The sequence below is a fragment of the Chelmon rostratus genome, chromosome 5 (assembly GCF_017976325.1).
Source record: "Chelmon rostratus isolate fCheRos1 chromosome 5, fCheRos1.pri, whole genome shotgun sequence".
NCBI lineage: Eukaryota > Metazoa > Chordata > Actinopteri > Chaetodontiformes > Chaetodontidae > Chelmon > Chelmon rostratus.
The window spans coordinates 17198279-17342457 of NC_055662.1; the positions used below are offsets into that span (position 1 = coordinate 17198279).

The 144179-nt window shown below is 41.6% G+C and overlaps 7 protein-coding genes and 1 pseudogene across 10 annotated transcripts; 5 read left to right on the plus strand and 3 right to left on the minus strand.

Annotated features, from left to right (window-relative positions):
* Nucleotides 1–276: 276 nt before the first annotated feature.
* On the minus strand, nucleotides 277–3967 carry fbxo4 (F-box protein 4). Of its 2 annotated transcripts, none has more exons than XM_041936855.1 (7): nucleotides 3808–3967; nucleotides 2574–2848; nucleotides 2266–2486; nucleotides 1839–1914; nucleotides 1569–1741; nucleotides 1206–1432; nucleotides 277–1095 (listed from the first exon to the last, which is right to left on the minus strand). In XM_041936855.1, the coding sequence occupies exons 1-7, from the start codon at nucleotides 3961–3963 to the stop codon at nucleotides 1012–1014; spliced, it is 1212 nt and encodes a 403-aa protein (XP_041792789.1). In that variant the 5' UTR covers nucleotides 3964–3967; the 3' UTR covers nucleotides 277–1011. The 2 variants fall into 2 exon arrangements, with proteins under 2 accessions (XP_041792789.1, XP_041792787.1); XM_041936853.1 differs by having other exon boundaries at nucleotides 1206–1435.
* A 106-nt stretch (nucleotides 3968–4073) lies between these two features.
* Nucleotides 4074–8105, minus strand: c5h5orf51 (chromosome 5 C5orf51 homolog). Its single transcript, XM_041936856.1, has 6 exons — nucleotides 7990–8105; nucleotides 7165–7274; nucleotides 6064–6210; nucleotides 5655–5786; nucleotides 5347–5461; nucleotides 4074–5239 (listed from the first exon to the last, which is right to left on the minus strand). The coding sequence occupies exons 1-6, from the start codon at nucleotides 8081–8083 to the stop codon at nucleotides 5004–5006; spliced, it is 834 nt and encodes a 277-aa protein (XP_041792790.1). The 5' UTR covers nucleotides 8084–8105; the 3' UTR covers nucleotides 4074–5003.
* A 156-nt stretch (nucleotides 8106–8261) lies between these two features.
* oxct1a (3-oxoacid CoA transferase 1a) lies at nucleotides 8262–56735 on the plus strand. Its single transcript, XM_041936832.1, has 17 exons — nucleotides 8262–8645; nucleotides 10431–10539; nucleotides 11102–11192; nucleotides 16981–17116; nucleotides 17314–17463; nucleotides 18099–18205; nucleotides 19013–19073; nucleotides 30477–30584; nucleotides 30928–31042; nucleotides 31671–31765; nucleotides 34977–35025; nucleotides 35365–35437; nucleotides 36604–36679; nucleotides 45264–45353; nucleotides 46235–46315; nucleotides 55670–55771; nucleotides 55882–56735. Exons 1-17 carry the CDS (start codon nucleotides 8541–8543, stop codon nucleotides 55915–55917), a joined length of 1584 nt encoding a protein of 527 aa, XP_041792766.1. The 5' UTR covers nucleotides 8262–8540; the 3' UTR covers nucleotides 55918–56735.
* Nucleotides 56736–58747: 2012 nt separating this feature from the next.
* plcxd3 (phosphatidylinositol-specific phospholipase C, X domain containing 3) lies at nucleotides 58748–74559 on the plus strand. Of its 2 annotated transcripts, none has more exons than XM_041937807.1 (6): nucleotides 58748–58919; nucleotides 69588–69844; nucleotides 70086–70259; nucleotides 72009–72184; nucleotides 72808–72909; nucleotides 73895–74559. In XM_041937807.1, the coding sequence occupies exons 1-6, from the start codon at nucleotides 58817–58819 to the stop codon at nucleotides 74049–74051; spliced, it is 969 nt and encodes a 322-aa protein (XP_041793741.1). In that variant the 5' UTR covers nucleotides 58748–58816; the 3' UTR covers nucleotides 74052–74559. The 2 variants fall into 2 exon arrangements, with proteins under 2 accessions (XP_041793741.1, XP_041793740.1); XM_041937806.1 differs by having other exon boundaries at nucleotides 58761–58919; nucleotides 72811–72909.
* Nucleotides 74560–86845: 12286 nt separating this feature from the next.
* Nucleotides 86846–93684, plus strand: LOC121606225 (annotated as a pseudogene).
* A 1815-nt stretch (nucleotides 93685–95499) lies between these two features.
* On the plus strand, nucleotides 95500–101888 carry LOC121606109 (complement component C7-like). Its single transcript, XM_041936263.1, has 18 exons — nucleotides 95500–95648; nucleotides 95900–95961; nucleotides 96087–96165; nucleotides 96290–96431; nucleotides 96518–96662; nucleotides 96755–96893; nucleotides 97278–97421; nucleotides 97515–97758; nucleotides 98050–98163; nucleotides 98264–98430; nucleotides 98528–98756; nucleotides 99538–99709; nucleotides 99841–99928; nucleotides 100470–100602; nucleotides 100686–100874; nucleotides 100990–101086; nucleotides 101162–101346; nucleotides 101438–101888. Exons 1-18 carry the CDS (start codon nucleotides 95643–95645, stop codon nucleotides 101620–101622), a joined length of 2520 nt encoding a protein of 839 aa, XP_041792197.1. The 5' UTR covers nucleotides 95500–95642; the 3' UTR covers nucleotides 101623–101888.
* Nucleotides 101889–106400: 4512 nt separating this feature from the next.
* On the minus strand, nucleotides 106401–112246 carry rgs7bpa (regulator of G protein signaling 7 binding protein a). 2 transcript variants are annotated; one of them, XM_041937851.1, is made up of 6 exons: nucleotides 112115–112246; nucleotides 110959–111125; nucleotides 107912–108042; nucleotides 107459–107603; nucleotides 106675–106745; nucleotides 106401–106492 (listed from the first exon to the last, which is right to left on the minus strand). In XM_041937851.1, the coding sequence occupies exons 1-6, from the start codon at nucleotides 112244–112246 to the stop codon at nucleotides 106401–106403; spliced, it is 738 nt and encodes a 245-aa protein (XP_041793785.1). The 2 variants fall into 2 exon arrangements, with proteins under 2 accessions (XP_041793785.1, XP_041793784.1); XM_041937850.1 differs by having other exon boundaries at nucleotides 112097–112246.
* A 19804-nt stretch (nucleotides 112247–132050) lies between these two features.
* On the plus strand, nucleotides 132051–133334 carry htr1aa (5-hydroxytryptamine (serotonin) receptor 1A a). Its single transcript, XM_041937572.1, has one exon. The coding sequence runs from the start codon at nucleotides 132051–132053 to the stop codon at nucleotides 133332–133334; it is 1284 nt and encodes a 427-aa protein (XP_041793506.1).
* The last annotated feature ends 10845 nt before the right edge of the window (nucleotides 133335–144179 follow it).

Consider the following 144179-nt stretch of genomic DNA (forward strand, 5'->3'; position numbering starts at 1 on the left):
GGAACCACAGGGCAAGACTGTGGCACATTACTTAACAGAGCAGAGAGGAAATACCTTCTGCAGCGCACAAGGTTTGAAACTTGTGAATATGTGCATGAGCTAGAAAGAAGGGAAAAAAACGAGACAGAAAAGTTGACTCATATACATTGGATAGTTTTGTCACTGTAATGATTTAACTTATTTACTGGTTATTTAACAAACATTTAATGGTGAGTAATCAGTGTGGTAAAAAAACAAAAAAAAAGTGACTCAATCATCACAAGAAAACAACTGCAGTTCTGAAACCATTTGTAATTGTGCAACAAATGAAAGATGTAAACATTTAAAAATATTCAGAATTTATCAAAAGGAAACGTTTCTTAATTGCATAAACATACAATATTTAAAATACATTCAGTAAAAGTAAATGCTTGTATTATAGTTTAGCTCTAAAAATTATATCTTTGTAAAAAGTTAAATAAGTTGACTTTTTGCGGGATGGTTGTCGGCACACACGCTTAACTGTAAAAATTTGGGATCGGGAGGCAAGACACAAGCAGAGCTCTCTGCAAAAACATAATACATTTCACAAAAACAGACTCCTTTCAACACAGCTTAGTTGTTAGAGTCATTTTTTAAAATACTGACATTATGAGCATTTCATAAAATAAAACATGTTAAAAGATCTCCATCCAATTTTAAATCAAACAGTGGACCGCCTGATTAGTGAGCAGCTCACCAGGTGTAAACCTGTGTCATGATATGACACATTATACATTTTGTTGTGCCATAACTCCTTTATATGGCTCTTTCTGTAGATTAGAACAGGGTCTCTGTCGGTTCTCCCTGCTCCTTATCCAATTCATTAAATTCCACATGCAATGATCCTCTCCTGAAGTATTCAGTGCACAAGTGGAAAACAGGACATTTCTCAGGAAATGCCATAATATGTCTCAGTGTCAGGATCATGCAGCAATGAGGTCTGTGGTTTCAATTCATCCGGCAGCATCAGAGGTTAGGTCATTAGCTACCTTAGAGTTTGACTCCAGAACATCTCAGCAGCCAGGCAATGCCATCAAGAAGACCTGATAGGGATTCTGCTACTGTATCCTGCACCTGAATAAGAAGGAGAAACACAAACACAGATGGAAAGTCTCCTCAAACTGACACTGGTTGGATATGGATGCAGTGGAAACCTTTCAGTTGATCAAATGTCAGACAGTTACCATCCAGGGGTTAGCCAGCTGGGGTAGGCCAAGTGTCTTTGCCATGTCAACACAGGGAGTGCGACACCTGGCCGTGTTTCTGCTGGTAACAGCATGCAGGCTGGTTGTTCTGACTGCTTCTGGTTCCTCTCTGGAGACACAGGAAAGCACCAGCAGAGGCCGGGATGCTGAACCCCCGGCAGAATTCAGCACAGCCCGAATCTGAGCCACCTCTGACTCCCCCACACCTACTGAGGAAATTGGTTTTCATGAAAATGGTCTGTGCTGATGTTTTGTTTAACAAGAACCAATGTGCATGATGTGGCGTGGTGGTAGCAGAGAGGCAGAAGAAGAAGAAGAAATAGAAATGTCCTCTTATCTGACCTCTCCCGGGCTCTGCATTGGCAACATAGATGAAGCCATCCACCACCTGGCACACTTGCTGGACCTGAGGAGTAGGGCTGTAGACCGGGGAGCCTGAGTCATCTGTTCCTTCACAGGTAAAAAGTTTATTACTGATGCTCTGCTGTTGCACTCTGGCTCTTTCTCTCTCTGCCCTGCACGGACAAACACACAGAGTTTAGTGACGTATTCACGATAACACAGATAACAGACAATCAAATGTAACTCATATGGTAACTTCAAAATGCTTACCTATTGGTGGAGTACAGAGTCAGGATATTAAATTTGTGTTGGTTGTTGAACATATAACTGATCCCTGAGCCGATACCTGGAATAAAAAAAAACAAAACAAACAAAAAACAGGAAACAAAGTTACATTCTTTGGGCATCTTAGCTGACTTGACTTGTGACATGACAATTGTAGGCCAGTAGTGCCACCTAGTGGTGGATAAATAAATAAACAAATAAGCTAATATGATTTTTTTCAATAATTTGTCTATATTTAATTAAAAATACATTACTACAATATATGAGCGCTATAGTTTGGGTATACAGCCATCTGACTGCAATGACAGCCCCTCTGATGTAGGGATAGTTTGGCACTGTGTTATTAATGATAAGAAAGGACAAAAAGAAGCTTATTCTTCATCATCAGCTCTCAACATCAATGCCATCTCACCATTTATTTGTCTGTGTGGAGTGCCAGACACAGGAAGCACATCTGGTGCATGCATGAGCCTTCTGACTATGGAGACATCCAGCTGCTCCATGCCAGGGCCAAACATGGCGTAACGTGGTTCAGATGAGGCCACCAGAGACTGAAGAAATGAGGTCACAACATCATATGCTGCCCGTGAAGGAAGCCATTGTTGTCTGCAGGATGGGCAACCTTTCAGGTATCTGTTGAGACAAAAACGGTGGTTGAAAACGTCTCCAACAAAGGTTACCAACTGGCCATCATACAGCACAACAGAAAAACACACCCACTCTGACATGTAGTCAAATTTGGATCCCATCACTTTGTCTCCCCCCTCTTCTCTATCCTCCAGGCTCTCCTGTTCATTGATCAGTGGTGCATCCAACAACTCCAGCTGGGGCATGGTCACGTGATCGATGGAGGGCCAGAATGGCATGTCCCTGAGCAGGAAGTATCTCCATAGTAATGGATCTCTAACCATGGCCCTCCAGTACCGACTGGTGGCTCCCAGGCGGCAGATATCACCAGGACACAGTAAGGTCATGATCAGGAACTGTATGTCCACCTGAGGATGAAGGATATGACGGTAATGATGATGTTTTAACAGGTGTTACACCAGGTCTCCACATGGCAAGCTGGTGCTGTGCTTATTGATTCTGTGCCAATGAGCCTCAGTTCTAATTTATTTTTATTTTAAAAAGCCAAAACAAAAACAAAACTGAGGAGTGTCAAAAACTAGGTAAGAGGTTGAGACAGGAAGGGAACACCAGCAAATTTATTATCAATAGAAAAACACAAAAGGGAACAATGTAGGTGTAAAATAAAATATAGAGCATGACATTTTTCTGGTCCTTGCATATCCAGCAATCTACCACTCTCAGCTGGTGAGCACATAGCCCACAATGACGGCTATTTAAATGAGTGGCCTTCATGCAATCCTCAGTCCTCACTGAGATTTGGCCCAATCAGTGGTATGTGTAAGAGTCGTACTATCACAGTTTGGAAATACTCTGATAGTAAAAGCCTGGCATTTAAAAGTTCTGTCAGTAAAATGCTACTTAAAGTCTCAAAAGTAAAAAACAAAACACAACAAAAACCACTCAGTACACAGGCAGAATGGCCCCTCAGTTACTTTATATTATATAATACGATTGCATTTCAATGTTGTAGCTGATTAATGGAGTTGTATAATCCATCATACATAATATCTGCAAGTTGAACACGTGTATATAAATGTAGTGGGATATTTCCCTTTAAAAAGAAGTGGAGCAGAAGTTAAAAGGACCATGAAATAGTTAAGTGCAGATTGTGATCCTGAATACACAGCTTGACAACGTTTCTCACCACTTGACTAATTATTTTGACATTACAGCAACGTAAGAGTCGACCTTGTACAAATGTTTAATTCCAACCTGACACTGAATGAGATGTGCGTATACAAACATTTTAAAAAGGAGGCTTGTCGCATTATAGTTTCTGACAGATGAGTAAATGAAAACTATCCCATGAATTAGCCAGTCTCACCGGTAAAGTATCCAAAAATCCCGGCTCAGGTTCTTCCCCCGTGTCTACGACAGGCGTCAAGTCGTCTTTCCAACTATTTGGGAAATATCTATCTCTGAATTGCCTGAGGCTGCGGATCACTACAGACTTGCTGAGCTGTTGATAGTGGCCGGCCATTGCTTCAGATGTAACCGATAATCTGCGAAAAGTTGGTAAACCACAACAATATGGAACTGGTCTGACAGAACAAGTTGACGTTTCACTGTTTGTGTCACACTTCCTTGTTGCTGGCGGTTGTAGGGCATTGTGGGTATTGTGGTCCAACAACAGCTGAACGTGGCCAGGGCGGTTTAAGACGTAATGCAAAAATAAACGCGTTTTACTTAAAACAACGCGCGTTTATTGTCAACGAGGACATAAAAAAAAGAAAAATGATCTTCGTCCAAACAACACACATTCTCTATCAATAGTTAGACTATCAAGATTATTCAAGTGGCAGAAAAAATGGAACTTGCAACAGATGGGAATACATGTGGTGCATTACAAAGCTGGTATGAACAAATCCGAACATTAAATGGTGATGAATACATCAAACTGTTTTTGATCACCTTTCTTTGCCTTTAGTGTGTACATGTTTATACACACATACATATATAATGTATATGCAATTATAATATATTAAAAGCGTAACAAAATGGCAACAAAACAATAAATAAAATGTTACTGTGCAATTTCTGATTTCCAGCTGGATTATCTTCAAACTTGTAACAATCTTAAAAAATGAAAAAAATGTCAATTTTATTAATAACCTTCTTATATTCATATTAATGTTATTATAACACATTCTCAGAGCAAGTAAGTGCCCCAGTCAACAGTCTGGAATCGGGATGATAACTGCTTTTTCAGCAGGACAGGGAAAAAAAATGATTCAACAGCCTCCACTGCAGCCCCTGCCAGTTTTACACCACCTATCTTATACTTTCTAAACTCTCGTTCACCTGCTTTGGCCTGGGCCGTTTGGCATGGGATGAGGTTGCCTGTAGACACTGATCCAAAGACTTTTTTCTCACATACACTTTCTCCTCGTGCCTCACCTTCACCTTCCACAACATTACACCCCACCTGATGGGCTCCATTTTTATTTGGGGTTGACACACATTTGAATACTGAACTTAGATCTGTGCCTGAGGGCAACTTCAACACAGGAGCAGCTTGGCTCACTGTAAAATACTAAGGATCTCCTTGGCATTCTCTGTGTTCCAGCCCTGGCCCTGCAGAGGGCCCTCACAGGCAAGCACATATTTGTTGAGGATCTGTGTGCCAATGTCCCGAAACTGGAGGCGATCTTCTTTGCGATCCATTGTGTCAGCACTGCAGTCCTCGTACTTCACTGCCCAGAAACACATTTCCCCGATGTACATCATTGTCAACAGGTGTGTGTCTGAGAAGATGCCTGGTTGAAAACATAAGCGGGTAGTGAGAATGACCCAATAGTCCAATTTTCTCTAACTGGACTAAAGCAGCACAATTATTTTTGTTATTCGAAGATGACATATTTACCTTCAGATAGGAAGCTTGCTGTAGCAGTGTCATGGAGCACCACCCCATCATTGAGCTTCACAGAGTTTCTCACCTGCAGCATTCGCATCAGGTAGCGCACCCCTTCCTGGATACACTGGATTAAAATAACAGCAAAGATACATGAGCCTTAAACCTAATGTCGTCATATAACAGCAAAAACACTTGGGTAGTCAACTACTGTTTTCAATAAAACAAAGTTAATTTGTTCGGTAGAATCAGTGAAGCCCACTTCTCCGTTCACAAATAAAATTTACTGAGTCTACTTACATCTTTTCAAAGTGTGGTACCTTAAGGAATGTGTCCTTGTTTTTCTTAATCCACTGTTTCCGTTGATGAAGGGTGTGGCAGTACATGTACAGCAGAGCTCCACGTCTCCAATAGAGGCATTCCAACAGCTCTAGGCCCAAAACGGACTGCACCTACCATGGATCAAAAGACATGAATAAGGCTGTCACACCATGACACAGAAGAAAATGTGTATGTGTTTTGTGAAAATCATAAACCAACAAGACAATTAAAGCCCAACAGGCATCTTACTGGGACTATTTCATTATAACCAGTAAAAGAAAGTATACAGAAAAGATCTGATACATTTTCAATAGTGCTAACATCTCTTTTATACCCTTACACATCTTTCACACACAAAAAATAGTTTAATAGTCACACAAAATAGTTTTGAGATACACATATACACACTTCTTGTGCTGGTGCTAGCCTCCCCGCCAATACTTCTGGCTCAGTTAGGTCTTGCAGCAGCTGCTGGATTTTAAATGGTGAACAGTCCTCAGGGAACTCCTGGTCCACCAGTTTATTCTCTTCATAAAACGTGATGTCTAGGATCACCTTAATAATAAAAACAAATATATACTCGCATTCAATATTGAATAAATGTGCAAGAAAACTATGTAGCATTTTAAAAATTACAAAAATCTCTTGGACTCATCAGAAACAACGACCTCCCTCTTATGACTAACATCCTTTCTTACGACCTTCATTAATAAGGCAGATCAAATCAGCCATGAAAATGATAATATATCTGCCAGGAAGTGGTGGCCAAAGCTATAGCCTCTCCTCCAAAATGCTTATCAAACCCCTTCTAAAAAGCAAGCTTGAGATCCTAGAGCCCATACTAACATTTAATTAACTTGGTTATTAGTGACTTGATACTAAAAAAAACAAACAAACAAACAAAAAACCTGTTTCAGTGGTTCAGGGTTTAAACCATTTCGTACCACCAGTACCACCTTAACCAAAGCAGCTATGGTTCCACAACTAGCCACTGACTCAAGCACACCAATAGTATTATTTTTTTCTCGATCTAACCATCCCTTACGGTTCTGTACCTACCAAGTAACTTGTTTTCCAGCTTGAGTATACATTTTCACTTCTACATTCTGCCATGGTAATGGCTGTGAGAATGTAGAAAAGCATTTGAAAATCATGATTTTCAGCTCAAAGGCTAAATTGAGGACCTCTTAAGGTGATTGAAAAAAAAAACCTACAGCAAATTTGGCAATTGATAAATAACATGTAAATTATCCAGAAAACCGGCAAGCACTTGTTGGTTACACTTTCTTAACTCCGAGGATGCTTTCCCCTGGATTATACAATTATACATGATTGAATACTTTGTGTTTCTGACACTTTGTCAAATGGACCAAGCAATCTGAAGATCACCTTGAGTTCAGGAAAACTGAGATGGGCATTTCACACTTTTTCAAAATGTTTTATAAACTAAATGATCAAAAGAACAAGGAGTCAGATAGACATTTAATTAAGTTTGGTGTAATGAAGTACCTGTGTGTAATCCTGGAGCACCTTGGAAAGGTTACTACTCTCCCCTCCTTGCCTGTAATAGCTTTTCAACTTGTCAAGTATGGCAGACGCATTCTGTAAATAGTCATCATCTATGGAAGAAAACATATTACTAATTACGGATATAGTCTAAAGAAATGGCCTTCAACGTTACAAATTTCAGAGTATCATTGTTCATAACTGGCGCTTTATATTTACACACAATGCTTATGCAAAGCAATTCGACTAACGGTAAACGAGAACAACCTTTAACGTTGCAAAGTCAAAGGGACTATGTAACAACACAATAAACAATCATGGCAAGTAATATGTAACTTACGAACATTTTCAAACATTTGATAATGTTGAAATGTAATTGACGAACATAAAGGTACAAACAGAACAGTGGCAAAGTTATTTGAACAACTATGTTAACTCTCAAATCTGATATATTCAGTAATACGCAGCATCATGTACCGTTGCCAGCTAAACGTTTGTCAACAATAATGCATGTTAGCTAACGTTAGCGAACTGACGCTAGCCATTAACTTGAACACCTGGATAGTCAAAAAAAATAATAATTCACCGGTCAGCAAGTAAACGCTACTATAACGTTAGTAATTTAACATTTTACCGACTGTTAGTTAACTGCAGGATACGTATTGTTTGTCAGCATGCAACATTTCATCAGATAGCAGCTGTTGTTATGGTTGCAAGCTACGTTAGATAACGGTTGCTAGCTTGCTAGTTGGCTAACAAACTGAACAACATACGAAGTGCCAAGAATGGCCACAAGACAAAACAAAAGTAACAACGTCTTATCGGTACCTTGCTTTTCAGCTCTGAGACTAGAACACTTGATGTCTAACTCAAATATCCTTCTCTCCAACTCGAAACCTTGTCGTCTGTAGTCGTCGGCCATGACTAAAAGTATTGGTCACGTGAGCCAGGGATTACTCACGTGCTCATAGAATGTCATTCGTGTTTCTGGATGTGCGTGCGCTTGGTGTAGCTACAAAAGCTAAATATACGGTTCATTCGTCGCTATTACTTACTGCATTACCTCTTTTACCCTTGTGTTTTGAAATATTAACTTAACAACATCTTGGCATTCGTTGAGTAATTCCGTCTGGCACGGAGGTGGTGAGAGGGTTAAATTTAAATTAGCTTGTCGAGCCTCTCTGCTTCCACTTGTGCTAGTCCAGCCCATTGAGACACCAGCCAATGTCATTGACGCACCGACTTTTCGTTGTGTGAGCTAGCATCGCTAACGTAATAGCCACATTTTGCGTCCTCCTCTCAGCCTGCATCATCTGTCGCCCAACGCCTGGAGCTTTCACTCTGCTCCTCGACTCGTACCCCGTGTGTAGCTCCAAAACATGGCGGCCCTCAGAGCTCTGTGCGGAGCGGAGAACGTATTCTTCAAACACCTCTCAGGTCCCAGCAGAGCCAAATTAAACTTCGCTTATCTCCACTTGAGCAAGGTCGGTATTTAAACGGTAACGCTAGGCTAATGAGTTTACTGAATAACTCTGTTGGAAGGAGATGGTTGCAGATGGCTGGGCAAGATTAAAAGGTCACATATTATGAATATTTATTTTCCTTTCGTCGTCCAGCATTTCGGAGTAAAGTGAATTTAGGTTAGGCAATGTAACGTTGCCAATCTTCGCATGTTCAGTTGTTTTATTTGAGTTTACTTTTCGATGATATGAACTGACCTGAAGCTGCTTGCTACTTAAACTGGATTTTCAACATTACTATGAACACATTTCGCAGCCATACTGCACATTGTTGATAACTTTCAGTAAAGCATGAATGTGAATTTGATTCTTTGAGCTCATGCGAGATTGCATGGACCAGTGACTTAAAGAACACCATGTACGTCAGTCAAATCCACGGTGTGACGTGCATTATAGTCAACCGTGCTTGCGTGTTGTAGTAGGTGAAATGATCACAAGTGCTTGCATAATACACCCCTACCATTATAGCTTTACACACACATATGTTGCACTACTTCCATCGTGATTCTTTTTGCCAGTGCCCATAGTCTGGACATTATATAGTCATGTCTCGGTGTGATATCTGAAATAAGAGCTAATGAAGAAAGAAATTAAGATGCTCATGGGAACATGGTCCCTTAAGCATTTCTTTTAGTTTTCTTTTCCTTCACTGTTTCTTCCTAAGTAAGAAGGAATCATTGCAACCCTGGTTGACTGGTAAAATGTGTAAGGGTTTAAAAATCTGAGTGGAACACGATTATCTTATCAAAGTTTTGTTAAAGCGAAGGTTCAGTGAAGGTAGATATTGTGTTGTTGGACGAACTAATGGGAAGTCCCACTTAACATCATACTGCCTTAATTGTCGGAATCGCCATTGTGACCTCAAGATGTTACTGCAGTTGATGTTGTTAAGTCGAACCTTTAGACCAGTTATAAACCATCCTGATGACAGTAAAAGCTGGCTTTTTCTAAATTGATCATGACTTTACGCCCTTCCTCTTGCAATTCAAACAGAACAGGTATGCATTTTGTCCATCTTGTAAAGTAAACAATATTGCACAACAGGGTGTATATGTTAACTTCATTTGTAGATAAGAAGTTTGGAGTTTTCCTCCTCCAAGTCTGACTGACCTGAGCGGTTGAAATAGTTCAGGATTAAAAAGCAGTTTGAAATCACAAACATGTAATATCAGATCTCAGTATTACATATTTACAGTACAATTGTAATTCACATAGCGTCTGCACCAAAATACTACAGGCAATATAGTGGGTCTTTGGAAGTTCCATGTGGTTCCAATCCCTTGTAGCCACTGTCTGGGAAATTAATGGTGACAAACACATAAAAATGTTTTGCAACCCCCCCCCCACCCCCCAAAAAAGGTCTTATCACAGGTACAATTTGAAACAATCAGTGTTGACACAGAGGATTTTGAATTTGAGTCCTCAGCTAACAGTTGGGTTTGGGCTCTTGGCTGTGGGTTGCCTGAAATCTCTGCTCCTTTTGTTGTAGGATTTGTTCAGCGGTTTTGCTTATCTTTCCCTTCCTCAACTGAATAAACTGGACCAGGCACTGAAACTGTACAAACATGTTAGCTGCCCTCAGGCAGCTGTCCATTTCTTGTAACTAACATCATTTTAATCATTTTGCACTGAAATGCTTTTATCCAGAATCACTTACATTGCTTTTCTGTCGCTTATGTGGCTCTTTTTGAAATAATAGATTCATGCATTTTGTAAAGTTTTATTCACCTCTTGCTCTGCTTTCTACAGACTTGCACCTGTCACTTCTCTACCTCCAGCCAGAGAAGCTCAAAGTTCTACTCAGATCCTGCAGAGGCAGTCAAAGATATCCCAAATGGATCTACCATTCTGGTGGGAGGTAAGATATACAGTACTTTTACAGACAGACCCCAAGGTTGTTGGATGGTCACATACATACAAGGGATTTTCAAAAACGTATGTACAACAACCACTTAACAACAAAGTGAGCTTGAACTCTGTTTTGCATGGTGGTTGATCAGCATCCACAGACAGAGCACACACAAATTCCACAGCTCTTATTTATAGTCATGTTCTGGGTGACATTGTTAAACATTTTCCACTGTGTCACACTTCTGGTGGAGTGAAAAAAAACACAGACAAACAGAAATCCCCCTCACTCAGTGCAATATTAGAAATGTTGACCAACACATTCTACACGCAGGACTAGAATTACCTGCCGTTTGATCCAAGGTTTACCATGTTATTGGACTTTGGGTTTTCCGTGTGATCTGTAACAGTTGGACACATCATCTGTTTTTTCCTCTACAAATTTGCCTTGTTACTAATTTCCGAGGGTAAAGTTAGACCTTAAATGACCATATTTCACCCGTTTCACACATTTTACAACGATTCCTAGGTTGCTTTCATTTTTGTTTATTATGCATCACTTTCTTACACAGGTTTTGGATTATGTGGTATCCCAGAGAATCTTATCAATGGTTTGCTGAAATCTGGCGTGAAGGGTCTCACTGCAGTCAGCAACAATGCAGGGTAAGTGTGTGTGGAGGGGAAGAAGCATGTGTGCACCATACATGCATGCTTAGCACTCATGCAGGTGCCTGTGTCCTTAAACCATGCAGTGCATTCCATGGTGACGCTTGATTTTGATGTTAATTTACCGCTATCGCCACCACTCTGAAATCTCAAGAATAAATGTGTTGATAGAGATGAGTTTGTTTATCTACTTCTGGTTGTGTTTGCATTTCACACCTCGCTCGGGAAATGTTTGCAGTGTCATGTGTCACATTGTGTGTTATTTCTATTTCAGTAGAAGGTTTGTGTTAAAACTGAAAATGATGGCGCTGGTTGCTAACCAGTCTTAAATATTCAAGTGGTCAAGTCTTTGACCAGTTGTGGAGGTTACATATTGGTGACACCAGTATTATTGAAGTTAATTAAAACACTTTTTGTAACATAAAAATCACAAATTCTTCTGCTAGTATATTTTTTTAGATGTTTTTATATCACACTTGCTTTGGCAATGAAAAAATCTGTTTCCAATGCCAATAAAGCCCTTTTGAATTTTATCAAATTGAATATTAAAAAAAAGTTGGACTTCAAAATCTCTCCCTACATGTTAAGTCCTGCTTATTGCCTCTAATAAATGATAGCATGGGTTATTAGAACAGGAGTCAGTGAGTGAGACTGTCCTCTGGCCTCTGTCACTCCCTCCTGTGTAGCTCTCCAGCTATTGAGCTGGAAGTTGTGAATGGACACTAAAGAGTTTGTGACTTTAAATTCTTACTGGAGACATGCCGGTAACCACGTTGCTGTACTTTCAGACAGGCCTGGAGACCTGGATAGTTTCCCAGAATTTGCTTCTGATAGGTTATCAGAGCTGCAAGCACAAGGAAAAGTTGTGTTGCAGTGACAGCCACTCCTTCAGTGGTCAGGTGATTTTTGTGTGTATGTTGTCTGCCTTTTTTCTCAGTTGGATGGACTTCAGAAATACAGAGGTTTCCTGTCTGGCACATGGCTATCAGCTGCTGACCTCAATTCCCTTTATTATGTATTCTGTATTTTTATTGCATACCTCGATATGCAGTATCTCAAACTAATGATGTAGTAATTTAATTCACTTAACTGTGGGTTCATGGCTCAATATTTCAGGAAAATTCTGAATCACCTTAACCTTAGAAAGAAAATCATTTTATTTTTAAGGCAATACAAATTGCAAAAACAACAAGGGAGGTAGCTGTCATTTGAGGTTAAATTCCATAAAGATAATTTCTATACCATTTCTGTGCTAATACAAGTTCAGTTATTTTCAGTTATATAGAATTAAGACAAGTTGTATTCCCATGTAAGTCTGAAGAGTAAATCTTGTTGAAAGAAGTTTGTGGAAAGCAAAAACACAAAGCTTAAAATGCTTTATTCAAGACTTAAATGCAACAGTAGCAACTGAGCTTTTCACTGCAATTTTTCTGGACATTGTTCAGCATAATGTTAATGCCTCTCTTGCAGACTTGGAAACAGTCTTTGTCTCGTCAGTTTTCATGTTGCAGTCATTTTCCGTAATTGAATCCCAATGTGCTGCCACACAGTAAACATAGTTTTATCTGAATTGTTTACACAACGACACTGAAACTTGAGACAGTGACTAAAACCTGATCTTATCTACTTAAATATTAAAAAGACCCTGCAAAAATAATGGTTTTCCCTCTGACTATAGGCTGCAACTCAAAATCATACATTTTTTAACACGCACAATTTTGTGTTTGTTGCACTCTTTATAACTAAATAATTGTATTTTTACATTTAAAGCACTGACTTACCAAAATATTAAACTTTAACCTGAGCTCTGCACACAATCAAAATTACAAAGCCTAGAGTGAATGTCACATCTGAAACCATTTGAAGATAAAGCTGAAAAAAAGTTAATTCGCTCTGAAATAAGTTTTTGGAGGTATTTCATTGCACCTCTACTTATCATTTGTAAACTTCTTCTTCTTCTTCTCTGCATGGATTGGTATTGCTAAAAGGGTGGATTGCCAAACTTAATGGTGGCTATTTAAAGGATGCTCCTTCTGTAAACATTCTTTTTACCTAGGCCAGTGATAAGGACCAGCTACTGTAATTGCAGTATCCAGTTCATGTAGGAAGTGCAGCCTCAACTTTGGAAAGGACTTGTCTATGCTGACAAATTTACAAAATTGAGGTTTCCAATCAAATAAGTGGTAGCACACTGGTTCTTTATATATGTCAAGTGCCAAAGTTGTGCAGTAGATAAGATCAAAGTGTCCTCAGACTCTCTGCACAGACTGTTATATACATATATAACATGTATAATACACTTCTCTATACCTGTAGTTGTTTTAGCCTGATAAACACCATCCTATGAGGTGTGCCTAATGTGCTTAACAGAATTTACAAGACTTTTCTTGTGAACTTTGACTGGTGAATATTGATTTTTGGAACATGTACTCAAAATGTTTGCTTGAGCCTGGCCATCCCCCTGAACAACCATTGCTCCTCTAAACATGTTCCCTCTGCCGACATCAGCTGTTGGGGAAGATTGTAGCCACTTGCAAGTAGTGGCCATAGTGTCTCTTTTGTGTAGTTTCTCACCGAGTTCGAACACAGTGAAACTTCTTTTGCATATTGCAGTTTACATGTAGTCTACATGTTTATTTAGTTTGTAGTGTATGTAATACCCTCAAGCGCCTGCTTTTCTTCTGGTTTCTTTGCCAATACTGGTTTTACTGGGGCTTATACACAGAGGCAGGTGTGCATCTGGTTTGTATTGCAACTGACAAGTGAGAGTTACATTGACGTTGGCAGGAAGGTGTTACACATGACTGTCATTGATTATTCTTGTTTTATAAAAGCAACCAGGCCTGTGTATTGTACACCCACCGTTTTCTTGGTCACAGCTGAATTGTGTTCCTGGGTCTGTGGGGAAGAGGACTGGAAGAGGAAGAAGTAGTTTTGTAACATGTAATATTAGAGAGATGACTCCTAAAGCTAAAAACTTCCCCGTCCTCTGCTCGTCTCTTCTCCCTTCTTGAATGCCTGAGTGGATTGTTAATCCTCTTTAATGAAACATGCCAAACAAGTAATGTGAGACACTGCTATGAGCACTTCAATATGAACACAATTTCTCTGAATACAGACTGCATATCTAAATATCTATCTAAATATCTAAAAAAGATAGTGTGGACATTCATATAGGAGAATATGATGGATGAAGTTTTGCAAACAGTGCTTACTTTAATAATCTCTCATGGATCTGTAAAAAAGTGGAATTTGATATTTTGGCACAAAGCAAAGATTACATGCTGGTATGAATGAAGGAAAAAGTGATTCCACTCCACTCTCATGTTGTTTGCACAATAGACATTGCTGACCTATTTTTGGTAGCAGTGAGGATAAAGTGTCATTTTGGTTTTGGAATTGCTACATGTTTGCAGCATCATTTAGATGAATCCTAGTGGAGAGGTTTAAAAAAAACAGCTTCATTTGGACAAACCTAAAATGTAGTTTGTGTCACTTTGTCCTCAGGTAGTAATGAAGTTGTAGCATTATGGGAAACGTCTGGCTGTGGTGTCTCACCTCTGTTTGGTGGGTGATTAGAGGGGGGCACTGATTTTTTTGCTTTGTAGAACACTGATACAGCAGACGTGTCATGCACTGTAATTTGAGATGGGAGGGTTTCAGCCGTACACAAAAAGATATTATTGAGCTGTGCAAGAATCCCTTGCAGCTCAATATTTATTCCTTAATCAGCTGCTTCAGCTATGTTACACAGAGCAGATTCAATATAAAAGGCATTTGTGCTCAAGAAGCTGTGTTCAATGCTGGAAGCAGCTCTGATAAGTGAGTATTTAGTATTTAACTTGGAAAGCTTGCATTTTGATTCCTTATTGAAGTGTCCCTGATAGGAGAGTGCACCCACTCGATAACATTTTGAAACTAAGAAGGTTTTAGTCCTCAAACACACATTCAGTACATACACACTTTCATATGTGAAATGTGAGCATTAAAGCTAGCCAAACCCATACATACTACCTATGATGTGTACTAACTCTTGTTGCGTGTGTGTTTGGGGCTGGGTGCTTGTCACAGTCATCTGTTTTTGGTATTCTGAGTGCACATGGCCTAGATATCTTGTCAGCTGACATGAGGTTAGAGTTAAGGACAAAGCAGCAGCTCCTGATTCTCAGCTTCTTCGGCCACAGAAAAGAAGGAGAGCCCACCCCTTGCAAAGATCAGCTTTCCTCTTGGCTCTGATCAGTAGGAGCAGAGATAGAACAAACTATTTTTGGATACGTGCTCTTACATTAACATTCAGTAAACTTTTTTGTATTTTATTAGGTTGGTCATTGAAACTAACCTGATTTGGTTTACACTTTGTTCTCAGAGCAGTGCTGCTTGTAATCAGACAGGCTGGGAAATATAAAATGGGATGTTTGATTTTACTTTTATACGTGTATTGTAAGACAATACCCTGTTTAAAACATTTTTACTATATGCTTCATAAAGTTTTATGACTAAGACCATGGCTTCATAGGTTCATGACTGACCATCCACACACAGTAGGTCCTCTCATAGCTACTGGCCCATTTTATAACTATTTAAACAGCCCTAGTCACACAGTAACTTTCTTTGGTCACAGAAAGTCAGAAAGATGTATCCACAGCTCTGTGTTTAGGAATGAGTATTTCTTGCTGTCAAATCGTGATGGTTTGTCCAGGTTTGATGGTCTAAATGTGTAACATCCTATAGTGCCTTGTGGAGCAGGTGTAACCCAGACTTGAGACCAAGCTGAGCATCGCAGTGCAGTCTGCAATTTGTCACCCTTCTCATGATACATTGTAGTGAAGAAATAATTGTTTTCCCAGCTGATAAACAAAGAGATGCTTACAAACGACTGTCTGAGTGGCTACTCCACTAGTCTCGATGGGCTGTAGATGGGCTGTGCTTTGTCTGTCTTTGAGATCGCAAAAAAAGAGCTGTATCATTTGGTTTGACCTAGTTACAACCTTGAATAACACCTCTGGGCATTTATGGTAATGAGACCTATGTTACACATTGTTTGGAAAAAAGTTAGGACGTAGTTAAAGAGTTGGTACAAATGAGACGAAAACAGTGACGGGAACTGAAAGGGATTACAGTGTGTTTGGCTCAGATCAACAGGAAACATTATTTTTATGTCAAAGTGACAACAAATCTTTACAAATTTCAGAGACTGATTACAAATATGAAACACGAAATAATTAGTTTGATAAGTTTGGCAACCTTTAAGACAGTGTGTAGTATTTTAGTAGAGGTACCTTAAACTAAGAGCTTTGAACATCTGAACACATTTGTCTATGCAAAACTGCTCAAACTCTGTCAAGTTGTATGGAGATGATGAGTAAAGAGCAGAACCTTGGAACAACTATATTAAACATGCAAAATCTGTGTATAAACAAGGCTAACTGATTATATTCTTACTTTTCCTAACATGTATTTGTGAATCATGTGTTTCTTAGTAAATCAGGAAAATGAAGTGTGGCTTTACACTTCTGTGTATTGGTATTTGTTCACTATACTGTAGCCTAATTGAATCCTTTTAAAAGCTCACAATACTGTGGACGTGTGTTACTTAGTCACATTGTGAGGACAAAATATAAGTCCCCATAATGTAAATCATTCAATTTTAGGGTGAAGATTTGGGTTTATGGTTAGGGTAAGGCCACCTTTAAGTTAAGGTTGGTCAGGTTCGGTCTACAGGAAATGAATTTTATGAAATGTAATGTCCCCAAAACATGACTGTGTGTACGTGTGTTTTCTTCAGAGTGGATAACTTTGGCCTGGGCCTGCTGCTCCAGACTAAGCAGATCAAGAGGATGATCTCTTCATATGTCGGGGAGAATGCTGAGTTTGAGCAACAGTATCTGACAGGGGAGTTGGAAGTTGAACTGACGCCACAGGTTGGTCAGAAAAAGGTTTATATGTGAATATTGAAAACACACATTCACAAACCAGATTCACTCACGAAGAATTGACATGTTAAATTCCTAAAAGATCAGACTTCATGGTGTATATATTACAACTTGACAACAAGAAAGGCATGCACTGCGTATTTATCTGTTGTACTCATCTTTTAATATGCCACCTTCTCCCTCAGGGTACTCTTGCAGAGAGGATCAGGGCTGGGGGTGCTGGGATTCCAGCCTTCTTCACAGCCACCGGCTATGGCACACTGATCCAAGAGGGAGGCTCTCCTATTAAATACAACAAAGATGGCAGCATTGCTATTGCCAGTGAGCAGAGAGAGGTGAGAGTGCTGTCATCCCTGTTGTGGCTGTGCCTTCAAACCTATCACGAAGTTAATGTAAACTCTCTTTTCTTTGGGATTAGTGCAATTTTAATTTTATTATTTGCTTCCTAGAGCTTGACTGTAGTGTGCTGAAGTTCTTGCCAGAAGTGAAGGCCAGTTTCTCCATGCAGTGGAATAAGCATAAAGTGATGGGCTGAGCAAATCACTTAAATGATTTGTTCAACCACATCCATCAAGTATAGACCAAATACTCACCAAAGGAGGACTTGTCACTATAATGAACTTGTAATGTGAATGTATGTATTGAGAGCACAGCACATTTCAGGTGAAAGGATGCATGGCTCTCAAAAGAAAATTGCAACTTGTTTGACTGGTTTGATCTTCATGTTGCAGCAGGCCAGCAGCATCTGCATTTAAATAATGGTAGAAAAATCTGAAGTTCTTCATGTGTACAAAATAATGCTTTTCACAAACATGTACATGGTGAAATGCTTTGTAAATGTTTGTCGTACTATTGATTTTACTCTGGGGGTCGGGGAAAGACTGATCTAGTGTCTGGGCCAAGTCTGAAAATGCTTTAAAGCTGCAGCCAGTGCCACTCACTCCATGAAATGTGTCATCATTGTGCACAGGTAAAGGAGTTCAACGGCAGGCACTACATCATGGAAAAGGCCATCACTGGAGACTTCGCGTTGATCAAGGCATGGAAAGCTGACAAGGCTGGAAACATTGTTTTCAGGTAACTGGTGAAATGGAATTCAAGCAAAGAGTTTTGATCACATTGAACTAAATCAATAGCACGGATCTGTTGTGTTATGACAATGCCAGTGTTTATCTTCAAAAGGATTCAGCTTCTCCCTGCCACAAAGCATATGAGACTAGTCTTAAATCACCATGGTTGTGTTTGCACAACAGCCAGCATGTGCTGATTGTTGTGCAAACATTGTTGTGGTGAGAGTGCAACAGTAGTTTGCATTTTCAGATGTTCTAGCAGTGGGTATTCACTTAGACTGACCTTGACCTTACTTTTGATAAGATCTTTGAGGGCTGTGCTGTATGAACTGCATATCTATTTCAGTGCTGTGGTTTTCTTGAGCTCGTTCTAAGTTTCTTATCATAGTATTTACATCAATTTCTCTATCTTGAATTGATCAGACAGCACACTTATTTCAGGATAGGATTAGAAACATTGGTCATTATTGCTAATTCAGTTTCAGTCAGAAAAATCAAGATAATAAATCAGTAATTACACCTGTCATGGATATACTTAATAGTTACAACACAATCTAAATTAGGTCCCTCCATCCAGCACCAGTTAAGTATTTTGGACCAACTCACCATTGTGAATTATGGAAATTAGTAGCTGTAGTAAAGTCTTTCGCCACAAGAGTGCAGTGTCTTCCAGTAATCTAACTGCTTGTTGTGGATATTCGACAGTCAGTATTGCAGTGAGAGGTTTTGAATTTACTGGTTTGTCTTTGTTAAGTGATATTTCCTTACCTCCTCTTTGTTTTCATATCACCTCTTTCTTGATCTTCTCTCTCAGGAAAACAGCCAGAAACTTCAACCAACCTATGTGCAAGGCAGCCAAAACCACTGTAGTTGAGGTATGCATTTTCAACAACGCAATGATTTGCTTGTAAACCTGATTTCTGACTGGAACATGTCTACTGACACAAATGTAGTCACCATCTCAGAGCCTGGGCATCAGCTTTCCTTTAATAGCTTTCATGCATTATGCTGGCTTTAATTTTCTGAATTTAGTTGTTCTGGCCCCCACAGCTGAGATGGGTCCTGCAGGAAAAATTAAATAATGTAAAAATCTACATTCATTACAAAAACCATGGAACTTTGAAATACATACAATGTGGTTCATACGCTCCATATATCACATATAAACATCCTAGATTAAAGCCAATCTTAAACTCCAGGGCCTTCTTGAACTAATCTGGAATAAGCACAAGTGTGAATTTCTGTTTCATCCAACTAAATTTGCTGCCACCAACATCTACAAATAATCTGTCGACATCAAGAAAATAGGGTAAAGACATCAACCATTTCATATTTGAACACAACCATAGAAAAGCAGTAGTCCCCTATATATATCTGGTTGCCAGTAAAACCACAAAGCACAGACATCATTTCAAGCAGATGCTGCAGTATCCAGAGAATATGGTAGAAAGTAGAAATGTACTCAAGTGATATACTCCAGAAATGTGAGACAGGTGTCTTACAGGTGTAATGCCTGTCGTTTTATGATTGTGAGCTGAACAGGTCACGTTGAATTGTGAATAGCTGATATTCCTCTGAATATAACTCTAAGACCTCAGACATTATAAATAGATTAGACGTTCTTAGATCTTCACCTCCATTTATTTGACCAAAATGGAGCGAGAATGTCCTGCTCTCTCTGGGCTGTCTGTGTCATACCTAGTTTCATTCTCTCTGTCTGGTCACCCACCTGTCCTAGCATTTGACAGTCTGCAAGTGTGATCTCTTCTCTCTGTGCGTGCGTGTGTGTCTCCGTCTCCCTCTCCACCCCTCCAACACACAAACCGCTTCACACCTCCCATATAGACACTGTTTGATTCAGAGAGCAGCAGGGAGAACAACTGTGTGCGTGAAAACCATAAAACACAGACGCTTTCTGAAAATAAATTGGTAGCGATGGGTCTCTCATAAATCTAACAGGGTTCCACAAAGCACATTTTCAATTATTCCATGGTTGCTGGAGCTGAGATTTGGTCTGCTGTTGATTAGAAATGTCTGGGACCAAATGGGGAGAGTAAATTCTTTCATTATTGAGCTATTGTGGACCTTAATGGTAGATTGATCACTGAAATTTGGTTTATAGCTTCAAAAAGCGCCAGCAATAATGGGTTTTAACACAACAGTTTTATGCACACTTAATAACCACTAAATTCAACTATTTTGCAACATGACCAATCCAGTGCATGTGTGATGACGTCTATGACAGGTAGCAATTAAATTCTGTTTTCTAAATCAATTATAGAGAATCAGTGATACAGTATTATAGAAATTGCCAAAGGATTATGAGAGTCGTCGCTCTGACAGCATGATGCCACCAAGAAAGGTGTGTGACGTCTGCTGGAGTTGTGATACAGACAGTAGTGACATGAATGATAATGCAGCACTGCTTAGAGAGCCACTTCATGGAATGCAAATATAATTGGTAGGATTTAATATTGAACTGTCTGCTTCAACCTTTGTGCTCGCAGAATCATCTGCTCAGGGTGTTTTTAGTGGGTAAAGAGGATGAAGCAATTATCTAATGGGTTTAGAGACCCAGGCTGCATTTGGACTGAGGAACAGGAGTGTTTTTTTCAATTTCCAGGTGCATTTCTAGGATTGTTTTTGTTACATTTCTTTTTACATACAGTGAGAAGTGGCAGGAATGATAGGAAAGAGAGAGGGAATGACATGACAAGTTGAAAGGGAGATTTAGATGCCACAGTATCACAAGCTTCCAGGATGCACCTGACACACTTCAGTTAACTAGGCCTGAGAAAAGTTAGGAACACAAACAGCCTCTGTGGGCTCTCATGGATACAGAAATAATTGCTTGACTTAATTGTTCAAACAAGGACACAGTATAAACAGCCTTTTTTTAACGGAGTATTAGACATACGCATATAGCCTAAAGAAATGTTATTAAAAAATGCCTATTTCTGAAAATAATTAATGGCACATCTCAACCAATTAACCTCACCCAAAACACGCTGCAAACCTGACACAGATTAACTTATTTTGGGAAAGGAAAGCGCTGCATTTGCATCTGAACTTATATTATTCCTTTTTATATGTAATTTTATGTTCCTGTGACAGTTTCAGCTTAGCCTTTGAAGATTTTACATTTCACTTATTTTCCCTGTCATGTTGACACAGACATTTGGCATCCACCTACTAACTGAATGCTTCTATCCAGCTGGGCATACACTCTAAATTGTGCTGCAGTCTGACAAATTATATCAAACAGTATTTTCAAATGTCGAATTGGAATTCAGTGCTTTTCACAATTGTCCTCCTTACATTCTGTGGTTATTACATGGTTTTTAATTGCTTTTTGTGAGCAAAAACTGACAAGTGAGTTATGTTCCACGTTGAAACTCATCCACCTCAAATTTCTACTATAAATAACAAACATGCCTCATAATTTAAGATAAATAAATATCTAATATGAAATTGAAAAGTATTTCTCATACATATTTAGGTTGACAGTCATTAGGTGTGTGTTTAAGCACATGAGATCCCATTATACATAGCTGTCTGAGCACTTATCCTAGCAGGTCACATTGTACCCTCCATTTTTTTATGGTGCCTTTTCATGGAAGAGCAGGTAACATATGCACATTACCAATGACAAGCCTACTCACTGGTGACAATAATGTGATTGAGCTGTATTGCAATTTCTATTAAGAACACTTTTATCTCTGATACTAAAGCAATTACCAACTCTATGAGAACAAATTTATCTTTAGGATTCAGTGCATGCTCAGTCAAAAATCTGGTGATATGCTGTCATTATTGACCCTGCTGTCTTGGTGCACTGGTTATGGCTGGGAACCAACAGACAAGGTCAGGGGTGTTTGGAGCTATTCATTTAACTTGCAGCTGAGCCGGCAGCTAAGGGCAGTGCGCGGCAAGCTCTCTGACGATCATGTTGCACAGTAGCTGCCTGTCTGCTGGACCAGATTTTTTCTCTGTAGCTGTATGCAGCCAGGTAGGCTCAAGCTGTTGAGGGGCTAAGCAATTATCTGTTATCAAAGGGCAAAAAATATCAGGACGTTGTGGAGGGTGACTGACAGGACTGGAGAAAATTGGGTAGAATAAAGATAATGCATGTCTCGGTTTCAGTCAAAGTGCAGCAACTAAGACAGTGGTTACAACTAGGCCAGAAAAATTGATTCATCAGTTTCAATCCTGATCAGATTAGTTTAGGAGTCAAAGAACCCCCCAAATCTCCGTATCAGTGTGATTTTGTCGTTGTGTGTTAAAGTGAGTTCCATAAATGCCAGTGTGTGTCTCCTTGACAAATTGTAAAAGCTAGTGCCCGTTAGCCTCTTGAATAAAATTTTGTTTAGCCAACCCACTCTTCTCTAATAGATTTTTTGAATTACCTGTGCTTGAACTCTTCACTTACAGAACGAGCTGACAATCTCTAGTTTTTTAGTAAATCCTCACGTTCTTAACTTACACTTAATATGCACGCCACAATATTGTAGCTGTATTCTTTAAATTGCATATTATATTTAAATATTTGCATACTTTATATCCTTAACTGTCAGTCAACAGAGTATCCATCTTAATTAGAATTTTGAGCCAGCTCCCGCACTTAAGGTTCAATGAATGTGAGTGTAATGCTTTAAAGTCCTAAGGGGAAAACAGACGTTTAGATATTTAACCTGGTGACTCCACTTATGTATAAAACTAATTCTGGGAAGCAGATTCAAATGATCTCCCGGCAGTCTATCAATAACCCTGCAACTGTTCCCAGCCGCCCACATTCACCATGTGCAAGGTAAATTGATTAACATTAAAGACCTTCGTATACTTGTACTGTTATTAACAGATTCAACTTTGATGATTCGCCACTGCTGCTTCAGTTCCTCAGGCCAGTGACCGCTATGCACCAATTCTGATAGATACGTCTACTTTTTTTTTTGTTCTGAATTTAAACTACAAGAGGCAGGAAAGGGTGTCAGAGAACGAGATAACACAAAAGCACTTTGAAAATTACCAGATCATCACCAGCTCCTGCCATGGTTGCTAGGCAACCAAACCCTGCTATTCAATTGTTGAATGTTCCACAGTATCCAGCTGGTCCAGTTAGTCCCTTATCCCAGGTACAGTGAAAGACCCCAGTGCATTGTGGGATCCAATACACCAGAGACTTAATCAAAGAAAAGGTTTCTGCTGTTGTTCCACAATCAGTCACAGTAAATGACTCAACTGTATTCTGTTACTGTGGCAATGCAATGTCGTGTTGTGGGTGTTGGTGTGCACAACCAAGCACTCACGCATGCATGAATTGCATGAATGTAATCGTGAGTGTGTTTTGTTCTTTTAACCAAGCTAGAGGCCACATTTGATATAAATGACCTCCATCCTCACGTTTTTCAGCCTCGGCCTTCCATGGTACATTTGTGTTGAAATGAATATCACAACTAAAAAACCTACAAATTTGCAACAAAAAAAGACCCTCATGAATTTTGATATTCAACTAGGATGTAGGTAATGTTTTCAGTTTTATTACTGCAGTGTTTGGCTGTGGAATGATTATCATGAGCTATTAAATCTTTTCTGTGGTATGTAATGCCTTGTTTGCTCACTGTTGGAATTTTGATGATCACAACCCACATTTTTCATGCTATTATTTAGCACTTAGCATGCCTTGTTGAGTTTTTGTGCCTTGATCTTGACTTTTGCCCTTTGCTACCTCCATTACTCAAGCTACTGTTGGCATATAATTATAAATCCACTCATTTTCCCCATCATTTCCTGCCTAAAGAGGTTTATGAATTAGCTTTCGTGTGCAAAAGATGTGAAATGAACGTCATCATTTCGGTCTGTATTTTGCACAAGTTGTGGGTATGGGCGTATTGTCTTGGTGAACCAGTTTCTAGCCCTTCTTTGGGTCTTTGCCCCAGTGTTACACAAGTGATCTGTAGCTTTAATTTAATTGGATGCATACATATGTGTCAGAGGGTGACATGGCTTTGAATCCAATATGACTTGTTTTGAACTACAATTAGTTTTGACATACTATGGTACGTATGTGATAAGTTAAAATTGTACAGTATTGTGCCACTTTTTGGGATTTTGAGCCAAAACCTCCCCAGAGCAAATGCTGGTAATTGCAGAGCTGGCTGAGCTACAACACAGCAATTTGCTGTAATATCAATGGACAGATGGTATAAAAGCCTTTGACGCCATTTTTTCCCCCAAAAGTGTGTTTATACTGGTTTATATGAGTCACAATGAAACTGATAGCATTAATAATTTTCTTACACATCCATTTAGCAGAGACATTCTTGAGATGTGAGACTACACATCAATTCCTGAATGAGCAGCATTGATAGAAGAAAATAACATTGATTTATTGCAGCCTTGAAAGACACACACATGACCAAGAGGTGACCCCGCAAATTAGCTCTAGACCAGATAATATGCTACATTCATGTGTCGTACTAAATTTAGGTTGTCTGTGGGTCTGTCCACTTCTCCTTAGGCACTGGTGCATAAATTTGCTCACACAATAAACATAAAATTCCCATTGGCGTGTTATTAAAATAAGTTGACTGGATGTAGTCTGTGGGCTTGCAGCTGCTCAGGTCAGGTCTTTCCTTCATTGATTAAAACATTTAAAGATACAGTCTCATCTTAAGATGAATAGAAAAGCTGATTAACATTTTATAACTACTGTATCTTAATCTCAGGGATATTGCTGGCAGTATTTGTCCTCCTGCATTGCCAAATGTTGTTGTTGCTAAAGCATTGCTCCAATTGAAAATATTTCTTCCTGGATGTAAGAGGCATTTTGGACTTGTCTAATCTGAAATCAAACTTTTACACTTGGGCTGGCATTGACTTTTTTTCTAAGAGTAAATCAGGTTTGGCATATACTTAAAATCTTTGTTGAATGCTGACATTTACTGATGACTGTGACAGTCTGTTTGGCTGTTTTAGTAATCAACTGTAGGGCATTGTAGGAGTAGTTGAACCGAGCCACAAAAAAGGGGACAGCGAATGGACATAAAAAGAGAAGTAGAAGGGGAAAATAGATTTACTGAACATATGGACAAACTGAATGTTTGAAATGGCAAATTTACATGTTATATGCTATGCTGACTTTAAGTTCAAAGTGCCCTACTAACTGCCTATCATCTGAATCTAAAGCACATTGCACTGAGGCATATGTGTTCTTTGAAATGTAAACATTGAGCCGGGAGTGGTGTTGTCCATGTGCGGTATGTGTCATTTGAAAAAAATCTATTTTTAGTTCCTGTAATGTTGTCAGGTTTTGCATTGGCTGGCTGTCCTGTTTGCTGGATACCATAAAGGCTGTCATAGACAAGGCAAGCTTCCAGTGAGAGGAAACAGATTGCTCGTGTTGTCAGTATTCTGGGTTAGAGGATAGAACCGGAGCTGAGCCCCGAAAGTGGCAACGGAGCATGGCCAAGTGCCATACACACACACACACACACACACACACACACACACACACACACACACACAGGGAGAAAGATGGAGAGGCTAAAAATACACAAGGTAATGAGAGTGTGGTGTAGCTGTCATCCTCATGCTCTGTCGCCTTTAGCCACACCATCTCTTCCTCCAGACTGTCACATCTCAGTACCCACACAAACATGCACACACAAACAAAACACAGACCTAATGGATTATAAATTCAGGTTGTGCCGCAGTTAAAGTTTCAGCTAGTTACGCTTTTTGTAGTCTGTAATATCTCAGTTTGTCCAGGTGTAATTTGATTTTAAAATTGAAAATGAAAACACGAAAGTGACGTTTCCATACTCAGAAATGTTGCTCTTTTATTAAAGGGATAGTTTACATTTGTGGAAGTGTGGTTGTATAAGGTACTTATATACAGGTGTTGTGCTAGAGATAATACCTCTGGGATGCTGACTTGATCGTCCTTTGAAGGACAGGGACTCAGATCAGAGAGTAAGGCACTGAGAGTAATTACCGAGTGAATACAGGTCATGGATGGATACAAGGCAACAGGTGGAATGTGTGTGTGTCTGTGTCTGTGATCAGTTGGTTGGATCTGCTCATCCCAACCAACCCCTGCTTTCCAAAGGTCTTGGTTGAGGATTTTAGTCCATGTCAACAATGGAATGAGATATCCTAGTATGTCATATTGTGATGCCATCACAGAGTAGACATTTGAAAGTCTTGGCTAGGAGTACTCCATGGGCCGATTTCTGTATCCAAGGCGGTTGTTCCAAGTTCCAACAGAGATGCAAAGCTAGGTCTTCTGGGTCTTGACTGCATTGGGAAAGCCAACGTTCTGTGCTGGCTGCTCTGCCTTCCACAGAGAGGTCCTCTAAAATTGATTGAATGTTGCTAGTCCACTGCCTTATATCAAAACCTCCAGCTGATAACAACTCACCTATTGCATTGATGTGTGTCCTACCTTCATTGACGAATATGAGGCTTTGCAAACAATTGTCGACATAGAAGGCCCTAGTGTCTAGGTTTTCATTACTCTGGCCACCACTGCCACAAATCTTGAGCCCTGGGGTCATACTCACAGTCACTGAGAGGTCTGGATGGGGTCCCACCTCGTGGTCCTTAAGGCAGTAATGAGGGAAGCTCTCTCCAATTCCATTTCTTTCTCTCTCAGGCAGCATCCATAAGTGTTTAGTGATTCTCTTGTCTGGTGTGCTGCACGAGCCTCTTCATCTAACTGACGTCTCAATCTACCTTGTTCCCTGCGAAGCTCTTTCTTCCTATTAAGGGCTTCCCATGCCTTCACATCCAGCAGTTGATCCTGTTTCTCTGTTAGACATCCATAAGCTGCCTTTGCATATCTGCGAACTCCACATGCTTTAACCTTTCCTCCAACATCAAGGAAAGGCTCAGTAATTTTTTTTTGTCAGCCTGTGCACTGGATGTTGATATTGTTTTGTGCACAAGAGGACACATGTTAATGTTTTTGTTGACTCCAAAATCCAAATGGCACCACTCTTAGAACAAATTTCACAGCTGTACAGTACAGCCATCATTGGTATCACTGGGAACGCTTTTAAAGTTGCAAATTTTAACAACATTCTTTATCCACTCTGTCAATTGCCTTTGTAATCATGAGTACATGTGAACATAGTAGCCTCTAGGAGCCGTTTGCTTAGCTTGTTTTACCTGACAGAATTATAATGTGCATACAATCTGAAGACACAAGCACATGATCCTGTTTGTTAAGTTGATGATTGAGATGTAGGCCAGATGGTCAGTATGAGTGCAATCAGCTGCAATAAATACCTTTCATCAGAGAGCGTTGAGTCTGTTTGGTACTAAAGGATGTTTGTGTGTTTGAATTCCTGTTTGAAACCATGCTAGTGTTTTTCATTTAGTGAGCATAACTGTTTTTAGTTCCAGTACTTGTACAATGTGGTCAAACTGTAAATGTACCACCATTTGTTTTTATTGTTTTTACTTTAGTGATAAGCACGGCTTATTTCCAGTATTGTTTAATAGCCATAGAGAAAACAGTGCATGCAAACCACTGTTAGAGTTTTTTTCTAGGAATCCAGTTGCATTGTGATTCAATCAGTTTGAGATTAACAAGATTTGACAAAGCTCACCGCCTAAAAAAGCACAAACTCCTGGAAAAAAAAACTGCTTATTGTGTCCCCAGAGGGCACTTTGATTCCCTCTATCCTCCTGCCAGCTCACTTCATGCCTTGCTCAGCTCTCATTGATGTGAAAATCGTTGTACAGATATGGGAATATCAATGTGTGTGTCTGCGCGTGTGCCTGTTTACTTGCTCCACACACCTGTTCATTTGTGTGTGTGTCTGTGTTATTCTTGTGAGCTTTTTTATTAATTATTTTATTTCAACGATTTATCCATCCGCGTCCGTTGAACCTCCTGTCTGAGGTGCATCTGAACACCGGTGCAGCCGGGAGACACATCACCTAGATGAAAGGAACAGAGGCTTTTTTTTATGCACGCGGGACATCTAAATTGCATGAGCTTGTTATTGTGCTGTGACTTAGCTTTGGAAGGCTAATTGAAAATTGAGCTGAATAGATGGTTTGTTTGCATGTGTGTGAGAGCATATGGACATGGAGAAAGAAAGGTGTGATCTCTCTCTTTTTTTTGGCGTTATTCAAGGGACACATGATTTGACACCTTTTTGATCGAAGAGACAAAAATTAGGGATTCATACAGTTAATTAAGTTCATTCATCGGAAGTCTTGAAATTCATGTCACCAAATATTTGTAGTCATTCCTCCAGTCTTCCCTATTTTAGTACTGTTACTGTTCTATAATGTGATGAGCTCTGTCTTCCTTGATGAGGATGTCTATGGAAATCATCATTCTCACAAAAGACAGCTCGAGCCCCCAGAGAAAGATGTGGGTGGATGTGTGGGACTGCTGTATCAATTCTCTCGCGCTACCAATCTCATCTCGCCTGGCCTTATTTTCACTGTGGAGCATCAGTGACTTACCATAACCCGACCGAGAGAACCAGAAAAAGAGTCTAAAATCACTTTATGGTCCTGAGCGGCCCTCGCTCACCGCAGACCAAAGCCTGCGTATCCATGACAACGCTAAGATGGGATCCACTCTTAGCCATTGACTCCTCTCAGTCAGCGCTGAGTGCTGAGGGAGGAAGTGGAGATAAGGAGAGATTCAATTGAATTTGCTCCGAATGGCTGCTTGCCCCTCATGTAAATGGAATAAATAGGTTACACTCTGAGCTACACAGGAGTGAAGCACAGAAACATATAAAGGCAGGGTGAGAATGATGTTGTCATGGTTAAGTCCCATCTTTGGTCCTCAGAGATGTGATGATAACTCTGGCACTTGGTTACGCTCTCTTCTTTTTTCCCTTTTGTAATAATAAGTCATTTTATGTGCTTTTCCCCTTGAGGAATCCTCAGGAAGAAAGAAATTGCTCCTTCTCCCTCTTCTGTCTCTTCTGTTTCTAAAGGAAAATTACCACTTAAGAAAGTCTACTGCCACTCCCTTAGCATCTTAGTTTGATTCTTATGTTGGTTTATAATCTCAGGGACCACTGTGTTAAATAGCACAGCCGATTGTAAATATGAACATGACTTAAGAGTTACAGGAGCTAGAGTAGACTAACGCAGCCAGCAAGATTTAGTGGAGCCCACACATGCTGTACAGCTTCCCCCTGAACACCTGTATAAGTGGAAGCTGTAGGCTCGGCTTATAACAGTTCCTAATATTACCTAAGGAGGAGGGAGCAAGTGTGTTCTTTCTGGGATTTCTATCCCAGTCATGTTGACCCAAATCTGCTAAAATCAATAGCCATTTCCATCTGTGTCACGTTAGTCAAACCGAAATAATCCTTTATGTACATGATTCTTCTGCTGCTGGACACTCACTACATAAAGGTGGCACACTTCTGTCTCTGAGTCAGGAATACAGTGTTTGGTAGATATCTGAGACACACGCCTGTCCTATTATGCTGCCATATTAAATGTGAGAGTAATTAAATCATTATGAGGGTATATTTAGAGTGTCTGTGGCAAAGTTACATGAGCTAAAATTTAGACCTTGTAAGAGAAGGCAGAGCTTGTGGAATAGACCTAAAAATAAAAAGAAGTAGCTAAACATTGTTTTCCACACAGGGGAGTAAAAAGTTCCCTTTGACCTTTGTGCTTGGTTTGACCGAGGTCCTCCCAGCACCAAAACAATCTCCTCCACGCACCCCTACTCTCCATCACCTTTGATCCTAGGATCAAGCTACGTTCCCTGAGCTCAGTGTGTCAGATGATCCTCTTCTGTTTTCAGTCAGCCAAGCTGGGTTTGGATACACAGACAGCTTTCATTGGACTACAAAAAATAAATACAGCATTTTCTCCCACACGTATTTGCCCTCTTTACCTGTAAAAGATATAACAGTAGCAGAATTTTTAAACATGTGAGATCATATTTGGAGAACAAATGTCTGCTTGTGCATCAACCTCGCTGTTGTTTGAATCTCAATTTAGGATTTAACATCAAACAAATTTAAAAAGTGTGCTGTGCTCCTTTAAAACGTACCCAATCACCTAAAAGTCAACCTAATTTCTGGAGATTATCCTTTCAGAATGGCAACAAAATCTCCTGGTCTTCATCAGTTAATCTTTTAAATTTCATAGCTGCGTAGGCAGAGGTTATTTCCTGGTAGCGCAGTTCCATCAGTGCACGGTTGGCTTATCTGCGCTTTGATGTCAAGGGTTGTGAGACATTTTACAGGTGAAGGTGGTGCTTATCACTCTGTGTCTCTGCGTAGGTGGAGGAGGTGGTGGATGTTGGGACCTTTGCAGAAGAGGACATCCACATACCCAGCATCTACGTCCACAGGGTTGTCCAGGGAGCTGGCTACGAAAAAAGGATTGAGGTACAAAACGAGGCCTTTCGGAGGGTGCATGAATGGAGAAATTATGCATGTTGTATCCATTCTCTCTATATTTTCTGGATTATGTCTTTATGTGAGAGTCACACAAATCATGTCCCATTCATCAGTCAGTTAAATTAATTAAAAAATGATGATGATTAATCCTGTAACAAAGTGTCGAGTTAAACCCTTTTCTGACTAAGCCATTGTCGCAGGATTTAACTTTTCCATCATTGTTCAGAAATGCACATACTAGCTCTTATCCATATGTGTCCTTGTACTCGGCCAGAAATAGCCTCTCAAAATCCTGTCCCCCTGTTGCTCATGTATCTCTGTATGATTCCAGAAACGCACAGTAAGGAAAAGCCAAGAAGCTAAGCCCAAACCAAAGAAGGACTCGGATATTGTTCGGGAAAGGATCATTCGCCGGGCTGCTCTGGAGTTTGAGGATGGGATGTATGGTATCCTTTTAAAACAATACAAGCAGAGCAGCTGTGAGCAAATTCCAAACTCATATAACTTTGTGTTCTAATTACCACGACTAAAACCAAGCCAGGTGTCGGCCAATAGCCATGCTAAAAATAAAGCTGTGCCTTGGCTTCCTTTTGTTTCAATATGCAGAATGAATACTTGTAGCTCATGGTCAGTTGTTTGCACTGCTATTATACACATAGTTTTTGGTTTCTTGTCTTTCAGGCATTTCACATTTACATGTTATTGTAATGGAATTTGTCATTCCTCATGAAAGAAGCCTTAGTTTTTTAGTGGCTAACTTGTGATTAACAAGCAACGAGGATTAGGTTAACTAGTTCCTACATTAAGGGGCTGCAGTTATGTAGTCAGAGACAGATAGATGGCTGATAATGAAATGTTGTGAACATTCCTTCATTATGAAGATGAAAACACAGAAGGGGCTATAAATTCAGCAGTTAGTTTATTTATGTGTGACTGGAAGGACATGTACACATCACTGATATTATGCTTCTGTTGTGATTCTGACAGAGGCTACTGGCAAGTGAGACAGTTGATTGATTTTTATTTCATGATTACAAGTTTAGTCGTTACTGTCTTTAACAAAGCGCTGATCAGCCAACCTTGGTATTGGTATCCCCATGCTGGCCAGCAACTTCATAAAACCAGATATCACTGTCCACCTCCAAAGTGAAAATGGAATTTTGGGACTGGTAAGACGCCTGCAGAGAGCTTTCTTTCCTACAGGTTTCAGTGCTTTGAATCTCAACTAAAGTTAATTTAAACACAAGAACTATCCATATATACAGTTAATTGCTCAAAAAGAGGATTCATTCTCAGTGAAGAACCTTGGAGCTCTAATCTGCCTCTATACCTGCCAAAGAGCAGTGATTCCTAACACGACTCTGGGGGTCATCAGGTGGAAACCTCCCTTCAACAGTGTTTCGCCTACTTAGTCCCACTACACCTCCAGGAGGTTAGGCAGTGAACTCCGGCGTCCCAGAGTCACCCCCCCTAGTGCCAGTTCACACTGCTCCTACACAATCCAAACAGCACCGCCACGTTCAACTGACCCAGAGATGCTCCAGGTAGTGGCCAGTACCGATGCTACCATTTAACTATTGCTAATGCTACTGCTAACCGCTAGGAAGAACAGAAGAAGACAATACAGTTCCGATGCTACCATTTAGCTAATGTTATGTGCTAACCGCTACCTGCTAAGAGGAACAGAAGAAGACAATAACGCTAGATTCACCTATACTGTTAATGTTAATTGCTAGCTACCAATACTAACTGCTAAGATACTATCATACTCTCACCGCTTTAGCTATTGTTAGCTGCTACAATGCTACCACAGGCCTAGATGCCACATGTAACTGCCGATTGCCACACTACCATCATCTACCCCTGCCTCTCACCAACTGCACCAAGAAAAAGCGGGGTGGGAATACAAACCCTGGTTCGGGTAGGGGATAGAAAATAAAGAGGTAGAGTCAAAAGATGAAAGTAGGGATTGGATACAGACCCTTGTTCGGGTAGGGGGTGGAAAATTTAGAAGGTGCTGAAGGTGGAGGCCTAAACCACAGACTAGATTTAACAGCCTCTTCTAACATTTCCTTCAAGAAGCAGCAAACCCTACCATTTCCTTCAAAAAGCAAACAGAGCAGGATAACAAACCCTAACATTTCCTTCAAGAAGCAGACAAAACAGGAAAACAACCAAAAAGATCAAAAAACAAGCCAACTCTGTGTCTTACCACGCAAACTCACCTGAACAGGCCGCATGGTCCCAAAGAGAGACTCTAGCTGGCCACACCCCCACCTTATCTAAACTTCCTGGTTCTCTTCCTATTGGCAGAGCGAGAAGATGGGGCGGGGAAAGCAGAGCAGAGGAGAGGTGTCTTGTTCAGACTTTAACCTCTTCTCTTGCCGGGTTAGGCATGCATGTCCTCTGCCTGCCCCCCCACTGTCCCTATTTCACCCCCCAACTACTATTATTTCTCCTGATCCATATCCACTGACTAGACCTAGCAGCCTCATCTGACATCTCCCTCACTGTCTTTCTTAAATTTTGCCCATGCACTCCCAGCTCCCTCAACAGTGAAACAGCTGACCCTGCAACAAAACCTCTACACCCCACTTCAACCGGACAGACCCTGGTCTTCCATCCCCTCTGCTCAGATTCTGTCTTTAAATCTGCATACTTAGTCTTCTTCCTTTCATAAGCTGCCTCCACTGAATTTTCCCAAGAGACTGTTAACTCAATAAAATACACAGTCTTTTTACTCATGGACCATAAGACAATGTCTGGCCTCAGATTACTATAAACTATTTCCTGGGGCACAACTAGCTGTCCTCCCAAGTCGACCTGCATTTGCCAATCATCAGCCCCTACCAGGCAGCCACCTCCCTGCTTTCTCCCTGACTTAGCAGCTCTATTTTTCTCCCCCTCTCGAACAAACTGCACATCTAACCTCTCCTTTCTAGAACTTCCAGAATTCACCTGCTTCCTTCTCTCCTCAATGCCTGCGGCTAAGCTTCTCAGCACCTGATTATGCCGCCATGTATACCGGCCTTGTGATAAGCTAATTCTACAACCTGACAAAATGTGCTTTAAACTTGCTGTACCTGAGCAGAGTGGGCACGATTGATCGCCCTGTACCCAGAGACTTAGGTTCTGCGGGGTTGGCAACACATCGTATGTCGCCCCTATCAGAAATTTAATACGGCCTTCCTCCATATTCCACAGGTCCCTCCAACTAAGTTTCCTCTTCTCAACACCTTCCCAATTCAACCATTGTCCCTGTTTGGCTTGACCAACTGCTTTTGCCCCTCTTAACAACTCCTCCTGCCTACGCACCTGTTCCACTACAAGCTTTCTTTTCTCCTTTAGACCTGCTTTATTCCACACTGGTTTGCCTGGGCCAAGCCCCAAGCCTCCCCGGCCAAATTGAACATTTCCTACTATTTCTGCATGCCTAAGAGCTGCCTCTGCCTCCTGCACTGCTGCCCTTGGGTTCCATTTCCTCCCCCCAGAAGGATTCGGAACCACATTGCTAACTAACATGTCCTTACTCCCAGATAATAAAAGTTCTGTCCTAACCTTAGTGCATTTAAACTCCTCTGTTAGACTGGATACTGGCAGCTGAAGCATTCCTTTCCCATACAAAGCTACATTGCTTAAGCACCTGGGAGCACCCAACCATTTTCTAATATAAGAGCTAACTAGCCTTTCCATTCTCTCTGCTACAGATAATGGGACTTCATATACTGACATTGGCCACATTAACCTAGGATACAAGCCAAACTGCAAGCACCACAACCTCAGTTTTCCTACTAAACAAGCTAACGAGCAGCATATTGTCTGACGGCTGTTTTAAGCAGCAGTAAACGTTTTTAAACTGAAATGGGCTCTGAGCTTGTAGCAAGATGAATCCCCATGCATTTGTGCAGTATCATTCCTAGTTAGGGTCCTCATTTGAAATGTGCTGGGTTTGTTATGTAACAAATTATAGCAGTTTGACACTTTCTCTTCCATTTTTCTGTCTCACAATCATTATTTGCTGGCTGAGCCTTCAACAAAGGCTGCTGACGCTGCCATGGAATGACTTCCCAATCAGTTGTGTTGACAGGAGAATGTAGGCGCCTATGCTAATGTCTGATTTGTCAGAGTTTCTTTTAATTATGAGTGCCAGTTTTAGTACTCCTCTCCAAACTCCTGTCTTCTCCTCTCCTCTCCTCTGTCCTAAAGGATTGCTCCCTTTGTTGAAGGCTAAGAAAATCAATGTCTCATCTAATCGAAAAATGTGATTATGCCTGTCTCCCCTTTGAAAGATCATGGCTGGCCAGGCTTAGTGACATGGCAGTGTATGTGTGACTGCCTGCATGTGTGCACATTCTTGTTTCTCTGCGTTTCTCTGTGTAGGGCCCGTACCCCACTGAGGATGCAGTGGATGCAGACCTGATTAACGCTGGTGAGGGTTGTCCAAATCAATACATCCCAATGATGTATTTGTGACTGTATATGTAAAAAAAAAAAAAAAAAAAGGCAGTGAAAACATTGGTTTAACTAAGCTATGGATAGAATAATTTGCTCAAAAATTTCCTGCATTATACAAACACACTTACATGAACGTTTGATACAGTGGATTCTCTGTAGTTATAAATTAACATTTATTTACTTTCTTTGTGATTATGTTAACGTTTAAAGTGTGTCGCTTTTAGGTGAGTGTGCTGTTAACAGAGTTTACTGCAATGATGAATTAATTCCAGTATTTTATTTTGCCCAAAAATCAAACATGTCAACTCCGCAGGCAAGGAAACTGTCACTGTACTCCCTGGAGCTGCCTATTTCTCCAGTGATGAGTCATTTGCCATGATCCGAGGGTAAGGCCATAACACATAAGCTTTGAAAACTTATTTGCTGACTTAAAGTTATGTATCCCTGACATTTCTGGATTTATATGTAGACAGCTTTAATACTTAAAAATATTTTTTTATAATGCCGTGACTCACTTCTATGAATTTCCTGGTGGTGTGAATGCAAAACAACAACAACAAACAAACAAAAAAAAGTCAGTAGTTTTTCACCTGCACCATAAGCCAGCTATAACTATTAAGCAGCGTTTGTCCTCTGGACATTGCCACAATTTATAACACTGGATATTAACAAATATCCACTGTCACCTGTACAACTAGACAGCGGCTTTGCCAATATTCCCAAGGTCCCTGGTTCTTATTGATTTGCCAGCTGTCTGAGATTGCCCACCCGCACTCCCTGCAGCATCAATTCTGTTTGTCCACCCAGTGGAAATCCAATAGTGCTCATAAATAGCACTGTCCAGTCACACTGGCAGGGACCAAATGGAAACACGCTGACTCTGTGCGTGTGTGTGTGTGTGTGTGTGTGTGTGTCTGTGCATGTGCATGTGTGTGTGTCTGCTGTCGTGCAAACACAGTTAAGAGTCCAGAATCGCTGAGAAAGAATAGCGCAACATATGGTGGACTGTGAGCCATGTTGCCTCAAATACCACACGTTACTTCTCATGCTGGGATTACATTTAGATTTGAGCATTTTTTCACTTGTTAGCCTTTGCATGTGTTTGTGTGTGGCCTCACACCTGCAACTGCGAGGATCCTAAATATGCCCCCATAATACCTCACTTTGGACTTTAGCCAAGGAATTCCTCTTTCACAACAAAGGAGCACACAGAAAAAGAAAGATGAAATAGCTAGCTTATTCTGCTAATACAGTACATGTATACATAATATGTGTTGTGACAACAGGAGCAGATGAGACCTCAACATCGTCCCTAGAGTAAATATGCAAAATGCATATGATATTTCAAGCACAGTAGCTCAAACAGTGGGTGGACAGTTACTATTGTGAAGACATTTGTTATGAGAATCTGTCCGATCATCAAGCATCTAGTAGTGTCAAGTATTTTGTTGTTGTTTTTTTTTCCTTTTTTGATGAGTGGCCTTGTGAGTTCATAAGTTGAAGTGATTCTGAAGTTGACAGCTGTCTTCTTCTATTGTGTCATTCTCTTCAGGGGTCACATCAACCTGACAATGCTGGGAGCCATGCAGGTGTCAAAACATGGAGACCTAGCCAACTGGATGATCCCAGTAAGTTTGGTTTTGATGGCACAAATCTTTTACCTTGTATTCAAATTCATGTTTTCTGCTGGAGGTCATCACAACAACATCAGTACAATAGGCATGCTCCAAATGCTGCTTCGTCAAGCTTATAAGATTTATTTCTTTATTTATTTTTTCTTTGAGTTTGTGGTGTTCAGTCCCATGTGGCGGGAAGCTTTTGGTGATGTTCTGTTGGTTTGCTTGATATTTTACTGGTATACATGGTTTGTCAAGGCCACATTCAAGGACACACTCTGGTATGGATATTTTTCATCTCTGTCTTCATCGTCACACTGTTGGCTGTCACATGTCAGAAACTCTAAATGTTCCGTCTCCAGTAGTGTTATAATACTTAATATTTTCTCAGATTTAATGTCAAAAACTCTTTAAAAATTAGTGGTGCACCTAACAGTGATCTTTATTTGTGATTAATCTGCTGATTATTTTCTCAATTTATCATTTTGTCTATAACATAAAATGGTTAAGACAAATCTCATCACAATTTCCTTGAGCCAAAAATGACATCTTCTAATTGCTTATTTTGTTTTGTCTGTCTGTCTTAAACTCAAAGATATTCAGTTTTCTAACATTTAAGATGAAGTAAAGCAGCAAATCGTGTTAATTAAATGTTAATTTTCTCTTGATTGACTAAGTGGTAAATTGCTTCAGCTTTACTTTGAAAAGCTGCATGTATTGTGCACTCACTATTTCATGACTAATTCACCTTTACTTAAGCCTTCTCATATTTCCTGGTTGAGTTTTTAAGTTTAAAAGATCATAAAGGTCATCGGTTATTGAAGGTAAAAAAAAAAAAAGAAGTATTGTAATTTCTCGTGGCATATTATTTATCTTTGACAGGTTGGACTTAATTGTACCCTCTTGGTTATTTTATGCATGATGGCTTTCAGCTTTTCTCAAAAAAAGGAGATGTCTTAGTTGAAACAAATTCACAAAGGGTGCAGCCTTGGTGGTTGTTATTCAAGAGCACAGGGATATGCTTGTCAGGGGAACGAGAGGTGGTGGTGTAGGGGGTGGAGGGTGGGGGTTGTCATGCTACAGTAAAATGGGTTGGCAACATTATTGCCTAATGTCTCATCAGGTCAATTGGTCTTAAGACCACAGTGGCCATGGTCCTCCTCAGTGATTACTAAGGTCAAGAACCCATTAAAAGCCTGTTCACAATGTGGGAGGGCTCAGCCAGAATGCCCCTGGCACACAGCTGTTTTCTGCTTGACTGAAGTGCGCATGCAAGGTTGTTTCAGCCAGTGCATCATTTTGTAGAAGCAGCCAAGTGGATAGAGACACAGAGTGTAGAGGATATTTACATGTAGAGAACTTGAGAATAAAACATTAATGTTTAAACATCTCTAAATGTTGCAACGCAATTTATTTTCTCTATCCTTCCCCAGTTGTGCTTGCTTGTCCATGGTAATTGCCAATTAACCGGTGCCTGATTAAGCACGATTATGCAGATATTGAAGGCCCGTGGAGCTGTTATTCATAAGCAGGGAGTTTATCTTGTTTGGCCGTTCTAGTGTTGGACAGGTTTAGCAGCAAAGTAATGCAGCAACACAGGCTCACACAGCTCCGTCCTCACCTACGCTTCAGTGTCTATTGTCCCCTCTTTTGAAAGGATGGATGAAGAGAATTACATTTCCCACTGCCTGTGATAATGAAAATTATTCACTATCTAAAGATGGGTACATAGCGTGAAATTGGAAATGTTGTACGTAGGAGTCGGGAATGCAGTACTCTCAGTGTGATTATGTTGATTTTGAACGCTTTTAATATGCAAAATGCAGATGAACATTTTCCAGTTGAGGGCTTTGAAATGCTTTTACATCTCCACTCAGCCTGAAACATCTGGAAAAACAATAGACTGAGAGAAAGGGGTAATAGAATAAAGGATGGCATTTTGGATTTGGTGTGGTGTTTTTTCATCTCGCTGCTGCAGCTTTATCAAGCTGTCCTAATCGTAGGGGTCTTGCACCCAGCAGTTCCCAGGAGATGCAGACACTGATGTTTCCTGTCATATGTTCCTCCTCACTGAATTCCAACAGTCAGCCACACACACTATTTAAAATGAGAACCATATTTGACTTTTATTGACTCAGATTTTGGTGCTCTGAGCGGTCCTGCTTTAGTTTTCACTTGCTCCTTCAAATCTGAGAGGGGTAAACAGATACTGTCAAAGGAACTCTGAACATGTTCAAGTTGACTAAAGCAATAAAAATGTATTTGGTGCAGCTATGTATTTTACAAAACAGAATTCACTTTGATAGTCATCGACTTGAAGCGGAGAAAACAAGCGCTACATCACACATATATTCCAAACCCCTGGAGGCTCAGTATAACTGCAGCTTAAGTGCTGCAATAGCTTGAGCTACTGACTATTAAAATGCAGTTACTAGCTCAAGTGCTCATGATAAGGCCTGATGGCAGCTTTAATGAAGGAGCTGCTTAAGAGCTTAGTGCTTTTTTTCTTAGAATTTCACTCGCTTTCCTGCTGTATCATAAAAAGATTTACCTGGACATGGTTGTCAGTAAATCCTCAGATAAAGATGTCCTAATAGGTGTTTGTAGCAGCACAACCCTCTCAGTGTCGCTTTGTTTTCAAATGTTTAGTTTTGTATATATTTCATAACCTTATATTACTGGTGTTATTAGTTGTAATATTATAGTTAAAAGAAAGTTCAATCTATTATTGGGCAGACAGTGTGGCTTGTTTAATTTCTGTAGTTTTTATTACTTTATTTTTTCTCTAATTGGATATCAGTTAAGATATATGTTGTATGTCTAACAATAACTTTGATATTATTTATTAATAAAATTGGCATCTGAGGCTTTGGAATCAGCTAAACAAAATCTTGTAGACTGTCGTTTTGATTGTAATAATTAACCTTTACTCATGTTTGGTACACAGTGTAGACTTTTAATACATTTTAATACATTTTGTAGTGATGGCTCTTCTAAACTTTTAAGGTCAAATGAAATTAAAGATCATTGCTGGGAGAGAAAATGTTGATTATAATGACTAGCGATGGATTACACTGTTTTCACCAATCATACGCTGTTAACGCTTTTCCGGTTACATTGAACACAGTGTCCATTGTCTTCCTGTCAGTCCCGTCTTTCCCTCTGATTCTTGTCATTAGTTGTCTGGGTAACGAAGGCTTGTGGCGGCCCGTCGCTATGTTATTAAAACGAGAGCCATTTGTATCAGAGAGCGGAGATTGTCGGAGAATTTGTGGGGGAGAGAAAGGAAGCCAGTTGGTAAGTGGGAACTCTTGGATTGTGAAGGGGGTCATTTTCTGTGGTGTTTCTGCCACTGACTGCAAAGTGAACACTTGCACAACAAGTGAGGAAATCGCATTCTGTCGTCATGGCAACACACGCACAAAAAAAAAAATGCAAGCAACCCCTAAGCCTACTAAGAGAAATACTGTGCTAGTCAAAGTGTGCTTCCCATGATGCTTTTCTCATGCACTGGCTCAGCAGCATATTTTGTAAAATCAATCCCACCGTGTGTCATAGAAACAATTAGCTTCTGACTCAATCTGTTGACCGAGAAATGGATCAAAAGGTAACAGAATTTTTGTTTGGAAGTTTTGCCTTAAAATTAATTGCTTATCAAAAGATTATTTTTTTGTGAATTGATAAGTGATTTTTTTAAAGCTGACTTTAAACACCTGTTCAGTGATCAACAGTTGTATGTGCAGGAAATCAAGCAGGTCCATTGCTATTCCATTCTTACTCTCATAAAAGGCCCTATAAGCCGTATATTAATAGCCATAGTTATGTGCCAGTTGTGGCTCACTTAGAAAACCTTGTTGGTTGAGTGGGACTGACAGTATCATTGTCTCTGCCCTCACATGTAATGATAGTTGTCATCTCAGCAGAGCTTTAACTTAAGAAGTCCTGTGTTATCTGGCTTCTGCACCGCTGATACTGCCTCCTGCAGTCCCCCACATTATCTCTCACTTTTAAAGCCATTATACGAATGGATGTTCCATTGCTTACATCTTCTCTAACGCCTGTTTAATTAGCATATGGGTAGGCTACTGTATATCTGCCTCTGGCAAGGATTAATTTCAGAGAGAAAAAAAGTAAAATGGCTGTTTCAGAATTAAAAAGGAACACCAGTGGGAACTATTGAAAGGAGATTTTCTCATTACTTGCTCTTAAGGTGAAGCAGTGAAATAAATAGCTACAACATTAGCATAGAAATATTTTTGAATCATCATACTTACTCTAATTGAGCATGTTTTGCACATTAGAATAGAATTAGATATTCTGTAATACATTATGGAACAATACTAAATCCAGTTTGTATAAATGTGTCCCATTGTATTTGAGCAATTGAGCAATAGCTGTCACTCCATAGTAGAGATGTCTCAGCATCTTTTCATGTTTATATGTGTTTCTGCTAATAGAAATGTGTCTAGATACACACTTTCAGGTGTCCTGGTGCCCTCGTGGTACTGCTGAGATTATAGCAGACAAATGGACACAATCAGTGGTGAGGAAATTAAAAACCCGTGGGGCTTCAGTCAGACCAGCCAGGTTAATATCATCAAAGCTGTGTTAATTAAATGAGTAAATTACCCCCGCTCTTGTTGGCAACTTAGACAGAGGACATTTCTCTCTGTGGTTATTGTTCTGACAATGTATTCGTTCAATTTAAGTGCCTTCTTGCATGCTCGGCTGATCGAAAGCCAGATACGATGACAACCTCCATATTCAAAGATATACATGAAACTATTGATTTAGCAAAATAGTATTCTCTGACTCTGGGATGCCTTAATATTAAGGCATTAAGTAATTAAGAAAGATTTAATTTTTGGCTGCCGCAGTTCCAGATGAGCAGCTTTACTGAGGCTTAGCCACCAACTCATTCAGAACAAACCTAACCATAAACTGAGACTTGATTGTATTGAAGTAAAATCACTTCAGTTAGCAGGATGGAATAGATTATTGTCTTATCCCATCGTACTATTTCATGTAAGTTTTGCTGCACAGAGGAGCCTAGATCAAAGCAGGCTCAGATAACCACATGCAAAGCTGTAAATCAGAGGCGCGCAAATGCCAACCCTCCTTGCAATTTAGGTTATTGACAATATTCAGTGAGCAACAGAGGCCATACCTGTCTGTAAGTCTCCACAGCAATGTTATTTTATCATAATGTTTTCTGCAAAACAAGTTCATAAGCATCAGTGAGACATTCAACCACATGCACGTACACGCACATACACGTGCACACACAAAATCATGATCCTGCAAAGCAACACATGTACTGTAGCTGCATCATTTAATTTCCCAGCTAGCATTCATTAAGAAATGAATGGCCTATAACAATCCCAGTCTCTTGATGCCTGTATTTTGTTGCCAGAAACACACAACCAATTCATTTTTATTGTAAAAGGTGGTTTCAGTAGAAGTTTCATTGCCCCCACAATGAAGCAAGATCATTTTGTAATTTTACTCTTTTATTGATCATAACCTGACTAGTAATTTAAAACATAGGTTTAATTTTTAATACTGATGCCCCCTTTGATTAACAGCAGCCTTGCTGGGTGAAGTACATAAGCAGGTGTCTGGCTACACAGCTGTAAGTCCAGACTCCACTATCAGGTCACACAGTGTTATCCCCTGAGGCCTCTACACACACCACCCAGCCCTTTGACTGTCAGAGAGTGCATTAATGTGGATCATATAAAAAGGACACTGTTTCCTCTCTGAGCATCATCTGAAGAGTTTTTGTGTGTTGAATGAAAAGGAAGGAGAGAAGGTAGGTGAGATTGTGTTTGATGGTGAAAATTCTAAATGGATACTATTTTGATAACAAAGATTATGGTGGTTTTATTTAAGGATGACTTGCGAGCTGTTATATTAGGCCACTTTCAGCTGGTGTTCTATGAAGATAATAAAGTTTAGGAAATTAAATGCAGCCTCTCCCATATCCTTAGTCTGTGCCTTTCGCTACTTCCTCTACCCCTCCCCCCCTCTCCCAGCCCTCCTTCCGCTCCGTGTTGATATCTTTTCCACCCAGCTGGCCTCCCCGGAGGCAAACAGTATCCTTATGATGCACCATGCTTGGCATATATATCCTCTGGTTATCGAGCAGAGAGCAAAGCAGGCTCTTCACATGATTGATGAGCAAATGGGATTTTAATTCAGTTACTCAGCCGTCACCCTGTGGCCATATCTGCATGTCAGCCTTCCTTATTTGGAAGCCTTCTTTATTGGGAACAATGAGGGACTAGAGACCAATTTTTTTACCCTGCTAGCACTTCTGTTACTGTGATGATTCTTTCAGATTATGTTTCTTTTCTTAAAAAAGTACTTTGCTCTCTTTTTGAACTAAAACCCACTGTGATTTTAATTGAAATTTTGAAGAAAACCCTTATTTTATTTACTCACTGAATTGTAACTAGACAAAGCTTCATTTAAAATCATGCACTCGTTTACAAACAAATGTTCACTGACAACAGTAACATCCTTTATACAGTCATGTGTTCACAAAGTGGTGAACCTCGCTCCAGCCTTGCTTTCGAACGACTGAGCCTTTCCAGGATGTTCCATTCATACCCAATCATGATACTATCACTTGTTATATATATTCTTTTTTGTTCCAAACAGGTGTTTTTGGACCATTCCACAACTTTCTTCAATCTTTTTGTTGCCACTGTCCCACATTCAAACTAAGCATATATTTCTAAAAGTCAATGACATTGCTTGATAAACATTATGTATATCGTCTTTGTACTCTTGTTTATGATTTACATATTGTCCGAGCTTCTGTGGAATCAGGGTTGTACGTAGGAGCATTCAGCCCGTAGTTTAGCCATATTATCTAAGAGACTGTTTGAAAAAATCAAGAGAAACTAACACTGGATGGATATTGTATCAAACGGGGGTCTCCTTGTTGAAGTTTGCTCGTAGGCCGATGCTTTGCTCCTTGCTCTTTGCTCTTCTCACATTTCTTCACGTTCTATTTTTCTGCCTAAATAAGAGACAGTGGTCCATGGATATTTGTGGATCATTTGCACTGTGATCTATAAAAGAAACTCTATTTTTTAACACTTTTTATTGTCTTTAGTACAATGTGATTTTTGTCTGCCAGCAACACAAGCCTTTAGCAGTTACTACTGAGACCTGGCAGCTCACCTAGTTTTACGCTCAGCTATTTTCTTTAAATATATGGCTGTGAAAGCCATTTGTAGAAAAAGCTTCATGAAAGCACCAAGATTGCTCTTGTAATGATGCTTAACTGGATGGTGTATCCGAATACAGTATACTGAAGTCCTGTTGCTGCCGCATCTTTGCACGACCTTTAGTACCTTTGACCATTAACTACACAGAATGCTGCTACTCTAGAGTCGTGACTTATTAGCATGTTACTAATACACGTAAAGGTTTGCTTCACGCAATTACAAAAGACCTACTTTCTCACTCGCCTTTATTGGTATCTATTCGTGCAGATAACATTGGTTTAATTTGCTCAGGGTTTCAGATTATCTGTCAGTGACATTTCTGTCAGCACCCCAGTACAAAGGCAGTGAATGTAATTTAGTTTGCGGTGCTCACAGTGTAGAAGAATTACGTTAAGAACATTCAACAGGAACATGTTTTTCCAGAAACAGCCTCACTGCTACTCCATATAAGCCACCGAACATGCTGCCGACATTTTTATTGGAGCTGCTTGCTACCAAACTACTTTCTACCATAGAAATGGTCCCTATTAAAAGTTGTTTTCCCATGCAGTGGATTATTATAATGGATACTGGGTTTGCTCACCTTCCTTCTCAGTATGAGGTCTACCGTATTGAACTGGAATTGTTTGTTGGAATTGTGTGCTCCGCTTTGCAGTTGTGCCTAGTTATGTCACTGCTTCCCCATATCAATTAAGCTGAAAAGTGAAATGTTATAGTAACCCATATAGTAGGAATAATGATCAACAACTACTAAAATAGGACCCAGGTTAAAAAAAAAAAAAAAAGATTCCTTCAAGATACTCTGGATATCGGTGGTGAGACGTCACCGGTGCATTTTATAATCTTTAATTGGCAAACCTTTGTGTGCCGCTGTAACCTCACCACATTTTTCTAATGCTGAAGATCCGTCCTAATCTCTAACTCCTGTTCTCTCACTGCGTGAAGTTTTTCAGAGGCTTACTAGTGCAAGGACAAAATTAGGCTTTACCAAGCACAGAGCATTAGAAGATATCCTTGCATTGAAGAGACCGAGCTACAGAGCAAGTTTGTAAACTTTTATGTATTATTGATGGAGGAGGAGTTTTTTATGGAGAGCGAGGTCTACTTGAATATGTACGGTGGGAGAGAAAAATGCATTGCTGTCTTTTCCTTTCACCCTTTTAAATAAATACTGTTGTTTACTGTTGTTTTGTATGGTTTTGTTTTATTTGTTGTATATTCAACTTTACGGTCATTTTTGAGCCTGTGACTGCTTTGGATTGGATTGGATTACATTATAAGGTGTTCCTGTTGTGTTGTCCACCCTGAAACAAATGGAATAATTTAAACCCCAATCTGTTTTTATCTTCCATTCATAGGGTAAGATGGTGAAGGGAATGGGTGGAGCCATGGATTTGGTGGCTAGTGCTGGAACTAAGGTGGTGGTCACCATGGAGCACTCAGCTAAGGTGTGTATACATGTTGGAAGTGTGTGTTTGAGTTAATGCTTTTACTATGTTCTAACCAGCATTGCCTTTATAAATTATCCCCAAAAGACTAATACCTTTTCTCAGAAACCAGGTCGAATTAAATCTGCAATTTTCTTTTCCCATGTCAGTACCTGCACTAGCATGCCTTGTATCTCCCTCCAACAATAATGAGTGTGAGTGTTATGACTGATTAAGGATAATTCTGTTAATGGATTGCTTAATGCCTCCTTACCACAGAGCGTCAGCTCATCCTGATGAGGTTTTGCAGAAGGAGCATCTCCTGTTTGCTCGTCTTCAGCTAATTTGAGCCCTGGAATTAGACTTGGTGTATTGGGAAAAGCTGATTAGTTAGACTGGTGCTGCAGCTAGAGATGAATAACCCCACAGGACTTCTGACAATAGCAGTAGGCAATTCAACTGAATTGGTTTACTTTGGAAAGTCCAGACCAATATGATGCAAGGGCAACGTAACATTCTGTATTCATAGAAGCATGCTGTTTTTTGCTAATGGGAGCCTGTCTGGCGCCCAGCTATAGTCCAGATGGTGCAGCAGGTGAGCATAAATTTACTGCCCGGAGGGCTGTTTCGTTCTTGATGGGGAAGGTGGGGATGTGTGATGTATGATGTGTGCTTCTCAGCCAGTGTCAGAAGCATTTGGATGTGTGTTTTTCTTAAAGATGACTGGCAGGGAAACTGAGACGCACCCACATGGCTGTAAATTCTTTGGGGATAGGATGATTGTTCATAACCAGCTGCACCCCTGAAAATATTAAAACACTGTTAGAGGTGATTGACAGGCTCAACTGGGTTGCTGCCCTCCACTTACGTCTTTCTTTTAAACGACTATCCTTCTCTTTCAGGGGGGAAAACACAAGATATTGGACAAATGCAGCCTGCCTTTGACAGGGAAGCAGTGTGTGGATCGAATCATCACAGAAAAGGTGCGTTTATCTGTTTGATTAATATATATCCATATATATATTATTATTATAGCAGATTATTCCATTACAGGGTCAAGAGTGGATACCTGCGACTTTGGAGTCAGTTCAACATTTTTGTTAACATTAGCATTGTTCTTGTAAAACATACATACACCGAATACACAGGCAAGGACACCCAACTGACTTAAGGCTTAAAGGCATAACCAGTTGAGCCTATACGTACAGTAGACTGCAGTATAGGATCCCTTTGGGATTGTAAGATTTCCTCCTTGTTTTTTAAATCATGTTGTCATTTTGACTGTATTGATAAATTATGTTATACCATGTTTAATAATGGAGATTTATTCTCATTAAGCTCATCTTCAGTCAAGTCACATCTAGCCAATCACTGTGGTAGATTGATCTAACGCCTACAGTTACTGAACCTTTGCCCTGTTGCTGAAGCTGCAGGTTAGTCTTCCTTACAGTTCTTACCATCTACAAATAGCTTGAGGCCTTTTTGTTTCTTTAATATTCATTTCAAAATCTTGGTTAATTTATTTTTAGTTGAGGGCCGGCTGCTCACCTCGCAAAATATTACAGTTTCCCACTTTCCATTCAGGAGTGATTGACTGAAACCCCAATTTAATAACTTCAGCAATTGGTGGGTTTGCATTTCAGTCTTATCACAGCCATTCCCTTCACCATTTCCCTGAATATGACAACAATAAGCAAAGCTCAGAGACGATGAACACAACAAAACACAAGTCACACACATTGCATCTTTATCTCCCAATTACATCTCCCTGACATGCGCACACATACAAAAACAATCATACTGTAGCTAAGAGATTGGCGTGTTGCAGCAGGGTGACACGAGTATATGGAAATTATATTTATTCAGTAAACACTAATTCAATCAGTTGATGTCTGAAAGGAGGCTTATTGATTTTGTTATGTTTTTTAATTTTCATGGTTAGTGTTGGGTTTCCCTTTATTATGTATTTTATTAATATTCCCATCCCTGCCTCAGGGCCACGCTTGTAATGTTGATGCTTGTGCAATGATTGTAGTCGTGACCAATCTGCAGCTGTATGTCTTTGACTCTCTGGTGAAAAGCCAGACAGACCTTGTAAAGCCAAATGTGTAGTAAGCTCAAACAAGTGGTGAAGGAAGTCTTCAAGTTGAAGGAGGAGGGTTTTTGTTATGTTTTCTTATGATTCTTTGCTTTTATGCAAAGCACTGAATTGTTTGAATTGTTACGTTTATTTTGGGCTTGTTTATTCTTAGGAACCCCTGAATCATTGGACAGGTTTTGGAAGGCCTGAGGGACTGTCTGTGTTTGTGGGGGTTTGTAATTTTGGACCGAATAAATAAAATTGGCTTGACTTGATTTCTGTGTTGGTGGAGTTTAGGAGGTCATGAAGAGGGACTTTTAGTTGGCCACAAAGAGACTCACATGTATCAGGAATGAACGGCAGGGTCATATTGTTCTCAGCTCACTGGATGAGACCCCTGAAAGCAGCTGGAAAGCAGCCGCCCTCTGTGGAGAAGGTGGAAGACTTTTGGAGCAGGTCATGTAGGCAGTCAACAAGATTCACAGTGGCAGAGATGGAAGACATTCACCCAGAGGTTCTGGATATTGTTGCATAGTCTTGTTTGGCAAACCATTTCAGTGTTGCATGAGAACTGTGGACAGTGCCTATAGACTGGCAGGTGGGGTTGCTTGTTCCCATTTGAAAAATGCTGGACCATGGTGTGTAGTCTGGGAAATCTCACTGCTCAATCTCCCCTGGAAAGTTTATGGAGATTATCTCCATTGTCTTCATTTGTGCCTGAACGGCTCTATTTCTGCAGTGTTTTTCAATTTCATTAGCTGCCCACAGTTTGAGTTCTGCATGATGGAAGAATGTGAAAGCATTTGCTAACCTGATTTTGTAATTTTGCCTACTGACAAAGAAATGTATTGCCTATACTTAGTAGGTGTATTTTAAAACTGAGAGACAGAATTTCAATAAGAAAATCCAGAAAATCACGTTAAATAAATGAATAAATAAATAAATAAATCCTGGCAAACCAACCGGACATTGAGCAGAAGAGGGTGGTGGTAATAGATGTGGCGATCCCAGCTGACGCCAACATCAGGAAGAAGGAACACGAAAAAATTGAGAAGTACCAAGGGTTGAAAGAGCAGCTGGAGCAGATGTGGAAGGTCAAGGCTAGCGTGGTCCCTGTGGTAGTGGGGGCATTCGGGGCAGTAAACCCCAAACTGGGAGTGTGGCCCCAGCAGATCCCAGGATCAACATCTGAAGCCTCACTCCAGAAGAGCGCAGTCCTAGGAACAGCCAGGACACTGCACAGAACCCTCAAACTCCCAGGCCTCTGGTAGAGGACCCGAGCTTGAGGATGACACAGATACCACCCCACCGGAGGTCACCTGTATAAAAGACACCGGTCCACAGAATCAATCAATCAATCAATCAGTCAGACTCCAAGCACTCCGTCATGGACAAGACCAAAGAACTGTCCAAGGACATCAGGGATAAGACTGTAGACGTGCACAAAATCACTGTCAGTGTCACTGTCTCCCCCAGTCTGGGGCTCCACACAAGATCTCACCTTGTGGGGTATCAATAATCATGAGAAAGGTGGGAGATCAGCCCAGAACTACACGGGAGGAGCTTGTTAATGATCTCAAGGCAGCTGGCACCACAGTCACCTAGGAAACCACTGGTAACACACTAAGCCGTAATGGATTAAAATCATGCAGCGTCTGTAAGGTCCCCCTGTTCAAGAAGGCACATGTCCAGGCCCGTCTGAAGTTTGCCAGTGAACACATGGATGATTCAGAGAATGTTTGGAAGAAGGTGATGTGGTCAAATGAAGCAAAAATCGAGCTCAATTTGATGCCGTGTTTGGAAGAAGAGGAATTCTGACTATGACCCCAAGGACACCATCCCCACTGTCAAGTATGGAGATGGAAGCATTATGCCTTGATGGATGGGGCCATGTACTGTGCTATCCTGGGTGACAACCTTCTTCTCTCAGCCAGGGCACTAAAAATGGGTTGTGGATAGGTCTTCCAGCACGTCAGTGACCCAAAACATCCAGCCAAGGCAACAAAGGAGTGGCTAAATAAGAAGCACTGTAAGATCATGGAGTGGCTAAATGAAACTAAATGAAATGCTAAATAATATATTTTATTTTAATGTGATTTTCTGGATTTCTTTTCGATAATCTGTCCCTCTTTGTTGTTATAGACCGTTCAAATACTTTGTCAGTGGGCAAACTTACAAAATCAGTGAGGGTTCAAATAATTATTTCCTCCACTGTATTAGTTATAGCCCCCATTTCCGACAATGTATTACTCAGTAGGACAAAGTCTGAGAATGGGTCCAGCTGTGGAGGAACATGAGTATTATTTTATCATTGACATCCCTCTGGAATTGTAAATTCGTGACCAACATATGTTGTACTTAGAGATGGGTGGAATTGTCTTTTAAGAGAGAAATAAAATAAACAGACAGTAAGCAAAACAACAAGGCTGAAAAGGGTGAAGAAAAGTGAAGATGGAGGGTAGAGGGCAGTTAGATGTAATGGAGGAAGGAGGAATGGGGAAGTGCTGATTGGGAAGAAAAGGTGTTGGTGAGGAATGAAAGAACAAGTCCACAGAGAGGTGTTGTAGACTTGGTGCTGATGTAGTTTTTGTGTCCTTGTGTACTCTGGTCAAGGTCAATTCCCTGTTACCGTCTGGTGGTTACTGCCTTTGGAACTCGCTCATTGAAAACACGACCTGGGCAAAGTCAGACAGTGCCTGCGTGTTTTTTTTCCTTTTTCTTTTCCTTCCTTTGCCCCCATCTGTTCTTTTCTGCTCAGCCGGATATTGTTGTGATTGTGCAGCATTTCTCAGCCTGCAGATTTCTGTCAATATTTATAAAGGTTAAAGCTCTTTCTCCTGCCTCGCTAACACTGGTACCACCTTCCTCATTTCATCTCCTGCTGTTTTCCCTTTCTCTCTATCCATTAGTACTCTCTTCTCTTTTTATATCCCCAGCTTTTTACTTTCCTCTTATTCTTCTTTCCTCCTTATTTCTTTTCTTACCTCCATATCCCTCCTTCTCTACATTATTCTTCTGATAACATGTTTGTTTCACTGATAATAAATTTGGGGAAGTAAAAAACACTCCATTTGGTGTTCCATCCACACCAAACAGGCAATGTCCATCCCTAAATGCTGACACTTTGAAAACGCTCTTCCTTTGACAATGTCAGCCTCTCTTTGTGGTTTGGACAGAAAAAACAGGGCATTTCAAAAATGCTGACATATGACTGACAGCTTGTCAGCCTCTCAGATATTGCCAGAATACTTATACTTGTCAACAATGTTAAAAAGTAACTTTTTGTTACCTCCAGCTCTGGCTGTGATTGCTTGTTTTCAAAATCAATACTGCACAATAAAGGTGTTGTCATATTAACACTTTTTCTGTTTCTCTTGTCAAATTGCATAAGTAGAATATAATATAGTGATTTGATTGAGGTTGGCAGTGCTGCAGCTCAGAAATTACTGCTTAGTTAGCTGATAACTTCACCTTAATACAGTATTGAATGAGTGAAGCTTGCCATGCTAAAATATGCTAAAAGCCAACACGTACTGCAAGAGAAACACAATATTGTTCAAATAGTGTGACTTTGAGACAAAGTAAGATCCCTCTAGACTCCAGAGTGCATGAAATGTAAATGTTATGTATGAATTTATTGGTCTTCCTTCCTTGTGATGAGGTAGAGGAGAAGAGCAAAATTTTTTTTTCACAGCATGTTCAGTGACAGCAGGGAGGGGTGTAAAAGACTACAGCGAAAGAAAAAGCTCCAGTGTTTTTAGGACTTACTCCAAACTGGAGAGCATTATTCAAATTGGATTAAAAAAATAATGAACCTTAACTGTTGAATAAATAGACATTTAGCTATAAGAAAAACATCGTTCCTTGTCATCATCTAGAGGGATGGCCAGTATTATTATCAGTGCTTGTGTTGTCTGTGTCTCAGCACATTTTGGTACCCAGGTGGAGAAATTTGGGGATTAACATACCAGTAGGCTTGAAGATTGTACTGTACCATATATTGCACTTGTTTCAATAATATAACTAGTAACTGATTTTCTAATATACAGATTTTTGGAGTCTGTTGTATAATTTAACCAGTGATACATCTGAAAGTTGAACAGTCTGCTCTGCTACCGTGTTTCTCTATGACAGTGATGAAGAGGCAAAAACTTGCTGTGACTGTCAGTAAACACTGATCAATAAAAGTTAACTTTTACAAGGCTACATGGAGAAACATTACCAGGACATTTTTTATCACATGCAGTTGTTAATAATCGTTAATAAGGTAAAAAGTTAGTAAAGATGCGGTCACCAGTTAATACCACAACTTAAGACAGAATTGTCGTGCAATGTTTCATTCAATGTTTTTACAGTGGACACAATATCAATCAGGGCTTGATATGTGCACTAACCTTTTTATTCAGCAACTTGAAGTTAGAAAAGTAAAATGCAACGGAGCATCAGCATAATGTTGAAGCTTTTTGTTCTTTATTAGCCAACAACACCATGTATAAAATTACTTGTGGGCTGTGAGAAACCTATTGTGGTGATCGCCTCAGGAAACACCCAGCAGTACGATGAGGGACTGTAAACCGGGTGACAAATGGTGCCTTTAATAAGCCTGTAAATGGTCGGCCTAAATTTATTCTCCTTTTTGCAATCTTTAAATGACTAACATCTCGGCTCCAATTTGTTTCCAAAAACCAGGATCTCCCAGACCTGTCAAAAACAACAAAACCTATTTTCCCACACAGGCAAATGCACAGATGCTGACACACACACAATATATTCTCACAAACACAGCATCCTCCTTGGCTTGCGATGGCCAGAAGGGATGGTAATTCAAGCGTTGTCCTAAATAATGTTGCTATGATTTGAGACCCAGGGTGGTAGGAGACCTGTTGCCTCAGGCAGTGTCTCTGCTGCATCTCTATATGCTCAGCATTGCCGTTGAAATGATGGATTGTGATCTCTTTTTTTTTTTTTTTTTGTTCATCACATGTGCAGTTAGTCAATCACATCATTTTCATGGCCCCTGGTGCTTGAGTTGCTGCCATGACAGAGGTCTACATGCAAAGTCCCTCAATATTTTCTCCTCTTAACAGTTATTTAGGGAATTATTTAAGTCAGAATAATTGCCCATTCATTCACAAATGGAGCAGAATGACTTCTGGATTATTCAATCATCAGCATTTTTATTTTATTTTATTTTATTTTATTTTATCTTATTTTTGTCTGACCACATCTCAGAATATGCTCCTTTCTGTAATGCATTGACAGAGTACTGAGTAAGCTCTTGAAATATATTAGTTGTAGGGTAAAATGTTATTTTTTTTACTCCTATTTTTCTGAAGCATCGAGTGGGCTGAGTGATGGTGATTTATTGTTGCTGCATGACATTCAGCCCACTTCTTGCCAGACAACACATGGGGTAGACTAGCAGCTTCTTAATGACGAAGTTGCATCAATCTGGTTAATGATGGTTGTGACTTTGAAGACTGTGAAGAAAGGTGACTCAACAGTTTCCCAACAAAAAGGCTGCTTTGCAAGTGGAGGCACAGTTTGTTTTTCAGTAGCAAAGTATGGATGTCAGAAACTAGGTCAGTCGGTAGTTAATGGGTTTAAAGTTGCAATATGTAAGAATCGGCCACCCTTTGAATTCATGCTCAAACAAATGAGGGGCAGCATGTCACCAGAGGAACTGCTAACTGTTGCTAACTGTAGCTGCTGGTAGCCAGTTTGCTCATGTAGCCACACAGCAATCATGTCCTATTAGCTTACTCTGCCTGGACTGGGAGCTCAGAGAAGCGGGGAAGTGTTGGGGTTTACGCTGCACTACTAGCACAGGAGCTTTGGACTGCCAGGAGGATGAGGTTTTCAGGTCTGGGGTGGAGGGACCCACTGGGGAATACTGGCAGGAAGCAGCAGCAGAATGGGCACCAGAACTGGGCTCAGCAGCCTCCCAGTGAACATGGCCAAAGTGGGAACAAATACAGACCGATGGAGGCCAGTTTGATGGGAATACAGTCAGACCAGGACTCTGACTCTGGGGTGAAAAAACACAGTGGTTTCAGGTGGGGACAGGAGAGGCGCAGGAGTGAGAGCGAGGTCCGGCATCAGACCTCAATGCCCACCTCTGCAGGCCTGAGTGGGGTTCAGGGCAGGGTCGGCCCTGGGGTGCCAGGAGTCACACCTGGCAAGAAAACCACCCCTTTGTTGTTGGACTGAGGATAGAGTGGACACTACAGTGACTCACTATTACCTCTAAGGTACAAAGTGGTGTTACAAGACAGGATGGACCAGAGCTAACTGGTTAGCATGGTAACTTCAGTGAATATGTCTGCAACACAATACATACATGTCTTTGACATATTGTCAGAACTGCTACAGTACTACTGTCAAAGTCTTGTGCATTTTAAAGAAGGGTACGTCAAACTGTGAGGTGATATTGACATTAAATAGCACCTGCCATATCTGCACAGCATTGTTGCACATATATCAGCCACCTGTGATACACTTTGGAGGAATCTGTAATTTTCCTTCATCGCTTGCGACATGTGTCATGATTAGAGATGCATGTTAGTGTCTGTGTTATCCATAGACCCCTGTTTCTTGTGACATTCCATCTGTCTTGCTACATTGGAGTGAGATATCCGCCTGCTGCCCTGTCACTGTGTGTGTGCGGTCTTGATGAGCTGAGAGTCCTGACGAGCTTTGCCTGGATGTGACTGTGGCTCAGCCTGTCAGTCCCTGCTGAGAGGAGCAACAGGGACCAGCTCAGCTCAGTGTGCGTGGCCTGTCTTTTTTCCACTGTGTGCATAAATAGGTATAACGATATCACTCAAGGTTCATTTTTAAAGCGTTGTTGTATTGTGTGTACACCTACCTATCTGGTTGTGTCTGTTAGCTGATGATATCATAAGATTCTATTTGAGATACAAACAGATATCCTTGGCAATTTTAAGCTCGGCATCTATCCAACTCATTGATGGAGAAATGGAACAACTTGTAGTAGGTGCTTTAGAATCACACTGGAACTGAAATCAGTTTATCTGTTCAAGTCAAAGTTAACTTTCTAAACTGGCACTTCTTCATTTTTAACAAACTGATTTTAAAAAGCACCCTTGCTAAAAGCTTACAAAATGTGTACACCTGTGCAGACTGATGGAACTAAACCCCGAAAACAAAAAGAAGACTGAAAGAAGAAAGAGAGTGTTTCTAAAAATAAATATTCTAGAATGAGCTAAAAATGTACAAATAAAAAAGTAAAGGTTTTGCTTCCTGCCCTCTCTCTGTGGCATGTTCTGCGGTTGTAGAGAGAGAGGCACAGGTCATGTTCATGCTGAAAATATAGCCCAGCCTCTAAGCAGCCAATGATAATGTGGGAAACAAGAGACTGTCAACAGAAAATTATGGGACCATTATTTTCTAAACTTGACACTTTGACCAACCAAACTATATCACTCTGATGTTGTAAACACAGAATGGTTTAGATAATAATTTTTTTCTCATAAAAGAAGGCTTAAAGAGCTAATAACAGGTCTGTTTCCTGAAGGTACTCTACTAGCATCTGTGTATCAATTGATTTGTCGCTGCTTTTCAGACAGAGAATCACTTCTCTTTATATAGTTTCCAGCATTTGTGGTGCTTTGCCATTCAATGTAAACTACATGTTTAGCATGATCCTTCCTCTCTCCCCTACAGGACCAATGCCTTTGGCCATATTCAGCATTTCATTACTGTTAGACATGTTGAAATCACAAACCTGCACAAACCCGTGCTTAGATGTGTTGCTGTAGAAGTGTGAACACAGATAAAGAGTAAATGACCACAGAAACTCACAATGCTATTAACCACGTCAGCATAATTGATAGATGACTGTCAGCGACCCAACATTTTACATTTACAGCTCCGTAATTCTTGATTGAACTTATTTTTCTGTGATGTTTCAAGTGTTAAATGTGGTGCAACAATTAAAATTTAATCATTCATCACTCACTACTTTGTAGTAGTTGTAGTGTTGAGCTGAGGACCCACTTTTAGGCCTTTCATGGATCACCAATATAATTGCAGCTATTTTGTCATCTATAGATGACACTGAAGTGGTGCTCTGGCCCCGATCTGTGACACGTCCTAGTTTGTGACATACATCATACTATTAAGGAAATGCTCATCCTCGCCATTTTGTCTTTATGTGTCATCTCTCTGAACATATCATCCTTATTTCTTCCTTCCTTCCCTCCCCCTCTCTCTCTGCCCTGTTTCTGTCCACCAGGCTGTGTTTGATGTAGATAAGACAAAAGGCCTGACTCTGATCGAAGTGTGGGAGGGGCTCACTCCTGAGGATATCAAGGCATGCACTGGCACAGATTTTGCAGTAAGTAACCTATCAGTTCGGCTATCAGCTCTATATTTCATTTTCCAACTTCAAATAGCACAACCATGTGACATCTCTTTCCTCCTTTTAATCTGTCTGCCGTCTTCTAGGTGTCTCCCAACCTGAGGGCCATGCAACAAATCTAGAGGATCTGAGAAAAACTCTTGACGTGTGGTAAACAGCTGGTGATTTAGCAGCCTCAAACGGGTCAAATAAGCTCATAAAACAAATGCTTGGTTCAGTTCCCTGGTAATCAGTATGCAAATATCAGAAGCATTTACTCCTCACTAACAGTAACTGAATGGGATTCAACATGTATGGATCTTTTTTGTGAGCTGATCTGACAAATGATTTGGGAACATTCCATTGTTGCCCATTACACCATTAAGTTATTAGTTTTTACTAATATTTATACAGCTATTACCAAATAATCCATCTGGAACTGATATTAAAACCTGGGATTTCTTTATAAGTTCACTAAGAAAGAGTAAACTTTGAACCTTATACCATGATCAAAAACTGTACAACACCTTGAATGTGAATCATATTTGCTGTTGATCAATATGTTACTGTAGCAGGATGTAAGTGACTGAAATGTAATGAATTTAGAAAACAAGTGTGTGCTGTAGGTCAGGTGATTCACCATTCAGCACAGAAGGGAATATAAATGTAGTTGTTTAAACTTTTGTAACACCATGTAACAAAAATTGTCCTTGGATTATACGTCCAATGTAAGGTATCTTTTTTGTTTTTCTCTATTTACAAAATATGGGAGACGTAAAAAATATGGGTCTGACTGTTATTACATGTTTGCAATAATCACCTCGGCCACAGTGTCAAACTGATGTCTTTTTGTCCTCTCAGCCTCATACATGTCAGAGTTGGCTGCCAGAAAACAAAACGCCTTAACACTTTGCCTTGCCTTGCCTTTGTACATAAAATAAAATCCAACCTTGTGTGCCGAGTGGAACTAGTGGAATTTTTCACTGAAGTATCTCAAAACCCAACAGTAGCTGGCCTGCGTGTTCAAATTATTCCGCTCATAAAATCCCTCTGATTGAAAGCAAGCAACTGATTTGAGAGTGATGGCTTCTGACACTTTACAGGTTAGAGCTTTCTATATATGGATGGTGCGCTTGCATTGACATTCTTGATGTGATTTCTCCACTCGAGTAGAGAGGCACTGCCACAACCTGGGGGCTGTTAAATAACTGGTGAATTCAGCCTGTGGGCTTCTGGGTTCAGAGATCAACTGGATTGGATCATCAAGCAGAAAAATGGAAGGAAGTGACAGGGTGCTTTTGCCACTAGCTGTTGATGTTAACCCAGCACATCCCTTGATGACTCAAACTAGGCTGGTACCCTATAAGCCTACATTTTTAACCTATTTCTCACACTGTTACCCAAATGGAATGGAAATGGAAACATGACAAGCTTTTACACAAACAGGTTTGAACATGAGCAGTGCAATAACTTCTTATTCATTACAAAAGAAAACATTAATGAGTGACTGCACTTTGCTTGCAATGTGAATCGGTGCAGTAAGTTTAATGTGGACAGAATGAAGTGATATTTGAGTGTTTAAAAGTACTGGTTTTACTAGTACTTAAAAGTACTAGTAAAACCAGAATGTCAAACCAGCTGACTATTGCTGAGTAACCAAGACAGATCATGTTGTTCCATCCATTCATATCTGATTTGTAGAGGTTAAATTTCTGTTGACTTGTACCTTTTTACATCACTACTACTGAACCGTCCTCTCACTCTTTACTGTGATGCTAGCAGGACTAGCTTTACCCATTTGAGGCCACAATTATGGGTGTGACTTTTGCTTTGGCCCTTCCCATTTTAACTACCTGGGCCTCATTTCCACACTATAGTCATTGTTCCTTTCATAGTTTTTACAATGCCAATCATTTACAGTGAACATGTAGCATCCAACCAGGAGCAAAGGCAATCAGTGTTGATAAACCATAGTGATATTTAGTTTATATCTAGAGAAAGCATATAATTTGACAGTCATCTTTCACTACTTTCTGATTATGCATCGTGGTTACAAGAAGTTAACTGATAAATATGCAGCTTTTGGTATATTCGCCATCTTTATGCTGTGGCGATGGAGTTTGTTGGGTGACTCATTTAATGTGACCAGCCAGCTGATTATCTCCACAGTGAATATGTCAGTTATTCATTGTCACCGCCGTATTAATTGCAGTGACAATGAATCACTGCCATATGGCACTCAGTCATCCAAGTGCATGACCTCAGACATGCTCTGAGGTCAGATGGAAATTAGATTTCAACCTCAGTTTTTGCAGCCAACAGTTTTCTCGGCCAGAACTTTGTTTCTGCGCACGAATGAGATGATGGCATCCCTGTAATTCTGAGGACACCTGCATGTTTGGCTGAAACTACTACTGCACCTTCACGAGCAGGTAGGTAGGATGATATTTGGTGGGTTTTTCAGTCGTTTTTATGCTGTTTGAAATTTTCAACAGCACAACTTGGTACCATGCAATTAGCCTGGTCGACCTATTGATATACTCTCATCTAACTGCATTGTCCCAGATATTTATGTTTAACACGCTGCTCGGTGTTCTGACCTCCATGCTGTAGACGTTTATGAAAAAAAACATGGATTTTGGATAGTCTTGCCTCGTTTTGAGAAATAATAGTGAAATTATTAATGAGGCTGCATGTGGATGTGCATGTCATGTTACGCGCGCCTTACAGTGATATTACTATGTATTATGAGAAAGCTACCCAAATGTTGCCATATTTGGATCTGTCCGACAAACCGCATTTTCTAAAAGATGCCACCCGTCGATGTGCTCTGCTCAGGGGGGTGTGGACTGGCGCTCGGTCGCTCTGGTGTGTGTGTGTGTTGTGTGTGTGTGCGAGAGAGAGAGCGAGGCAGGGAGTGTGTGTGTGAGTGTCTGTGTGTATGCGCGCGCCTGTGTGTGTGGAGAGAAAGAGAGGGAGAGCGCACTCCACGTTGGCGCAGGCACCGGACCGGGAGAACGGAGCGTTGTGCACGGAGGCAGCATGGCTTCGTCTCACGGGAGAAGCGACGTGCGGTTTGCAGACTGGATGGCAAGTTTACCGCAGAGCATGCACACTATTCCGCTCACCAACCTGGCTATTCCCGGTAGGTGTTTCTTTGCGTTACACAGGTGGAATTGGGTGAGGAGGTTGTCCATGTCTTCTAATCCGCGCGCATCGCATGCAGCTCCCCTAGTAGATGAGAAATAAATAAATACGCCGAGTGTTAACGTGCAAAATATTTTACTGCTTTGCGAACTTTGATGTTTTACTTTGCACCCTGTGCAACTCATAGGATCTAAAATATGGCTTTATTTCTTTGTACCTCGTTAGAACAAATGGGAAGACCTGTTGCGCAACGTTAGAAGTGAGATATATCTTGAGCACTTCTTCCTCTTGTTGTGGTTCGCTGTCTGAAGGTTATAAATAATACCCAGATGGCTTCTGGCTTCTCCATCTAGTTCTCCAAACGATGAAAAAGCCCGAGGTAAAAAAAAACAAAAAAAAAAAACAGCTACTGCCAGAGCCACTCCAAAGATCCAGAACAGACAGAGGAACTGCTCTGTTTTGTGTAGGACTTCTGGCGTTTGTACTGGGGTGGTGGCCATAGATGAAGAGACAGGCAGTGGGATGGGTTCAGTCTGTGCACTCGCATAATCACAGCGCTTCCCATAGAAAATGAGCTGGTGGACCACTAGCCAATCAGTGCGCAGCTCTGCTTAAACTCAATTCAAATTGGAAATGCTGGTTGTAAAGCCCACCACTGATCTGACTGATGGGAAGGCTTATTAGCAGCCAGTTAATTCCATATCTGCTGCCCAGTGATTATCACACATCCACACAAAGCATCTTCATTCTTCATTTTCTTGCATTTCTAATCCTTTGTGCTCCCCCTTCTCTGTCTCTCCAGTCTCTCTCCATCTCTGTCTTGCTGCTGGACTGTAGACTGAGTACCTGGTGCGTTCAGGGTTGGGTGCAACGATGGCATTTTAGATGCAGATGGCTTTTTGAGCTGAGCATCCAATGAGGCGTGGCATATTACCAGCACTGACCCCTGCTCTTAAGGATACCAAGGCAAATGCATAGGTTTAATGAAATAGCAACTTGAAGACAGAAACAACATGGCATGTATTAACTCATGCTTGTAATTTTATTGAATCACATGACTTGTGCTGTGCTATACCACTGTTCATCCATGCCAGCGCAGCATGAGAACATGCTCTGTCCCATTTAATTAGGTATCATTACTTCTGATTGGCCCTGCAGCCTGCAGCTCCATTTGCATGCAGATTCTGTAAACATTCTCCAATCCTGTGCACTGTCTTGAGTTTGTGTGCACACATTTGGCATAAGGCTTGTCAAAAGAGATTTCATAATCCACAGGATTTTATGAGAACTTATTTAGCAAGAACCATGTGTTCTTATTTGCGTGTATGTCTGATTTCTTTCAAAAGTGCGTCTCATGTCACATCCTTCTGTCTCATCTTAGAGCGTAGCATCACGAGCCTTTGGAACTAAACCGGGACAGAAAAGGAATAAATGAGACAGTTGTTTTATTTCCTCCACAAATTTCATTATTCCTCTGAGATGAAATATTATATTCATGCTAGTTTCCTGCTGTACAATCCTCAGCATCCGCCCACTGTTGCCTTTAAATCAGTAGTGCTATTTATTTTCCAGGAAAAAGAAAAAAGTTCACGAGCCGACAGCTTCAGTGATCCAGACCAAAGTGTTTTGGCAATTTGAAGTATTCAGCCATGTGGGGGTGATGTGATGGCATGGTGCTGTGCTGTTGCCAGAAAGCTAAACAGTCCCCACTGTGTCTGTGTTGCCAGCATTGCACAGCTGTATTCATTAGGATACATAATCTTCTGTAAGATTGGCAGTAAATTTATTTTAGGGTTTCGTGATGACAGAGGAGGCTTAATTGTGATTTTTACGATGTTTTAATGGCATCTATTTGTCACGTTTCAGGCATTTGAGCTAATGCAGCCAAATAATAGGAACATACTGTATATGGCCATACACATAACACATTATAGATTATCAAGGAAGCATGGGTGTCTGACAGATACAACAGCTGCTGTGTGACAGATAGTATCTGCTTACCATATGTGCTGTGACTTAGATCATTTACTTTGATCTACCTGGGCAATCTCTATGTGAAAACAGTTCAAAAACCACAGTATGCATGATGTGTATGCTGATCACGCTTTCGAAAATGATTAAACGGTTAATCTCTTTATTTGCTAGTGTTCTTTATTAGTTTTAATGTTTGTGTTGCCAAGGTAGGCAATTAAAACAGATTATTTAAAATCATTAAGGTACAGGGGTTGATAGAATGATATTGCCTGTGTCCATCATGCGCACTGAGGTGGAGGCAGTAATGGTGCTACCAGTAAGTTTATATATAGGCAGACAATAAAAATCAGTTTCCGGTTCAAGGCCGATAATTAAATATTTAGTCAAGTGAAGACACTTTATGTATAGAACACAAAAAGAGCAAACTACAAGAGTATAGTTTGCAGATATGTTTACACTCAAAAGCATGACCATAAAGGACTTGATGGTGTAAACCAGGCATCTCAAACCGGTTCCATAAAGGGCCGCGTGGCTGCAAGTTTTCATTCCAACCAAGGAGGAACACACCAGGCTGGAATCAATTAATCAGCTGATCTCAGTCTTCAGCTGACAACTAAGTGATCCCTTGATGTTGATTGGTTGGCCTGATGTGCTCCTCCTGGGTTGGAATGAAAACCTGCAGCCACGCGGCCCTTTATGGAACCGGTTTGAGATGCCTGGTGTAAACCTTCAATTTGTACTGGGGGTTTAGCGTGGATTGGAAATATTGGTCAAAATAAATATCTAAGGGGTTTGGAAGTAGTTGTACACAGGTGACTATTCATGCAGTGCTTTAAAAACAAATTAAAAAGTCTTAAAAGCAGCTCTTCATTTAATTGGAAGCCAATGACAGGAAGCCAGTACAGAGGAAAGGAGCCTAGCTGTTGCATGTTGCACGAGCTGCAGACGAGACAAGGCCGACTGACTGACTCCCACGGACAAACATTTACAGTAATCAATAGGCAAAGAGATAAAAGCATGTCTCCAGGCCCCTAAATGAGAGAAACTTTTAATTCCTTAGGTGCGGTAAGAGGCAAGCCACTGCAAAGCCTTAATGCCAACAACATGATCGAGACAATCCAAGAGAAAAGACTGATTCATTTTGTCAAAAGCGGGGGGCAGGGAGGTCCAACTGAATTAAAACTGCATGATTTTCAGCGTCCAAAGACACCAATAAATCATTTGTCACCCTGAGGAGAGCTGACTCAGTGTTTCGCTGTTGTGAAACCTGACTGAAATTTGTCCAGAAAGACAAAGACAAGCTGTGAAAAGATGGCTGTACCAGAGCCATAGACAAAAACAACAATCTTCAGACAAGAGGTTATTGAGTCAGAAGTAGATTGGGTTTTTTCATCAGAGAGCAGTCACATTCACGTCATAACATACAGACCAGTGAGTGTAATTAATAAGGTGTTATAGAGGTGTTTATCATGTTGTGACTCATGACACAGCACAGCAGCCAAGTGCATTGTGATTGTGTCAGTTATTATATAAAGATCATACATATTTTCATGAGCTTAATCCTGCCGGTCCTCTGCTGGTCAGAACACCTTGTTGGAGAGATAAGAACATGGTTGCATGTAGACGTGACACGGCTCTGCGTGCTGGCCCCACATGCCACTTGGGCCTCACACCGTGTCAGCAGATCAAGCCCACGGGTCAGACGACCTCTACACCTAACTGGGGGGAAAGGGTGAGGGGAGGGGCTGTAGAGGAAGTGGTAGCAGATTAACGGTGGAGGTGATTAAAGGAAGAGAAGGAAGGAAAGAGGGAGAGCGTAGTTCTGCTTTCCTTTCCCCAAGGTGATCAGTGGGGAGCATGGTGGGCTGTATGTCTGTTGCTATTGTTAGATCCGCTAGGTGAGTGCTGCAGACTGCCTGGCTGCATGGTGGTCAGGAAAGGTGTGCTGCCAGAGATACTGTCAATCTGCTTCTCTGTGGTTCTGCCACCATGAAACAAGCTTTGCTGGAGGGAATGGGAATGGCTGTCAGAATTTCACCGCCATAGCAATGCAACTGGATTTTCACTCACTTTTGTGGTAGCAGTGCAGAGGTATGATTTGGAGTATGGGCTGACTTGCACGAGCATGCATCTGTTTCCTACAGGTATGCACAGTAACTAAATGTATATTCAGATAGCTAAAGGTCATTTCTATTAATTAATGTTATATATTTTTAAAAGGCCAAAGTATTTGCATTCACTCTCTGAAAAAGTGGTATAGGTGATCTAATAATACATACCTTAATTGTTTTAGTCATGGATTCTTGGCCACTAGGGGGCAGAAGAACTCCAAAACCTACAGACATGCACCCCTACATACTGCTATAAACAATATTGATAATGCAGTTTTAAGACTAGTTTCGAAATGCCCTGGCTCATTTTTACATGTGGTTAATTATTACAAATTAGATTTTTAGGTCGCTGCTGTCTTTTTTGATTTGGTAGTATAATAATGGGTGAAATTCAGAATTAGACAGTGGTTTGTATCTCGCTAAAACTGAATAATTTACTATCAGATAAAATTAGGTCTTGTTTGACTTCATTCAAAGCAGACAACCCACTGGATGGGATAAGTGTCTTTACCTCAGACATAATACAATGACCATGTGGAACCAAAGCGTCAGATTTGCATGAGAGGGCTCCAGGGAGCCATACTTAACCTCTCCAATGGCTGACGGTGACAGTTTAGGGCTTTACCAGAGGTAAGAAATGAATAGCGTACCTCAGGCCAGAGGGAAAAGGTGAAGGCGATTGTATTAAGCTAAGATGGCCTTGCAGGCAGTAAAAACAAATGCATTGCCTCAGAGGCATATTCAGCCTCGCCGCCTCCCTCTGGGTTGAGTATAAGACTGGGCCAGGACTTTTAGCTGTAAATCTGTCAATCAGTCCCTTGACTAGATCATTGTGCTGCCACTTCTGACCCTGAAAGGAGGATAAATGGTATCAGATGCCAGAATGAATACTGGTGAAGGGCTGGAGGTCAGCCAGTAGCCACTGAAAAATAGAGGATGAGAAATTCAAAACAAACAAAGGAGGAGAAAATAGTTTGGTAGAGAGAAAGACACACAGAGAGCATATTCCTCCTGGAGAAATGAAACCAATGGGTTGTAAAAAGGTGGGAATGGTACAGCTATTGTCGGTAATGGATAATCCCACATGAGTCACAACCCACCTAAGTCTCCATTTAGCTCAACTTTAGTTTGACCAAAGTCATTGTGTTTGTTTTTCACAAAGAACATTGATCTCTGCATCAGTTTTTATATACTCATAACAAACTGTCTCAGTATATAAACTTTTCAATTTTGTGAGTTGCCGCAGCGAGCCTTTTGTCAGGATATCGCCGAAGTGGGCAGAAATGGTTAGCTGCTGATTCTCCACAGGCTGCTTTTGCCTCACCACCCGCAGTTAATTGAGTTTCCAGCAGGAGGACATTTATCTTGATTCTAAAAGTCAAATAACTCGTCCTCATCGGAAATGTATGTGCTTTGTGCGCCACCGCCACTCGAACACGATGGAAAAGAGTAGCAAGGTGGGAGGCAAAGTGAGGCTGGAGAGAATTGAACAGGAGTTTGAAGAATTGAGGGCTGGATAAAATAGGTGGGAAGAAATCACATAGAAGGATGCGTGCAGGGAAAGTGAGGAGGAGAGAGGACGGGGAGTCTGGGGCTCATATCTTCTTTTTGTATCATTTAACTAATCTCCACCCTGTTACGTTTCATTTCTTTGTCATTCTCTCCTCTCCTCTCCTCTCCTCTCCTCTCCTCTCCTCTCCTCTCCTCTCCTCCACTCTCCTCTCCTCTCCTCTCCTCTCCTCTCCTCTCCTCCACTCTCCTCTCCTCCACTCTCCTCTCCTCAGCAACCTGAAATAGATCTTGAAAGAGTCGATGCTGAGCAGTAAAGATTTGACATGAAAAAGAGCATAAACCACCAGTGGTCCTCTGAATGGTCTGCTCTCATTCAGCCAGAAGAGACTCAGTTCACACAGGTCAAGTCTCTAAGGTGACAGTCACCCACCACCACAGTCCTCGTCATCATCTGCCTCATCATCAGTCTCTTCACGTCGTCTTCGCCCCTAGTGGGACATCAGCTTCCTCATGTGCGTTCTTGACATGTGACTTTGTTGCTGATTTGAGGGAAGAAGAGTTCCCAAAGTTCACATCCTGCGCTTAAGAAAGTGCTGCTCTGTTCAGACGCTGTGACGGGCTAAATCCATCAGAAGGCATGAGAGTAGATATCGTTCACAGTAAGCAGGTCATTCTAAATGATGGCCCATTCATTCAGTGTGATCAGATGGAACCAAAGCATAGTCACATGAATGTCTTTACCGACAAATTAGGCAAGGCCCGTAGTAATATGCATGTCCTTTAGTGAGATTTGTGGGAATAGTGATTAATGACTGATTATCGCTATAGTCATTATTTAGTCGACATTTTGTCTAGTAAAGAGAGGATAACCAAATGGCTCAATTCTGAGGCATGAGAGTATTTGTGAAAATTTGTATGAGCATGAAAAGTCGTTGTTTCCACACATTTCCAAATGAATGTGCTGCCCTTGAGTCATGGCACAGCATAAATGTGGAGCAAATTATTTCATAACAAAAACAATAATTAATCATGTTCCGAGCTCAGGTAGCAGAGCCTGAATGTGTTGGAGTGTAGCTTCCACCTCTGTGCTCAGCCCTCTCTGCAGATTCTTCTAGATGTCCTGCACACTTGGCAAAATGTTTTGCCCTTCGGTCTCTGTTTCCCCCGTGAGAGTGTTTCTTTTTGCAGTTTAGCATAATGCACAGGCTTTCTGTCATACATATTTAAGGCAGTGCTAATTAGTAATGCACAAACAAGCCTTACAGTGGCTTTCATCAAAACTGGTTAAGATACAGTTGTTTGCATGATCCTATGGGACTGTTGAATTTAATATTTAACATACAGTCTATGCATAAACTGCACTTGAATCCCTAACAAAGGAACGTCATAATGAATTGTGCAGACGGTGCAACCTTTTTCCTTGACCCTCCCTTGACCCATGAGACTTTTACCCCAGTCCTCTCCTTTGTTTTCACCCCCAGCCTCCCCTGATACCCATTGACCTTCTGGTCCCATCTCTTAAAAATATTCTGTGCCAAAGGCAGACTACCAAGGAGGATTAATGGTGAATGTGGTGGGGAAAGATGTATGGCACATATCTGAAAGAGCGCACACAACTGTTATATTATAGTGCAGTAATAATAATGTTGCATATTTGTATATGAAGATCATAGTAATTATTTGTAGACAGGGGATAGGGTAGACATATAAGGTGAAGGATAGAAATATACACAGCACATTATTACATAACTTAAAAAGTAAAAAAGAAAAAAGGAAACAAAAGAAACTTTGAGCTTCAGTCCATCTTTCCAGAGACATTCTTAGACACCATAGACACCAATCCATTATATTGCCTGATGTTCTCCAAGAACTGCATGGACTACTGAGATTTTCTGTCATGAAGATACAGTGTAGGAGGAGGGTCTTTGAATGGTGCCTGAAGCGGACACACCGTGCATGTAACGGTTTTAGGCTTTGAATGCATATTCATGTTGTGAACTATGTGGTAGTTGTTTTCGACACATAACTATGTTTTCATTAGCAACAAGGTAAGTGTTAATTTTTATATCTGGGACATCAACACATGGAGACCGTGCACACCATCTGCACCACGCAGACCACGCCAACTGCAAGAAGCATGACACACTTTTATTAACATGCTAACACTAAACTGCAAATCAGCAATCCTTACTTGAAATCTCTAAAGATTCGCTACCATGCGCCAATCTCTTGCATTTGGCAGCATCACCATTGTTTCAAAATAAAGGATTCAAAACTACAACTGCAGAGTAACATAAAAAATGAAAGGAAAAAAAGCCAAACACCACCTAGTTTCAGCATCTCAGATGTGAGGAATGGCTGCTTTTCATTTTTTTTTATGTGATATTAAATTGAATATATTCAGATTTTGAACAGTTTGTCAGACTTAACAAGCTCACTGAAGACATCACCTTAGGCTTTAAAAAATTGCGATAGTGTATTTTTCACCCATGGAGGAAAATTATTTCGGTAGATTAGCTGATAATGAAAATAACTGTGTGATGCAACCTTCAGAGCCAGGGCTGAAATCTTTCCTCTGCAGCAACAGCAGAGCCAGCTGGTGTGACTGGTTAAGGTCGTGCTCTGTTACGCTGTGACCCCGGTGGTACGATTCAGCATGTAGTGATGCTGTTTGCCGTCCTGCCCCAGGATTCAGCTGTCTGCCCTGCTTACGGTCATTCTCTGGGCCCACTGTGAAGACCTGGCACTGGAGTATCAGCTGAAGGTCAACTCGGGCTCCGTGTCCGCTTGTATGAGTGTTGGCGGAGGAGGGGAGGGTGTATGTTTGGGTGAAAGAGTGAGGGAACGCGATTAAGAGATAAAAAGAGGACAAGAAGTTGATTGCAGAGATGAGAGCAGGATACCAGACTTACTGTCTCCCTAATTTGCATAACATGTACGCACACACACACACACATACCCCTCCTCTTTTCTCACACACAACCTTCAGACCTAACTAACAGAATCCACCATGGATCAGTTGCAAGGAAAGTCCAAGGGTCACCTAGGAATGCATCAATATATTGACAGGCTATCACAATCAATCAATATTAATTTTACTGCGACTATTGGGATGATTGTAGAACTGTTGCTTTACTTTTTTTTGATTCTGTTTAATCTGCTGAAGTTCCGAGATATCGCAGACATGTATGCTATTTTGATATTTTAGATGATAATGAGCACTGCGGTTGGCGCAATGGAAATGTGACGTTAGCTCAGCTTGTTCACAGCATGCACATCTCATTGAAAGCAGCAGTTCAGCGACCCTGTCTGCTAGAAGTCTATCCAGTTCTGCTTGTACAGCCGCGTGTCCTTTATATGTTCAGTGGAGAGTGAAATAGCTGCTGTCTAACTGAGAAATATGTTGAGTCAAAGGCAGTGTTACTTTTTCTGTCTTTGTCTTTGTTCAAAAGCTCTACAAGGTTTTGTCTGACCTGTTAAAAACACAGCAAAAACTTTAAAATTAAATTGATCTTATTCCCGCGTGAGAAAAAGTTGAAGCTGAAATAAAATCAGCACAGTTTTATGAGAAAGTTACCAGCAGGAATTGAATCATCACGGTGGCCGTGTTCTGTTAGGATCCATGAAACACGAGTTGGGTCAAATATAAAACTGGCGATGTATGAAAAAGATTAAGCATCCTATTTTCTACGAGAAAATACATTTGCAAGTGTGAAAGTACTGTGAAAAACAGACACAAGCCTTTCTGGGGGGTTTAGAAAACCTCCAAGTTGAGTCATCAGTGGTAGACAGTAGCTAAATAATTTAGTACTGTACTTAAGTACAAATTTAAGGTATTTCAATTATATACGTTATCCTTCTACTCCACTACATCTCAGAGGCCATATTGTACTTTTTAGTCCACTATTCAGATTAAAAATATCCTTTCTGTCCAGTGTAAACCATGTATCTGTGAAGGATTTAGTGCCCCTATGTGGGCTGAGAAAGTTCTCCCACATCTTAAGATAAATAAACAATTTAAACCATTGCTTGGTTTAACTGGAAAATGCATCATCACAAAGCTGAAAACAGTTTTTCTGCGCTTGTAGACTCTTTAGAGATAGGTGGTCCTCACAGGACAGGACGCTACAAACACATGATGATCGTATAGAATATGATGCATTGCTCCGAATTAAACTACAACAGTATATAAAGTAGGTCAAATGATCTTGACTTAAAACAACTGCAGCAGCAAAATGTTACCAACATTAATACAGCAGTAATATTAATCCAGAAACATCATATATCATAGTAAAGCACTGACAGGGACCACTGTACTGCAGAATGAGTACTTTTACTTTTGATACTTACATCCTTTTACTTAAATAAGGTTTTGAATGCAGGACTTTCACTTGTAGTGGAGTATTTTCACAGTGTGGAACTGTATTAGTACTTCTACTTAAGTTACAGTTACATACAGTACCTGACACTGTGATGTAGGGAAGTGATTTGCGAAATAAGACCTTTGCACTTGCTCTTGTTGTATCTTTTTATGCTTAGACAGTAATGCTGAAAAGCTTTTGTCAAACTGCTATTTCCAAGGTCAAAAATGAACTTTCAAGCTCACATACAGATATCCAGTTAAGACTGTTGAGCCAACATACTGTACAGTGGACCATACTGTGTCAAAAAGTGAAAAAAATAATCGCTGGATGTGTACAAATGAAATGAAACCCCAACTGGCAAATCAATCTGAGGATTCACTATAAGAGATACACGGTATACTGAACGCTATATGAGAGATATATAACATCAGAGCACTGTTGTTCCCTGGGAGCTTTGTTTAGTCTGAGAAATGCGATGGAGGAAAACTCTCAGTGTTTGTGAGCACAGACTCGCTTTCTTTTCAAGTTGTCAGAGTTCATAGCTTATGACCACGGAGGCTGTTATTCACACAGTCAGCGTTGGTTGCCATGGCACCGGGCTGTTTTCCAGCACTGACCCCACTCTTACTGCTGCGTCCCCCCCGCAGAAATAAAACAGGCAGCGGTCAATACCTGCACGCAGACTCATGTTTGTATCTCCTCCAGGTTCCCATGATTCCTTCAGTTTCTACATCGACGAGGCGTCTCCTGTTGGCCCCGAGCAGCCGGAGACGGTGCAGAACTTTGTGTCTGTTTTTGGCACAGTGGCCAAGAAGCTAATGAGGAAGTGGTTAGCCACACAGACTATGAACTTCACCAGCCAACTGGAGGCTGGGATCCGCTTCTTTGACCTGCGCATCTCCACCAAGCCCCGCGACCCCGACAACGAGCTGTTCTTCGCCCACGGGCTCTTCAGCGCCACGGTCAGCGTGGAGTCTTGGTGCTTTTTGATGTGATGAATATTTTGTAATGTCCGTGGTTGCTAAGTGATGTTTAGTGCATTTCTGCTTGTGTGTGGCAGCGTACTTATGTGTGAGTGCAGTCTGAGAGCTTAATCATACAAGGCCCTTCAGGGATTTTAAGTGCTCGTGTGGCTATTGTTCACACCGTTGGGCCGTTAAAGAAATTCTTAATACGTGTGTTGCTCCTGTTTGTGTTTTCAAGGTGCGAGAAGGTCTGGAGCAGATCAGCAGCTTCCTGTCGGCTCATGCCAGAGAGGTCGTGTTCCTGGACTTCAACCACTTCTACGGCGTGCAGAACCTGCACCATGAAAAACTGGTGGCCATGTTAAAGGAGGTGTTTGGAGAGAAACTCTGCCCAGTCGTCTTCGCTCAGGAGGTACTGTCATCTTCAAGCACACTTAAATGCTCTCACATGTAAATGAACGGTTTGCTGTCGGTTGGTTTGCCAGAGCTGAACAGGGCAGCAACCGTAGTGATGGAGGAGGCTGCGGCGACTCAGAGTATGGTGGAAAAATCTAAAAAGTGTCCTAGAAAAGTTTCTGATGGTCCACATATAAATGAAAGTCAGCGTTGCAGGAAGTGAGATTAAAGCAATGACATGACCTAGAACACTCCTTCTTTCACCTTGAACATCTCCTGATTGAGACACAGGAACACATTTTGTGTGCGAAAGGCCTTTAATAATTATTGTTTTCTCAGCCCTGCGCCACGCTGATTTCTGTTCTGATCTCTCCAGATGCAGGATGATGGTTATCGCATCCCCGCTCACCGTTGTATGCCCTTTTTGCTTCGAAGTCGAGTAGAAAAGTCCTCCCACGCTCAGATCTGTCTCCCTTTCTCTGTCCGTTTCTTTTTTTTTTTCCCCACCTTTCACTACCTGGTCCACCTCCACCCATCCCTCCCCCGACCCTGAGGCGTACGTGAAGAGCCAGGAAGACAGAATGCTAATCAGTCTCAAAACTCGGCACCCTTTGCTAACTCCCACGCCAGCGTCAGCCGCTCTAAGATCATAGCTTCCTGTCAGGTGCTGCTGCTGAGTGAGGATGAATGTGTAGCGAGGAGGAAAAGGCAAGAAGTGGCTAGTGGATTCTGGGGAGATGATGAGCTTCTCCTCAGAGCTGTAGCAGCATCTAGGGTGGTGTTTAAATTTAGAGAGGAGAACTGACTGGTTCCTCCAGCGGTGTTATATTTGCTCCAGGAGTACATTTCCTCTACTGCTCCCTCGCTGCTCCTTTACCTCACTGTTACAAACCCGCTGCATGACTTTTCTCCAGCAGCTGTTTGGCTTATTTTAAAGGCTGATTTTTCAGCTATGGCCGCCTCCCTGTGCACCATCTAGCTAATTACTTGCCCTCTAACTTTAACCAACTAACAGGGAATATTGATTTTGTTGCTGTTGTTGTCACCGGCTAAATGTAACCATAGAAACGTGTTTGTTGCTCATGTGCATTATATGCATGTTAGCAGAGCTGCAACCATAACAATGTAAAAATAATTCAGTTTACTTTTGTGTTACCTTTTATACAAATTAAAACAGAAACCACACATAGAACCGCACAGAAGCATCTGTCATTTTCCCAGAAGGTAATTTCTGGAAGACAGTCTTCAGTCTTTGTAGTTCTGTGAAATGTTTTCAAAAATGTGTTTTACCTCTTGAATAGCCTGTAATAGCTTGAAGAAATCTAGCAATTTAAATTATGTTTCATACTCCTCCAGTTCTCAAGTTCTTCTCTTGACTAGCAATAGACTGTGATTAGACATCAAAGAGCGGTTTGTTTGTGTGACAAAGCTGTCTGCCTTCAGAAATAACAGAGCCGACATGTTCTATGGTCACCCAGAGCCGAGTATTGAACAAAGGGGCTTAATAATCATTAGGTCAGGCAATTACATCCACTTATTCCTATTTGCTTCCATTCAAATGAAAGCGAAGCTCACTCAGTAAGCTGTCAGGTACATATCAGCCACCTTTTTAAAATGTTTTCTGTCACTCAGCACAGAAGGGGCTCTTTTATATTTACTATTCAACATCCATCACCTTTTTTTTTCGCCCTTTGTCACCTCTTGCCATGTCTCCCTCCATAACCTCCTGCTCCCCTGAACACGCGCCTCCTCCCTCTGTCCCCAGGTGACTCTGCAGTATCTGTGGGAGAAGGAGTACCAGGTGCTTGTCTTCTACCACCACCCCATGGCCCTGGAGGTGCCCTTCCTGTGGCCAGGCCAGATGATGCCGTCTCCCTGGGCCAACACCACAGATCCAGAGAAGCTGGTTCAGTTTCTCCAGGCGTCTGTCACTGACCGCAGGTCAGCCCCTGTATTTATTCCACTGTGGGCACTCTATGTGCTTAATACATGAGGTTAAATGGGACAAAATCTGTGTACTTTGTTACATTACATGCCTTAATGAATTATCAATGTATTATTACCTGATTTTTATGTTTTATGGCACTAGAAATGTCCAAAAGTCCAACTATGATGAGTCATTCTAGCATAATTCTGATTTATTGTCACAGTGCTCAGACCAAAATGACTATTTAATTTGCCCTAGTTAGTTCAAAATAGCCAAATGAGAGGATGGGATGTGGGATGAAACACACAAGTTATCATTATCTCTGGGCTTTGTGACACTCACACCAGGTCAAACTACATTTTTATCCTGTGAAACTCATTCATAAATACATTTAAAGGAAACTGATGACAGTAATGGGAAAATATTCCTCAAGAACCTGACATGAATATGCATGTGAAATGTTTCCATGTTTTTTCTGGCAGGATAAGTGTCTTTTTGGGCGCACTTAAAGTAATTAATTCTAAAGTAAAGCAATGTTTATTCATGTGTAGCACTTCACTGCAGCAGACGTCATAATGTAATGCAAGCACAAAATACCGCAAAAGGCAATAGTAAATGCTTGATGCGTCTCCTGCAGGAGGAAGGGGACCTTCTTTGTCTCCCAGGTGGTTCTGACACCAAAGGCCAGTACTGTGATGAAGGGCGTGGCCAGTGGACTGAGAGAGACAATCACAGAAAGGTGTGTACACCTGTTTGTATGTGTGCTTGTGTGTGATAGGAGGACAGACAGAGCAAACTGTTTCATGTTCATGCTCAGTTTACCTTTAGGATCGGATATGATGCAGGGTTAGCTGCTGGGTTAGCACCCATGGTGGCACGCAGCGTTAGTCAACATGTACACAGGCGCCGAAATTACAGCAACACCTCAGACGCCGGAGGCCACAGAAATGACACGATTTAGCCATAACAACTCACAGAAAAACTTCACAGGCATGTGCACATACACACACAGTCATACGTGAGTCATCGTGGCATTTTATATCTATAATCCAGAGGCATGTTGGTTTCCACAGGTATCCCCAGGCGTTTGACACTGACCTCATTCAAGTTTTCTTTTTTTTTTTTTATTGAACAGCTGCCACAAGCCCGCAGCGATGCTTCTCATCCTTCTCCTCCCTTTTTCTGTATCTCCCCTCCTCAGTTGTGGTTCAGGATTTTTACTTTACCCTCAGCTTTGTCTGTGTTTCGCTCCCTCTTAATGTCACCAGTTTGTTAAAAGCCTCAGCAGCAAAAACCATCAATTTTCCTGACATGAATTATTCATTTGATAGCGCGGCTATCAGCCATTCTCACCAGGCGTTTTGCGACTTTGATGTAGGCATCCCTCAAAATTCCATCCATTTGCCGCACAGACCGCCAGAACAACAAGAAAGCCGGTGCAGGAGGAGACGGCTTGTAGGATTCTGCAGAAAGCTGGGCGAGGAATGTGCAGTAGTAACACCCTCCCCTGGTGCACGGCTCAAATGAACATGTCCTGCAAGTTTACAGAGTGTCATCCTCACAGCTGGTGTCTGCCTCGCAGACGTCTCATGCTGCGTCACAGAGATCTTTTATCACAGCGTGCCCCTCTCTGTGTTAAGCCAGCCAACCATGAATCATTCCTTCTCCTATCCCCCCCCCTGCATCTTATGTGACTTTGTGTGTTTTTTCGTCCGTCCTCCCAGGGCCTTGCCGGGCATGATGCAGTGGATAAGATCGCAGAGGCCCGGGGAGAGCGGCATCAACATCATCACAGCTGACTTTGTGGAGCTCGGAGAATTCATCAGCGCCGTCATCACCCTCAACTATCATCTGGACGATGATGAAGATGACGCCACCTGAGAGCCCGCGGGGGGGAGCGTCAGGGAGCATAGGCACCACCACCAGTGGTTTGGTCTGTGCTCTCTCTCTTTTCTCTTTGGCATTTATTTCAGGAGGGGAGCTGCACTGCTCCTTTCACTTTATTTAGGGCTATAGCGAATTGAGAGATCAAATGGCAAAAAGGGGGTTGAGGGAAGAGAAGCTGTGATGAGGAGAAACAACACTGGTGTTTGGCTGGCGCACGAAGAGAATGAGGTTTTGTTTGTTTGTTTCCTATTTAGGGATCAGAATTGTGTTTTCAAGTGAGATGTTCATTTCCTTTACTTCCTGTGCTGTAAAAATAGCTGCTTTTCCACTGATCAAATGCACTGTTTTCAACCAAGGGTAGAGTCCTCAGAGCATATCAACTTTCTGCTAAACGTGTTGGTCCATCACTCTTGATATTCTTGTGACAGTGAAGTTTTTTTTTCAGAGGTTGTGTGAAAATCAGTTTGTGTAATTTAAACCACTCAAATCATAGGCTGGTGTGAGTCGCTACCAGTTATTTGTCTTGTTTGGAAAATCCATCCAAGAGAAGCTTTTTTTTTTTTTCTAACAAAATGCATCCCTGGTCAGATCTCTGCAGGTGTTTCTAAAAAAACTCCTCGAGCAGCTTGAATGCGGAGCGTGTTTAAAAAATGTTATGAAATTAACCCTTTCCCATTTGTTTGTGCAGAGATATTCCCTCAACGGGCTTTCTTCCAGTAATAGACTCCACTAAAGTCAGCTTGCAGCCTAGACATTGATCAGACGCTTTTGTCGATTCGCTAATTCAAAATCATAGAGAAATAGAAAAAAATGCCACCTTGTGTACTTTATCATTGGCGCATCTACACGAAAAATCGTTTTCACACTGTTGGTGTGTGTAAAATTTTGCTGCAAGATACCTTCCAAAAAAAAAAAATGTGTTCAGGACAGCTCGAAATGCAATCATGATGCTAGTCTTAGAAATCCAACGTGACCAATTTATTAGATTTTATGGTGGGTGCAGAGTCGTGATAGCCAAGTATAAAAATACAGTACATCTGGGTACAAGAGTGTATCCACCGTCTGTGTTTGCTCTGCTGAATGCTTTCTCCCTGTGTGTGCGTCTGTACTTACTGCTGTAGTGCAGTATATGTGAGTCATCATGAGATGTATCATAGTGTTGTGTCTTTCATAATAACAGGTGATAAAGTTGCTTAATGCTCACTCAGAGACCTGTTTTTTCTCAAGTCAGAAAAGGGTAGACATCCATAATTCAGAGTCAGGAGGTCTTGGTGTGACAGCAGTGCTTTAACACTTGGAAAAAAATACAATAAATGTTTATTAGGATCTAGCTGTAGCTCTTTGGTGTCTACTTTATTAGGTGTTTCATGTTTCTGAATGTTCCGAATCTCCCGATTTCTGCTGTATCAGTACATTTAGCACACTTTCATTTTTTATTTACATTTGATAGATTTCTTTCTACACCGTGCAATGTTTCCTTTCAGCACGGTACAGACGTACTTTGACAATGGCACCCAGAAAGATAATGGAGAAATTATTGCAAGGTTTTACGCATTATGCATGGAAAAAAACAAACAAACAAACAAAATAACTAGTCAAACATCCACACACCTCATGATCAGTGTGGCATTTTCTGCAGAGAATGTATTCTGTAAGGACACCGTTGTCTAGTTTGGTAACGTGACACCAAAACGGGAAACAACTCTTTGGATTTGTGAATGTATGTGTCTCGTGAGTAACTGTGCCATTTCTAAGAGTCTTATGTGATGGAGTGACTGAGTATCAGCTAGGAAGTCATTTTTGTATCGTATGCTTCAATGTGGAAATGAGTTCAAATAGTACTTCTTTTACTTCAGTGTGGCTTCATGTTAAAATGTTTTATATCGTGGAGAGTTTGTACATACTGTAATTGCAAATAGCATACTGCCGATGAATTGTAAATGATTTAAAATCACTGCAGAGAGTCACTGATAACAGTTTCTTAACATAATAATACCTTAACTGAGCTAGCACTCTGCTTCTTGTTTTTCATATTTTCAGTTTTGTGCATGAACCAAAAAGTTCTCCATATACCTTTTGTGCACACCATTAGGTTTGTGCATCTCTTCACTTTCTGCATATTGTTTTTAAGAGCATGGGTGCATCTCAGCTGGAAATATTTTTACTCTTTAAGACGAATCTCTAAATTGATTATTTTTTAAATGTTACGCTGCGACTACCCCATGCAGATTAAGAATAAACCCACACAAAGGAGCAGACTTGAAAAGGCTTGCGAATTGTGTAGTAAGGACATTTGTGTCTTCCCTGGTCCAAACTGTTGTTGTCATTGCCTTTATGTTCTGGTGTGAAAAGAGTCCTTTGCTGTTGTAAAACTCCAAAACTTTTGTTCGAACGAAAGTGACTCTGTTCTAAGTGGAAAACGGCCAATCAAATAAAGCTTCTATGCCTAATGAGGACTGAGTGAAGTTTCATTTCATGACCATTTCTGGTTTATAATAATACAATTACAATTTAATTCAATCACCAAATGGCACTACTGTAAATCTAAAGTACATTTGCAGCTTTTAAGCTAACATACTAGTATTTTATTATCTGTGCAGTCCTGAAATCATCCAGTTTCCAGGGTGATGAGGATGGAGGTGGGTGGGCAGTGGCACCCAGGGTGACTTTCTGAGACTGTTTCATAATTCAGCATCTGCCATTCAGCAGCCAGGTGTTGCTCACAAAGAAGAAACCTGGAGGTGACCCAGATGTTGAATGGCTCTCTGCATCTGTGCTTTTGTGTGCATCTTACTGTAGGTTCAAGGTCTTCACTCGAAAAAACAAATCTGACTTGATGTCAAGCGGCTTGCGCGGTACAGTATGAAGCTGTTCGTTAACAAATGACCTAATCGATTGATCAAGCCCTCATGTTAATTCTGTTTCATGCTTATCAAGCGAGCAACATGCTACACACCTGCACACATAGTTCAAAGACAGCAGTGTTACGGTTGCGGTTCGCTGACTTGATGGGTTTAAGTGCTTTGACTGATCTGATTGCACATTACAGTAGTTGAGGGAAGGAAAGGCACCACTCGTTCACTTTCTCTGTGCAGGTTCTTTTGCACAACTTTATTTGCATAGCACTTGTCAGACAAGCAGCAGCCCAAATGCAGACATAAAGTAAAAACAAACATAGACAACAATAAATAGAATTTTGCAGAACTTTAAGAATTATAACAAAAAAATGTAAAAGATAAATAAGTTAATTAAATTAAGAAACATAATGGATAAAGAGTTATAATGGAGTTCAAATCAAGGCCAATCAATGGTGAGCCATTAATGATGCTTTCTGAAGAAAAGCACTATTATATGTCCTTGGCCTTCAGTGAAACAGTCGTTTGCTGGAGAAACAAGAAAATGCAAATGCACAGTTATTGTGCATTCTCGTGTGCCTGCATGTTTGTGTCTGTCTTTCTTTGTCACGCACACACGGGCGAGCAGGAGGAGGAGGTAGAGGTGTGGGAGGTGGAGATGGATGATGGCATTCAGACAGTTTAAAGAGGGGCAGCGACGAAATGCAGAAAAGTTTGGAGCGCGAAGAGGAGGAGGAGGAGGAGGAGGAGTATTTTCACCAGCCACCACTGTGTCTAGTTATGAGGGCACACGACACAGGGTGGCAATTTGTCTGCCAATACAAGCTACAATACAACAATCTACAATATTACAGTGAGAGCAGCATAAAACAACTAACACTGTTATCCCTCATATAAAATGAAACAACGTGAGGCTGGGATACGCAGTTCATTATTGAACGTCAATAAAGATTGAGTGATTATGGACAGAGTGGAAACTGTGGGGAATTGTAATCATTCTTTTAGTCACCCAGACATGAAAGCAGCAAATGGCCAAAGGGAGGCAGCGGGCAGCACTCACAGCAAAGGGCCAGAGACAGACAGGCAGAGACAGTAGAGCTGATGAAGGGGCCATCGGTCAGAGCTGACCACTGCTGGTTTACGACCTTGTTCATGACAGATTATCACAACTTTGCGTAACCTCTGAACTCAGAGAATTAGGCACGACCGAGGCATCAGTTTTCATTTCTCTGTATTCAAATGCCAGTTAATGACACCAACGCGGTGTAATTTTTAATTAATTTTGCCCCATGTGTCGGTGGTTTTCAACCCTTTCGTGAAGCATCTCGCGACCCCTTGTCATGGGCACATGTTGTTGCTGCTCATTCAAAACAAGCTTTTCTTGAAATAGGATAAAATTGAAGCTTTGTGACACTTTTGTTTAGATAATTCACTGGGTTGTTAGAGTATTATATTACTTTGTATGAGTGATCCTGTAAAGGAACATTTAATCCTTCATCTTAATTTTCACTGAGCAGAGAAAAGAGCTTCTGAAATTGCTTCTTTGATTAGTTTGTAGATCCCTGAAGGGGTGAAAATACCCAGTGTTTTACAATAAAATGCGGAGATTTGAGAAAATATAACCTCGATCTCTAGGATGGAAGCCATTGCCTTATAATAAGTTGTTCAATAAGCTCCAACAGACAGAGATTTTGCAGTCCCCATTCGTGCCAGGGACGTTGCAGTGACATACAGCATGCATCTTGACCCCTACACTGTCTGGACACACATACTGTACCGCTGCTGGACCTGTTGAAACATGATGTAGAGCTCCTTCTCAAGGACAGTAAGCACATAAGCTGCATATTCATTAAGTCTCTCTGTGTCTGAGCCTCACAGACTGCCGTTCTCTGGCAGACCAAACTTCCAGGGCAGATGGCGGTCAAAGATGCCCTCTGAACATCATGAGACCTACAGAAGCGGCACTAATGGAGGGCACGGTCTGGTGGCCTATTGTCTGAGCCAACTGTTATTCTAGCCTGAGGTGCTGGGACTTGGCTTGCTGTTGTACAGTAGCTGAGTCATTTAGCATTGGCTGGTCATTTTAGAAATACAGGAAAACACTCTTGTAGTCAATATCTCCCAGGCATGCATGAACTGATGTTGATTGTCTGGAATTTGCATTATGACCTGAGGTGATGCTGCGCTCAAACATAAAATTTCTCCAAGTTTTCATATTTTCAAAGATTGATTTCCTAGAATAATGTTATTTGAACACCTTCCTATACAGGAAAAAATTGAATATTTGCAGAATGCAATAATAAAGTATACCGCTGTATATTGTCAGGTAGATGGTTCACTTTGCCACTTGCTCATCAAGGATGACAGTTAAGTAGAAAATGACATGCAATTTCTGCATCGCTCTAAAATAGCTGTACCTGAAAAATTGCTCTGGAATGAGATGCTTAACTTGAGGGAGCTTCATTTTTCAGTGAATGAAGGGCAGAGATTGGTGAGCACAAAGTGTTTGTTTGAGCTTGTGTTTACCAATTTCCTCTGTTTTGTGCTTCTGCTATTGGTTCAGAGCCAGAGAACGCATTTCCATTGCCAAAACGCTGTAGTAAAAGTAACCTTTTCTGTCTTTTGCAACTCATTTTAAAATGTACGTTAAGCTGACATCCCGACTTTGTCTCTTGCTTATTTATAGAAATGACAGGCAGCAGGACTCAACGCTGCTAAAAAAAAAAACCTCACTTCATCCAAATACTCAAACTCAGCAGCGTTCCCTCTTCAGCTGCCAGTATATGATGGATATGCACAGTACGGGCCTCTGTCGGGCTGTGACAGCAGATATATGTCCAAAATTAGGAGATGTGCATACCACATACAAATATGGGAACACTTCCTCATTAAACAGCAGTGGCTGCGAGGCATGTCTCCCTGCAGATACACAGCTGATTGTCATGGACTTCATCATCCAGCCTTTCTTCCTCTCTGATAAATCATTAAAAGCAACATTTTCATTGATCTTAACTAAATTCGAGCTCAATCTTTAGGCGATGCTCTAATCTCCTGTGCTTACTTACCACATCCTCGAATTTGCTCAGCCTCGAAACCACATTTCATGAAGAGGGAATGGTCCTCAAGTCTCTATTGCCCTCCAGTGTTTGCCAGACTGCATCACATCTCAGTACTCTCAGTGACTTTATTCAGCAAATGTCATTGTTTTGATGTGTTATGTGAGTTTGGGGAGATGAATGCTAGACTGTGACACATTTGAGCTCAAGATTTCAGTTTGAGAGTTTTTTCTTGATCTTGGAAACTTGTTGGCTAAAAGGTCGAGCTTTACAGTTCATTCTTGACCTCTGACCTCAAATTTAAAGCCAACATGGACAAAAAGTACTGGAGGTGTTCAGTGGGTTGAAATTAAGGGCCCCAGCATGGAAAAAGCCTTTTCTCAGAGCTCACATTTGGACTTGCTGTAGCAGGAAAAGCACAGGCGTTGCTAATTACATTAACGATGGCTCTGTTCTCCTCAAGCGCCTCTTCAAGAGCCATGACAGTGAGCCAGCATGTGCAATAGCAAGACATTCAAACTGAGGCCTTGACCACACGTAAACAGATATTTTTTCAGTTGAAGAAAGAAATATCTCTGCACACACGTGGTCGCAAACTGGTTTAAAAATGTTTAAACCAGTGGGTGACGATAGACTTTAGATGTAGACTTTAACACTTTTGCGGCACCAGTACCAAAGGCACTCTAAAAAATGATATGCTGGCTCAACATAAAAAAAATTAAGGTAAGCATTTGCATGGATCTTTTTAAGTTCTTTCAACTTTGCCATTATTGTGTAAATGCCAGAAGACTTATCTAGTTAGGTAAACTCCACTACGTAAGTACAAACAACATGATTTGCTTTGTCCTCTACAGCCTTTCCAGCCTTTACCATGTGAGAGTCCAACAAACAACTAGTACCATCGTTAGTCAAGTATTCATTTTGATAAGCAGACAGATAAAACAGTGTACACGTACAGAACAATTTAAATGCAATTAAATAATATTTATTGATGTTACAATTAATATGGTTGGTTTGTAACATGGTTCATATGTGGTTCTCCAGACCTGGAGAAGGTTTCATCAGGCCAGTGGCTAGACCTGGTCCTGACTGCTGACTCGGTTGTCAGGAAACAGCTGCTTCCAAAAGTGAAACCGTTTAACCTGTTGATTTGGTGAGGAGGTAGATGACTGAGAGGGCACAACATTTGCAACGTTTTCTGGTGTCTCATCCTCCGTGTGGTCCAGCAACTCCAGTAGAGTGGACCTCAGGTCTGTGCCCTGTGGAGGTGGTTGTGGTGGTTTTGGCTGATTGGATGAGCTCATCCATATGTTGGAGTGGAGCTGGTTGAATCCTATTCCTACGGCGTCCTTTGAAACACTTCTTCCACTGTGACTTTGTCCTCTGTAACTTCTTCCTCTTGACTTTGCCTCCTTGCAGCAGTGTCTTCTCTCTGCAACCTCCTGCCAAACTCTTTTTGGCTGGTAAACTGTTCTCTTGCTGCTCTCCAAAATCCCCTGCCCCTCTCTCCGCCTCTGCCTCTGTCTCAGCCTCCACCTCTGCCTCTGCCTCCACCTCTTCTCTGCCTCTCCCTCTGTCTCAGCCTCCACCTCTGCCTCTGTCTCTGTCTCTGTCTCTGTCTCTGTCTCCACCTCCACCTTCCCCTCTGCCTCTGTCTCTGTCTCCACCTCTCTCTCTGCCTCTGTCTCTGTCTCTGTCTCCACCTTCCCCTCTGCCTCTGTCTCCACCTCTCTCTCTGCCTCTGCCTCTGTCTCTGCCTCCACCTCTCTCTCTGCCTCTGCCTCTGTCTCAGCCTCCACCTCTGCCACTGCCTCTGCCTCTGCCTCCACCTCACTCTCTCTCTTTTCAGGTGCTGTTGTTGTTGCAATGTTTAAGTTTGCTAACTTCATGGCTGCATTAACCTGTTTGGAAAAATGGGCAAAATTTGCTCTTGGGGCCCTTTTGTGGTAGTTTTATTTAAAACCACTTCATCTTGGGACATGTTTCATGTGAGCGCAGGACTACATGACATAATAAGCAAATGCTGCAGGGTTTGTCTTAATTTAAATAAATTGTAGTAATTCTTTAGTAATACAAATTTCATGGCACATGTGCAAGTAATTAAATTACCAAAAGGCAGTTGCCACACTCTGATCTGGGACATTTGGAGGCCCGATGAGTCTGCTTTGCCTGTTTGGCTGTTTCTCTGTCTGTTCTCCTCCCAAGAACAAATAATAATAATGGCAATGATAATAATAAAATTATTATTAGGTGTACTGTTTAATATCACCATCCTGGGTCTGATTTGGATGCCATTCCCCCCTTTCATCCCCATGTTTCCTGTCCTGCTCCTCTGTTTAATTAAAAGCATTATTTTGTCATGCAGCACCTTTCATTACTAAAGTACAGACTTGATTAATCATGACTGCAGGGCAGAAAAGAAAACAAGTGAGATATTTGTGATGAGCTCAGAGGAAAGAAGTGAAGAACATCTTAAAAATATTAGAGACAATATAATTTGACATTTTAGGACAGTTTGCCCACGGTGCCAAAAACACATGAGGAAAGATTAGTTAAGAGCCACACTGTACAAATGGGTTTTCAGAAGTGATTTTCCAGTCACATCTCCTGGGATATTTAAAGGCATGAACTTAAGCCCTCGGCCTGGAATCAGGACCGACCAGTGAGGCATAATCACAGATCTGAGAAGCTGTGCGCAGATGGGAAATTCTGCTTTTGAATGGGTTATCATGAAATTTCACTGTGACTGTAGTGGTGATTTGTCCTCAAACAAAATAATAAGAAGCAAAACAAAAATCAACTAAATCCAAATCAAACAGCCACTGCGGCACCAAGGGAACAAATCTTACGCAGGATAAAATGAGTCCATTGTCCAGGCAAGCATCATGTTTAGTGCGGTTTATTTAACAGTTCAGCAGGCAAACAAAGATCAGCAGCATTTCTTGCCCTGCTAAAAAACCATAAACCCTTCCTGGTGCCCACTGATCCTATGCCTGCCCACCCATATATGTTACTTCACCTGACCTGCCCAAGTTGCCCAATGCCTTCAAAACAAAAGCATTAACAAGTACACAAATTCAATAAAACTAAATGAACTATATTGATCGAACAAAACAGCAACAGAATAAATAATAGATATTTAATCATAAAATATTACAAAACAATAAATAGCTCCAACAGTGACCATTTTCTAAGAATGTGTAAATATTAGTTGCTGATGTAAATGCAGCTGAGAATCTGAGACCAGCATTATGCAAAGCACCCAACCCTGCCATTCTGGATCAGTTTCAGTCCTACTGTGCCAGTACTCAGATTTCACTGTGGACATCTATGGAATATAAATTCACAAAAATGTATCCAGTAGTTATAATGACTTCTTTAAACGCTTCACCTAAGCCAGGGGTCGGCAGCCTTGACCACTCAAAGAGCCATCTGCGTACAGCGTCTGCGCATCAGGGCTGCATGCCGTCACCTTCATCTTCACACAGGATCGTAAGCTGTCATCTGTGAGACGTGCGCAGTGTTTGTTTTAAAATTACATTTTAATTAAACACTCATTAATTATTTTCAAAAGCTACAGAGAGCCACATCAGAGGGATGAAAGAGCCGCTCCGGAGCCGCGGGTTGGCGACCCCTGACCTCAGCTAACCAAACCTATAGCCACAAACCCTATAATAATGTTGGATTTCACATATTTGTCTGAAGCTGCTCTTTTCCCCCCAGATCAGATGAAGAATCTCCTGTTCCTTCTTCTTACACTCTCTATTTAGAAACAATAAAGCAGCCTGTTGGAATAAAACACCACTGATCATCTTATTCCTTTATTATTCATCAAATGCATTTAGACTTTCTTTAGGTCTGGAAGTTTCTTTTGGGCAAGTACAGTGGATGTTTCTGACATACGACACACCAACAGAAACTTAAAGTCAGACCTCAAATGCAGCAAAACGTCTGGGAAATTGTATTTTTCATGAAAACTACACACACATAATCAATCAGTCAGTGCTCAGTTTATAAACCCCAGAGTCCTTTTGGGGAGAGGAGGATGAGTAAAAGAGAGAAGAACAGGATTAAGTGTTTGAGAAGGAGGCAGAGGAGAAGGGAGAGGTGGAGACAAAGCCAGCTGCAGGAGAGCAGACAGGTGAATGACACAATAAACTCAGTCTTCAGTGCAACAATGAACACTGAAGTCACTGGTTTATTTAACAAATGTTATCCCAAATGTCCATGTGTATTACTATATTTCATTTATAATGCAAGTCATTTATTAACTATTAAAGCAATGTGACTTTTTATGCGAGCACCAAATAACGGTGCAATTATCAACCACTGAATGACACGCTTGTTTTTCATTTAACAAATCAAACTTTGCAGCTGTTGTGTGAAATCTTTGATCAGTTTGCATAAGCAGGATAATGCTTCAGATTTAATAAGAAATAACTTAACTAACTTAATAACTTTAGACAGCATGACTTTTAGGGAGTGTAAGTGAGCGAAGCAAACTGAAGCCCTTCAAAACTGACCAGACAAAAGAGCAGAACATACACATACAGTCTGGCTCTAGCAGATAGAATTGTGCCCACTATAAATGTGGTGGATTATTTCTGTGGGAGGGAACAGATGTCATGAGCCACCATGGAGACAATACATGTGTACAAGTGCTTTTAAATCTTACCCAGCTTGTACCATAAGTGTAAATTAATGGTCAATTAAGGGCCAAATGTAAGAAACTCAATTTCTTAATTCAATCGCTCTGACTATACATCTGTATCTTAACCCACAGATGAGCATTGAACATTAGCTGCAGTGTTTTGTGATGCTTTTTTGTTGTTGTTGTTGGGACATTTTGGGAAATGTACCCACTACTGAGAGTTACATGAGATGACTGATACCGCCCTCCTTTATGTGCATGCATGTTGCTCAAGTCAAGCAGTGATTATCTTAGCTTAGCATAAAGACTGGAAGGTAACAGCTAGCTTGGCTCTCTTCAAAGTTAAAAAATCTGCTTATCATGAACACCTCGTTTTTTTCATGTCAACACAAACAGAAATGTCAAATATGTGAAGTTGTGGCTTTAAGGGGAGTTTTGTGTTGTAACTGTTCAAGGACTAAGGTGTGAACCCAGGTGCGGACATAGACACATAGATGCACATATGATATTTAAAGTATTTAATGACAGGGACTACTGGGATGGGAATTTGAGCCAGGCAGGTCCAGAATGGAATCCGGAGAGGTGCTGGGCTGAGCGGGGTCTGAGGCAGGGGAGCAGGGCAGCCGAGACAAAGGAGAGCTGACAGAACTGCAGGGAGAGGAGAATCAGGCTAAAGATAACAGGCTACAACAGGTGAATAGCTTATATGCTGGCCAAAAACTGCAGTTCCTCGAATGGCCACTTGAGGTCAGCTCCAGAAGCGAATAAATATGTTTACAGCCTGATACAAAAACCTTTTTTGTCTCTACAGCTAATTTCACGTTCATCAACTGTACAGGGGCATGAATTTCTATTTATCACTTGTTTAAATTACATTAAGCCTTAAAGTTAAGCATAATTATGGCCGTGGCCCACCTCAGCTCCACCCACACTCCACCTCTTTGGATTAGCGAAGTCAGGCACTGCTATGATGGTGACTGCAGAACCACTGTGGCTCTTCAGAAACCTATGGCTGACAGGTTTACAGTCTATAGTTCATGAGAAGAAACTGTTGAGCATGCATGTTCTCTTCTCAGCTCTGTCCGTCTTGGCTATTATGCCACTTGCACTTGGGACTTAAGGGCACTGCTCAAGGGCGGCGTGACAATAGTTACTCTTCAACCCTCAGATCAGAAAACTTGGTGTATATTTTGGATACATATTTCAAAATTGTTTCAGAGTAGTTTGCTGGCAAGCCATGTGCAAATTGAGATGATGACATCATCATTTCCCAAACGCTGCATGTCAAGTGTACAGAGGGATTCAGGCGTTTTAAAAAATCTCCTCTTAGTGACCTAAAACATTGTTTGTGTCTGAACAAGAGGCCCAAAAGTAAAACAAAATGTTAAATATCTACATATATGTGGTCCAGGCCAGAAGCAGCTAAAGGGGCCTCGGCCATTATTTACCTGATGTATATGTGTACCTACTGTAGAAAAAGGCCTGTAGACGTTCCACTGCATCCTGGTATTGTGCCTGATAGCCTACTTAATTTATGGCACACCTGAAGGGAACCAGGCACCATTTAGTTTCATTCGCTCAGTAAAATCGTGACAGACAAAGATTCTCACTCCAAGAGGAAGTTTTCTTTTGGTTTCAGAATGATCCTCTGGGGGAGCTTTTTGGCACACACACACACACACACACACGCACGCACACACACACACACACACACACACACACACACACACATCTTTTCCCTCATGAAGTTCCAAGGAATGTCCTCCCTTGAAACAGAACTTACAGCAATATAAATATCCTGTGTCAAAGCCTGTTGAAGACTCTTCTGTTTGCTGCTCTTCACTCACCATGAAGGCAAGTAGACTTTACACTCAATAACAAGGAAACGGCAAGCACATTCCTCAAATTTCTGCAAAACATTTGATGCACATTAAATTGGGATTTGGTTTCCGTTCCATTTCTCGTTCCCGTCTCTTCTCTACTTTTGTCTTCTCTTTTCTCCTTTTCTCTAATCCTCTTCTCTGCTATACTTTCTTCACTTTTTCAGAACATTATGCAACTCTTCTCAGCAGTCTTGCCGTGGCTGCTACTCCTGTTCACTCCATTAGGGTAAATCTGTTTTTGCTGCACTGTTTCAACATTAGAAATGACACAAATATGCAATGATGATTTGGTTTCATTTGATTTGTTTGCTTTCTTTCATTGAATTATTTGATTTAAATTTCATTTCTGAGGTTTTGTGACCAGAGAGTTCATTGCCAGTGGGGGGCCTTACGGTGATTGGTCACAGTGTGACGGCTGCATCAAATTACAGGTAAGGAGATGATGATAGAATATACATTTTAGCAGCAAAACTGCTCAAAATGATGTTTGTATCAATCTATGTGCTTGTTCATGTGCGTTTTTTCATATGTCACATTACTGTGTTACAGACAAGAAGCCGAGTCATGGCTGTCTATGCTCAGTTTGGAGGGAACCCCTGCGATGGAGGGCGGACTCAGAACAGGTCCTGTGAAACCACGACAGGCTGCCCTCTAGAGGATGGGTGCGGAGACAGGTTTCGCTGTCGATCGGGTTAGAAGTAAAACTTTGTTCACTCCAAAAATCACACAGAATTAAAGAACAATCACTGAGCTGTAAGACTGTCTCTTGACCCTCAGGGAAGTGTGTCAGCCAGTCTCTGGTGTGTAACGGGGATCAGGATTGTGAGGAAGATGGACACGATGAACATGACTGTGGCACTGAAAAATACATTGTGTGTACAAAAACAACTCTGCCGCCTAACGTTGAACACTTGGGACTCGGTTAAGTGACCTGTTGGTGTTGGTGCACCCGTACAAGCACACACAAGCACGTGCCAAATGCTTACCAGTGGGATGCTTTTATTGCTTCGGTAGGTTTGATGTGGTTTCAGGGAAGCGGCAGGCCAGTGTCATTAACACAAAGAGCTTTGGGGGCCAGTGTCGCACCATCTACAGCGGTGTCCACAATGCTATCTACAGACTGCCCCTCAGTACTATCCAGTACAGCTTTTTGGTTGGTCATGGAAACAGCAACAATTGCAATTAATGTTGAAACTTCTCTTGGTCATGTCATTCTGCAAAGGTACCCTGTGGAGTTTTGATTGTTAATAAAATTTGTTTACATTCAACATTCCTCATCATCCACCTTCTTCTCTTGCTTCTTCTATTGTTGCATTCCCACCATTTACAACTTTTTACTGACACCAAAGAAATGTTGGCATGCATTACTGACCTCTGCAGTCTGCAGATTTATGTGGCACCCATGTAACAGAACAGTGGCTTGTCAGTATCTTATGAGCGACGATCTCTTAAGTTAAGATCTGGTTTAGTTTTGGCAAAAAAAACCAAAAGAACAGTTAAAGTCATCAGAGGATTGTGGCCATGGTTTAAATATTGTTGCCAAGGACAATAGAAAGAAAGACAGGAAGTGTCGCTGATGATGAAGTCACTCAACTTACTAACCTTACCTAATTAACCCCATTTACACCCAGTTACACCAACATGTGATCTGTATCTGGAAACATTATCTGAATATTGACATCTGATCCACAGGTCTTTGCATTTAAACCTGGATTTTGATGTGCAATGCCTCCAGATGTGGTCTGGTGAATCTGATCATAATACAGTCTGCGTGCATTTACTTGTTCATTTAAGAAAAACAGATATAGATGGCATGTTTATTGCAGGTGTAAAGGGGGTGAATGTGAGAGTATAGCAACACTGCTTCTGCCCATGCTGCTCTGAGAGGATTAAAATAACTTGCACAACCACAAGATGTTGCTTACAGTTTGTTTTAAGTGATTTAAGCCGGGCTCTCAATTGGTGAGGACAATCCTGTTGTGTGTTTGTAGGTATTTTTGTGAATGCTGGAAAACTAGTTGTCAAAGCATGACTCTGCAGCACTCCTAGTGGTCAGAATCTCCACAGGGCACCTTTAAAGACATCTCCTTTTAGTGGTTTTAGTTTTTTTTTTTTTTTGCTCCTTCCAGACCCAGAAGATTTTAGTTTTAAAGATTGACATAGAGGTGGCTTAGTTCCAGAGCAACTCTGCTCAGTACCTGCTAATATCTGAGGAGCTGTGGAAGGCACTGGTCAAACTCCCCTCAGTCTACGACTACGCTGCCTACAGGAAGGTTTTGTAAAGGTTTGGAACACACTACCTGTCTGAGGGAAGCCTCAGAGGCTCCTTCAAGGTCATCGCCAGGATTGATGAAGAAACAGAAAAATATATGTGTGAGGATTCAGGAATCATCAGCAACTTTTTTACAGGCCAAAAAAGAATACTGAATCTAAAGACAGCTGACAGACTCAGACTCAGTTATGTTTTCGTTCAAAGTCATGATGGAACAAGTAGTGAACTAACTATGCTTTTCCTCTCATTGATGGTCGTTCATATTTCTTCTGCCGGTTTGTATGTGAACTTGACAGTACAAAAATACAACAAGCCCACGTTGCTCACCACTGACCCAACATGGCTAAAGATGACATGACCATAACATTAATAATAATTGTAAAAATGTAACGGCCCTGGTGAGCTCAGACTCAGATGCAGAGAAAAACACAGGAGGCAGAGTGAGGTTCAAACAAAACTTTACTATGATCCAAAAAAAAAAAAAAAAAAAAAAGAGGCAAACACAAGGAGTCCACTAAGGCAAACAAAACAGACAGAAAAAAGGCAGAACTCTTTCAAAATCAAAAGCAGGGAAAGTCCAACCAACCATGAAAGCCAAACGCAGCAACATAAGCTGCGTTTCCATTGCCCCTAGAAATGCGAGAATCCTAAATATCGCAATAAAAAACGGTAATGGAAACATGTATATTTCTAAAATCCTCTCAAGTATCGCTAAAACATTTTTACGCTCTCTTGAGGTGGTTTTTCAGATCTGTCGATATAAAAGTGTATTGCAAAAGTGTAATGGAAATGCTTTTTTCGCATTTACACGTCACTGTCACGTCATCAGTGTCCTGAGACACATAACACTTTGGGCCATCTTCCTCAAAATGAAATCTCGCGGGACGTCCTAGAATTTACGAGAATTTCGGCTGGTTCACAAAACACTGTTCAATGGAAACACCTGCAAGTAGCATTTGAACTTTGCCGAATTTTCAGAAATATCGCTTTTATTTTGCGAACACCTGTAATGGAAACGCAGCTGTAGACAATCTGGCAGAGACATGTGGAGCTGGTGGGGATATATACACACAGGGAAGGGAAGGAGGGTAATCAGGGGCAGGTGAGTAAGTGGCCTCAGGTGGGGTTGATGAGAGGCGGGAAAACACAGGAAACTGAAATGACACAAGCAGTAGTTACAAAAATAAAACAGGAAACAACATGCGAGGATCCAGAATGTTACAAAAAATGTGCAAATGCAAATGTTTATGTGCCATGGTTGCATGCAAATGTGCAAATAAGTCAATCAAATAACAATAATTTAAGAGTAAAGATAAAAATGCACTATATAGTGAAAATTTTGCCCTTGACTTCCAACACTAACTTTTGTTTTCTTTTGTTTTCTGTTATTTTCAAGTGAGGGAAAGCCATCAGTACAATGAATGTGAAAGGACTAAACGTTGGATTCTTTTTTTCCCCATCACCCGTGTGGACTGCAGGAATGGTCAACACAGCCACACATCATCTCATGGTGCAGTGTTGATGTTAATTCTACAAACATACTAGAGCCTATGAAAGCAGGTGAAATCTCTGAATGTTTCTGTCATCCCTGCAAACCTTTGTATAAATAGGTTCAACCAGGAGTATTCAGGTGAAAAGAGTGGATGTGGAAGGAGGAGACATCCAACATATTGCAGCACTGAAGACCATGCAGCTCGCCGATCTGAATAGGAACTGGGAAATGTACTCAAACTGGGCTGACTCTGTTCGATCATTTCCACAAGTCACAAAACAAAAGGTGAGAGAAGGGCATTTAATTGGGTCATCTTATCAGATAACAGCCTTCCATCTCTCATTAGTCTGACTCACATGACCCCAACTCTTGTTTTGGGCAGCTGCGGCCGCTGTCAGAGCTGGTGAAGGAGGTCTAGTGTGCAGGGGTGAAGAAGCTCTACCTTCGCAGGGCCATAGAGCAGTACCTTAGCGAGAGCGACCCCTGCCACTGCCGGCCCTGCAGAAACAATGGCATCGTCGTCATGGATGGAGATGAATGCAAATGCATCTGTAAGCCCGGCACGTCAGGCCTGGCCTGTGAGCAGGGAACTGAGGTGGAGGGTCAGCAGGGTGGGTGTCACATTTCAGACAGGTTCTCGCAGTCAGTTTGGGCTTGAGGAAGTTGGTTTGACATTTTTAAAGGAATAAGTTGGGAAATATTCTCTTGGGAAGCACACTCTTTCTTGCAGAGAGTGAAATGGGAAGATATAAACAGGTGGCTCTGTCCAGAGGTCAAAAAAGCTGAGCTGAGCTGAGCAGCACCTATGAACCACATGAAACATATCTTGTTTGTTTTAAATGGGCAAGTACCAAAGTGTTAAAATTAGGGGATGCCAGGAAGCTCCAATCTAACCACAAAAGCACATTTTCACATGTTTAATTTTTGCAAAGATTAAAGGAAAAAGATATTGCATGTTAATTAGTGAGCTGTAGAGGTGCTGTTTGGAATTTTGATACCTCTGGACAGAGCCAGGCTAGCTGTTTCCTCACATTTTACATTTTCAGCCTTTATGCTAAGCTAAGATAGATAGATAGATAGATAGATAGATAGATAGATAGATAGATTGGTGCAGTTGGTGAGAGGCAGGGGTAGATGATGGTAGTGCGGCAATTGGCAGTTACATGTGGCATTTAGGCCTGTGCTAGCATTGTAGCAGATAACAATAGCTAAAGCGGTGGTAGTATGATAGTATCTTAGCAGTATTAGCTGTATTGTCGTCTTCTGTTCCTCTTAGCAGGTAGCGGTTAGCATTTAGCATTAGCAGTAGCTAAATGGTAGCATCGGAACTGTGTTGTCTTCTTCTGTTCTTCTTAGCAGTTAGCATTAGCATAAGCTAAATGGTAGCATCGGTACTGGCCACTACCTGGAGCATCTCCTAAACAGGCCTGGGTCAACGTGGCAGTGCTGTTTGGATTGTGTAGGAGCAGTGTGAACTGGCACTAGGGGGGGTGACTCTGGGACGCCGGAGTTCACCGCCTAGCCTCCTGGAGGTGTAGTGGGACTAAGTAGGCGAAACACCGTTGAAGGGAGGTATCCACCTGATGATCCCCAGAGATGTGTTAGGAATCACTGCTCTTTGGCATGTATAGAGGCAGATTAGAGGTCCAAGGTTCTTCACTGAGAATGAATCCTCTTTTTGAGCAATTAACTGTATATATGGATAGTTTAAGCACACGCACACATACAGTTAAGACAGACACAGACACACATTCACACACACACACCAGACACATCAGAGTCAAAGTCAAAGTCAGCTTTATTGTCAATTCTGCAGAATGTACAAGACAAACAGAGAATCGAAATTGCGTTACTCTCAACCTCTCTGACAAGACATATTAAAAAGAAATAAATATATTTCTATATATATATATATTTCTATATATATTTCTATATATATAAATATATTTCTTTTTAATAAATCTCCATGACAACCAGTGAAACCCCCCCCCAGGCCATGCCTGCCGATGACGTCACATAAAAACCGCTATCTACGCAATTCCCCATGGACAAACAGCATTGCCACCATAGATACATTTATCAGATAAAATTAGATCACTAGCTAGATAGCAAGGGCTAGCGCTAGCTAACTAGCGATCTAGCTAGGTAGCAATCTGGCTAGCAATCTGGCTAGCTGGTGATAACTAGCGCTAGCAATAACTAGTGCTAGCTAGCTAGCGATAATTAGCGCTAGCGCTAGCTAGCTATAGCGATAAGAACCGCTAGCTAGCTAGTGATAGCTAACTAGCAATAACTAGCGCTAGCGATAATTAGTGCCAGCTAGTTATAGCGATAACTAGTGCTAGCTAGCTACCGATAAAGTGCTTGTGATAACGATAGATAAATAGATAGTGAAGACATTAATGCTCTACATGAAGGTTTGCTTCTGTGTGGGAGTATATACAGTCACCTTGTCCTGTCCGCCAGGTCAACAGCTTTTAGGAGAAGCAATGATTATATGTGACCCCAGTCTGAATTTTTCACCAGACCCAGCAGACACCAAATGCAGCCCAGGTAAGTTTTACTTCAAGGTTCATTCAAATTGTTTAATGGACTTTATTTTCATCATTGCATGCACAGATATTTGTCAGTTAGCAGTGTGGAAGAATGATTTCCATGTATCCTACAGTCACTGTGCCACAAGTCATCGCTCCCTTGGTGCAATGTAAACCATGGGAGAAGTCTTCCAGAGGAAAATGTGTTTGCAAAATGCCTTTTGAGTGCAGGTATGTGGACTCCACTAATCATCAATACAGTTATGTGACTTTTTGCAAATCAAACTGATGTGATTTTGTCACCAGTTTGTCTTTGGAGGTGTGTGCCAGTCCTGTTGTGAGGAGAAAAACAGTCCTTCTGAATGTGTGCAAAATGCATGCGCTGCAGTGTATGGGCAAGAACCACGTGATCGAGGAGGATGTCGCCGGCAAGTGGCCGGAGCGCATCACGACAGGCTGCGCAAACTGTCACATGTGGGAGACCTGTGACGGTAGGGACATCCGAGGTCATAAAAGATCCATGACAACGTGCAGTATTTGAAATGTGTACTCATCTCATTTGTCTCCACGTCATTCTGCCAGATCAAAGCAACGAGGTGTGTGTGTCCGTGTCGGGGAGGATGCCACTGCAGCAAATCAGACCCTGAGCGAGTGTGAAGCAGGGCTGAAGCGGTGTAAAGGAGAAAAAGTGTCAGTTGTCAGTATCCTGCCTTGCACTGCCTGAGGATGCAGGAGGAGGATTTGACCTCACGACCTTCTATCTCCACCTTCCTTCAAACATTGATCCTGTATCACACTTTCCTCGTGCATTTCCAATGATTGTATTAAGAGTCACTGCTTCAACTCATAGTGAAATCACCTTGTTATTCATGTACAAAACTATGGTGTTAAACTGTGTTCAGACAAGGAATAAACAGCAAAACACCAACCATGTTGAATTTTGTTTCATTATTTCACTCTTTATGATGGTGTTATATATAAAGAGGCAGAGATATGCCTCCCAAACACAAGTTGTCTTTCCATCTATAGTCCTGTTGATTTCTTAATATGTTACACACACATAAAGCAACCTCGCTGTCCCTCGAGTTGATGTTTCTGGACTGATATTTCAGAAGATGCCCTGTGCTTTCTAAACCAGACAGCGTTCAGCCTGCCAAGCAAACCCCTGCTGACGGTCTATTCCTGCCTCTGGCTCGCTGCCCCCTCACGGCGTGAGTGCATATATGTGTCTAAACCTGCCTGTGAAACTGCATGAAGGTCCCATCATCCCACCCAAATGCTTAATGTCAGCAGGTGTGCGTCCCTCACTTACGCTGTGCACAGAGGCCGGTGGGTAAAAGGAAGGTGCTAGAACTCAAATGCGAACATGCACGCACATGAAAATTTTGACTGACACATTCGTTCAAAGCTGTTCTGGAGAGTCGAAATGCGATGAAAGTGAAGGTCTTAGCACTTGGCTCATATCATTTTCATCAGTTCATTCAGTTACCCCGTGGTACCTGTATGGAGGCATCTGCAGAGTTTGAGAAGGAGGGTGAATCTCTGCTTACTTACCACATCCTCGAATTTCCTCAGCCTCGAAACCACATTTCATGAGGAGGGAATGGTCCTCAAGTCTCTATTGCCCTCCAGTGTTTGCCAGACTGCATCACATCTCAGTACTCACAGTTACTTTATTTAGCAAATGTCATTGTTTTGATGTGTTATGTGACTTTTGGGGAGATGAATGCTAGACTGTGACACATTTGAGCTCAAGATTTCAGTTTGAGAGTTTTTTCTTGATCTTGGAAACTTGTTGGCTAAAAGGTCGAGCTTCAGTTCATTCTTGACCTCTGACCTCAAATTTAAAGCCAATATGGACAAAAAGTACTGGAGGTGCTCAGTGGGTTGAAATTAAGGGCCCCAGCATGGAAAAAGCCTTTTCTCAGAGCACACATTAGGACTTGCTGTAGCAGGAAAAGCACAGGCGTTGCTAATTACATTAACGATGGCTCTGTTCTCCTCAAGCGCCTCTTCAAGAGCCATGACAGTGAGCCAGCATGTGCAATAGCAAGACACTCAAACTGAGGCCTTGACCACACGTAAACAGATACTTTTTCAGTTGAAGAAAGAACCATCTGCACACACACGGTCGCAGAACTGGTTAAAAATGTTCACACCAGTAGGTGGCGACAAAGTCTACATCTAAAGTCTATATTTAACACTTTTCTGGCACACAGCCTTGCAGTACCAAACGTAAACTAAGCAGCAGTTCACTGGCATGTTCAAGCCATGCGCAAATTGAGATGATGACATCATCATTTCTCAAACGCTGCATGTCAAGCGTACACAGGGATTGAGGTGTTTTAAAAATCTCCTTTTAGTGACCTAAAACGTTGTTTGTGTGTGAACAAGAGGCCCAAAAGCAGAGCAGAATGTGAAATATCTGCATACATGTGGTCAAGACCAGAAGCAGCTAAAGGGACCTCGGCCATCATTTACCTGATTGTTTACACCAGTGCTTTTCCTACTGCAGAAAAAGGCCTGTAGACGTTCCACTGCGTCCTGGTTTCGTGCATGATAGCCTACTTAATTTATGGCACACCTGAAACCCAGCACAGCAGACAAAGATTCTCACTCCAAGAGGAATTTTTCTTTCGGTTTCAGAATGATCCTCTGGGGGAGCTTTTTTGGCACACGCACACACACACACACGCACACACACACATCTTTTCCCTCATGAAGTTCCAAGGAATGTCCTTCCAAGAGTTTGACTCCCTTGCAAGAACAGAACTTACAGCAATATAAATATCCTGTGTCAAAGCCTGTTGAAGACTCTTCTGTTTGCTGCTCTTCACTCACCATGAAGGCAAGTAGACTTTACACTCAATAACAAGGAAACGGCAAACACATTCCTCAGATTTCTGCAAAACATTTGATGTACATTTAAAGTGAGATCTGGTTTCCGTTAGAGATTCCTCTCTCATTCTCGTCTCTTCTCTTCTCTTTTCTCCTTTTCTCTAATCGTCTCTCCTCTTGTCTTCACTTCTTCCCTTCCCTTGTCTTCTCTTTTCTTTTCTTCTCTGCTATCCTTTCTTCCTCTTGTCTTCACTTTTTCAGAACATTACGCAACTCTTCTCAGCAGTCTTGCCGTGGCTGCTACTGCTGTTCACTCCATTAGGGTAAATCTGTTTTTGCTGCACTGTTTCAACATTAGAAATGACACAAATATGCAATGATGATTTGGTTTTATTTGATTTGTTTGCTTTCTTTCATTGAATTATTTGATTTAAATTTCATTTCTGAGGTTTTGTGACCAGAGAGTTCATTGCCAGTGGGGGCCTTACGGTGATTGGTCACAGTGTGACGGCTGCACCAAATTACAGGTAAGGAGATGATGATAGAATATACATTTTAGCAGCAAAACTGCTCAAAATGATGTTTGTATCAATCTATGCGCTTGTTCATGTACGTTTTTTCATATGTCTTCATCACATTACTGTGTTACAGACAAGAAGCCGAGTCATGGCCGTCTACGCTCAGTTTGGAGGGAACCCCTGCGATGGAGGGCGGACTCAGACCAGGTCCTGTGAAACCACGACAGGCTGCCCTCTAGAGGATGGGTGCGGAGACAGGTTTCGCTGTCGATCGGGTTAGAAGTAAAACTGTGTTCACCCCCAAAATCACACAGAATTAAAGAACAATCACTGAGCTGTAAGACTGTCTCTTGACCCTCAGGGAAGTGTGTCAGCCAGTCTCTGGTGTGTAACGGGGATCAGGATTGTGAGGAAGATGGACACGATGAACGTGTCTGTGGCACTGAAAAATACATTGTGTGTACAAAAACAACTCTGCCGCCTAACGTTGAACACTTGGGACTCGGGTAAGTGACCTGTTGGTGTTGGTGCACCCGTACAAGCACACACAAGCACGTGCCAAATGCTTACCAGTGGGATGCTTTTATTGCTTCTGTAGGTTTGATGTGGTTTCAGGGAAGCGGCGGGCCAGTGTCATTAACACAAAGAGCTTTGGGGGCCAGTGTCGCACCATCTACAGCGGTGTCCACAATGCTATCTACAGACTGCCCCTCAGTACTATCCAGTACAGCTTTTTGGTTGGTCATGGAAACAGCAACAATTGCAATTAATGTTGAAACTTCTCTTGGTCATGTCATTCTGCAAAGGTACCCTGTGGAGTTTTGATTGTTAATAAAATTTGTTTACATTCAACATTCCTCATCATCCACCTTCTTCTCTTGCTTCTTCTATTGTTGCATTCCCACCATTTACAACATTTTACTGACACCAAATAAATGTTTGCATGCACTACTGACCTCTGTTCGTCAGTATCTTTGCGAATGCTGGAAAACTAGTTGTCAAAGCATGACTCTGCAGCACTCCTAGTGGTCAGAATCTCCACAGGGCACCTTTAAAGACATCTCCTTTTAGTGCATTTTTTGTGCACATTTCTTTCATTAAATTAATTGTGCTGCTCTCAGGTTAAAGCTCAGAATGACTTCAGTGATGAGATGTTCTCCAGCACATGGCACTATGCAAAAGACATTGTCAACAGACAGAAAGTGTCCGGGACCACAACAGGATATCGAAACTATGACCTTCACGAGACAGAAGACAGAAGCAGAGTGAGTAGGCACCTTTTATGACTGCATCTTTAACATCAAACCCCAGCAACAATATTGTTGTTTTTTTTTTTGTTTTTTTTTTGCTCCTTCCAGACCCAGAAGATTTTAGTTTTAAAGAATGACATAGAGGTGGCTCAGTTCCAGAGCAACTCTGCTCAGTATCTCCCGATATCTGAGGAGCTGTGGAAGGCACTGGTCAAACTCCCCTCAGTCTACAACTATGCTGCCTACAGGAAGGTTTTGGAAAGGTTTGGAACACACTACCTGTCTGAGGGAAACCTTGGAGGCTCCTTCAAGGTCCTCGCCAGGATTGATGAAGAAACAGAAAAATATATGTGTGAGGATTCACGAATCATCAGCAACTGAACTTTACAGTACAAAAATACAACAAGCCCATGTTGCTCACCACTGACCCAACATGGCTAAAGATGACATGACCATAACGCTAATAACAGTAAAAATGTGCAAATGCAAATGTTTATGTGTCATGGGTGAATGCAAATTTGCAAATAAGTCAATCAAATTACATAATTTAAAAGTAAAGATAAATATGCACTATATAGTGAACATCCTGCCGGTGATTTCCAACACTAACTTTTGTTTCCTTTTGTTTTCTGTTGTTTTCAAGTGAGGGAAAGCCATCAGTACAACGAATGTGAAAGGACTAAACGTTGGATTCTTTTTTTCCCCATCACCCGCGTGGACTGCAGGAGTGGTCAACACAGCCACACATCATCTCATGGTGCAGTGTTGATGTTAATTCTACAAACATACTAGAGCCTATGAAAGCAGGTGAAATCTCTGAATGTTTCTGTCATCCCTGCAAACCTTTGTATAAATAGGTTCAACCAGGAATAGTCAGGTGAAAAGAGTGGATGTGGAAGGAGGAGGCATCCAACATATTGCAGCACTGAAGACCATGCAGCTCGCTGATCCGAATAGGAACTGGGAAATGTACTCAAACTGGGCTGACTCTGTTCGATCATTTCCACAAGTCACAAAACAAAAGGTGAGAGAAGGGCATTTAATTGGGTCATCTTATCAGATAACAGCCTTCCATCTCTCATTAGTCTGACTCACATGACCCCAACTCTTGTTTTGGGCAGCTGCGGCCGCTGTCAGAGCTGGTGAAGGAGGTCCAGTGTGCAGGGGTGAAGAAGCTCTACCTTCGCAGGGCCATAGAGCAGTACCTTAGCGAGAGCGACCCCTGCCACTGCCGGCCCTGCAGAAACAATGGCATCGTCGTCATGGATGGAGATGAATGCAAATGCATCTGTAAGCCCGGCACGTCAGGCCTGGCCTGTGAGCAGGGAACTGAGGTGGAGGGTCAGCAGGGTGGGTGTCACATTTCAGACAGGTTCTCGCAGTCAGTTTGGGCTCGAGGAAGGTGGTTTGACATTTTTAAAGGAATAAGTCGGGAAATATTCTCATACTCTTTCTTGCAGAGAGTGAAATGGGAAGATTTATACAGGTGGCTCTGTCCAAAAGTAAAAAAATCTGCTGAGCAGCACCTATGAACCACAAGAAACATATCTTGTTTGTTTTAAATGGGCAAGTACCAAATTGTTAAAATTAGGGGATGCCAGGAAGCTCCAATCTAACCACAAAAGCACATTTTCACATGTTTAATTTTTGCACAGATTAAATGAAAAAGATATTGCATGTTAATTAGTGAGCTGTAGAGGTGCTGTTAGCAATTTTGATACCTCTGGACAGAGCCAGGCTAGCTGTTTCCTCACATTTTACATTTTCAGCCTTTATGCTAAGCTAAGATAGCTGACTGCTGGCTATGGCCTTATGTTGAATGCACAATTAAGAGAGTGGTATCAATATATCATATCGAAGAATTTGACATTTCCCAAAATGTCAAATTATTCCTTTATATCAACTAAAACTGGTGTTGGACATGCAAGTTCTTTTTTTTTCTGGCCATGTCTAAGTATATAATAAATAGTCTTAATAAAGTTTATTTAAGTCGCGGTTGCGGTGTACGCTCTTCGCCAGGCTGAATACCTGTAGGTGCCCACCTACAGTAATAAACCCTTCATTATCACATGGACTGTAATATGTTTCTCACTTCCTCCCTCTTTCTTCCTTCCTGTTTCTGCTCTTTAAGGAGTGATCCACGGTAGCTGGACCTGCTGGTCCGCCTGGTCGTCGTGCTCTGGGGTTCGAAGGTCAAGAAGTCGCTCCTGCTCTAATCCCACTCCTCAAAACGGGGGACAACATTGCATCGGAGAAACAACTGAGACATCTGACTGTGAAGACCAAGACTTGAAATACTTAAAGTCAGAGCGAGTTTTATTGTTCAGTATGAACTTTTGTAACAGGCACCACCAGTCAGTGCTTTGAATTTTCAACAAGAGGACTTTTAATGATGAAGTTATACAACATCCTATATTAAACTGTTTTTTTACAGAAACATGGAGCCTCAGTGCTTTGACCAAACACTCACAGCGAGTCAGAGGTGTGGAACCCCACCTGCTCTCATCAACGGCTACGTCCTGGTAAGGATGGAGCCAAACTTCAATTTACAGTGAATTGTAGAACAAATTATTCCAAACATTTAACACTTTTATAATCATATTAATTGCAGCTTTTTCCAGTATTGATTCAGGATTACCCCGAAGCCCACAGCACTCCTCCTCATATAATCTGTTTTTGCATGAGTCAGCCTAATTTACAGAAGAATACACGCCCAGATTTTAATATGGAGAAATTATTTAATGTGGTAAACCTAATAATGTAACCTCTGAAGCACAACATGGAAAAACAGGCACCAGTGTGGGAGATGTTTTTGTGCATGTGTCATAGATGATCAATATTTACATTCAGAGCTTTAAGAGAGTATTTTGTATAAGAGGGGCTATGAAATTAAATATTTATTATGTCTCCTTTGAAGTGAGGGAAATGCACCTGGCTCAGTATCACATTTGTTATTCATATTTCAGTCTCCCTTCAGTTTTCCTTTTTTAAGAGGATTCTGTGCAAAGGTCAGAACTGAAAAATGGAACTTAATCACCTGATTTGTCGCCACGTGCTCCTCAGGACCCTAAGGACATTTACCTTGTGGGCAGTAAGGTTGAGTACACCTGCACTGACGGTTACTACCTTATCGGCCAAACAACCCTAGAATGCACTGCTAATCAAACCTGGTCTAGCAGGCCTGGACTGTGCACAGGTGAGTACCTATAACCAACGGTTTAACATTATTGATCACATTGAATCACAGTGTTGTTTTATTAAGTCCAAATTTTCTGCCAGTCTCAATGTGCAGGCTTGAGTCCCTCACTGATGGCGTCACAGCCTCTCCTCTAAATGAGGCCTATGGCATAGGGGAGACAGTCACCTTGTCCTGTCCGCCAGGTCAACAGCTTTTAGGAGAAACAATGATTATATGTGACCCCAGTCTGAATTTTTCACCAGACCCAGCAGACACCAAATGCAGCCCAGGTAAGTTTTACTTTGAGGTTCATTCAAATTGTTTAATGGACTTTATTTTCATCATTGCATGCACGGATATTTGTCAGTTAGCAGTGTGGAAGAATGATTTCCATGTATCCTACAGTCACTGTGCCACAAGTCATCGCTCCCTTGGTGCAATGTAAACCATGGGAGAAGTCTTCCAGAGGAAAATGTGTTTGCAAAATGCCTTTTGAGTGCAGGTATGTGGACTCCACTAATCATCAATACAGTCATGTGACTTTTTGCAAATCAAACTGATGTGATTTTGTCACCAGTTTGTCTTTGGAGGTGTGTGCCAGTCCTGTTGTGAGGAGAAAAACAGTCCTTCTGAATGTGTGCAAAATGCATGCGCTGCAGTGTATGGGCAAGAACCACGTGATCGAGGAGGATGTCGCCTGCAACTGGCCGGAGCGTAACACGACAGGCTGCGCCAACTGTCACATGTGGGAGACCTGTGATGGTAGGGACATCCGAGGTCATAAAAGATCCATGACAACGTGCAGTATTTGAAATGTGTACTCATCTCATTTGTCTCCACGTCATTCTGCCAGATCAAAGCAACGAGTGTCGCTGTAAGGACTCTGCAGATTGCTTGAACCCAGGATTAAACGTGTGTGTCCGTGTCGGGGAGGACGCGACTGCAGCAAATCAGACCCTGAGCGAGTGTGAAGCAGGGCTGAAGCGGTGTAAAGGAGAAAAAGTGTCAGTTGTCAGTATCCTGCCTTGCACTGCCTGAGGATGCAGGAGGAGGATTTGACCTCACGACCTTCTATCTCCACCTTCCTTCAAACATTGATCCTGTATCACACTTTCCTCGTGCATTTCCAATGATTGTATTAAGAGTCACTGCTTCAACTCATAGTGAAATCACCTTGTTATTCATGTACAAAACTATGGTGTTAAACTGTGTTCAGACTGTGTTGAATTCCGTTTCATTATTTCGCTTTTGATGATGGTCTTATATACACTGCTCAAAAAAATAAAGGGAACACTAAAATAGCACATCCTACATCTGAATGAATGAGGTATTCTTATTAAATGCTTTGTTATTTACATAGTTGAATGTGCTGACAACAAAATCACACAAAAATTATCAATGGAAATCAAATTTATTAATCCATAGAGGTCTGGATTTGGAGTCACACTCAAAATTAAAGTGGAAAAGCACACTACAGGCTGATCCAACTTTGATGTAATGTCCTTTAAACAAGTCAAAATGAGGCTCAGTAGTGTGTGTGGCCTCCATGTGCCTGTATGACCTCCCTACAATGCCTGGGCATGCTCCTGATGAGGTGGCGGATGGTCTCCTGAGGGATCTTCTCCCAGACCTGGACTAAAGCATCCGCCAACTCTTGGACAGTCTGTGGTGCAACGTGGCGTTGGTGGATGGAGCGAGACATGATGTCCCAGATGTGCTCAATTGGATTCAGGTCTGGGGAACGGGCGGGCCAGTCCATAGCATCAATGCCTTCGTCTTGCAGGAACTGCTGACACACTCCAGCCACATGAAGTCTAGTATTGTCTTGTATTAGGAGGAACCCAGGGCCAACCGCACCAGCATATGGTCTCACAAGGGGTCTGAGGATCTCATCTCGGTGCCTAATGGCAGTCATGCTGGAGGATGTTGCAGGCAGCAGAACGTTCTCCATGGAGTCTCCAGACTCTGTCACGTCTGTCACATGTGCTCAGTGTGAACCTGCTTTCATGTGTGAAGAGCACAGGGCGCCAGTGGCGAATTTGCCAATCTTGGTGTTCTCAGGCAAATGCCAAACGTCCTGCACGGTGTTGGGCTGTATGCACAACCCCCACCTGTGGACATCGGGCCCTCATACCACCCTCATGGTGTCTGTTTCTGACCGTTTGAGCAGACACATGCACATTTGTGGCCTGCTGGAGGTCATTTTGCAGAGCTCTGGTAGTGCTCCTCCTGTTCCTCCTTGCACAAAGGTGGAGGTAGCAGTCTTGCTGTTGGGTTGCCCTCCTACGGCCTCCTCCACATCTCCTGATGTACTGGCCTGTCTCCTGATAGTGCCTCTATGCTCTGGACAGTACGCTGACATACACAGCAAACCTTCTGGCCACAGCTCGCATTGATGTTCCATCCTGGATGAGCTGCACTACCTGAGCCACTTGTGTGGGTTGTAAACTCCGTCTCATGCTACCACTAGAGTGAAAGCACCGCCAGCATTCAAACGTGACCAAAACTTCAGCCAGAAAGCATAGGAACTGAGAAGTGGTCTGTGGTCACCACCTGCAGAACCACTCCTTTATTGGGGTTGTCTTGCTAATTGCCTATAATTTCTACCAGTTGTCTATTTCATTTGCACAACAGCATGTGAAACTGATTGTCAATCAGTGTTGTTTCCAAAGTGGACAGTTTGACTTCACAGAAGTGTGATTGACTTGGAGTTACATTGTGTTGTTTAAGTGTTCCCTTTTTTTTAGCAGTGTATTAAGAGGCAGAGATATGCTTCCCAAACACAAGTTGTCTTTTCATTCTGTCCTGTTGATTTCTTAATATGTTACACACACAAAACACACACATAAAGCAACCTAACTGTCCCTCGAGTTGATGTTCATGCGGTGATGTTGACTGATTTGGTCTATTTCAGAAGATGCCCTGTGCTTTCTAAACCAGACAGCGTTCAGCCTGCCAAGCAAACCCCTGCTGACGGTCTATTCCTGCCTCTGGCTCGCTGCCCCCTCGCATATGCATATATGTGTCTGAACCTGCCTGTGAAACTGCATGAAGACACTGGCTTAAAATCTCTTCATCCCACCCAAATGCTTAATGTCAGCAGATGTGCGTCCCTCAGTTACGCTGTGCACAGAGGCCGGTGGGTGAGAGGAAGGTGCAAGAACTCAAATGCACACATGCACGCACTCTTACAGAGGTGACACACAAGCTGATAAGTTTTTGTGTGACAGAAAGAGTATTGAGGCGTGTACAGGCAAGCTATCACTCCCTGTGAGCTCTAGATCTCATTAAACCAAGGAACTCAAAATAAATCTACAGATGGATGAAAAAATGGATGTGGCAGATGAAAGCCTAATCAAAGTGTCTGGAACTCTACTGGAGGGTTGAACACCATTCTTCTTTCCCTCGTTTGGTGTTTTGATGACGGTGGTGAAAATTTTGGCTGTCACATTTGTTCAAAGCTGTTCTGGAGAGTCGAAATGCGATGAAAGTGAAGGTCTTAGCACTTGGCTCATATCGTTTTCATCAGTTCATTCAGTTACCCCGTGTTACCTGTATGGAGGCATCTGCAGAGTTTAAGAAGGAGGGTGAATCTACACACTTTACAATACTTGCATTATATTATTAGGTGCTACTGGCATTTTCAGCCCTGTTCTTTGTGGTGATGCATTTTTAAATGGTCCATGGTGAAACGTGTAAAGTATGGCCTGAATTTTAGTTTGAAATGTTCAAAAAATGAACAAACATTACCAACAAAATGTGAAGAAGTAACAGTCCTGATGATGTGTCAAAGACGTCTGTTGTGTTGCTGAGATATCTACTGAAGTTAGCATAGTAGCTAGCCCTGGCCCTGCCTCTCTCATTGGACCACTTTGTACCTCATGAGTCTCTAGCCCAATAGCATAGCTCAGTTGATCTGATGCTAGTGGATAGCTACCGCAAAGAGCCACAGTAGCATTTACTCTGGTGATTTTCTGCCCCCTATTTGTTTGGAACCTTTAACAGGTGGCCCATTCTTACAAAATGTACTTAACGAAGTGGGTGAATTTTCTCAATCCATAAAGGAGGCCTTTCCTTTCCATTCAACAGAAAAAATATACTGTATCTGTTTTCAGAACACCTGACAACAGATTTACATATAAAACTATAACACTATCCATCCATCCATCTCTTCTATAGTTACTTATGCTGCATTGTGTGGAGGACGTCAGTGCACGCCTGCATGTTTTGGGCACGTCACCATTTTGTCAAAGGAAACATGCTCACATTCACACCTTCAAATTCACCCAACCTACATGTATAAATTAGAATAAATAGTATACATATGGAGTTTTTGGGTTCATAAGGGTTTGTGAAAGAAGCCATGTCATCCACTGATCACTGAGGAAACGTTAAAATGTGCTTCATTCCAGCTGGATCACGTTCGAGGTCTTTCCTTTTCAATCTATTTCTCCTACCCTTTGTAAATACAAACAAACGCTGCTTGTTATGGACTTTATAAAAGATTATCTGGCTTTTCTCTCTCTCTCTCCCACTGTATCACCATCAATCTTTGTCCCCCTCTAACCTCCCACACAGAAATGTTTACTCTTCAAACAGGCTTAATAGTGGAATATTCACAGCAAGCTAGGAAAAAAACTAGCACACAGAAAATGTTGGGGTGCTTTCCCAAAATGTTCTTCCTTACACATTCGCCTTTGATGGTCACCTGAAGTGCAATCAATCCATTAAATTAGTCTATTTTGACTTACAGTTTGAATTTCACCAGATCCCAAACACCTAACGTGCCTTTTTTGAGTGTTTGTCTCCATCTAGTGGACAATTTAGTGGATTACAAATTACAGAGACTACTTGATTGGTTTCAATAACAAAAGTTTTATTAACAATGTAAAATGACCTATATCAGCTTTGACTACTGTACCTTCACCGTGCCCTAAACATCGATCACTATCATTAAAAAGCAAGACCCATGCTGCCTGCCCTCCGTCTGCACTGACCGTCTCAGACAGCGGGAGACGCTCCCTGCTTGTACCAACCCAGAGATTCTTTGCTAACCTACTCCAACTTTGAAAATAATTCAGAGAGCATTGCGTAAAGAGTATGTGTATATACAAGTCTAATGTCTGAATTTATGGATAGATATCGTGTGCAAAGAAGTTTTCTTTTCGAGTATTGTATCATATTCCATCTTGAAGCTGGAAAGTTACGTTGGGTACAGGTTCTTGGTTTATGGAAGACTAAATTAAGTACATTAAGAAGAAAAAACAGCAAGAAACAGAAAACAGAGACTGTAATACACAACAAACTTACTCTGCACAAACCTGTCAGCTCAGCTCAGACAGACAAAATGTATAACTTCGCCTTTGCAAGTGCCATCCTCAAATATTCGGATGGCATCTATTCATAAGTTATCACATTATTTCTGACAAAAACAGACAATTATATTCCCTTTTTTTTAAACATAAATCCTCATTTCATTCATTCAGGAAGTAATTGAACATTGACATTATTTCAAATGACCTCTCATTCTCTTTTACATTGGACAAGCAGATATCTGACTTCATTTACCAAAAGAGGGAAAATTTGTTGCAAAATATCTTAAAATATATGTTCATGACTTTTTGTTTTCATTACATTGCAGTTACAATTCTTATTCGTATTACAAAATAAAATTATAAAATGGGCAGCCTTTAAAAAAAAGAGAAAGAGACAATTTATTTGAAAATGGCAGTAATAGATTGGTGGGAGACACAAGTGGTGAAGGACAGTGGGTAATGGTGTCTTGTTGCCGCCTCCTACCCACAAAGGCGGGGCCCTTAGCTGGTTACCAGGCAACAGAGCCCAAAGAACCGCCTCTTCCTCTGTCGGACCAGTGGGTAGGGAGTCAGGTTCAGCAAACTGCTGTCATCTGGGCACAAGAACACACACAGACCACTGCCAAGTCAGATCATTTCGCTAGTTTGAGCTATGACACACTGTTTTTCAAGCCACAGTCGCTCTTTGTCCCAATTAATCTTCTATACTTGTTGACTATGAAAGATGTTGAAAGTGTCTACGGGGTTGAAGATTCATAAAGTGTCTCAGTCTTACCTTGGTTCTTCAATGGTAAAGGCATTGTCTCCCTGAGTTTACTGAGAAGATTCTTCATCTCCCTCATATCCCTGCAAAAACACAAAAAATTAAATAATAATTTATTTAGTGTGCCTGTAGTATGTTTTCACACATACAGACAGAAACTCAGGCACTCAGGCCCACAAGTTTAGTGCTTGCCCCATTTGTGATCAAAAAATCTATCCTTAAATATATATATACCGTATTTTGCGTAGTAAAATCTATTACAGGCAACTTTTAGCACCTAATATGATAACCACTCTGACAAAGCACAATGGTTCTACCAGCCAGCCCAGTATGTGAGGTGTTTTTCAAGTAGTTTGCATACTGTCTGCTACGGTGCAACATCCCATGCAAAAACTGAACATTATACAATTTTAATATTTCATTTGGTAGTTGTATAAAATGTTCAGATTATCAAAAACAGCCACAGACACACGTCACATTTTTGTCTGCTCTGCCAAGCACAGTAACTGCATATACAGTGAATGATGTAGGCTGACACAGCTCTTTTTTCAGGGTGTAATTTAATTTTTATAGGATGTCCTGCAAGATTTTTTATTGAATGTTATAAAGCAACATGTTAAACCCTGCAAAGTGTCATTGCAATTTGACAGCAACTGAAAAAATGCACAGTTGCGTACTTTGCATTAACACATGTGCTTTGACCAATAAAGCATGTACTATTACTACTACTACTACTACTATTACTGTACAGGGCAAACACACACAAACAACAAAAACACCACTTTCATCTACGTACTTTTCTATGTTTTCTATGTCAGTGGCCACCAGCCAGCAAAGCTGAGGACAGTCAGTGGGGGAGGAAGAGGTGTCCTCCAGGATGGGGATGTCTGAGCTCTCCTCAATCTTACTGTCGACCCCGGGAGGCCCACAGGAGTCCTTACCTAAAGCACACGGAGAGCAGTTAGCCTTGAACATGTGCCACCACTACATGCATTAAAAACATAAGCAAAAGGGGAGGTCACATGATCTTTGTAAACATTAAACAGTAATGTACTGGTTTATAGTTGCTCACATATATTCAGCTTTGTGTATCAGGCTGCTGGCATTGTTATTGTCTTAATTTCTTTTAAATCACAATTTAAAAAAAACAGAAACAAAGCATGTTGCATATAAAACATCACGCATTCGTATACTCACATGCATACACAAAAGTTAGTAAAGTTAGTTAAAAGCTATGCCATGTATTAACCTTTCCTGTGGAGCTGCAGTGAGCCCAGCAAGCAGACCGATTTGAGCATCTCAGTGATGTACATCTCCAGACAGCACTGCAGCTGGATGAAGAGCCTACAGATCTCAGGGTGGATCTCCCCGTCCTCTGGCCTGAAATGGCACATAGGAGGAACACGGCAAGGTTACTGGCTAGCTGGAACTCGATGAACTATAGATGCAATGACCAACATCATGGATGCAAATAAAGAATTATAGTTTAGGCAAGAGATGGGAAAACCAACCACAAATGTCAACACTTGCATGCTTTTTAACTTTTAACACACATGAGGAATAACCCAGTAAAACTGACAGTTTTGCCTGCGTGTGATTGCTGCAGCAGCTGCTAATGTCAGAAGGGATTATAAACTCAAATATTTATAAAAACTTTACCAAACAGTACCATATTAAAACCATCAGATGAGAGATAAACTGTGGAGTTTTGCATTAATGATCAGTAAATAGGAGCAATCTGCCTCTTTAGACTTGTTTCTGTTGCTTTGTGACAACGGCAGACAAGGTCAAAATCACTTCTGACTGGATTTTGCTTGATTATATTATTGTACTTGCAGTCTGACCATATTTCCAGTTTGTTTAACCTTCTGAGGATATATAAATGAAATGCAGTGAGGAAGCCTGAACATAAAAACCCCTTCAGACTCTTTCTTTTGTTTACCCAGAGCCGATCACTAGCTTTTATGAGACACCACAGTAGCTTCACAACCGTATAAATCTGGTGTTCAAGGGGAAACTACAGCAGGTGATATTCAGTGGGTGAGATATCACATGGGAAAGTGACAGCGACGAAAGGTGTGAAACTTGCACCTGGTACAAATATTTCTCACACAAATCATGCTGTTGCGTTCTCCTCTTCCTACAGCGAGCTTCTCCTTCCCATCCGTGTTTTGCAACAGTGCTGCCTTCTACAGTGCTGTCGCTAAAGCACAGCTGTCATCAATGCTATCCTGCTTATCAGCTTTCCTCTAGCACATCGGAGAGGCCCCGCATCACTCAAACCATTCAGACACGCTGGCTTTATTTGATTAAAGGCGAATGACCTGCGCTGTCCAATTCAAGCTCTGTGTCTCTAGTAGTGGAGACAAACATTGAAATGGCCTGGGGAGCTTTTAGAGAAGGAGCTTTAGAGTATGTGCTGGTGATGATTATGACAATGATGTTGATGCTGTTATCAGTGGGAACTTGGAGTTCTCTCCAAAGCTGCCTCACCGTCTCTATTTCTATAGCAGCGGCAGGAAATTCAAGCACAGGACTCTAATGGACAGAGCTTGTTGTCTTAGAGAGACAGGTATAAGTGTATCTAGCTGTATAATTATGAGATGCATATTAGACAAAGAATAGTGTGGAGCATAAAGCTTCTGCACTGTAAACTGCACTGTTTGTCCAAATATTAAACCCTGTAAGACCAAAATACCCCCAAAGTTTGCAGGTTGTGTGAGTTCATGGCCTAATGGCCGGACCTATAAACACATTTACCATCCAATAGCATTGCAAGGTTAAACAATAGGAGCCATTGACTATGCAAAATTGTCTTTAAAAAAAACACAATTGCAGTTTTTTTGTTACTATAGCTAAAACTGATGTTGTCATTTTGCAACAGTGGGCCTTACAGGGTTAAACAAGATGTTATTAAAGCAACTGAGATGCCCCCCTTCAATGGATGTTGTATGATTCATGCCTCCGCATGATGAGAAACATGCAGGAGACATGTTCACTGGCTAACCGTATGAGCGTGTCACGCACGTGTGGCCTCCATACATTAAATGGTTAGATTTTGTCATGCATGTAACAGACAGTGAAGGATATGCATTCTTAAATCACAGTAAGATATAAAGCAAGTGGATTAATTATTGAGCCAGGAAATAGGTTACAGAGCAGAGCAGCTGACACGTTTGAACCTCCTCATAAAAAAAATAAAAATTAAAAATGGCAGGCTGATATTTAATGGGAGAGCATTTCACAGCTCTCCAACAAATGTTTATGCCAGTTATAAGGAGGAATATGAGCTATAGCTGGAGTAAACCTGATGCTGTTATTGTCCCAACAGTGCCCTGGCTTTGGCAAGCAGCTAGCACTGCAGACATCCTCCAAATGTCTCTCACCGCTGGCTTCTCTCTGTCCGATTGTTATTTAAGTAAGACCGAGGGTGCCAAGTCAGCTGGCATCTTAGCCTCACCGAGGACCTTCAAATCCCAAGCCTCGCTTTGCCCTTCTTGCACTGGCACCAAAGTGGTGTGGATGTTGGGCTCACTGGAGGGTGCAGGCCGAGTCAACAGGCACGTCCGGCTTCTCACGTCAGTAATCTTCAACCAAAACTTCTTTCATCAACTTGGACACATTGCACTTTGCAACTACTACTTGATAATCATTTGAAAACAAAAACCCAGTGATTCAGATTCTTATCAATATTCTGCTCTCTAGAAAGCAATAACATCCATTGGTGAAAAGCAGGCTCTAAATGTTCAAAACACACACACACACACACACACACACACACACACACACACAGGGACACTCTCACAATGCATTAAAAGCAACAATGCAAAAGTCATCCTCTCCACATTATTGATACTATTATCTCAGATATTTGTCCTGGGAAGCATTCCACTTCATGCATTAGCGTTTTAGGCCCGAGCTAATGGGAGCTGGTCAGCTACAGTGTGTTGTTGTGATTGTTTCCTGGTAAAGCTGTAGCAATTATCAGCATCGTGGTTTTTAAAAGCTGATCTCGTGCTCTGTTTCCTCAAACTCCAACCCCCCTCCAACATTCCGAGGTTTCACGCTAATGGAGCAGACGCTCGGCTGATTTCTTTGAAGTGCAGAGGAGCAGGCTTAAGTATACACGTACCTAAAAATGGGGATGCTTATGCAAATTAGAGATAAATTTAGATACTTTGCAACTTTGGGCGCAGCGGTGTTGCAGAGCGCCCCATTCGGCGCGGTCTGCAGGCTGAGAGCAGCGGAGGGCTCTGTGCGCTTTCAGCACCATGGACAGCGTCTGTGCCAACTCACCCCGATATCAAGGAGAGGCTGTGGTGTGCCGCTCTCGCCATTTCGCAGCCTTTAGTTCGGGTCTTCAGCATTTCGGCTCGTAAAGAGGGACAGTCGACAGTGATCTCGCCGATGGAGATGACCAGTTCACGGTACAGAGCCACGAGTGTGTTGAATTCTTGGACGATCTGCGTAACAGTGAAATGACACAAACATGAGTTATTCCCCCAGTGACGGACAAGAAACCACCACACATATGTGACAAACGTCCTGTTCTGGTTATTGCAGTAGAAAGGCTTTTATCCCTGACCTGCATGCAGACTTGTCAACATGAGGAGGGGAATGCTGAGCGGCACTACATCCACCTTTCATTCTGTTTTTACTTATTTTTTTTCTCACACTGGGGGCAAACAATCTGCCAATGCAGGTGCACGACGGCGGGCTTCAACACAATGAGCACTTTAAAAATTGCAACCTTGCACGTATGCGGTCGTAAAGCCCATTGATCTCTGAGAGAAACGTGCGATTAAGCAGAAAGTCAAGCATTGAAATAGTCCGCAAAGTCAGAGCGCGTGATGAATAAACTTGTTTTTTTTGTTTTTTTTCTTTATGGACGGGGGTCCCATCGTGCTGAGTTTGGCTGTTTGCTTGAGATTGGGGCACACATATTTCGCTGATTTCCTGCATAGCACGCCGCCTGCGCTCCTGTCTGCGAGCAGCGAGGCTCCATGACGTTCACTGATGTAGAAAGGGTGAAGCAGGCTGCACATATGATCATTCCTGCCAGCCTCTGTCAAAACACAGGACCTTTGTGCCGCGATCGCAAACACCTCCGTCGATAATCTTCTAATCCAGGCAATTTTCATATCGCCCCCCAAAATCATCGACAAGCTTTCCGCACTCCAAATGCAAATCACACACTGCGCGCCGAGATCATCTGTTTGGCTTCACTGCCGACACGGCAATGCAAATGCATATAGCTATTTTTAGGCTCCCAGACCGGGTTACAGTCTCTTTTTTTGGCAGCTATTAACAGCTGTCGCCTGTGCATCCTGCATGCACGGGATAGCCGATCGTCCTAGAACAAAGAAACGCTGGGCTGATAACACAGCGCTCTTATGAGAGGAACCATGCAGGCATTGACGTGTCGCAAACCTACCATTCTGCAGTCGGCCACGGCGCGCTGGGCTTTGCGGGTACTTTCGGTGCTCTCCCTCCTCTGTGGGTCTCGGTAAGGAGGCTTGCCGATCTGGAAGATGTTCCCGGCGGATCTGGGGCGGTTTTTGCGCCCATTCGATGCAGAACTCATGCATACACATCCACTAATAAAACAGCCCTAATACAGAACGGTTTTGTCTTATTATCTCCCCCAAACTCCACCACTTTCTCTCTTCCTGCCTCACCACCCTGCACCCTTACTGTTCACCTTATTGTCTTCTCCGTTTACGCTCAATTCACCTTCGCCAACTACTGGCTGGGCTGAACCTCGATGATTGTTTTTGCTCTGTCTATCTCTCTCACGTTCCTCCCTCTAGTGTGGGAGACGGAGCAAATATTTTCCCAGACGAGCCTCAGAGCGCAGGAAAAGTACAGGATGAGCGCCTGCGACTCCTCTCCGCATTGCCTTGACTGCGACGGGGCGCAAGTCACCTTCACTCCAGCAGCACACGGTGCACAGTGAAGACTTCACACCCAAACCCGGAGTCCAGCTAGCTGAGGTGTCTTCTCTGACGCGCCGATGTCGGAAGGGGAAGATCGCATTCACGGATATTCTCCAAATGCAACCATTTTTTATGATTGCGCGTTTCCATGAAGCACCACTGACGCGGGCGATAACGATCTTGTCTTAGCTGCACAACCTCCTGAAAGAGACGAAAATAACGCTGCCAATGTCCCCGCTGACGATTTCGCAGCGCACGGCAGCCACTTTAAGCTTGTGTGCCGGAGAAAACCCGAGCGTTCAGGAAAACTTGATCCCTGGTGTCGCGGTGTCCGTGCGGCTCCCAGCGATCTGCTCCTTCCAGTGCTTCCAGCTCGTCGGGCGGGCCTGTCTCTAACCTTGGAGAGGCAGTAGAAGACGAGCAGTTGCTACAGGCCTGACGTGGCTCCGCGGCTGGCAACACTGCGCACCCGAAGGACGGGAATACTAATAGGGCCCATCAAGTCAGACCCCCGCCCCGAGCGATATGCGAGCCCCTAAAACATGAGAAATTCAGGCTGCTGGCCACGTTGCTTCCAAAGTAGCCTGAAACACAGTTAATTCAATATTCCAATACAGACTCTTAAACTTTATTATTGAATACTGCCGTTTACATGGACCCTGCATCTACTATGCCTCATTTATAATTTTCATATGCAGGCCCATTTTATTGGGACTTAAAGTGTGTTTTATGGTATTTTTATTCTCTGCAGCTATATGATATTCTCATAGACACACCATGTGATGTACTGTCACTTTATCACACTTCAGATTGAGGACAAAATTATTAGCCCCCCTATGAAATCTTAAGTTTCTTCAAGATTTTCCCAAGTAGTTTTTTAACAGAGAAAGGAATTTTTAACAGAACATTTCTGAACATACTATCTTTCATTAGAAGGCACGAAATATTTATATTTGCACACCAAAACATATTTTTTTAAGAAATAGCTAAAATGACCAGGGACGTAATTATTAGCCCCCTTTAAGAAATGACCATTTATTAAGTCATCGCACAAGCCACTTTTGTGCAGTGATGTGCTTCAACTCCATAGGTGATGTGCTTCAAGGTGATCGGGTGAAATAGGTGATTTCATGCAACAATTAAGTTAAAACATGGTATAAAAGCCTCAGTGTGGGTCATTGAGCTGTCAGTTGAGAAAGCACCATGCCGAAAATGAAGGAAATCAGTTTGGACCTGAGAAAAAGAATTATTGTAACAGGAGAAGGATATACAAAGCTATCCAAGCGTTTCCAAGTGTCAAGAACTGGAGTGAGAGGTATAATCCAGAAATACAAAGACAGCCACACGGTGCAGAACAAGCCTGGCAGAGGTGGGAAGTGAACAATTTCAAAGGCACTGGAAAGAAAACTAGTGAGACAATCATAGTCTCTAAGAAGACCATCACTAGAGCTCTGCACAGGAATGGACTGCGAGGTTGCAGACCAAGAAAAACTCTTTTGAGGAAAAGACACCTTCAAGCCAGAGTTAAGTATGCTCGGGAAAACCTGGAGAAAGATTATTCATACTGGAAGCGTGTCTTATTGTCTGATGGGACTAAACTAGAGCTCTTTGGCCATAGAGACACTGCGTACGTTTGGAGAAAAGAGGGACAGACATTTAACCCAAAGAACACCGTCTCCACAGTAAAACACGGGAGTACTGGGAGTATTATGCTGTGGTGATGCTTCAGTGCGTCTGGAACTGGAAATCTTGTCAAGGTGGAAGGACTCATGAATAAAAAAAAATATGTGGAGATTTTGGAAGAAACCCTTAAGCAGTCAGCAGTAAAACTGGGTATGAGTCGTCGCTTTATCTTCCAACATGACAACGATCCTCAACATACATCTCTCTTGGTGAAGAACTATCTCCAGAAGACCAAGGTGAATGTAATCGAATGGCCTGCACAAAGCCTTGACTTAAATCCAATTGAAAATATGTGGGGTGACCTTAAGATAAATGTCCATGCCAGAAGACCATCAAATCTCAAGGAACTTGAGAGACAAAGAAGAATGAGCTGGGATTCCTCAAAAAAAAGTGTCAGAGACTTGTTGAAAACTACAACAAATGACTGCCGGCAGTTATCCAACAAAAAGGATACTCAATTTTATTAGAATGTGGGGGGCTAATAATTCTGACCCTGGTAGTTTTTGTGTTTTGTGGAATATTTTCATTTCTGTGTGCAAAATAAAATAATGTAAGCATCCAAAATAAAAGTAGGATGTCTAAAAAAGTTGAGTTAAAATTTGGTGCTCTGGTTAAAAGCACTTGGGAAAATCTTGAAGAAACTTAAGATTTCATAGGGGGGCTAATAATTTTGTCCTCAACTGGTTTTTGGAACAATCTTGCAGGACGATGCTTCAAATGGTACTTGGTTGTATGAGTTCTTTTTTTTCTTTATAGGCATAATCTTGCGAGAAAAAACCCCTATGGAAAAATACATAAACATAAAGAGCATTATGCAAATTGGAAGTAAGCTGCTTTTATGCACACGCAAATGGAGCACAGTGGTATCAGAGAAGGAAATACATACAGCATATGAGTATATAAATGTAGAATTTATCAATAAAGGCGCTAGTTTGTTTGTTTGTCACAACATATCACCCGGGTAGCAAAACTCATTTAAAATTTCTGTTTGCTACTGTAAATTCGGCTGAATCCATTGGCAGCAGTCACTTTTTGCCCTTCCTTGCTTTTCACAACCACAATGAGGACAGTATGTGGTAGATACTCTGAATAAATTAGGAGTCCATTTCAATATGCTGTGGTGAGTGCTCTTGCTAAATCTGCATTACTATTTAATCAGAGGAAGACTTTCAAAATGCATCTATGTAAGTGTTTCAGTCGTACACTCACACACACACACACACACAGCTGCACTCAGGGCCACACATACAGTGCAGAGTGTCTTCATTTCATGACCAAGTAAATGCAACAGATTTGTCAGTGATGATATGTTTGATTTTGTCCCAAACACATCCACCTGGGGCTGCTGTACTTCCTGTACTCGCTCTGTGTACTTTCCCACCACCAGCATGCTCCAGGTGCCAGTTTGTCCAGCGGTTGTTCCACCAAGGCCCCAGACTTAGTTTGCTGTCCAACTGGAAACACACTTGACCACCTCACCTAACTTGTGAGCACTGGGCTCTACACAATGAACATAAATAGAAAACAAACATATAACATTGACATATGACTATATTTTTAAGGGTTTTACACTGATTATGCAAAAATGAAAGCGAAGCCCTTTGTAAAAGTTCAAATAGAGGAGTATTTGGTATTCCAACTTAAAATCTTGAAGTGTGTCAGGAATGAAGTCATTTATTTGGCTGTAACACATGATTTCATGACCAAAAATGGAAATCACTTTAAAGTTATAATTTAATTTTAAAGTCACATATATATACCCGCATGTATGCGTTTCTGTGTCAACTTTATTTGCTATAAAATACAGTGACAACCAAACATTTGTTCCATCCAGGGGGGTGCTTAAGAACAAACAAAACACAAAATTCCTTCGCACTGAAAAAAACCCCAGCAAATGCAAACATCTAGCAAGACATACTTCATAGTATAATGCAAGTGCCAATTACAAAGGTTTTTTGTAGGAAGGATGTGGTCTATGGTGGTAAATTGGACCACAGAGGTTCATAAACCCATAAACAAATGGTCTCAACCCATACTAAAGAGCAAATCTTTCATTTGATTAAGTTTTCTGAGGATGCAAAAACATGAAAATCCACCCAAAAAGTGCTCACTCATGCTTTTCCTTTGTTTTTATTATGGTGGGAATACGCAATACCTGTGGTGGTACTGAAATGTTATGTTCTGGGTGATGGTATATTAGCTCCCCTCCATACCGGAACAGGACATGTTGTGCAAGCCACATAACATGCGCATCATGTGGAGACAGAGAACAGAGAACATTGGTTTCCCAAACATCCCGCTACACAATACATTTCCCCAATTCAATCCTTTATTAATGAGAGACAACAAGCTGGTACACTGTTGTTTTCCCTCCACCACGCCACCCCACCAGCTTGAAATTCACTCATTGTTTTCTCATTAAACCCTACAGCTCAAATTTCCCCTTTATATATATACTGTGTGTGTGTCTGTGTGTCTGTGTACATGCCTGCCCTTTGCGTCATCTTAAATTCCCTACTTTAACATCATCCTTCATTATCTTCAACCTTTCGTCCTTCTGTCAAAAAGAAGGGAAGAAGAGGTAGCAAAGGAAGCAGAATATGAAGAAGCCAATGACCCAGTTGACGGAGTAGATGTAGATGATGACCATGTCCATGTCAAAGCGCCAGCCTCGAGAGTCATCCTCAAAGTCCATAGCGTCCAGACGGTAGCCTCCTCCGTGGGGAAACTGGCGTCTAGCAATGGGACTCGACTGCCTCTGGAAGCCTGGTTTGGGCGATAAATGAGGCATCTCATATGGTGGTATTTATTAAAATGACAATCCACACAAAATCCATGAAATCTAGCTCGAAAATATTTCTACAGTTTCTCCTTGCATGAATTCATGTCAGTTACAGTGGATTCTAATGATAAAGTTTTCATGGTGGGAAAAAGCATAAAAAGGTCAGGAATGACGAGAAGTTTACATCATACGTTATATGATTACACACATATTGCACAAACTTTATGTTTTTTTAAGGGTGATGTTTTTTGGCTAAATATCTTAAAATCTGACTCTGCGCTGTAGAGAAATGGTGAAACAACATTTAGAACATAAAGTAGGGAGATGACATTTACAGAAAATATCACTGAACAACTCAGCAAATAAAATGTGAAATTTTCTGACCTTTATAGGTAATTTTTCTAATATTTTTCACAGAGTTTGGTTTGGGCGTATGAGTCTGCTGGGAGAATCAGTGCTCATAAACTGAGTATTTTCGAACAATGCTACACAAAACATTTCAATTCACTTGTGCATCAAACAACCATCATTTTGCTTCGTACAGTGGCATCATTTTGTCCTGCTTTCCTTGAAGCTGTGAACTTAGGTGGACTTTAGTGCACTGAGTCAGACTTGGTTAGAGCGTTTAATACTCAGAGAGATCTTATGTATATTACTTAAATTGTTGGTTCAATATCTGTAGATGTACATACTGTAGGTTAGAAACTAATTTTGAGGGACGGTGCATCACTGCTTCCGATCAGGATATTCTCTTTAAAGTCTGTGTATAATAAGAAACATAACATGTGTGTATGGGAAAGGCGGTCACTTAAATTTGGATTGAATGTGCTTTAAATCTGAAGCATTGTGTTTAATATACCACTGAAACCTTGAGGTACTTTTAGGATAAACAGGTAGCAGGTATACTGTTACTCTGTCACAAGTCTCGTCACAGTCTGACTTACGAAGAGAAAAGCAGTGCAGTTGCAAATGTGTCCTACACTGCTGCTGGTATTTAGCCAAATCTTTTAAATTAAAATCATTAATTAATTAATTAGATCCTGAACATGGAGAATTTCCATGTATGGGGAATTAAAAACTCGCCTCCAAAGATACGGAAGAGTTTCCGGCAGCTTGGTAGAGGCCACTTTGCACAGCTTGCTTTCTGGAAGTTCTGTTTTCGGGAGAGGTATTCCTTTGGGAAGAATGTCCTTGCTGTTTGGTTCAGCTCTGTCACAAAGACAAAGAGACAAACTCAATATTATCAAAAACGAACATCTTATTCACACCGCCACTTCTTGATTGCCCGGATAGATTATGTTTGATTTATTCAATACATAAAAAAAAGCAGCATCACCAGACTCATTTTCTTCTTGTTCTGTTTCCGTGTGACCTTGCCTTTGGTAATCAACACAAGAATCTAATCTACAATCCTTGTCACCTAATCACTCACAAGAGCCCTCAGAGAGCCTGAAGTCCTCATAGCCGTGGCCACTCTGCCTTTTTATGGCCACAGCAGCATCGCTGCTGCTCACTTTCTCCTACATGCATCTAGAAGTAGGCCAAAGTGAATCACATAAGTTCATTACTTATTCATAGCTTTGTCCGAATCGCACCGCATCCTATGCAATCAGTGTGCACTGATCACGAAGTTGCATGGAGTACAAAAAATATTATCTTACAGTGTGTAACACTGTTGTGTGAATACATTGCATTTAAGAGTAGGGCTTCATTTTCCACTGGCATTTGCTAAAAACATCTGTTTTTAGCAAATGCGTGCTTTTTCCACCCATAAAGACCACTTCTTCTTATTTCCATCAGAAAGCACTAAACAAAAGTGTTCAGACTGTGTTTGATTTTTGTCTTCTTGGTCTGGGTGACTCATCTGGTCGGAGCTGAACTAAAGGTCTACTCTGCTCCCTATGGGACATCCGCAGCTGGGCCCTCTGAACAATCTGCAGTTTATATGTCATCTGTGCAGCAGCCAACAGACATTATGAATACACATGGAGATGCAAATATGCAAACATTTACTGTTATATTACACTGCCAAATATATGTTATGTTGCTACTGTATTTTATACATCTCATATTATTCAATCTAGGATGCTGAGTATAGTCTCGAGCAGAAATGATAAGTATTTCAAATCATGTGAATTGTGCAGTAAGTGCTTCCTGCCCATTAGCTCACCCTTCTGGAAGAAGACATGTGTGATGATTGTTCTGCAGAGGGGGCAGGGGGTGTTGGTGGGGCTGTTCTTAGCCAGTGTCCTCAGACAGGGTTCACAGAAGATGTGGTTGCAGGGGTGACACATGTAAGGGCTGAAGTACACATCCAAGCACACTGCGCAGATGCAACCTTCTCTGTCCCCGGCGCTCACGTCCTCGTCATCCTCGCTGCTGCCGCCGCCGCTGCCACTGCTGCTGCTGCTGCCGGATGGGTTCCCTGTTGAACTCTGGGAGAGGAGGAAAGGCAGAGGTGTGGAGGGGAGACACATGTAAACACTGAAGGATGAAATGCATTGTGAAAGGCTGATATATCAGCATCCATGCATATCTTTTCTTATAGGCCTCCTCCTCATGCGGATAAATATTTATGTGTGTGTGCATGCAAATCTGCACGCAAGCCTTTGTATACAGTATGCATATCTGGTAAGTGATACCAGATCTACGGTATGTAGATACTGTACCACAACTGATACTATTTAAAATAAAAAAAGACCAAACACTTCTGTGGGTGTTTGTTATTTCAAGATAACGAGAGATGCATATAAAGACAGATTAAAAACCGACCAGCTTGCTCTGCATCAAGTAAACGGATAAAGGTGAACAATCCAGAAATCTGACCCCTCTCACTAGACGTCACCGCACCAGCTGGCCATGAATACAAGTGAAAATGTCTTCTTTTGTGGCCCTCTTGAGATTCAGTACACCCTATTAAATGAGTGTAAATGTCTTTGACACTCACCTGCACAGGATAATAATATGTGTGAGGACACGAGGGTGTCAGGTGCGAGTTCAGCAGAGTGAAACGTCTACCAACTTATATTTTCTCACCTCTTACTGTAAAGCATAAACACTGTTGTTAGAGAGAGAGAGAGAGAGCGGTTTGAACCTGATGCTGGAACTAATTCAAGCTCCACTCATTTTACAGAAAACTGAAAGGTGTTGGATCCTCAGGTAGAGTGTTGCTATTCTTGAGGAATCTATTGTAGGTTTTCCATAATGCACAGTATGACTCATGCATACACAAACATACGCTGTACGCTGCACATGGCCGTCCTCTGTTATTTTTAATCTGGTTTGTATCCCTTTCTGTCATACAGCACAACACGTCTGCCACCCCCACTGCTCAAATCCCTTCTCGTCTCCTCAGCAGTCTCCTTGTCCGCCCTCCCAACTGCCTAAATTCACACTTGTCTTCCTATTTCCAAATTCCAGCTATAACTCATATGAGAGGATGTACCAAAAAAATCATTTTGAGAACAGTATCTGGGGCCCCTCTAGTCCCCCACCTCCACCTCAGACCTGTGTCTGCGGCCCCCGAGGATTTGGTGTCTAAAGCTCCTGTCTTGAAAAAGCCTGGGGGTGCTTCAGGAGTAATTACCACTTTCTCACCCAGGGGGAGCTCCAGGGACTTCCCTGTTAAACCAGTCCTGCCTCCCAAGGTGTGTCATTAACGCAGAAGAGAGAACAGAGCGCACAGCTATCAGGTAATCATGGGCACTGAGGCTCTCCCCTGGCAACATGCACTGTAACATGACAGCTAGGTCTTGGTTACATTGGTAAATGTGTACATAAATAAATGAATACACCCATTCGTCATGGCAGGAAAGTAAGAGTTAATAAATCAAAATCTTTTAGTAGACATAGAATAAACCTCTTATCTTAACTACATTAACTGTCATTTGGTGTATTTGACTAATACAGCTACTACCCAATCAACCTGAAAATGGGTTCTGTGGAAACTTGAAAGAATTGTTATTGTTTTACAATCGCAATTCATGTGTCTGCAGAACTAAAGCAGCAACAAAAGCCACATTAATTGCTTTCAGTGGTTAGAGCAGCTGGATAAAGTGACTGAACAATCTAGCGCCAGCTATCTCTCCATTTCGCAGGATGCAACCACTTCCTGTGTGAAACTGGAAGACAGTAACACCCGCTCTGACCTTTCGCCTGCTGTAGCTACAGTGTATGCAAGAAGTGCAGGATGCTATACTCAGAAACTGTTACACAACCTTCTATCAGAGAGGTTAAAACAACCTTTTCCACAAAACTAGAAGTTCAGAAAGGGGGAAATAAATAAAGCATCTTACTTGGAAGCAGTCTTGAAATATGTATCCAAAATATACACCAAGTTTTCTGATCTGAGGGTTGAAGAATAAGTATTGTCACACCGCCCTTGAGCAGTGTCCTTAAGTCCCAAGTGCCATGACATAATAGCCAAGATGGACAGAGCTGAGAAGAGAACATGCATACTCAACAACCTCTGATAAACAACCAAGCAGGCTCATTCAGTTTCCTCTGATGAACTATAGACTGTAAACCTGTCAGTCATAGGTTTCTGAAGAGCCACAGTGGTTCTGCAGTCACCATCATAGTTCAGATTGCCTGACTTCGCTAATCCAAAGAGGTGGAGTGTGGGTGGAGCTGAGGTGGGCCGAATGAAGCCTGGTTGCTGAAACCTAGTGGCAAACTGTCACTCAAAGCAGCCACGGCCATAATTATGCTTAACTTTAAGGCTTAATGTAATTTAAACAAGTGATAAATAGAAATTCGTGCCCCTGTACAGTTGATGAACGTGAAATTAGCTGTAGAGACAAAAAACGTTTTTGTATCAGGCTGTAAACATATTTATTCCTGCTGTAATGTCAAAGGACTTACTCGCTTCTGGAGCCAGCCTCAAGTGGCCATTCGAGGAACTGCAGTTTTTGGCTTTACAGCCAATCAATGAGAAATATCAAGGGTTGTTAAGGTCCACCCAAAAAGTCAATATAAAAATCTTTAAAAATGTTATAATCTTAGAAGTCACTAAATCTAACAAGAAAGTGACCAAGTTGGCAACACTGGTGGCCAGGAAATAGATAGTTACTGTCACAGTCATGTCACAGTGTTTCCCCCTGTGTTTCTTTATGTTTTCCCTGGCCTTGTGTCTCCAAAACACATCAGTCAGAAAGTTTTCTGAAAAGGCACCACGCTTGATTGAAGCAGGGATAACAAAGAGCAGAGTGCCACCAGCTGCATCCCATCCTCTAATCAGGCCTCCTAAAAAGAATCACCTCCACCACATCCAGCTTGCCAGATTGTAGCCTCAGTGTAAGCTTCAAGACAATTTTTGCCAGTATATAAGCTATTCACCAGTTGTAGCCTGTTATCTTTAGCCTGATTCTCCTCTCCCTGCAGTTCTGTCAGCTCTTGTCCGGCCCCTCTCCTTTGTCTCGGCTGCCCTGCTCCCCTGCCTCAGACCCCGCTCAGCCCAGCACCTCTCCGGATTCCACTCTGGACCTGCCCGGCTCAAATTCCCATCCCAGTAGTCCCTGTCATTAAATACTTCAACTATCGTATGTGTGTCCGCACCTGGGTTCACACCTTAGTCCTTGAACAGTTACAACACAAAACTCCCCATAAAGCCACAACTTCACATATTTGACATTTCTGTTTATGTTGACATGAGAAAAACGAGGTGTTCATGATAAGCAGATTTTTTAACTTTGAAGAGAGCCAAGCTAGCTGTTACCTTCCAGTCTTCCAGTCTAAGCTAATCACTGCTTGACTTGAGCGACATGCATGCACATACAGGAGGGCAGTATCAGTCATCTCATGTAACTCTCAGTAGTGGGTACATTTCCCAAAATGTCCCAACAACAACAACAAAAAAGCATCACAAAACACTGCAGCTAATGTTCAATGCTCATCTGTGGGTTAAGATACAGATGTATAGTAAGAGAGATTGAATTAAGAAATTGAGTTTCTTACATTTGGCCCTTAATTGACCATTAATTTACACTTATGGTACAAGCTGGGTAAGATTTAAAAACACTTGTACACATGTATTGTCTCCATGGTGGCTCATGACATCTGTTCCCTCCCGCAGAAATAATCCACCACATTTATAGTGGGCACAATTCTATCTGCTAGAGCCAGACTGTATGTGTATATGCTCCAACATTAACACACCAACTACAATGCAAGAGAGAGAGAGGAATATCTAAAAAAAATTAAAAACAATACAACCAGCAGAGGGACATGAAATTAGGAAATTCGCTGTTTCAAAGCAGCTAATTCTATTCAGCTGTCTCTAATTCAGCAGTCAGAATAATTTCAGTCTACCAACGTGGCTGCAGATCTGCAGCAGCCAATCAAAAGAGAATCTGCTCTTTTGTCTGGTCAGTTTTGAAGGGCTCTCCGCCCAAGCCTCATCATGCAACTAATTCAGATGTAACCCCACTTTAAACTGCACAGACAATGGCTATTGAAATGAGCTGGGTGCTGATCGGGCTGGCCTAGAGTCAGACTCTGGCTCAAATGAACACGTGCAGACACGCATGCATAAAACGCAGTCACATGTAATGTCATAAACACATTATATGTGTGAAAAGTGGACACAAGGCAGCAATATTACTCCAATTTTGGTGGCTGTTTGGCACCAAACACTTGTGCGCACACAAAACTTGTACTTGACTTTTCGCATTAACCCTCCCATCTTAAACTGTAAACAGACCTTTAAGTGGATCAGTTCGGTTATTTAAGGCTGCGTTGCCTCCCGATAAATCTCAGGCCGTCATTTGACGAACTTGAGTTTGCTGCGTTCACTTACACTCCCTAAAAGTCATGCTGTCTAAAGTTATTAAGTTACTTAAGTTATTTCTTATTAAATCTCAAGGATTATCCTGTTTATGCAAACTGATCAAAGATTTCACACAACAGCTGCAAAGTTTGATTTGTTAAATGAAAAACAAGCGTGTCATTCAGTGGTTGATAATTGCACCGTTATTTGGCGCTCGCATAAAAAGTCACATTGCTTTAATAGTTAATAAATGACTTGCATTATATATGAAATATAGTAATACATATGCACATTTGGGATAACATTTGTTAAATAAACCAGTGACTTCAGTGTTCATTGTTGCACTGAAGACTGAGTTAATTGTGTCATTCACCTGTCTGCTCTCCTGCAGCTGGCTTTGTCTCCACCTCTCCCTTCTCCTCTGCCTCCTTCTCAAACACTTAATCCTGTTCTTCTCTCTTTTACTCATCCTCCTCTCCCCAAAAGGAACACAAGGCAGCACCGCAGCTGAGGTCACGGTTTGACTCATCACCTCCATCACACCGCTACCTCCTTCCTCGCCATCTTCCACCTCCTCCTCCCCTCCTTCATCCTCCTCCTCCTCCTCCTCCTCTTCTTCTTCTTCTCCTAGCTCTGACCTGGTGAGAGGTGGAACGTGCGTCTGAGGGCGACGGCTTTGCGACGATCGTCCACTTCCTGCTCCTGTTCTCACGTCCGACCAGAATGGGTCTGGCTGTCTGGATGAGCTGAAGGAGTAGAGGTGCAGCTCCCCTGCAGCTGTCCTGGAGGAAAGTCTCTGCGGTGACAGAGGTGTGGATCTGGTTTGGATGGTGATGGGAGGCTGAGGTGGAGCAGAAGATGTGGATCTCACTGCTGGCCAAGGGGACTGAGGGTTTGAACTGGCAGTGATGGTCCGGCTGCAGCCGGCGCTGTGAGATTTACGGCATGTTGGTCCCCTCTGCAAGTTTGAGTCCTCTCCGACTTCCAAAGTGCTGTTGAACCGGATGTCAGAATTACTGCTGGATGAACTTTCAGTGCTTCCTCTTCCCTGTCTGTCCTGGCCTCCATCTCCATGCATCTCAGTTCTTTCAGTCTTCCTCTGCCGCTGTTTTCCTCTTTCCCTGCCATTTAGTCTCTCATCATCCCTGTCTTGATTTCCTTCTCTCCATCGTCCCCTGTTGTCCTTGCTGCAGGTCTTCCTGTGTGCTTTCCTCCCTGGCAGGGCAGGTCTCACCAGCTGCTCCACACTGCTCGACCTTCCCTCTTCGGCTGGATCTGCACTCCTCAGCCTTGGTCTCACTGCCTTTACACAGGGGATGTAAGTCTCGTTCTTACTGTCAGCTTCATCGCCATCCGCGGTTCCACGACCTCCAACCCTGCTTGAGGCATTTACACCAGAGGCTCCCACATGGGAGCTCATGACGCCACTTTCAAGCCCCTCAGTCACCAGCAGAGCGCATCTGATGCAACTTTAGCCAGCTAGCCTGGTCTGTCCTCTGTCATCTTTCCCCAAGTCTTCTCTCAGCCTCCCACTCCTTCTGGATGTAGAGGTTCAAGCTCTTTTTCAAAGAGCTAGAGGGACTGTTCCAGCGTAGAGGAGGTGAGCAGTGCAGCCCTGTCCTGTCCTGTCCTGCCCCTGTTAGCCCCCTGGGACATTCCACACTGTTGACAAAGACAAAGTCCCCCTGGTGAGCCCCATTACAATAGGTGCACTGCTCGTGGCCTCACTATTGTCCTGCGTGACCTATAGAAAACACACTGCTATGCAACCACTGAATGCACAAAAATAAGGTGAAAAAACCAGAGCCACCTTTTTTTCTCACATCCACTAGCATAGCGTCAGCTTTTTTTTTTTACTCTGGGGTTTATAAACCGAGCACTGACTGATTGATTGTGTGTGTTTTCATGAAAAATACAATTTCCCAGACGTTTTGCTGCATTTGAGGTCTGACTTTAAGTTTCTGTTGGTGTGTCGTTGTCAGAAACATCCACTGTACTTGCCCAAAAGAAACTTCCAGACCTAAAGAAAGTCTAAATGCATTTGATGAATAATAAAGGAATAAGATGATCAGTGGTGTTTTATTCCAACAGGCTGCTTTATTGTTTCTAAATGGAGAGCGTAAGAAGAAGGAACAGGAGATTCTTCATCTGATCTGGGAAAAAAGAGCAGCTTCAGACAAACATGTGAAATCCAACATTATTATAGGGTTTGTGGCTATAGGTTTGGTTAGCTGAGGTCAGGGGTCGCCAACCCGCAGCTCCGGAGCGGCTCTCTGTAGCTTTTGAAAATAATTAATGAGTGTTTAATTAAAATTTATTTTATTTTAGTTGGTTCGTTTTTAAAACAAACACTGCGCACGTCTCACAGATGACAGCTTACGATCCTGTGTGAAGATGAAGGTGACGGCATGCAGCCCTGATGTGCAGACGTTGTACGCAGATGGCTCTTTGAGTGGCCAAGGCTGCCGACCCCTGGCTTAGGTGAAGCGTTTAAAGAAGTCATTAGAACTACTGGGTACATTTTTGTGAATTTATATTCCATAGATGTCCACAGTGAAATCTGAGTACTGGCACAGTAGGACTGAAACTGATCCAGAATGGCAGGGTTGGGTGCATAATGCTGGTCTCGTCATCGACAACTAATATTTACACATTCTTAGAAAATGGTCACTGTTGGAGCTATTTATTGTTTTGTAATATTTTATGATTAAATATCTATTATTTATTTTGTTGCTGTTTTGTTCGAACAATATAGTTCATTTAGAAGTAACATATATAGGTGGGCAGGCATAGGATCAGTGGGCACCAGGAAGGGTTTATGGTTTTTTAGCAGGGCAAGAAATGCTGCAGACTTTATATTTATTATCGATCTTTGTTTGCTTGCTGAACTGTTAAATAACCTGCACTATATGACGCTTGCCTGGTAATGGACTCACTTTTCCCTGCGTAAGATTTGTTCCCTTGGTGCCGCAGTGGCTGTTTGATTTTGATTTAGTTGATTTTTGTTTTGCTTCTTATGATTTCGTTTGAGGACAAATCACCACTACAGTCACAGTGAAATTACATGATAACCCATTCAAAAGCAGAATTTCCCATCTGCGCACAGCTTCTCAGATCTGTGATTATGCCTCACTGGTCGGTCCTGATTCCAGGCCGAGGGCTTAAGTTCATGCCTTTAAATATCCCAGGAGATGTGACTGGAAAATCACTTCTGAAAACCCATTTGTACAGTGTGGCTCTTAACTAATCTTTCCTCATGTGTTTTTGGCACCGTGGGCAAACTGTCCTAAAATGTCAATTTATATTGTTTCTAATATTTTTTAAGATGTTCTTCACTTCTTTCCTCTGAGATCATCACAAATATCTCACTTGTTTTCTTTTCTGCCCCGCAGTCATGATTAATCAAGTCTGTACTTTAGTAATGAAAGATGCTGCATGACAAAATAATGCTTTTAATTGAACAGAGGAGCAGGACAGGAAATATGGGGATGAAAGGGGGGAATGGCATCCAAATCAGACCCAGGATGGTGATATTAAACAGTACAGCTCTCATCTCTTTTCATCTCTGTCTCAAAAGACACTGGTAAGTAAATGCACTGTAGAGGAAGCTTGAGGACTGAGTTGGATTTGAGTTTGTAAATTCATTTGTACAATTTAAAAACATCTAAAAAGCTGATGAATAAGTTTTTAGTGTCGGAAATTGTGTGAATCAGCAGCAGTGAGTGAGTTTAAGTGTGAGCTGGAGGACAGGTAGTGTCTGTCCATGTCTCCAGCTTTGAACAGAGACAAGATGAAAACTTTATGATGTCTCAACAAACAATGTACCAGGTCACTTGCGTTGATGTGATGCATATTTAATATGCAAGACAGAGAGTAAAGCTAGGTGTTTTTTCACACACTGGCCTGAATATTTTCTATTCAAGTGCACATTTAGAGAAAAGCACTTTCCCCCTAAAATGACTTTTCAGAGAAAAGTTTCGATACGTCCAGCTTCTTAAATTTCATTTCAACACACATGCAAATACACATGCAACTGGAAGCACATCTGAAATTTGCTTCATGTGTCCATGTTATGTCTCGTCGTGTCTGTTAACGCGTTTTGTTCACCGGCGTCATGTCTTGTTATGCACTTCCTGTTTTATTGTGAAACGTCTCGTCTCGTTTTAGGCCGTTGATTTCCTGGTATCCTTCTCGCCTGTCTGAGCTGGAGAGACAGCAAACTCCAATTGTGGCAGTGGCAGCAAGCAGTGGCACTTCCTGTGGCAGCATAGTTCTGCCGCGGCATTTGCCGCTGTCCTGGCAACTGCCACGGCATTTGCCAGTAAAGACAGTGAACAAGCAACCAGAAGCCATTACCAATGCCCCCTCTGTGAATTCAGAGCTTTTACACGGACATCCAACTTCAAGACCAACATGGTAGGTATTTTATATATATATATATATATATACATACATATACATATATTATATGTATATATACATATACATACATACATACATACATATATATATATATATGTGTGTGTGTGTGTGTGTGTGTGTGTGTATACATATATACATAGATAGATGAGAAACAGGAGAAAATTAAGGAGAAGACTCCAGGAGAGAACTGGACTAAACGGTTTCACTTTTGGAAGCCACTGTTTACTGACAACCAGCTCAGCAGTTAGGACCAGGTCTAGACACTGGCCTGATGAAACCTTCTCCAGGTCTAGAGAACCACATATGAACCATGTTACCAACCAACCATATTAATTGTAACATCAATAAATATTATTTAATTGCATTTAAATTGTTCTGTACATGTACACTGTTTTATCTGTGTGCTTATCAAAATGAATACTTGACTAACGATGGTTCTAGTTGTTTGTTGGACTTTCACATGGTAAAGGCTGGAAAAGACCTGCCTTTCATTGTCACTGACCAACCACATTAAAGTACAACACCCCCCCAAATAAAGAAAGTCTTTACTCAGTAACATGTCTTTTTTGAACGTACATTCTGCCTTATCTTAACAAAAAAGTGTATTTAGTCAGTCCAACTTAAAAATCTTGGAAGCATCCTTTAAAAGCGGAGTCCAGGCTCACTTGCCTGGACATGTTTTATGTTCTAGCAGAAGAAAGGCGGGAAGCGGAAAAGTTTCCTCAACTTTAAAGCTTGGTGAGTACAGTTTTGCCTCGTTTTATCCAAAACAGCTAATAACTCTATCAACTCACACGGCAGGAAATCGCTTTTACACCACACTAAACTCTTTTCCTCGGCTAGCGGGTAACGTTTGACTTTTGGCTAACTGGTGTAGCGATTGACCCGTAACACTGGTCTTTGCTCAGCGTGGGTTTACGGTGGCAGCTGAATGGTTTTTGTTGTTAATTGGCAGTGAATTTCTGTAGCAGCAGTTTTAACCCTGCAAAGACAGAAGAATAAACGTTTTGCTCCTGTTGAATTAAAAAATTGTGACAGTGTTGGTGAAGGTTTGACCAGCAGACACTGCATGGCTGGGCCATTTTTCATGACTTCAGAAATGTAGGTTACTGAGTACATTCGGTTTAATATCGATACGTTTTGAGGTTCAAGTTTTATTTTTCTGTGAGATTTCAGTTTGTTCATTGAGCCATTGCTGAAGGACAGTCTGTGTGAAGTGCTGTCTAAAAACGCAGGTGGGGAGGTGAAGCCATGGAGTAGAGACGCCCAGGAAAGAAGTAACATTAACAAACCAGTTGTTGTAATAACATTACGTTGAGCACATAAAATCTAATTTTGCAGCCCTACAATGTGTTACTCTCATGTTTAAGTGTGATTACTTAAAACATTTACATTGATTCTGACCCACCAGGATGGCAGCGGGGATTTCACCAGTGAAGTGATGAAGACTGTGGTAACCAGAGCTGCCATAACGCCTGAGCCAGCCAGCAACGATCATCCTTGAAGGAACAGAAGTCCCAGCAGACCTGATGTACCCAGAGCCTGGGCCCTGCTAATGGGGCTGATATACACATTCAACCTAAGCTACCCAAAAGAACTGAAAAACACTTGAGGTTTCAGAAGATAATCCTGGAGCTGGATGATCTGAAAGTCAGCCCTAAGATAATGTTGCTAAAAGTAAACGGCTTTTCTAAAAAAAAATGTGAAAGATGAGGCTGTCCTCAGATTAGAGAGAAAATGTTGCACTGTTGTTTGCAGTGTCTTGTTGTGTTACATATATTCTGTACATTAGGTGTAAAGCTGGGGGTTTAATAAGTACATCTATTCAGAATAATGCACTTTAAAGGGATAGTTTGGGTTTTTTTTAAAGTGGGGTTGTATGAGGTACATATGCATATCTGTACATCTGGTCTATTGCTGCCTCAGGTAGTAAGTTTAATTGTTTTTTGTGACTTCAGTGTTAGTTTCGATATAAAGGACTCGAATCAGTCTGACCTGCACGACTGTCAAAGTGTTCAGTCTTTTTGAGACAGTTTTACAGGGATGTTTTATGTCACTTATTTGATGGAGGCTGTAGTTTTGTGTGCTACTGAAATGTCAATACGCAAAAATATGTTCTAATAAACAGTTTCGTCATAAAACTGGATTTTCAAGTGTAATTAAGGTAGCAATTTGCATGGACATTTTGAGCACAATGAAAGTAAAAGAATAAGTTAGAATAACTAAATGGAGCAGTTTTTACACAATTAAAAATGAACTTGGTTCAACTTAATCAAGCTTGTAGAGGACAAAGCAAATCATGTTGTTTGTACTTAAGTAGTAGAGTTTACCTGACTAGATAAGTCTTGTGGCATTTACACAATAATGGCAAAGTTGAAAGAACTTAAAAAGATCTATGCAAATGGTTACCTTAATTTTTTTTACAAGGAGCCAGCATATCAATTTTTAGAGTGTATGGTAGTCAATGGACATAAATGTTGGGATATTATTGCCCATTGCTGTAACTGTTAGCTTATATGGTTACAGTCACTCACCAGCACCAGGAGCAACCTCTCCACACTGTGCACGTCACAATGAAAAATAAAAGATAACTTTATGTCTACATGTTCATTTTTCCCTTCCCTTTCTTCTTTAATGTTTCCATTTCCCATTTTATTTTAATTGTGGGTTTAATTATTCTCCAAACTCCAATGTAGAATGACAGAAACCCTGCAGCATACACCACCCTCCCACCACCCTGCAAGGGAGCGTTTGTTTTCCCTCACCGGCTGCTTTATTCCAGGCTGTTTTCTGATTCACTGCTGACAATATTACTTGGCAAAATCAATATTCTTTTGCTACCTAACGCACACATACACACACACAGTCTGCTTCTCATTTCCCAACCCCCCCGAGCTTCCTCACCCTTCCCACAACATTTTACTTTGCCTTAAATTCAAAGTGGTGATAAAGCAGCGGCCAACATTTGATACAGTACCCGCTGTTAACAGCAGATGGCAGCAGCTCTCCTGTGTGGACAGCCGTGGCGCTGTCCCTGGTCCTGAAACTACCTCTGGCTCTCAACACTCTGAACATGGTTTAAAGTTTCTCTTTAAGGTTTTTTCCCTCGTCCATAAAACACATGTTTCAAATGAAGTTGGCTTAAACGAAAAAGTGATTAGAAGAAAAGAAAGGTTCACAGATTTGACTTTTTTAAAATTCCCTATCTTGTTATTTTTGTAATAAATCACTTCATACGTGTTATTCCTGACTGACACCTACCCTTTGAGATGTAAACAAAAAATATCCACAAAATATGATATTCAGTGAGTCCAAAGAGTAACATAAAGGAGAAACAACGGAAAGGAGAGCCGTGCACCCTCATCGGCTGTCTGCAGTGAAAAACGGAGCAACAAGAAGAGCAGAGGCACAAAACTCCAGAGCGACCTCCACACGGTCTGACGTACCCGAGGCTGCTGCTATAAATGAATTCACGGCGTCGCCAAGCTCAGATGATTCGCAGTACCAGTGAGCGCACCCGGCTGTCAACACTCAGGGGCTACAACACACACACACACACACACACACACACACGCAGCCCCCCAAACACACACACATACAAACACACACTCACTCACTCACTCACAAACACGTCTGCGTCATGCGTCCTGAGAGCGGCGGCACGAACGCGGTAACTCCGATGGAGCCCGGTAAAGCGCACAGCAGCAGCAGTGTGAGGGGCTGACTGCGTCCTGCTTCTCTGTCCAGCTGCGCGTCCACCGCCGCTCTGGGAAAGTTGCGCTCTGAGTGTGCTCGCATTATGGATTTTATAACGACAAGCAGCAACGACAGCAACGCGACCAGCGGTTACCCTGACGGGGTGGACGTGGTTGCCGACTGGCACGAGGGTGAGAACGGCACGGGGTCTGGGTCTCTGCCAGACTTGGAGCTGAGTTACCAGATTATCACCTCTCTGCTCCTGGGGGCCCTCATCCTCTGCTCCATATTTGGCAACGCGTGCGTCGTGGCGGCCATCGCCCTGGAGAGATCTCTCCAGAATGTGGCTAACTATCTGATTGGATCTCTGGCAGTGACAGACCTCATGGTATCGGTCCTGGTTCTGCCGATGGCGGCCCTCTACCAGGTTCTGAACAAGTGGACACTGGGACAGGAGATCTGTGATTTATTCATCTCTCTGGATGTACTGTGTTGCACATCATCCATCCTGCATCTGTGCGCAATTGCCTTGGACAGGTACTGGGCCATAACAGACCCCATAGACTATGTAAATAAACGGACACCAAGGCGAGCTGCGATCTTGATTAGCGTGACTTGGCTAATTGGTTTCTCCATCTCTATTCCGCCTATGTTAGGCTGGAGAAGCGCCGAAGACAGGGCGAACCCCGACGCCTGCATCATCAGCCAGGACCCGGGCTACACCATCTACTCCACATTTGGGGCTTTTTACATCCCTCTCATCCTCATGTTGGTCCTATACGGGCGAATATTCAAGGCTGCCCGATTTCGGATTCGAAAGACGGTGAAGAAAACCGAGACAGCAAAAGTGTCAGACAAGTGCTTGACTGTCTCTCCGGCCGTCTTCCACAAGAAAACCAACGGGGAGGCCGGGGGCAAAGGCTGGAAGCGCAGCGACGAGTCAAAAACCGGCTCTCCGTGCGTAAACGGCGCGGTCAAGCACGGGGAGGAGGGTGAGTCACTTGAGATCATAGAAGTTATAAGCAACTCAAAGACACACCTGCCTCTGCCCAACACACCTCAGTCCTCCTCGCACGGCTACGAAAACATGAATGAAAAGAACACGGGTGCGAAGAGAAAGATCGCGCTGGCCAGGGAGCGTAAAACGGTGAAAACACTGGGGATCATCATGGGAACGTTCATCTTCTGCTGGCTGCCCTTTTTCATCGTCGCGCTGGTGCTGCCTTTCTGCGCAGAGAGCTGCTACATGCCCGACTGGCTGGGCGCAGTCATAAACTGGCTGGGCTACTCCAACTCCCTCCTCAACCCCATCATATATGCCTACTTCAACAAAGACTTCCAAAGTGCTTTCAAGAAGATTATAAGATGCAAATTCCACAGACCGTAACCGCGCACAGAGTGAAAACAGTTTACTTTAACGTGGAGGGATTAAAATGGACAGCAGGAAATGTTGACTGACTGTATGGAGCAGCAGACATAAATAAATAACAGAGACTTTCATTCAGGGACTTGTCGGTGTGTGTTAGAGGACCGTGTAACGAACATCCGCGGGTCGTTGGCCGCAGATGAAATGTGACGAGACGGAAAACTTTCGCTCTTAATGTACAAGCTCATGTTTATTCAGTGTTGTAGCTAAAGTATATAGCCTATATGCGACGGCAGCCATCGTTGTATTGCCATGCAAGACGTGTCATGTGCTGATTCCATGCATTTTCACCATGAGACACGCGGGGTTCTCCGTCCTACATCACGAGCTTTGTAGCACCGCAACAATAAAAGCAATCTAAGTTTGTCTTTATGAAATATGAGTCAGTTTTTGTTCAGAAAATAAAAAGCAGTGAGCCGAGAGGAGATCAGGGCCTATTGTGAAAAACGACAGCTTCACCCGGGACTTGCCTTGTCATGCGTCTTCATGAATCGTTTACTGTGTTGCCGAGCAAACAGAGCAGTGAGCAACTTATCAGTTTGCTTCCACAGGCCACACTGACGATGACCTGGACGATCAGGGTATCAGTGCATGTTGTGTTTGAGGTCTTGCAACAAATGGGTATCCAACAAACCCTGCTGCCTTTCCATCACATCAATCTCAAAGCTGAAAGCAAAAGGAGATGGGCATTTTTTTTTTAATGGAGGCTGGTATTGCATTTATGGCATGACATGTTCTCTCCATCTCCTCCCTCTTTCTCTTCTTAGCTCCCCCATCCCATCTCTGTATTTCTACCTCCCAGATTGTCCCATGTGTTTGAGAGAAAGACAGGAACAACAACAGGCTGAGAAAGAGAGCTCGCTCCAGAGAAATATCAAGGGAGAGCATCAAATCTTTTTCTGTGTTTATCACAGGACCATTCCTCATTCGGGCCTGTAGTGCATTGAGTGTTTGAAAAGACAGCTTTAACATCAAATAAATCTGTGCTAAACTTAGCACGTACACGCATAATAAAACATAATATAGAGGCTTGCTCAGAGAAGGAGACCACGCGATAGAAAGAGTTGCAGGAAACCTCCTCGCTGTCTAACTGCTCTCATCTATCAAACAAATCCAAGACACAAATCCACTTAGAGCAGATAAAAAGATAAAGAAGCAGAGGCATTAAAAGAGGAAGGAGGAAAACAACTTTCAGGAAGAAGCCCCAGCAGGGGCCATTTGGCTTGTTGTCGTGGCAACGCATCAATCCAAAGGCATCACGGGTCAGCCAGAGAGGCGGGCGGGCCGGCTGAGCGAGGACAGGCCGGGATGCCAGATACAGCATAGAGAGACAGCTTAAAGGCGACACCTGTGGCATACAAATGTGTCCTGGTGATGTGGCCTGATGAACCCAGTGGTGGCATCCCTGTTTATGTCAGGGTATGAATTTATAAGCAGTAGGTAAACAAATAAATTTGGATTTCTAACACAGTATAATGTAGTTGTAAGCAGATATATCTTTTAAATGTGAGATGCAGGAGGTTCCATTAAATTCTGACCTAAATGGCACCCAGAGCTCCCCACTTCAGAGATAATATCACCCTTTAATTTCAGCAGATGTACTCAGCCTTTATATGATGCAACGATGCTGAGGTCTCTGTATTTACAGTTACGCTCTGTGCACTAGAGAAACGATGAGCCAGTTAATCGATCGTCGCTGGACAGAAAAGTTATTCTGCGGCTGCTTCGATAATCGATTAAACAATGTCTCATTTCAGCTTCTCCAATGTGTGGGTCGAATGCTTTTCTCTGTTGCGTTCAGTATGAGAGTAAACCAGATATCTCTGGGACTGTTGCGCTCTTTCAAATTCTCTGACAAAATGATTGATAGAGAAAACAATCAGCACATTAATTAATAACAAAATCAACCGTTATTTGCAGCCCTACTAAGCACTTAGAATATAACTCGATCAGGCTTCTGTGCAAAACCACAAGCATCACTGATTTTATTGCAAAAACCTGAACATAAATTCATCAAATTTAATAAATCTGCATGGATAGAGCCAAAAAGCCATAACGCGTCACATGAAATGATGTGTCATAAAGTCATAAACCCCCCCCCCTCTCTCTCTCCGTGCCACAGGTTTCCTTTCTCCATCTGATCACTTTTGCTTTGTGGTGCGTCAGTGCGACATCAATGCTCTCAAAATGCTTTTGGGAAAATTAATCTCATACCTGTGACCTGTAGGTCCAGTTTTGGGTTTATGACAAGCACAGAGAGGCCCACAGAGGATGAGGTGTGAGCCGCAGAGCTCGCTAGAGTATATTTTCCAATTGTGAGTCCCACTGTGTGTAAGACCATTAAAATCATTACATTTTGGCCTTGATATAAGGGATTACAAAGCATCTGACCTCCTTTGAACTATGGCATAATATCAAAGGTCTGGATTGTAGAACAGCATTAATCCCACCCACTCTGGGATTCTTACGTGTCATGTAAGTAGGTGGGTGTGGTGCGATGACGCAGGAGCATCTCCTTCAACCCAACAAAAGAGGAGAGGAGAGGGGAGAAGAGGATTATATGACATCGCACCACTAACAGGGGGATTACAGGCTTTATTACATGTGTTCCACTGCCCTCTGGCCTGAAACTGGGAGAAACGGTACCATTATACAGTAGTTTATCATTGGTCCTATGGGAGCATTATAGTAAGGCTGAACAGCAGGTTGAAGAATACAGAACTCTGGTTTCAACACTAAAAAGTGGCGTCAACCTCCTCCATTAACAAACACTCAAGATATTAAACATTTATTGATGTGTCTTATAGAAAACTACCACGGGAAATAACAAGTGTTACTCCAAAGGCAACGCCGTCAATTAGAAAGTGACATTTAATTTGGCTACATGGCTTTAATTTTTTTCACTGTGCTACTCGGAAATCGATTCTAACGGTCGATACCAAACAACAGCTGCCGCCTGAAAATCTATTCACTCCTGGCATCATGGCTTTCAGTTATATGTTAGTCCTTTAAAAGGTGACGACATTCGAGCCGCATAAAGCACAGACAATCAATAAAAGAAGCAAATCTACTCATTAATATGAATTATTTTATTGATGTGTTTCTCTTTTGTTGTTAAACTTGGCTGTATTAGTTTTGAGATGGGACAGTAAATTAGTTAGATTAATCAAAGGACCTAATAGATTATAGGTGATCAGATAAGCCGCTCTGATCATACAGCTCTGAAAACACCACAAATTCAGGGAGACTAAACGACTCAATTCAGACCTATTGATCATATCCATTTTTTTTGTTTGGCTGTTCACATTTTTTCCTAAATGTGTCGAGTATCAGATTACAGTGTGAACAGGTCACAGTCCTGAACTGACCCGCATGTGCAAAAGAACAATAAGACATCATCGCTGCGAGCAGGGAGGCCACTGAAGTGAGCATTTCATTTATAAAATGATGCACAGTGGAAGCCAAATGATTAATTCTGTCTTTTTGTGGGAAAAAAAACCCACAGAAAAAGAGATTTCATCCAAAATCTCAGGATACGGAGGGTTATTTTTAACATCTGTCTGCGCCTCTCCACAACAATCTCACAGCATGACACTTTCAGTTCAGACTGTGGTCACATTGAAAAAAATGGACCTTTATCTATTTAGGACCACATATGAAATTAGCCCAGTGTTCACACTGTGATAAAAAAAAACAAAAAACAGATCTGATGGACATAATGAGCAGAAATATTGGATTTGGGCCACCTGTGCTTGCAGTCTGAGCGTTAGATAGCACGCGCTGTAAACCATCAAGGAGTTAATATGCAGTTAACACGGATAATTAGAACATTTTAAGTTTTAAACTATCTGCACTTCAAATGCTCATTTTCCAGTTAACATTAATTAAAATGGACTGCCGTCTGAGGCCAGATGACTAACTCAAGCTTGTCATAGTGAAGGCTTTCAAAGGGAAATATCAAAATAAATCTATAAATTTAGGCTGCATTCAAAGGAGGAAGGCCTGCTTTGGTTGTACTTTCATAAACAATGAGCATGGTCTAAAAATATTTGTTTCACTGCTGCATTTTTAATGACAGCTCATAGACTAAAAGTGAACACTCTGAGGAAAATGTATGGGCGTAAATATTTTAACGTCCCGGCTGGAGAATGAACTTTAAAAGGTGGCGGCTGAATGTTTGCGACTTTATTTCTACCCCATTAAAGACACATACAGGACACATTTACAGATGTTGTATGAGTGAAGGATGCACACACAAATGTGCAGTTTGGTTACATCATTGTTCAGTTTATGTAACGTATGACCAGTCAGTCCGAAAGGATCCATTTCTCTGTAGGTAAGTGCCATCAAGAATAATCCTATATAATACAGAAAGGTTAAAGGTTAAACTATTTTAGCTGGTAGTTTGCTTCTATGAGCCTCGAGCACGACAGTGGTGTGTGGCTAACACAGCGAGAGGATGAGCACATATAAAAAGAAATGGGCAATAAAAGGGAAAAGAGAGAGACAGACGGAAGAAAGAAAGGTTTGAAGACGATGGAAGGAGGAGAGAAATAGATATGATTGAACACTCAGCACAGCACATGTTTCTGCTTCGCCCCCTCCTACTTCAGGGTCTTTTATGACCCGTCAGAGCTTTTTTCTTTTTTCTTTTTTTCCTCGAGGATCTCACGGCCCGTCGCGCCCGAGGCGTCCAAGCCTGAGAGAGAAGCAGGAGGGGAAGAGCACCAGAAAACTCCTCCTGACGTGGAGAAATGAGGGTCGGCTCTTTTTTCTTTTCACTCCGAAGGTTAGTTTATCTTATCCAGAGCGAGATGAGTCACTTCTGCTTCGTAGTATGCTCCAAACACTGATGGATAAAATGAAGTATGTGTGCACACCATCTTCCTCTCTCTCATTCTCACACACACACACATAAACTCACCACTTTGATGGAGGGCAGGCGTCATGTGTTTAAGGCCAACAGCAAACAGGCAGAACGGTAAGAGTAAACACTGTGTAGGGCTTCCTGCCACTTTCACAAACAACCCGAAAGCACGACAGAGATGAAGAGTCCTGCTCCAGCGCTCTTTGCTATTAGTGTTACAGCCACCTCAGATATGGAAATGTGAAAGAACTCCTCTGCGTCTCCTTCAACAGGAGACAAACATGATTAGTCCCCCCCTAGCTCCTTCTTCCCCCAGAGGGTCACTCAGCGCTTCTTCAAAAATGCCATTTAGCTAAAACTTTGATGGGATGAAACATGTGGGTAAACAGAGGGTGGATGAGGTGGAGTACCAAACATGGACTGTGTGACACAGTGTCTAAACAAAGGCCACTCCAAACAAAACAAGCCTCTCTCAGTTTGCCTGGAGGCAGTGTGTGTGTGTGAAGGACAGAGAGAAGTGGAGACAACATGGCCTGCATGCAGACAATGCTGGGGAAGCTATCTGAGTCCAGCTCCATTTGTTTTCCTGTTAAAAGGTTTTCTGTGGGGACTTTTTCCTTATCCGAATTGAAAATTGTGATTTGTGATACTGGGCTGTGTAAATAAACAGAAACATAAGGCGCATAAAACAAAATAAAAAACATATAAACATGCAAAGCAAATGCTTGAACCCACTATGCAAGATCACGTCGAACAGTATACATAAACTGCATGGCATGAAACCTGGAGTGCCGTCCATCATCATCTTCAGCCAGTCCCAATCAACAGTGGTTCAAACATCACCTTCGTCACCCAGACATTTTATATCTGAGACTCGTGATCACTCAACAGTTTAACGGCCCAAGAGATAAAAAAGATTTCTCACCTTGTTGGATCTGGACTTTGAGCGCTGAATCTGTGTCCAGAGGGGAGAAGCTCAGATTCTCCATCTAGAGGAAAGGATGGGATACTTTAAAGCGTTTAAAATGGCTCTTTTGCAGAAAGTGTGAGCTGAGGTGATCCTTTCTGCTTCTTCTCATTACATTTGAGAGGGAGATAATGTACTTTTCACTCCACTAGGTTATAAAATAAAATGCGTTGTTGAAATATTAAACCAGTGGTCCAAAACTTTTCTGGTTTGTGATCCTTTATAAAACAGCCGTGTCTGGTTGAGGTCCCTCGTCAAATTTTCTCTCTAATCTTTAAATCTTTCTCTCATAGAGTGTCGTTTGGAGAACTGTTCAAGGCCCAAAATGGTAAAATAACCCAATACTAAAAAAGTCAAAATACTGCATACTAATTTGTGTACCAGAGCTTCATTTTTTCCTCTTTTCTACCACATTAATCATCTCAGATTTATGTTGTGACCCTTTGGAGGAGGATCGCCCCCTAGGTGGGCAACTGCTCAATTACTCTACTGAACTGTATGTGAAGTATGTTGAAAAGACAATAATTTCCAAAATGTCCACCGACACACATAAGTGACACAGTCTTTGTGTGCTGAGAGACACTTGAAGGGTTCTTTATTCACTTCTATAAAACTGGAGTTATTTTTGGGAGCCATTAGACAGTAGATGAGTTGCATCTCAAGGCACTTGTCATCTGCCATCAACACTGTTGCTGTAGTGGCAAATTGTTTTATCATTTACTGAATTTTAAAAGCGGAGATAACTTCAAAAACCATTTGTCATTTTGACAAACGACAAAAACATTGCTCGCGCTGTAACGTCTTTACTCACATAACATGACTCCACAAAATGAAACAGAATGGAAAAAAACGGCAGAGAATAATCAAAGGCGCCAACAAATAGGCAGAGTGACAAATCATCGGAGTCCACGGCTCTGTAACAGCAGCAGAGGAATGAAACTTCTCACAGAGCCGCAGCGGGAAGAAATCAGCTGCTTGTCTATGCAAACCCTCGATCGCAGTGTAACATCTGTCAGACAGTATTTTGCCTTCATTTCAAGAGTGTAATTGATGATGGCGACATTTTTATGTGACGTTCTGGTATGAATTAAGTGCTGATTAAATACAAATTTAATCTGTCTGTGACTTGACACTTATGTTGAGCACCGCCTTGCGAGGCGGCAGAATGTGGCAGTGGCCCACAGCATGACAGAATATGCAAATTCAATGCAAAATGCATTTGATCCTCATACCGTTCTTGTAAATTAGCCTAAAAATGCCCGAGCATGCCAAAGTAAACTGACAGCTGCTCGTGAACCATTTGGAGAGCATGCATGGTCAGAATCACAGTGCTACTGGCATTGAGTAACAGAAGTCTGAACACACTGAGGAAAAAGGGTTTTATTTTCGTCTGATGACTATATCTGGGTCTTATTATCTGGGTAACACAATGGAACCACAGCATGAAGTCTTACCTTGGTGCAAGGTCAATGAAAACTGAGAAAAATAGTAATAACAGTATGTCTAGATAAATGTACACATTTATATTCAGGTAATCTATATGGAGGTTATTTATATTCATATCTGGGGCATCTATACTTATGTTTAGTCTACATATCTTCTATCCATCCCAGTTGTTTGCATGATTGTTTGTAAGTGGCTCAACCGTCACACTAAAGAAGAGAAGGAGCCACTTCTGTTCAACATGGACTCTTGTTGTTTATTGTCAGCTGTGGACATGACATGGAAGATCCCAAATGGTTAAGTGAGGTGTCAATCAAAAAGTCTGGGTGTGGTGGCCAATTTGAAACGGACATATCGCCTACATGCTCACTGGAGTTACAACAGAGAAAACGTGAAAGATTAGCACATCTGCCAGCTAATTTGAGATGATAAAACAGCTTTCCGAGGATTACTGTAGAGCTTTGGACTAATTATTTTACTGGACCAGATCGTTTGGACCTCGATCGATCAGTGGATTACTATGAGACTTCATCAATGAGTTGCCTCAATTCTATAATCAGCTGTTTGTTAGTTGTTGGCATTCATCAAACCTGCTGTTGTGACTTAAAATTGAAGCAGCATTATTTTCATGTACTTATACTTTACTTGAGTATTTACATTTTTGACGACTGTGTGCTTCTACTCCACTACATTTCAGAGGCATATATTGTACTTTTTACTACGTGCAACACAACGTATTATCATACTGTACATCAAAATGCCCAGCAGTGTGTAAAATAATTACATTAGCTCCATGTCAATCAGAAACAACTTTGAGATGCTGCTAACACATTCATCAGAAATAATCATCCAGTGGCATTAATTAAAGATCTCAGCACAGCACTGAGCAGCCCCATATAGCACAGTGGCACTTAAATGAATATTTACCGCACAAACTCAAACTCTGCATGCAAATTTGGTTTGTTAGAGATCCAGAAGTACAAGCTGAGTCTATATTGTCCAATGTTTACTTCATTATCTCCCAGATTTCCAAGTTCTTAGTCAGATGTAGCAAAATGGACCTTGTGCATGTGTGTGTGTGTGTGAGCGTGTGTGCGTGCGTGCGTGCGTGTGTGTGTGTGTGTGTGTGTGTGTGTGTGTGTGTGTGTGTGTGTGTGTGCACGTGTGTGTGTTCCTCCCCAGTGGCCAAAAGGCTGTAGTGGCAGTTATAAAACAAGATGAAATCAACACAGGTTTTAATTTGGACTTTACTGCCTCTGGCACCTTGTTGACGGTGCTGGGAGACAGAGAGCGAGAGACACAGAGACAGACAGAGTGAGAGAGACAGAGAGAGATCTTGGAGAGGAAACATCACTTGGCTTGTTGCATCATTTCCAGGGCCTGTCAGCAAGCAAAGCATGTTGCCAAGAGTAAGATCCAGTGCCTTAAAATGAACTCTTTAACAAAAAAGAAGCCCCCACTGTCTTCGTCTCATCTCCTGCCAACTCCTGCAATGCATTTTTGCAGCATCTCAGCATGTGTCCTGTAAATATGTTCACGGCCTAAGAATAAATAACTTGACAAGTCAGCTTTTTGCTTCAGGGACAATATCTAATTTGAATTTTTTCATTTGACATTTCGTCTCTGTGTCTCTGCAAATCCAAAGTGATCAGCTTGCATGCGTTTGGCAGTAAAGTGTCTCTGCTCTCAGTAACAATGGCTTTATTTCTGCTTCACAGATCTCTAATAACAACATCATCTCCATGCGTGCTGTTTTGTGTCCTCTGAGACGACGTCTTTACTTTCAGTCATGTTGTCTTAATTGCTAACAAGATACTGACACAGGGAGAAGATTTAGATATTAATTGGGCACACACACACGCACACACACACACACACACAGTTGTGTTTCCATCATTTTTTCAGGACTTTACACAGACTTACATTAATGTTCTGGAGACTTCACCATAATCATTACTACTACTTGCCTAACCTTAAAACTTACCTTAACCTTACCCTTAACCCAAGTCTTCACCTAAAATGTAATGATTTACATCACAGGGACTTGCGTTTTGTCCCCGTAAGGAAGATGAGTCCCCTTAATATTACTGTGTAAACAGATTTCTGTCCCCACAACATGCATTACACACGTACACACACACACACACACACACACACACACACACACACACACACACACACACACACTTATGCACAGACAGAAACAAACACAGTTACAGTATTCCCATGAGACCAACTGATAGACCTGTTCCCGCCTAATTTGCTCTTGTTCACAAAATCATTTTCGTCATTTTACATGGCGACACTTCCAGCCACGAGGAAAAATACACTTAGACTGCTTCCGTCTGCTATGTTTGTCCACTTTTAATGCGTAAATGCTTTTAATGTGTAACATCAACCATTTTACAGCTCATCATAGTGATGTTAATCAGTGTATGTATGCTGTCCCAGATAAATAAACGGATAAAGTAAAGAAGTCTAGATGAAGCAGGCAGAGAGGCTGATATAATAGAAACGTTTGATAATTTGAACTTCTTCACTGTCAAATACAAGAGGAGCAATAAATTGGTCAACAATATTTTTAGAATATTAAAAAATCCCTGATTAGATTAAGCTCAAAGAGGGCCATAAAATATATCTCAGAATAAAAAGACGGGTGGTGTCTGAAATAAAACCGCCTCGTCACGATTTACTACACAACAGCTCACTGGTTTATTGATTGGATTGTTTTAGGGTGTGCTTTATCAGTGGCGAGATGCTCAAAGATTTGTGTGGTTGTGATGGTTGGCTGACTAGCTAATGTTTGGCGATTGCTACGTTCACCATTACCACTGTTTGTCTTAGCTAATGCAGTTGCTTCACTTACTTAATGCTTCTTGATGGATGGGCCCATAAATTAAAGCAGGAAGACAGTGAGCAGGGCGTTGTCATCCATGTGTGGCCAATGAAGAGGGAAGGGAAAAGGAACAAAGAGAGAGCTGGTTTTGATGTTAAAATTGTCCTCAGGCTTATGTAAAAAAAAATCCCCTCATGAAGCCTATGAAGCCACGAATCCTCAGTATGCTGCATGTGTGAGGATAATCAGAGCCCAGGCTCTGGGTGAGGATGCTGCTGCTGTTTGCATGTGTATATATATAGTCAGTACTCTTTCAAGCATGGTATATATACAGTATCTTCCTATTTACAGCAGCGTGAGATGTATATTTTTATTTATGTGTTAGTATAGACTGTATCTTGGTCGTCTGAATGCGTGGAAATGAGGAGGCACCCTGAGGATGTTTATGTGGGATGGCTTGAACTCGGTATACAAACTGTGTGCACGGGTGTGTTAAGTTTAATATAGAGTTCTATCATTTGTGATTTGTGTAGCACATGCACACAAACACACCATGTATTTCTGTGCATGTGCCAGTGGACAGCAGCAGCAGTCCCTGTGGCAAAGTCTATCCATTAGTCTCTGTCACAGCCCGGCTGCAGCTCCACATATCTTAAGGATAAGAGCTCGCTGACACTTCATCATTCGCAAACC

Coding starts and splice junctions, on each gene's coding strand:
- LOC121606109 (XM_041936263.1), top strand. Junction 97,422..97,514: donor AGACAGAAGACAGAAGCAGA/GTGAGTAGGCAC, acceptor TGCTCCTTCCAG/ACCCAGAAGATTTTAGTTTT. Junction 101,087..101,161: donor AAAATGCCTTTTGAGTGCAG/GTATGTGGACTC, acceptor TTTTGTCACCAG/TTTGTCTTTGGAGGTGTGTG.
- htr1aa (XM_041937572.1), top strand. CDS start 132,051: ATGGATTTTATAACGACAAGCAGCAACGACAGCAACGCGACCAGCGGT.
- rgs7bpa (XM_041937850.1), bottom strand. CDS start 112,246: ATGAGTTCTGCATCGAATGGGCGCAAAAACCGCCCCAGATCCGCCGGG. Junction 111,126..112,096: donor CCGTGGCCGACTGCAGAATG/GTAGGTTTGCGA, acceptor ACTGTTACGCAG/ATCGTCCAAGAATTCAACAC. Junction 108,043..110,958: donor AGCCTCTCCTTGATATCGGG/GTGAGTTGGCAC, acceptor GTGCCATTTCAG/GCCAGAGGACGGGGAGATCC.
- fbxo4 (XM_041936853.1), bottom strand. CDS start 3,963: ATGGCCGGCCACTATCAACAGCTCAGCAAGTCTGTAGTGATCCGCAGC. Junction 2,849..3,807: donor GATTTTTGGATACTTTACCG/GTGAGACTGGCT, acceptor CTTCATCCTCAG/GTGGACATACAGTTCCTGAT. Junction 2,487..2,573: donor AAATTTGACTACATGTCAGA/GTGGGTGTGTTT, acceptor TTGTCTCAACAG/ATACCTGAAAGGTTGCCCAT.
- c5h5orf51 (XM_041936856.1), bottom strand. CDS start 8,083: ATGGCCGACGACTACAGACGACAAGGTTTCGAGTTGGAGAGAAGGATA. Junction 6,211..7,164: donor TGCTCCAGGATTACACACAG/GTACTTCATTAC, acceptor TTTATTATTAAG/GTGATCCTAGACATCACGTT. Junction 5,787..6,063: donor GGCTAGCACCAGCACAAGAA/GTGTGTATATGT, acceptor GATCCATGGTAG/GTGCAGTCCGTTTTGGGCCT.
- oxct1a (XM_041936832.1), top strand. CDS start 8,541: ATGGCGGCCCTCAGAGCTCTGTGCGGAGCGGAGAACGTATTCTTCAAA. Junction 17,464..18,098: donor TTGCCAGTGAGCAGAGAGAG/GTGAGAGTGCTG, acceptor CATTGTGCACAG/GTAAAGGAGTTCAACGGCAG. Junction 19,074..30,476: donor CCAAAACCACTGTAGTTGAG/GTATGCATTTTC, acceptor GTCTCTGCGTAG/GTGGAGGAGGTGGTGGATGT.
- plcxd3 (XM_041937807.1), top strand. CDS start 58,817: ATGGCTTCGTCTCACGGGAGAAGCGACGTGCGGTTTGCAGACTGGATG. Junction 58,920..69,587: donor CACCAACCTGGCTATTCCCG/GTAGGTGTTTCT, acceptor TATCTCCTCCAG/GTTCCCATGATTCCTTCAGT. Junction 72,910..73,894: donor AGAGAGACAATCACAGAAAG/GTGTGTACACCT, acceptor CCGTCCTCCCAG/GGCCTTGCCGGGCATGATGC.